Below are 144,179 nucleotides of genomic sequence, written 5' to 3' on the forward strand. Positions count from 1 at the left end.
CATTCAAACGCTTTAATCCAAAGACTTGATCCAGTGTGCAGTGTCAGCGTGCTCCAGCCCGAGGTAAAAGGTAAAAAAATGCTGGATTGGCGGTTCACAACCGTCCGTATGGGTAAGGATCAAATGCAATCAATAAAAAAGGTAAGATTTAATGTGCACTAAACATATACAAAATGCCACAAAGTAACTCTGACGGGTTTCGTCCTGTGACTAGGACTTTGTCAAAGATATTGCAATATTTGGCATAATTGTGCCGCTTTGTAATATGATAACAAACAAGGTGCTGCAGCCCTCCCACCAGTGTGGGTCATTTTAAGATCTTACTCTTGATTCTTGGTCTTTTGAGTTTCCAAATAAATTTCGAGATCAGCGCCTGCATAGAGCGAATATCATTTACAGTAGTACAATTGGTACTGGTAAGGTTTGAAATAAGTATAGAATCCGAGGGAGCAGGTTTATTTTAATACAGTAGATCCTGCCAATCAATGAGATACCGTAGGATGCTCACCTCCCGATATCTCCTTTCAGACGTCGTAACAAATTGGGATAGTTCGATTTATACAACATCCTGTAATTATTTGTGATTTGGACTCCCAAATATTTAACCGCTGAGGGTTGCCAATTGAAATTAATATGTGTGGATATTAATGTTTCCATCTCCTTGGGCAAATTTATATTTAGAGCTTCTGATTTAGATTGATTAATTTTGAACCCGGTGGGTCTATTAAATTCACCTAATAGATTGAATACATCAGACATCAGAAGCATGACGTCGTCCGCGTATAGAGCAACTTTATGCGACTGGTTGTTAATTTGGAGTCCAGATATATCTGGGTTCTTCCTAATCTGTGCTGCCAGTGGTTCCATGCATAGGGCAAATAACAAGGGTGACAACGGGCACCCCTTTCTTGTACCACTTTTCATTTGGAAGAGATCTGAAGGGAATCCCTGATGTGTTACTTTTGCGGCCGGATTAGAATACAGTGCCGTGATTGCCTTTAAAATTCTACCTCCAAAACCGAATGCCCCATGCGTGGCTTTTGAAATACGGCCAATCTATCATATGAAAGGCTTTTTCGGCATCCAAACTTAAGGCCATTACCTGTATCTTTTTTTGTATTGGCTACTTTGATCAAATCAATAATTCATCTGATGTTATCTGCCACCTGTCTATCTTTAATAGATCCTACCTGGTCAGGGTGGACCAGTCTAGGTAAGATATGACCTAGTCTGTTAGCCAGTAATTTGGAGTATATTTTAATGTCCGAATTGATCAACAAGATTGGTCTGTAGCTCTTACAATTTGCTGGGTTCTTCCCTTGCTTAAAGATTAAGGAAATAGATGCCTGGAGCATGGATTTTCGAAAATGAAGCACCCACCAGCACTGCGTTGTAAATGTGTAACAAATGAGGGGCAAGAAGTTTGTCAATTTATTTGTAATAAAGATTTGAAAAGCCGTCCGGGCCTGGGGCTTTAGAAGACTTCAAGTGTTAATTACCTGAAAAACTTCCTCTATAGTAAAGTTCTGTTGTAGCTCTTCTCTCTCCTTTCCACTCAACCTAGGAAGGTCGGAGTTTGCCAGAAATTAATTCAGGGCTTGATTCGGATTAACAGTGTGAGCGACCTTCTCTCCATTATATAGCTCCACGTAGTACTTTTTATATTCTTCTACAATTAATTTGGGATTTTAGGTCACCTCCCCTGTTTTCAGACGAATTGCCTGAATATTATAATTGGCCTGTCTATCCCTGATTTTGTTTGCTAGTGGTATCTGGTTTGTTTGCTTTCAAGAAAAATGTCCTCTTTGACCAACTCAAGGAGTTCTCAGCCTCTGAGGTAAGGATCATGTTTAACTCTATTCTGACATCTTTTATTTCATTCAAGATGTCAGCTCTTCCGGTTTGTTTGTGGATAGCAGAGAGGTCTCATAGTTTTGCCTTTAATTGGACAATTTTTGCATCTCTTTTCTTTTTCCTCCCTGTTGCAATGTTAATTAACGTACCCCAAAGTGTAGCCTTATGGGCTTCCCAAAGAGTCAATTGGGACCTCATGCAACCTTTATTTATCCTAAATAAATTATCTATTTCAGAGTTGAGAGTGTGAAATACTTCTGAATTTTTTTTTAATGGACTCATTTAACTTCCAGTTTGCTTTTGTGTGCACCATAGTTCTATTGGTGCATGATGTGACAATGAAATACTATGGATCTTAGTGTCGGAGATCTTAGGGACAGTCTACTAGAAACAAAGTATTCTATTCTGCAATAGCTATTATGTGGATAGAAAAGAACGCGAAACCTTTTCTCTGTGGTGCAACTCCCTCCAGATATCTGACAAATGATTGACCTGTAAAGTTTTGAGTAGAGACTCTGTCTCCTTTCTCTTTGTCCTCTTAGATTTGGCTAACATATCTAGCTCAGGATCCAGTGCCATTTTGAATTCCCCTGTGAGTATCGTATAACCTTTGCCAGTTTGTTCAACAAGTTAAAAAAAGAAGAAAAGAATGTCAGGACGTGCTCGCATGGGGCATGAACATCAGCAACCGTGAGATATTGGCCCTGAATATTACCTACCATGATTACAAATCTTCCATATTTATCTTTCTTAACCTGCTCTATCACCAGGTAGAGTCTATTATGAAGCCGTATTGCTACACCTCTTTTCTTAACATTGGCGAGGAGAGATAGAACTACGGAAAGTGTTTATCTAAATATTTTGGAAATTTTGAATTATTAAATGTGTCTCTTGTAGGAGACAATGTCAGCATTTTTCCTCTGTAATCTGCCAGAGCCAAGCGTCTCTTGGCCAGACTGTTAAGGTCATTAGCGTTATGTGAAATAATTGTTATAGGCATTTGAAAACTTGAGTAGTTTCGCTTACTTTTGCTGCTTTACCCATAGGATGCACAGAAGCCACTTATGCTATGCTCATTCTTATCCTTCTTCCTGACCCAAGAGACCTTCAGCAGTGGTTGAGGGGTATAGGGGACCAATCAAAGGGAAAGAGTGGGATTATTATAACACTGACCAAGTCCAATATGGTCATGCTGTCGCGGAAGAGTCCAGGGCTCTGAGTGTTGGAGGCACCCAGAGTCCTAAGGGTCTTTATTGGCATAATGGGCAGAGCCCACCTCACCAAGGGACTGGAGCATTAGAACAGCCCAGGCAGGACAGCTCCCGCTCCTAACCCAGCAAAGTAATGTTAACAAACTATATTAGTTAAAACAGCAAGCAAACACTTTCTGAACCAATCTCATCAAGAAAACATTTCCCAGTAAGTTTGTGCAGAATAAGTCTACATGCCAGACCTATCCCCTCCCCTGCATTGTTAGTCTCCTATACTGCATTGCCTGGTTTAGGGGCCACAAACTGATGAGCTTTGAATTTTGTGAGTTTATCAACAGGATAAACAGGATCCTATCATCTGACCTCACCTAACTATCTCTTTCCATGATTTTCTCTAATTGGTGTCCTATTAACAAAATAAAGATAACACCATACATTCTATTGTAGTGCCAAATTTGGCTAACTGTGTGGTGTGTGGAAAACCCAAAACTGAATCCTAATAACAATGTGACCTGCGATACGTATCCCAAATCCTCTTCAACCCTACCAACCTTCTCCACAGCAACCCCCCCTCCTCCTTGGAGTTTAGTTATACAATTGACAAGTTTGGCCACTAAGGCTCACTTCCCCTTCCTGGAACCTTGGACCTCGTTCCTGTGATAGTCCTGATACAGATCCTGGTATGCCCCCTTGCCCTCCTGGCCCTCTTCCTCCCTTACCGCAGTACTCAGATTACACCAACCCACTGGCCCACAGCCTCCATATCCCTCCCCATCCTCATCCTCCCCTTAACGTCTCTGCCTTCCACTGTGCCATTTCCATGCTTCCTGCCTTGCTGCTTAGACACTCAGGCAACCCCTGATCTCGTTCTTCAGGCCAGTCTGATCCCCCCTTGCCCAGAGCGGAAATCGTGTACCAATACCAGGGTGAGGGGACCCTCCCAGCCACTGCTGCTTTCCTCCTGCTCCCAGAGACAGGTACATGTACATGTTCTTGTCACAGATTCCACCTAGGCACCATGCACGGAACGATCCAGGATGGCGCTCGCCTGCCAGCTACTCTGCTGCTACCTGTGCCTGCTCCAAGAGCCACATCTCTGCCGCAGCCGGGCACTCTTCTGTTGCAGCAGATAATACATCTCTCTCTCGTCGGCTGATACTCCCTTCATTCTATTTTTCCCCTACATTTAACTTTGGGGTTGCTCGTTCCTGAGCCGATCCTTCGACAAAGCCCCGAACTCAGCACATGCCCCACATTTGCCACAGCTGAGAAGGAAGACCCAAACCACAGTCCAAGGTAGGGAACGTCCATTGGGGTGATCTGTGTGAAATGGGTGGTGTGGCTTTAAGGCTTAATTGGACATACATAACGGCAACTTAGTCCTCACTGGGCCTTAATTGGCCACCATTTCGTCTCTCCCACGTGAAGCTCGTTGCACTTGCCTCCAAGATGTCTCTGGAGAAGGCACTTCCTCGCTTCGGTAAGTGAAATATTTTTTTACTTCCAGTTTTTTTTAGAAACTCTTCATCTAGGGCTCTCATTGCAAAGGCCCTTCCACTTTTAATGACTGATAGACCGAATTGGAAGGTCCATCGATACCGGACTCCATTATCTCTGAATGCTTTTGTTATGGGGTGTAGTTTGCGACGCTTATCCAGCATGGTTGGGGAGAGGTCCTGGAAGACTAAGAGATTTATGTCTTCAAATATGTTGGTAGGGGAATTCCTAGTGATCTGGCATAGGGCTTCTTTAATTCTGAAATAGTGTAAGCGTATTATCACGTCTCGAGGACACTCCTCTGCCTGGGACTTAGCTCGCAGTGCCCTGTGGCAGCAATCGAGTTGCAACTCGACCTCAGATTTGTCTGGAAACATTGAGGTCAGCCATCTTTCGATGAAATACTCCACATCAGTAATCGTTTCAGGTATATCCCTTTTCCTAACGTTATTTCTTCGATCTCGGTTTTCTGCGTCTTCCTGTTTGTCTGCTATGCCTGCTAGTTGCGACTTAAGGTAGGTGGTGGTCTTTAAATTCTGCGATATCTGTCTCTTTTGTGATCTGGTTGTCATCCCTGAGCAACCAGGAGTTCTGTTCAGTATATTGGTTGTGTATTTCACTTCTTTTAATGCTGTTTTAAGGCTGATTGTTGCTGCAGGGTATTGGTGGAGCTTTTAGGTTAAGCAGCCACACTCGCTGCTGTGTATGCACCCTTTAATTTACATGGTACAAGTCCCCTTTAAGTTGAGGGACATCTTAGATGGTAAAAGTCTCCTTTAAGTTCAGGAGCAGCTTACATGGTACAAGTTCCCTTTAAATTCAGGAACAGCTTAAATGGTATACAGTTGTGTGAAAAAGAAAGTGCACCCTCTTTGAATTCTATGGTTTTACTGTACATATCAGGACATAATAACAATCATCTGTTCCTTAGCAGGTCTTAAAATTAGGTAAATGCAACCTCAGATGAAAAACAACCTGTGGCAGGACGACCTGTAGCCGAGGTCAGGGAACAGTCCACACGTATAGTTTCAGGATAAATAAAAACGTTCAGTGGCTTTATTTCTCCACAGTAACATAACATGCGGGTTCACTGGCCCTTTAACAAAATAAATCCTGCTCCACTTTGGGAGAAAAACTGACTAATAACACAGCAGACCTATCTAGCAGGCTGGCTGGCTAAACCAGAACCAAACCATAAGGGTACTTTAAGCAGTCAGTAAACAAATGAATAATCCTTACTTTAGTTGAAGTAGTCTTTGGTGAAATCCCACTGGCTAAGGGCTCACGCAGCAGTGTGCTTCTCTCTCTCTCTCTCTCTGGCAGCTACTGCAAGTCACATGATCCTTTATCTACCTTGCTGGCTCTCAGGTGTCAGCTAAAGAGTCCTGATTTCCTAACTTCCACCTGAGTTAATCCTTATGAGTGCTGGATGAAGCACTCAGACATATGTCTCCCAGGCGTAACTGATAGGAGTTGACTACACTCTGTCATATACCTCCCCTGTTTGTGTGTGGCTAGTGTCCCACACGGCTGAAGCCCGACCCTCCACTCCTTCCCTTGACAAAAAATCTGCATTTCCATGGTCCTTTCCAGGTCTATGCTGAATATCAAAAGAGAAGGGTTGGAGGGCAATATACCACCTGGTCAACCTTGAATTTGTGTCCTTCATGGTGTTTAACCACTTCAAGGGCGCATGGTCAGTGACCAGGGTGAAGTGTACTCTGGCGACATAATGTCTCAAGGCCTCAATTGCCCATTTTACAGCGAGGCACTCCTTCTCAATAACGGAATACCTCACTTCCCTTGGGAACAGCTTCCGGCTGATGAACAGTATGGGGTGTTCAACACCATCAAATTGCTGGGACAACACTGCTCCCAGTCCTACCTCTGAGGCATCCGTCTGGATGATGAAGGGCTCTTTAAAATCTGGGCTCCGAAGAGCGGGCCCTCTGACAGGCACTTTTTTAGCATGTCAAAGGCGTCTTGGCACTTCTAAGACCATTTAACTTGGGTCGGGGCACTCTTTTTTGTCAGATCTGTTAGGGGTGCAGAAATTTCTGAAAAATTGTGGATAAACCGCCCGTAATACCCTGCTAACCCCAAAAGGGAGCGGGCCTGTGTCTTTGTCTGTGGGGTGGGGACTTCCTTTATGGCGGCCACCTTGCTCGCTAGTGGCCTTACTATCCCTCCCCCAATGGCATAGCCCAAGTACTTTGTAGTGGATTAACCCAGGGCACATTTTTTTGGATTTGCAGTGAGCCCTGCTTCTCTTAAGGACGTTAGGACTGCCCTTAACCTTTTTATATGAGACTGCCAGTGTCTGCTATAGATGACAATGTCATCCAAGTAGGCCGCGGCATATGCCCTATGGGGTCATAGTACCTTGTCCATTAACCTTTGCAACGTGGCTGGAGCCCCATGTAACCCAAATGGCATAGTGATGAATTGGTATAAACCGAGAGGGGTGGCGAAGGCAGTTTTGCATTTGGATTCTTCCGCTAGAGGTATCTGCCAATATCCTTTTGTGAGATCTAGGGTGGAGATATACTCTGCTTTACCAAGCGAATCAAGCAATTCATCCACCCTAGGCATTGGATATGCATCAAATCTGGATACAGCATTTACCTTTCGCAGATCCACGCAAAACCTCACCTTCCCATCTGGCTTAGGGACCAACACGATAGGGCTACACCATTCGCTGTTGGACTCCTCGATCACGCCCAATTCCAACATGTCTATTATCTCCCTCTCTACCAGGTCTTTTCGGCCCTCTGGCAATCTATAGGGACGAGACCGTACTTTTACGCCAGGTTCTGTCTCAATCCTATGGGACACTAAATCTGCACTGGCAGCTCAGAAAAAACATCTGGGAACTGGTCACATACATCAAGTAGGTCTGACCTTTGTTCCGTTGTTAACTGCTCTCCCATGGGAACCTGATGGTCAGTGTACGTACTACCCTTTGGAAGCTTTGGACCCAAATCCGTCTCTCCTTCCTGAGGGTGAATGAACAGCGATCTCATCGTTTTCCAGGGTTTCAGGAGGTTCACGTGGTAGATTTGTTTACCCTTCCTAGACCCTGGTTGAGAGATCTCATAGTTCACCTCCCCGGTGCGGCGGAGAACTTGGAAAGGACCCTGCCACTTCACAAGGAGTTTACTCTCTGATGTCAAGCGAGCATTTTGGTTGTACTGCCTCTCTTGACATTCTTGAGCAGATTTGAGGTTTTCCTTCGCAAATCGACCTATCATGTCTAGGCGGTTTCTAAGGTCTATGACATACTGAAGGGTATTCTTGGAGGGGGAGGGCTCCTCCTCCCAGGTTTCCTTCAGTAGGTCGAGAATACCCCGAGGTTGGCATCCATATAGGAGCTCAAACGGGGAGAAGTCTGTGGATTATTGGGGAACTTCTCGTACCGCAAACAACAGGAAAGGGAGAAGTTCATCCCAAGCTCGCTTTTCAGTGTCCACAAACTTCCTAAGCATAGTTTTTAAAGTACGGTTAAACCTCTCTACCAATCCATCAGTCTGAGGATGGTAGACCGAGGTCCGGACGGATTTTACCTCCAATAACTTCAGGACATCCTGCATTAACTTTGCCATGAAATTTGTTCCCTGGTCGATTAACATTACTTGTTGAAGTCCTACCCTAGAAAACAGTTCTAACAGCCTGTGAGCAACCTGTTTAGCAGTGGCTGATCTCAGAGGGAAGGCCTCAGGATACCTGGTGGCATAATCAACAACAATGAGTGTAAATTTATGTCCCTTCGCAGAGGGTTCTAAGGGTCCGACCAGATCTACCCCAATTCTCTCGAATGGGACAGCTACCAAGGGCAGAGGAACCAAAGGAGCCGGCTTCTGTCCTTTTTGGCTAGTTAACTGGCATTCAGGACATGTCTCACATAGTTTCATGATGTCACCATGTATGCCTGGCCAGTAAAACCGGGACGAGATGCGGTCCGAGGTCTTATCTCTGCCCAAATGACCACCCCATGGGAGAGTATGGGCTAGGGTAAACACTGTTTTAATGAACCCTTTAGGGACTAGCATCTGTCGAATGACCTCCCCTGTTTGTGTAACCTTATTCACACGATATAGTATGTCATTCAACAGTTCAAAATGTGGAAACACTTTTACACCTTGTTCATCTATTATCTTGTTGTTGACCTGTACCACCTTCTCATATTGTCTAGCCAGAGCTGGGTCCTCCCTCTGCCTCTGATGGAAGTCAGGAAGATCCAGGTCTGGCAACTCTCCCGTATCTATCTGTTCCCCACCCTGGTCATCCCCGGCCATGACCTGCAGTCCTTTCGGCTGACTAATGTTACCAAAAGTCCCAGCCTTTCTTAACCAGTCCTCTTTTTCCGCACGTCTCTGTTTACGTGTCTTTGGGACATGGTGTCTACGGGGGAAAATCTCTGGGGAAAAAGGGAACAAGTCTCCGGGCTTCTCCGGTACCAGAGAAGTAGGCTCCGTAGGAGTAGGGGCCAACAATGTTTCGAGGTAGGGCCAGTCTCGGCCAAGTAGAACAGGAGCAGGTAGCCAGGGAGAAACTCCCACTAGTAGGCTAACCTCTTGATCCTAGATACGCAGTGTAACATTCGCCGTCGGGTATCTCTTTGTATCCCCATGGATACACTCGATATTCCAAGGAGAGTCATAAGATAGTCTATTGCTTGGAATTAGGCCCTCTAGGATCAGGGTTTTTCCAGAGCCCGAGTCCAGCATGGCGTTTACTTTTGTCCCCTCCAGAGATGCTGGGACTAACCACGGATTGTGGTCCCCTCGGAGACAAGCTGTGGCAGTGGTTCTGCTATATGAACAGTCCATTTCCTCATCTCCTGAGTCCGCAAACTCGGTCGTCCGCGGAAGCTCTCGACGGGGCTCGGTGTTTGGACCTCTCCGCTGTTGGATGGTGTCCTCCCTTCTGGTTAGTGGGGTTATCCTCTCCACCGGGTTGGTGACAGAAGTCCAGGTTCTCAGGGAATACTGTGGGTGGCGGCCTCCCTTGAGTGATCCAGTGGCCTCGGACCCAGGATGGGCGTCTCTGCGGGAGTTTGTACCAGGAACCCTCTGAGATGGGAAAGGGTCTTCCGATCGGGTTGACTGGATCTCCAGAGCTGGCGGGTTGTAGACCCCTCGATTGTCTGCTCTCCTGCCTCTAGTATCACCGGAAGCAACTGGTGTTTGCACCGGCCGTTCCCAGCTATCCTGTTGGGTGTCGTCGCCCATGAAGTTTTCCACCAAGCGGACCGCTGAATCCAGGGAAAATGCAGCGTGTCTTTTTACCCAGGAGCGGGAGGAGGGGGGCAGTATCTGTATGAACTGCTCGAGCACAAACTGTTCAAGGATCTCTGTCTTGTCATGTTTTTCCGGTTGTATCCACCTGGCACATAAGTCTACTAAGCGGTGGGCTACGACCCAGGGTCTGTCTCGGTTTGTATATTTGACTGTCCGGAACTGCTGTCGGTAGTTCTCTGGCGTGAGACCTAGGCGATCCAGAATAGCAGCCTTTAGTTTCTGATAGTCCATGTCCTCGTCCGCTGGAAGAGCCTGGTAGGCTGCCTGAGCTTCCCCTATGAGGAGTGGAGCCAGAGTCGTTACCCAGCGATCAACTGTCCAGCCGTGCGCCGTTGCTACCCTTTCAAAAGTGAGGAGAAATGCCTCTGGGTCTTCGTTTGGCTTCATTTTAGGCAGCATCACCGGTGGGTTATTTGGATCCCTGGTCTGCCTGGGGTTGGGCCTTCAGATACAGGGGCCGTCCGACATCCCACTTCTGACACCACCTGTGGCCTGTAGCCGAGGTCAGGGAACAGTCCACACGTATAGTTTACGGATAAATAAAAATGTTCAGTGGCTTTATTTCTCCACAGTAACATAACATGCGGGTACACTGTCCCTTTAACAAAATAAATCCTGCTCCACTTTGGGAGAAAAACTGACTAATAACACAGCAGACCTATCTAGCAGGCTGGCTGGCTAAACCAGAACCAAACCATAAGGGTACTTTAAGCAGTCAGTAAATAAATGAATAATCCTTACTTTAGTTGAAGTAGTCTTTGGTGAAATCCCTCTGGCTAAGGGCTCACGCAGCAGTGTGCTTCTCTCTCTCTCTCTCTCTCTGGCAGCTACTGCCAGTCACATGATCTTTTATCTACCTTGCTGGCTCTCAGGTGTCAGCTAAAGAGTTCTGATTTCCTAACTTCCACCTGAGTTAACCCTTATGAGTGCTGGATGAAGCACTCAGACATATGTCTCCCAGGCGTAACTGATAGGAGTTGACTTCACTCTGTCACACAACCCATGAGATATTATACTGTGTCATGATTTATTTAACAAAAATAAAGCCAATCGTTTTCTGTATGACTTTATCACTCTCACATCGTTGTGGAAGAATCTTGGCCCATTCTTATTATTTACCCGGACGACTGCCAAAGCATCATAAGCCTGCTTACCACGTCAAGGTAAACCAAAATGAATGCAGGTCCTAACATTAAACTGTGAACCCTTCCTTTTACCCATGTATGAGGGGAAGAAACCACAGTGAGTCTTGTCCATTCAGCAAAATGCTAGAACCTCCCAAGTTAAAAAGGTGAGGAGGAGTGAGCTCTGGGGGGAGGTGCCACCTACCTCCATACAACTGTTACCAGTCAGAAATTGATAAACACACACATTCCCAGCTAGCTGAAACTCCTACACTCACCACATCATGAATATATATTTATGTCAAAAAGAGTGCTACTGAGCATGGCAAATGTATACAACAAAAGACAGGGGTGCCCAATGCTACTGTACACCCAATTGATAAAACATATATGGTAATAAGTATAAAGTTTAAATACTTCAATAATAATAATTACTTGGTTATGCTTCCCGGGTATATTTTTAGGGGAACCGACAACTCCGGACCCCAACTACCTACTGTAGGCACATTCTGACAACAATTTCTCTGCAAAACCCCCTTGAAACTCATGCCCTAGCAATCCGTGCTCGCTGGCATCCCTGGAAAGTCAAAAACACATAAAATCTGTATTGTTGCAAATTACAAGTTATGCATGTACAGTTGCTTGGCTCAAGAGCTGTCATCCTGGAACCCTTATACATGGATCAGGGGTAACCGTTCAAGGGCTTAACCTTTATTGAGAGCCTGGTTACCCCCTACCATCAACACACCCTCCCTCTGTGCCTCTGATCTGTGCCTTTGATCTGTGAGTGCCGGTTGCCCCGTCGGGACACAGGTAGACTGCTTCTCTCCCTCCTACCATGCTTATCCCTGGGCTGCAGTGGCCATCTTGATTCAGGAGCAGGCCAAGCCCGCACTCAGGACGGGGCCCCCACACCATCACCACGCTGACAGAGTGGGAATCTCAGATTTGGTGCCACCGATCCCCGATCAGACCACTGGTCTGTTTGCACCTCCCTGCTGCTGAGAACAGGCCCCAGGCTATCACTTTGCAGCAGCCACCATCCTTCTCATCAGGAGTCCGCACGGGTCGGCACCATTTTGAGTTTATCTCCCACTGCCAGCTGCTTTTGGGAATCCAGGTCCATGAAGTTTTTTTCCCTGCAGTTCACTTAAATTGCTGCTGTGGGGGATGTCTTCAACACTTGGGCCCCTCAATGTTTATTTTTTGGATTTTTTTTTGCCACTTTTAAGGGAATTAATAGTGTGGTAATAAGCAATGAATAAAAATACAGTCAATGTTTTTCTTACTTTTGACATCTTCACCATTTGATTCCGAGTCCATCAGCACAGCAGGAACTTCTTCACACTCAATGCAATGATCCTCAATAGCCTGTGGGACCATCTTCTTCTTAATCTTTTTCTTTATCTTCATCTTTTTCTTTATTCTTCCATCCTTCTTCATCTGTATCTTCATCTGTTCTTTGTAATCCACTTTAATCAAATAGGGCGGATGTTGTCCCATCGGCTTCATAGGCTAAAATGAGATGTGGCGGCCTTATACTGTACTTATAAGGCCTTTGATGTCACATTTTAGTGTCAGATGTAGAGCTCCGATCCGATTGGATGCTGTACCATATGACAGGGTTCTTTTTTTAAGGATGTGATGTCATCTTCAAGGGAGGTATGCCATCACATGTTAATCCAACCAATTGGATTGGGATATATACCATGTGATTAGTGGAAGTACAATGTGATGGCAGCCATGTTTTTAAAGGATGTGACATCATCTTAAAAGGAGGGACATCACATCTTTAAAAAAAATGGCTGCCATCACATGGTACTATAACCAATCAGATTGGGGGTTTACCATGTGATGCCTCGCATCTCCCAATTGGATTGGTTGGATTACCATGTGACAGAAGCCATTTTGTTTCTGGTGACATCATTTTAATGTAATGGAAGCATATCCTTCCTGATTGGCTGGCTTCCCTCCTTTTAATATGATGTCACATCATTTAAAAAAAAACCACAGTCAAATGGTACATCAGCCAATATGATTGGGGGTGTATCATTTGACTCTCAAATGTGAAGTCACAGGCCTTATATAAGGCCTGTCCTTCTCATTCAAGTTTTAGGCCTTGTCCAGGGTGCAGCCGAGCATGCTGCTGCTTGGGCACCGTGACGTCAGGCACTCAGGTTGCAAGGGTGATTCCTGGCCAGCTAGTTGCGAGCGTGGGGAGGGGCGTGTCAGGGGTGTGGCCAGGATGGGACGGAGCTGGTTCACCCTCATTTGGCGAACCACACAGGTGACACGCCAGTGAGTGGCAGAATCACATTTATTTGTCTCTGCAAGAAGCTGAGTGCCAAGCGTTCACGGGCACGTGCGCACACACACATGCTGGACAGACTCATTATGATAATGAGTTTGATCGCTTGTCTCATGAGCGCGCAAGCATGCTCAGCTTCACCCTGGATGCGACGTAAGAAGCCAATGGGACAAAATCCATCCCATTGGATTAAAACTAAAGAAGACTGAAGAAAAGAAAGAAGAAAAGAATGAAGTCTGGAAGAGCTGCAGAGTGAGAGCAGAAGGAATCAGTCCCTCTCCCTGCACAGCTCTAACAAGGGATCACGCTAATTTTTCCCGAGTTACAGTCCTCCGTATGGGGTGCTGGTATCTTCTGCAAGTTTAATTCTCCCGTGTCATGGCCAACATTACCAGGACATTTAAACCCTGCAGGAAATACTTGACCTCCATACCGGAGCCTGTAACTTGGGGAGCAGGGGGTCCCCGTACCTGAAATTAATGCGGTTGACACCATGTGGAGACACCCTTCTTCAACTGTATGTAAAATACAAATACAATATTAAAATACAATAAAGGTAGCTTTATTACCTTAGTGGCTAACCGCTAAGGTGATGAAGGGATTAAACAAAAGTTCTTGGTTTATTAGAGATAGAGGTGGTGGGTGAAGGAGGTAATTAGGTAATTTTCCCACTATGGTGGTAAGGGTGGTTACTACAGCTAAGGTAATTAAGGGGTTACTGGTCTTTTAATGGTGTGGGGGAAGGGTAATAGTAATTACTTCAGGTTGCATGGTTAGGCCTCCCAGGAGGTTTGAAATAGGGGTTAATCCCTTAATTAGTTTAGCGGTAATATAAAAAAAAATTATCTGCCCGATGTCTGTCTGCCCGATCCGCAATGTGCCAAACTAAAGCCCCTTATCTACCATCATAATAATTGAGTTCCCTACCACTACAATATTTTTTGTTTTTGAGTATCCTGAGTCCCCTCTGTGCTGGAGGAACTCTCAATATCTTCACTCAATCTGGCAACTCTATTGGGATGGGCAGCCCAGAACCGGCCTGCCTCTTTCTCTTCCCATTTTAGCTGTTTCTCAGCTACCTACCTGTTTTGGTTCCTCACTCAAAGCACCACCCTCTGCTCTAATATTCCCATCCAGGGCCTGGTCAGTGAGAACTAAACTCCTTCCAAGATTATCAATGTCCCTCAAAATTGCAAGTTGCCTCTTCAGATCAGCAATCTGAGACTCCAAAGATACACCTGTTCACACTTCTCACAGTGGTATGATCCCTCAAACAGCTGCTCCAAGGGCACATACAAGTGGCAAGATGTGCATTGAGTGACATTGTCAATCCTGCTAATTTTTGCAACTATGGAGATGTAGCCATGCCTGTTTTGCCCTCCATGACACACAGGCCCTGGTAACAGTGCAGGCAGAGTCAGGACCAATCCAGGGGTTTCCCCACCAGCAGCAGCTCCCTTTGGTGACAGGGGAGGAGGTGGGCTAAGGCCTGTGTTCTGGCCAATAAGGGGCTCAGACCTTGGACCTTCCCCCTCGGTACTTAAGGGGCTGCATTACTAAATGTAGTCAGTTGTCTCTCCCTTTGAGGGAGACTGGTCTCATGCAGAGGTGTTAAGGGCTCTGGTACCTTCTGTCCCCTCCCATTGGGAGTTGGGTGAGTACCATAACTCTGACTCTAATAAGGAGTCAAGGATGAAACATTACTGCCCTTGGTGCCCTGGGCCAGGGGTGTGAGTCCAGGGACCATCCAGAGGTGGAAGGGCCAGAGAGTGATTGCTGTCCAGTGTATATGCTGTGAAGAATAAAGATCCCCTTTGTTAAAATATACTCTTGCTTCTGAGTGCAATTTTTCAAGGGGAGTATCTGTGAGTTGTAAGACCTCTCTTGAGCACGTGTATAACATCAAGAGAGGTCTTAGAAAAAAAAAGTGTAGTGCTGCGCTAATCTAAATAATAATGTACCAATTCGGTGAACATTTACAATAAAAATTATATATAAAAATGAATTACATCTAAACCAAAATAGTGATGTGAATATATGTGAAGGCCGCCAATAACAAGGTAACACTGGCTACCCTAGCCAGATATAAGACACAGAAGAAAAAACCTTACTTAAAGGTGCCAAAAAACATTAAATCAAATGTGCATCAAAAACATCATGAACTATCAATTGGTGTAACAAATAAATGATACCAGTGATAAAGCCCTTGATTAGGTGTGCATAATGATTGGTATAGTAAGTCCAAAGTCACTTGGATCCAATTGAAGATGAGTAGATGATCAGCACATAAAAGAAAAAAGAGAACAATAATACATCGCGTAATACTGTAATATACCAGCAATGGTTAGCAAGTAAAGGGAGTGGTGAATTCCCTATTGATTGGCAAGAAGGTCAGATGAACAAAAATAACATTTATTAAAAAGATGGTTAAAAACAGTTCCTCTCCTCACGGTGATAGACAAAATTGGAATCATACTTACAAAATAGCAGTAGGACATGCGCAGTGTAGTGTGATGAGATCCCAAGGGTAGGCACTCCTCACTGTCACCTACGCTACTCGCGAAAGAAGCTGCCGGACACCCGAGATATTTGGGCGATCCGGAGCAAGGAGAAGGGAAGTGGGACTACTCTACTGGGCAGTGCACCATGCCAGGAGACCAACATACCCCAGCGGGACTGGAGGACAAAGCGTGGGGACACCGGAGACGGTTTCTGCCAGTGAGGAGTGCCTACCCTTGTGAACTCTGTACTATTAAGGAGATTCTCCGTGGGAGCTAAGTATCCTCTGCACTGACTATCCCATTATTATGTGAAGTTCAGTCGGGACACTGATTTTTATACTGCTGCAGCTTACCATCATCCCTTTCCAGCCCTCAACATTATATGCACATTACACTGTTTTTCTATTTTACAGCATATATTATTCAGCTATTCTGCATTGCCTGTTAGTAATTATTGCAGCAGGATTTAGACATAGTGCTGTCTTTTTCAACTGTATAGCAACAGCTCATGTGTACATATTCATGCTGTAGCAGGATTTGTTGTCATGGGTCTGTGCCTTAGCTAGGTCTTGGTATCAGCATTCTCAATTGAGCAGCTTTTTCCTTGTTGACCGGTCGGTCTGCAGAAGGGACGCTTTATTTGAGCCTCACCATTCTGATATTATGTGTCATTTGATTATTATTTTGCTTATAAATTTCTATCTTTAGCTTTGGTTCCCACTATTATTACAGGTTGCATGTGTCTGTTTTTCCATACTTTTTGAGGTGTGAGAGAGTGATTTTATTATGTTTGTACGTTATGTGATGTGTCTTTAATAAATTTATTATACTTGTTTACACAGAGATACTTTGTTTCTATTTTTGTTTTCATATATATGTGTTTATACTACAATACCCATCATTCCCCTGACGAAGTGACTTCCGTCACAAAACCCATAGGGTGGTTATTTTTATCGTTGTGGACGTGGGCATTGCAAGCTCATTCCCCCTTAGAGCCGAGATCAGCCAGGGGATTCCTATCTACGAGTGCCAGGAACTTTACTGGCTTCCGGGACCTTTGGAGCTGTTGCGCTAGCTAGTGACGTCATCCGCTCACCACGTGACCAGCGGGTCTGTGAGCGCGGTGCCAGTGAGCATCAGAGCAGCATCCAAGCTCCGAAGGACTCATGTGGTGTTCCCCTAAGAGGTTCACTACAAGGAAAGGAAGAAGAATTGTCCTATGAGCCCGTGATTTCAGTCCTGTTGTAAGTAGGATTTCAATTGTACTCCTACTGGATGGACTTACTCAGCCTGTGTCCCAAGTCATTATAGGCAATTGTTTGTCTTTTTTATTATATTTTACATGTGTTTTTTTATTAAATTGTAATAGCTATTTGGTTATTCTTTGTCAGTGTTTGAGTTTTTATATTTAGCATTATTATTTAACAGGGTTACACTATGATTGTTCTTTTTGTCTTCTTTTTTGTCTTTTATGTTTGTTTCTATGTGCTGTGAGACTTCAGTCAACATACTTCTCAGGAACTGTTTGAACACAGTAATTGGACTCTTCATTTGGTCAGAGTTTATTCACTGGGGTATTTCATTTTATTTTAGGCGCCGGCTGTTTGTATTTGTTGTTAGCTTCGTTCAGTGAGCTATACGACCTTTGATCAGGCAGCCACATTGGTTGAACAGTACAGCTGCTTCTGTCTGCTCAAATGTAAGTTGGACAGGGCTTATTTGTAAAGATACTGTATATCATTATCTCTGTGATTTCCTGGGTCCTCATGGGTCTGATTTATGTGGTTGTATACGAGGAGTTTTCAATGATGGTGGGAAAAATTGGGGTTCGATTGTTGGTTAAAAAAAACTGAGGGCCTGACATCGGTCTTCAGTTTCCTTGAAATTGAGAAAGACACTGTCTGGATGGGGTATATTATCCCCTGGGACAATCTTAGGGCATATATGGAGACTATACTTCATCCGTTCCAGTTCCTTTTGTGTCATCTGTTTTTTACGACCAGAGTTATGCTGATTGGGAGGGCTGTAAGAGATGGGTGCAGAGGTACGTACACTTATGGAGACCATTTTGAGTGAAATTAAAACATGGCTTTATTGAGCCTATTCCTTTGACAAGGAAAAGCATCCAAAAAGAAACAAAATAAACACACACCTATCCATATGTAAGGGCTAACTCACTTCCCAGTCCCTCTCTACTAGACTGGTAGGAAAAGCCCTTTACCAGTCTATCACCCGAAGTCTCAAAAGGTGCCTCAATACAGGTGGCCCTTCAAGTCAGTCTCTGGTTCTGGATGGATGGGTGTTTGTTGAGGGTCCAGCCTCTGGTAGATTCCTGGGTTTGCTGTACCCTGGAAGAGAGGGCTGTTCCCTTGGTGCCTTGTCATCAGCACACAGTATCCTGTGCGCTCAAGAGAGTCTCTATGGGTCTATTTCAGCAGATTCCCAACAAGCTCTGAGAAACCCCAACCAATACCACACAATATATATATGCATATAACGTCAAAAGGAGTGCTAGTGGGTGTGGTTAAATGTATACAACAAAAAAAACAGAAATGCCCAAAGCTACTTCCACTGTGACAAAAATACACAGTTCAATACCTACAGTTAGGTCCGTAAATAATAGGACTCTGATACAAAATTTGTTATTTCGGCTGTGTACCAAAATAAATTCAAAGTTCAAAGTTAAATAATGAATATGGGATTAAAGTGCAGTCTATCAGTTTTAATTTGAGGGTATTCACATCCAAATTGGAGGAAGGGTTTAGGAATTACATCTCTTTAATATGTAGCCCCCTCTTTTTCAAGGGACCAAAAGTAATTGGACAATTGACTCAAAAGCTGTTTTATGGACAGGTGTGGGCTATTCCTTCGTTATTTCATCATCAATTAAGCAGGTAAAAGGTCTGGAGTTGATTCCAGGTGTGGCATTTGCATTTGGAAGCTGTTGCTGTGAGCCCACAACATGCGGTCAAAGTAGCTCTCAATGCAAGTGAAACAGGGCATCCTTAGGCTGCAAAAAAAAAGAAAATCCATCAGAGAGATAGCAGGAACATTAGGAGAGGCCAAATCAACAGTTTGGTACATTCTGAGAAAAAAAAGAACGCACTGGTAAGCTCTGCAACACAAAAAGGCCTGAACATCCACGGAAGACAACAGTGGTGGATGATCGTAGGATCATTTCCATGGTAAAGAAAAACCTCTTCACAACATCCAGCCAAGTGAAGAACACTCCAGGAGGTAGGCGTATCATTATCAAAGTCTACCATAAAGAGAAGACTTCACGAGTGCAAATACAGAGGGTTCACCACAAGGTGAAAACCATTCATAAGCCTCAAGAATAGAAAGGCCAGATTAGACTTTGCCAAACAATATAAAAAAAAGCCAGCCCAGTTCTAGAACAGCATTTTTGGACAGATGAAACTAAGATAAACCTGTACCAGAATGATGGGAAGAAAAAAGTATGGAGAAGGCTTTGAACGGCTCATGATTTGAAGCATACCACATCATTTGTAAAACACGGTGGAGGCAGTGTGATGGCATGGGCATGCATGGCTTACAATGGCACTGGGTCACTAGTGTTTATTGATGATGGGACAGAAGACAGAAGCAGCCAGATGAATTCTGAAGTGTATAGGGATATATTGTCTGCTCAGATTCAGCCAAAGTCAGCAAAATTGATTGGACGGCGCTTCACTTTACAGATGGACAATGACCCAAAACATACTGCGAAAGCAACCCAGGAGTTTTTTAAGGCAAAGAAATTGAATATTCTGCAATGGCCGAGTCAATCATCTGATCTCAACCTGATCGAGCATGCATTTCACTTGCTGAAGACAAAACTTAAGGCAGAAAGACCCACGAACAAACAACAACTAAAGACAGCTTCAGCAAAGGCCTAGTAAAGTATCACAAAGGAGGAAACCCAGCATTTGGTGATGTCCATGCATTCCAGACTTCAAGCAGTCGTTGCCTGCAAAGGATTCTCGACAAAGTATTAAAAATGAACATTTTATTTATGAATGTGTTAATTTGTCCAATTACATTTGAGCCCCTGAAATAAGTTGACTGTGTATAAAAATGGTTACAATTCCTAAACGTTTCATACAATATTTTTGTTCAACCCCTTGAATTAAAGCTGAAAGTCTGCACTTCTAATGCATCTCAGTTGTTTCATTTCAAATCCATTGTGGTGGCGTACATTGCCAAAATTATGAAAATTGAGTCAGTGTCCAATTATTTCTGGACCTAACTGTATATATCTCTTGTAAAAAGGGTCATTTAGTTTAACCCTTTGGCCAAAGCGTCTTAAGCCTGCTGCCACTTACAAGGCATGACCGTAGCAGAGCCTAACACTCACCTAGGTTAAAATTCTTATTTACCTGTATATTTACAGGAAGAATGATCACATTGGATCTGTCGTAACCTGGCAAAATGAAATTTTCTGTTTTTTGTTTTTTTTTGGAGTTTAAAACCTGTCTGATTACCAGGTGGAGCCTGGTTAATTGTCTAGCTGCAATTAACCAGCTCCCTGCTGGTTTCTCAGACTATGTGGACTTTGTATTGCAGCCTCATTGAGACAGCGTTGCTTCCCTGTTACAAGGGTATATTGAAAGCATCTGGCTGTGGCTACTGTGGGGGCTATGTTCGATATAATTTTGTTCATGTGATGTCAGGGAAAAGATTTTTGTGGTATCTAAAAGGCACATCAACGTTTTACAGATGCTGTGTGGTCAATAGACTTCTGAGCTTACTTCAAGGGGTCATAGTGCCCTGAGACTTGGGCGGTTCACCCTTGGTTAAGAATTTGGCTTTGCCCCTTGGTCATTGTGGTTATGTTATGGGGTTACTGTCTTGCTTATCGGAAAGTAATTTTCCACACCCTCAATTTTGGAGAGTGGAAGCAGTGAATGGCTTGGGGGTGCAATCTCCTCCAGTAGCTTTGGGGCGTGGCAGTAGACCAGTAATGGAACTAGCGTCAATTGAATCTGGTACATGAGGAACATATGTGGCTGCCTGATGGGAATATCTGAATGTGGTAGGTGAACTGGGATTTGCGGTCAAGGAGGTTGAAACATTGCAAACGTATGTGCTAGTGCTTAAAGAAAATGGACTGGCGGGCTGTTCAGTGAAAATGAAGATGGTGGGTTTAATTTATTTATAAAGTTGTTCAGTTTGGGGAATCCATCAAAAGACTTTGTGGTATATAGGGTAGTTACAGGACTCAAAAGGGTTTCAATGGTGCAGGCTGGCACTAGTTCTTGAAGGCTTTTGCAAGATACACTCAAGGTGTGTGCTTCTCATTTCAAGGTAAAGTTGTTTATTGCTGCCTTTGTGCTGGAATTTTTGTGGGCTATGATGGTAAGTCATCTGGTATGTGCTTCTTAGCATGGGGCAGTGGTTTGCCTTTCAAGGATGTAGTTTGGGGATATAATCATAACAGCTTCCTGGTGCACAAGCAAAAAAAAGATAAGCATGGCAGGGGATCTTTGGCTTATACAGGAGGCTTAAATGGTAGTTAGGAGACTGGAATAGATCCTTGAGGTCAGGCATCCTGTGCCTAGCCTTATTAGTGACTGTCCATGGTGAAGTTTTTTCAAGATATCAGTTACAGCGGATTCTCCAAATATATCTGGGCAACCTGGAAGTGGTCTGCTTTTAAAGGAAGCCAGGAGAGTGTTCACAAGTACAATTAGGTATAAGTGTAGACAGTAGAGTATGCTTTGACAATGGAGATATCCAGCATCTGAGATTAATGCTAGAGATGCTGTCCTTAATAGCAGAGGCTGTGGGCTCTGATCATATTGTGCTTGACACTGGCACCCCTTCATCAGAAGTATTGGCTCAGTATGCAGTAGTCTTACAGACATCCTTTGTGAGGTATTTAAAATACTTTGCATATTCAATTAGCATATCTAAGGTGTGCTATTTTGAGACAGTCAAGCGTCCATAATGGCTGAAAACAACACTTAACACTATGTTAGTGAGCTTTGAAGATACCCATTAGCACTTAAGTCAATAACTGAGCTTTGCAGATCTAGCCCTTAGAGATGTATTTTAGAAATCATTACCAGCCACTGCACCATTGTACGGTATGTCTAAAACTTCATAATATGTTCCATATCTTTCCTTTCATGATTGCTTGTGTAGGAAAGAGTGAGTTAAACTCTGACTCAGAATTACTCTTGTAAGGTAGAAGGTTCCATGTTTTTTTGTAATGAAAGACTAATTATTGCTTGTTAACCTGAACAATTACCTGTATGATTGTAGTTTTTCTTTTTCTTTTGTGAGATTCTGGTCCCTTATCAATGTTCTATGAAGACGTGTAGTCTGATTCAAATTTAGGAGCTCAACCTTTCTCCAAAGCTGTGAAATGACTTCACAGGCAGCAAATGGAACAGGAGCCACAAAGCAAACAAATAACCGAACCGTTTGACATAATATTAAAATACATATTGTTAATATATTTATTCTAAAATATACTTTCTTTAGATATTATACATTTCTGCTGTTTTTTCTTTTCGTTTTCATTGTTCGGTAAATGTAACAGAAAGCCTTTACCAATGTGTAAGAAAGCTTCTACATTCTAAATGATTTACTTCATGTTGTTTAGGATTTTGTACACATCTTGCTATCTACAGGGAAAATAAAGCATTTTGATAGTTTGTATGAAGTGGTTTAATGAAAGAAAAGATAATGCACCCCATGGATACTACTGAGACATCTTATGATGGATAAAAGGGACATTCATATTGGAAAAAAAAAACAGAATTCACATAAAAGTGTTAAAATCTCTTGTGAGTAAGAGACTGACAGTATAAAGCTTACTAACCAGTGAACACATTCATGAAGCTGCGATTTAAAGGCTTTTCATGTGTTGTCCTCCTAATTTATTTTATGTAACATTATTTATCTTAAATGTAGCATATATACAGATGATAACCAATATCTGAATTTTAAGCTATCCATCACAGTCTTGTTCTATAAAGGAAGTGAGCAAAAAGTGTAAAGGCAAACATGGCATTTGAGAAATATGTTTGTAACGGGTATTCCCCCACCCACTCGCAGATAATACTGTGGAGGTGTAGAAACATGCAAGGTTACGCAGGTGTGGTGCATTACCTGTTGGCTCACAGGAGGGCTGAGCTTCCGCCACGGGGAACCTGGGGTACATACATCCTATACATCTCTAGGTGCAATGCCTCCACCTGGGAGGGATCCCAACGGAGTGGGAGGAGGCCCTCACAGGAAACAACCACACAAAGCGAACGAATGTAAAACAGGACTGGCTTTACTGCATAACCAACTATATCTACATATATCATACAATAACATCATAACATCATCCTGCGCCACGGCGGGCACTAACCACACTGGGTGTCACGGCGGACACTAACCACACTAGGCGTCACGGCGGACGCTACCACCTCTAGGCGTCACGGCGGACGCTACCACCTCTAGGCGTCACGGCGGACGCTACCACCCACAATGTGACCCCACCCTGTGTCCAGTAACCCCCACCCAAATGTCTCGTACTCCCAGAGTCAAATACCACTGTGCATATGTGTGTGTGACTGCGCAGCCACTATGTTTGGTGATAGGCCTGGTTGGTGCACGTGAGTTGCAGGTTACCTGCCCGGGCTCCAGCCACGGGTACCGCGATATCAATCCGCACGATCCGACGTTGTCCTCCACACCGCGTGGGTTGAAAGTCCAGCGCGAACAATGTCTCTCCTAGTCTTAGGGTCTTTTGTGGTGTTCCGAGCCCAGAACCCACCTCGCAGGGCCGCACGGCTTCAGCACTGTGTCCCTGACTACTTGACCAAATAATGGGGCAGTGTCCCTATCTAGGGCCTGTCCCTAAGCTCCACAAGCTATTAGGTGGCTCAGGACCTAACTGGGACCTTGGGGGCTGCTGGCCTATGCAGAGGGTCACTGACCCCTGCACCCACCTCTTACCCCTAACTGGTCCGGATCCTGAGTGCCTGTCTCACTGCAAAACCCCGCGAAAAGTATCTCTCTTTCCCGGGCAAATCCCTTAGCCCTATTGGCTCCCTGGCGTCAGGTGTCACTGCCCCTATGCACCCTGGGGGCTGGCCGTCTATTCTCGCGCATGCGCGAGCTATCTGGGGCCTCCCGCGCTAGCTGGCCTCCTGCGCATGCGCGAACTAACTGTCATGGCGGCGCCCTGCTCCGCTAGCCGCCGGACCCTAACGACGCGATCGCGGCCTCGGCAACCGGCCCGATCGCGTCCCCGGCAACCGCCCGATCCCACCATGGCAACCGGCCGCACAGCAACACCGCGCGCTCGCAACGGGGAAGGAGGGGGCGAGTGCGCGAGGGGGACCTGGCTACATCCTCCCACTGGTGAAACTCCAACGTCCCCGCTTGGACCACATAACTTACTACTATACACAAACGTTATATAATAAAAATGCATCTGGTACGAATACAACTTAGCACATTGCATCAACTTTAAACAAGGTTACACAATTCTGTGAGCATCACAATCACAGATTGGATTTTGCTCCGAGACCACTGCTGAGCCTCATAATGGGGTGCCCCCATTTGATCATAGGTTACCCGAGTTGGAGGGTACCTGCCCCTTTGGCTCCTACGGAGTTGTTCTTCAGCAACTCCCTCTGGGGAGTAATAAGTACAGTCCTGAGGCTCAGCCTCTTCCCTTGAGGGGAGAAATGTCTCTGAACAGTCTCTGTTAGGCACAAAGCACGGGCTCTGTGGATCCAAAGGCTGGCCTGTTGGTGCCACCTTAGTAGGCATTGGCCTACGGGGCCCCTTACCCGTAGCTCCTCCGGGAGATGCCCCTTCTGTGGAATAGTCCCTTTGAGAGGGTCCCTCCATAGGGTCTTCAGGAGTTTCAGAGTGGGTCTCGTTATTTACAGTCTCTTGATAGATCGGACTCACCGTTGAGCGGTGTGGCCTGTATTTCTTCTTCTTCGTCTCCCACTTGGGGGATAGGGAGAAGGTGATTACGATGCCAAACCTTTACCCGGCCGTCTGTGTCTTTGATGCGATAGACCGGGAGGCCGGGCATCTGTGACTCTACCTCATATACGCCATCTCTCCATCGGTCTGCCAGTTTATGTTTTCCGGGGACTCCCAAATTACGAAGTAACACAGCGTCCCCAGGACGTAACTCTCGATACTTGACTTTGTTGTCGTATCGTCTCTTATTGCCAGCATTCAGTTTAGCTGTAGACTTTTCAGCCTGTTGGTAAGCTCGCTGCAAACTGTCCTTTAGCCTTTGCACATACTTGAAATGGGTAGCATTGTGTATCCCATCCGTTGAGACTCGAAGACGCACATCCACGGGGAGTCTTGCCTCCCGCCCAAACATGAGGAAGTATGGAGAGAACCCAGTGGACTCATGGCGAGTACAGTTGTACGCGTGTACCAACGTTTCTACGTGACGACTCCATTCTGTTTTCTGCGTTCCCTTCAGAGTTCCAAGCATGTCCAACAGGGTCCTGTTGAATCGTTCAAGCAAAGCATCTCCTTCGGGGTGGTACGGAGTCGTCCGGGATTTGGCGACGTTCAGCATTTTAAGTAATTCTCGGATCAGAGTACTCTCAAAATCTCGCCCTTGGTCAGAGTGGAGTCGGTTTGGAAGACCGTAATGAACGAAGAACTTTTCCCATAGCACTTTCGCGACCGTGATAGCCTTCTGGTCTTTGGTGGGGAAGGCCTGGGCATATCGGGTGTAATGGTCCGTGATGACCAGCACGTTACCGATACCTCGGCTATCAGGTTCGATACATAAAAAGTCCATACACACCAAGTCCATTGGACCAGAACTCTTCAGATGGGCCATGGGAGCTGCTCTGGTAGGCAACGTCTTGCGTTGAACACACCGGACACAACGGTGTTGTTCCACCGCTTCCCGCATCTTGGGCCAGAAGAACCGGTCTCGGACCAGCCCAAAAGTCTTCTCTACACCGAGATGCCCATGTTCATCGTGCAAGGACTTCAACACCAGGTATTGTAAGTTCTTAGGTAGAACTAGTTGTCTCCTATCCGGGTGATTGTGGTATTGCACCACCCGATAGAGCAAGCCATTGTCTATTTCAAATTTGTCCCATTCTCGCATGAGCAATGCCACCAAGTCATTGGGCGCACGTTTCAGAAGGGCTGGGTTCCTCTTTTCAACGGCGTGCCTGATGATACTAGCGACCGGATCTCGAATTTGGTAGTCTACCAGATCTTTCCACCGGAACACCTTGTCATGCGTGAGGTGCATCCCTTTTGGGTCGCAGTAGGCGGCAGGGACAGCCTGCGACTGGCATCCCAAGGAGTCAGCCACTCGTAACTCGGAGAAGGCCACTTGGTCATTAACTATGGCTGCAGTTTTACACATAGCCCGCACTCCGGGGCCGGGAAGTTCTTCCCATTCCTCGTCATCGGGGGTAGCGAGTAGTCCTGGCCTTCGGTAGAGGGCGTCCGCCCCAATATTCAATGGCCCCGGCTTATACTTCAGGGAGAAGCGGTAGTTACTGAGGGCAGCCTGCCATCTGTGGCCGGCTGCATCTAATTTGGCCGACGTATTGATGTACGTGAGGGGATTGTTATCCGTCCTTACTTCGAAGGTGACACCGTACAAGTAATCGTGAAGCTTCTCGGTGATCGCCCACTTGAGAGCCAGAAACTCCAACTTGTGGACGGGGTATCTCTGCTCAGTGGGTGTCAGACTGCGGCTGACGTAGGCTACAGGCCGAAGACCTTCGGGGTGCTTCTGATGCAGGACAGCACCCAGCCCATTGAGGCTGGCATCCACATGCAGGACATACGGTTGTTCTGGATCAGCATAGGCCAGCACTGGTGCTTCAGTCAGACTTTTCTTCAAGTTCAGGAAGGCCCGTTCACACTCAGGCGTCCACTTATCGCCAAACGGTTGACGGGCCGACGTGGCCTTTCTCCCAGTATCTTCAGGGTATATCTTCAGCAAATTGTTCAGGGGTTTAGCTCGACTAGAGTACCCTTCCACAAACCGACGGTAATACCCACAGAAACCGAGGAAGGACCGCAGTTCCGTGACATTATCGGGACGTGGCCAGTTCACCACAGCTTCTACCTTGGCTGGATCAGTAGCAATCCCCTGGGCAGACACGATGTGTCCCACGTAGGTCACCGAGGTGTGACAAAACCTACACTTGTCGAGTGATAGCTTCAACCCTTCTTGACCAAGACGATCTATCACCTTCAGCAGCCTCTCCTCGTGTTCTTCTAAGGTTTTCCCGAAGACAATAATGTCGTCCAGGTAAACCAGACACTCCCGGGGAATCATGTCTCCGATAGTCTTTTCCATCAGCCTTTGGAACGTAGCAGGCGCCCCACATATACCTTTGGGCATACGGGTGAATTGATAGAATCCCAGGGGGCAGACGAAAGCTGTTTTTTCCTGGTCTTCCGGCGTCATGGGCACCTGATAGTATCCTGATCGGAGATCAAGCACGCTAAACCAGTGACTCCCATTCAGCGCATTCAGGATCTCTTCAATGCGCGGAAGGTTGTATTGATCCGGGATCGTGCGATTGTTCAGTGTTCGGTAGTCGATACACAGTCGTACGGACCCGTTCTTTTTCCGCACCACCACTATGGGCGACGCGTAGGGTCCTCGCGATTCCGTCACAATCCCAGCGGTTTCCATGTCTTGTATGGCGTTCCTCACATCGTCCACATCCCGAGGGGCAAGGCGACGAGAACGTTCCCGGAATGGAATGGCATCACTCATCTGAATGGTATGCTGGGCACTGCGGCTGCACCCCACATCCATCTCGCTCGTGGAGAACACATGTCGTCGTTGCAGCAACTGGGTGGTCAACCGCTCTTTCCACTCTGTGGACAGCGTCGACTCGCCGAAATTGAAGTCCAGATCGACTATCCGCTCATGCGCGGCCGCCGCCTTCACCTGAGGCGTGGCTCCCACCGGGATGACCGGGTATATGCATCCCAACTTCTGGTCGACATCAAACTCCATCGGAAAGGGGGAGAGATTCTGCACATACACGTGGGTTCTAATAGGGATCTTGGCCGTCCATTCCCTTACTTCGGGTAGTACTCTATACCCTCGCTGAACCTCTTCTTCTTCAGGCTCACTCTCCAGCGAGAACAGTTGGTCGTTCTGGTCTCGTTCAGGATAACAACACCAGACGGCCATCTTTTGCACTCCCCCTGGTAATATGGTCGTCAGTCCTCGTTGACGATTGTAGAGGTCTCCATTACGCTCCAAGGCATATATCCGATGGCACTCCTCTCGTAAGACGGGGTCTAGGAGCGAATCGGCCAGCGGCAGCTCGTTGGTCTCTTTCAAGTAAGCTCGAATTATAGCTTGCACTATGTCCGCATTGGTTCCCAAGATGATGGGGTATTTACAATGGTCGTGGGGCTCCGGGCATACCATGGCCGCTACCTGCATAGGGTGCTTCTTGCCGGTGTTCAGTTGGAGTATGTCCAGCTGGACCCTTGCAATCCCATCGATGGGGTAGTCTTCATTACTCAATCCCCTAACCTTCATATGTTCAGCCGGCCTCAGAGGGCAGTGTTGAAGGTGCTGGTCATAGAACTTGCGATATATTATGGTCACTTGTGACCCGGTGTCCAATAGGGCCGAGGCGTATATCCCTTCTATTACCACGGGCATGATGGCCGCGGGGCCCACTTGACTGCAAGCTTCACCGGGGGAGGCGTCCTCACTGGGGCCAGCGTCAGCAGGAGAATCCGTGGTTCCCTGAGGGGCGTTCACCTCAGGCCCGACGGTCTGGGCTTGGCATACCATCGATCGGGCTATGCTTCGTTGGTCGGGAGGTTTTTCTTCCGGTTGGTCCTCCTTCTCCGGACAATAGTACGAGATGTGGCCCTTCTTCCCGCAGTTGTAGCAAGATACCTCACGGCGGTCCGGACGACCCGTATACGTGGATGAGGACCGCTCAGAACTACGACTTTCCCGAACAGACGACTTGGGGGTCGTTTCCTCCTCTGGTGTGAAAGGTTTCTTACTCTTTGGGGCCGAGGGGGCCACAGGGTCATTCTTGAGGGTAGTTTTGGATTTCTTTGATTCATGGAAATGGCGCTGCACTTCATGGTCTCTTATGTAATCCATTAGTTCCCCGTATTTAGGGGATACTGCCGCGATCGGGGCGGCCCGCATCATTATAGCTATGTTGTGGTCAGGCAACGACCCCTTGAGTAGCTGTTTGAACCGGTATCGGTCTGCTTCGGCCACGGAAATGATATGCTTGTCCAGGAGGGTGCCCAGGGACAGCTGTAGGTCACAAACGAAGGCAGATAAATCTTGTCCTTCACGTTGTCGGAGGGCTTTGAATTGAGCCAGTAGCTCATCTTCGTCGTCTTTTCTGGCAAAGGATTTAATTAGCATTTCCACTAGTTCCTGGGCAGTAACTTCTCCTTCCACGCTCCGGTGCGCTCGCACTAACCGAGCGGCGGGGCCTCGGAGGCACTCGACCAGTCTTTGTCTCTTGCTGGCTTCAGAACACGACCACTCCTCTATGATTTGAAGCGTATGGTCCCTCCATGCCTCGATCCCCTCTTCTCCCGTGGGCGTCGACAGAATCCCAGAGAAGGCCTTGAGTTTCCGGTAGTTCTGTGTTTGCGTCGAAATGGTTACAGCTTCGGCTAGTTGGGAGACTATCGTGTTCACGTCAAGATTCCCACTAAGGGTCTGACTACTGCTCCCCGTTCCTACGCCAGGCATGGTTGGGGTCCCGCCAGACCGTTGATCAGGGTTGGGTGGGATGAGCGGGCTCCGGGCCGAGCTGGCGGTACCTCCTAATCCGCTTGGGGTGAAAGAGACCCTAGGGGGGTCCACTCGGCGAGGCGTACTGGTCACTCGTTGGCTCGGGTGTAATCCCGTACTAGTGGACGCTTCTTCAGGAGATTGGGAGTCAGCGTAGATCATGCGGCAGTCCTCCGCGGAGGGCTCGGGTAGGTTTAATACATGGGGGGCCGTTTCTAAGCATATGTCACTCATGGTGTACAGGAGACAGGTGATCCCCCGGCCAGCAATATCCAGTTTATAGTCTATCACCCAGGCGGTGGCCAACCCCGGGCAACTTCTTACTTGCGTGCGCACTGTAGATAAGTCTGTATCCATTGCTACCCCGGTCACTGCAACCGCGCGTCTTGGGGATACTTGGTGCGCTAAGGCCCAGGCATAGACATCCTGTGGTGATGGCACGGACATGATAAAAATATGAATCGGGCAATTTAGAAAAAAAATTGGAACAGGGCACCCCAGGACTTGATCTCAGCAGCGCCTCCAAATGTAACGGGTATTCCCCCACCCACTCGCAGATAATACTGTGGAGGTGTAGAAACATGCAAGGTTACGCAGGTGTGGTGCATTACCTGTTGGCTCACAGGAGGGCTGAGCTTCCGCCACGGGGAACCTGGGGTACATACATCCTATACATCTCTAGGTGCAACGCCTCCACCTGGGAGGGATCCCAACGGAGTGGGAGGAGGCCCTCACAGGAAACAACCACACAAAGCGAACGAATGTAAAACAGGACTGGCTTTACTGCATAACCAACTATATCTACATATATCATACAATAACATCATAACATCATCCTGCGCCACGGCGGGCACTAACCACACTGGGTGTCACGGCGGACACTAACCACACTAGGCGTCACGGCGGACGCTACCACCTCTAGGCGTCACGGCGGACGCTACCACCTCTAGGCGTCACGGCGGACGCTACCACCCACAATGTGACCCCACCCTGTGTCCAGTAACCCCCACCCAAATATCTCGTACTCCCAGAGTCAAATACCACTGTGCATATGTGTGTGTGACTGCGCAGCCACTATGTTTGGTGATAGGCCTGGTTGGTGCACGTGAGTTGCAGGTTACCTGCCCGGGCTCCAGCCACGGGTACCGCGATATCAATCCGCACGATCCGACGTTGTCCTCCACACCGCGTGGGTTGAAAGTCCAGCGCGAACAATGTCTCTCCTAGTCTTAGGGTCTTTGGTGGTGTTCTGAGCCCAGAACCCACCTCGCAGGGCCGCACGGCTTCAGCACTGTGTCCCTGACTACTTGACCAAATAATGGGGCAGTGTCCCTATCTAGGGCCTGTCCCTAAGCTCCACAAGCTATTAGGTGGCTCAGGACCTAACTGGGACCTTGGGGGCTGCTGGCCTATGCAGAGGGTCACTGACCCCTGCACCCACCTCTTACCCCTAACTGGTCCGGATCCTGAGTGCCTGTCTCACTGCAAAACCCCGCGAAAAGTATCTCTCTTTCCCGGGCAAATCCCTTAGCCCTATTGGCTCCCTGGCGTCAGGTGTCACTGCCCCTATGCACCCTGGGGGCTGGCCGTCTATTCTCGCGCATGCGCGAGCTATCTGGGGCCTCCCGCGCTAGCTGGCCTCCTGCGCATGCGCGAACTAACTGTCATGGCGGCGCCCTGCTCCGCTAGCCGCCGGGACCCTAACGACGCGATCGCGGCCTCGGCAACCGGCCCGATCGCGTCCCCGGCAACCGCCCGATCCCACCATGGCAACCGGCCGCACAGCAACACCGCGCGCTCGCAACGGGGAAGGAGGGGGCGAGTGCGCGAGGGGGACCTGGCTACATGTTTTAATCAGATTAAAGCTTCCATTCAATAAATAGTGCTTGAATGGCAGTTAGGGTGTTTCAAACTTTAGCACCTTTTAAGACATCTGGGCTAATTGCTCAAAAAGGAAGCTTCACCTGTTTTTTTAAAGTAAAGGTCAAAAGATATAAAAATGAAATCATTAATCCTTCCTGAACAAGAAAATGTATTTTACAACTCATTTTCAAATTTATACAAATTTCCATATAAGGACTAAGCAAAAATTAGAACAATTAACTAAAAACACAGTACACTGTACTTTTTAAATAAGCTTGTTGTGTCAAATCTTACATTCTTAAATAACTAACATTTAAAAGTGGGATGAGTGCATTTAAAACAAGGGGGGGGTCACAAACCTCCAAACAGTTGTTTACCAATTTAAATTACAAACACACACAACCCAAATCCACCACACAATATATATATTTCTGTCAAAAGGAGGGTTACTTGGATTCTGACTCCTCTGGTTTTAAGATCACTCATCCCACTTTTAAATTGCAGTTTTTGTTTTGCAGCTGTTATTGACCAGTCTAATAAGACAGTTTTCCTTCCATTAGAGAGGTTAGGAGAGCTTTTTGAGGTACAATATTGTTAGGAATCGTAAAAATGTGAGATACTGTACCTTGGCATGGTTTGCATGCTTAAAATGTTAACATGTTTTGGCCAAAGAATTTAACTAAATGACCCTCACTCATGAAAAGAAAAACAGAGAAGTATTTCACTATATAATTTGTCATCTTGGATGTATGGTAGCACTGAGGATTTTTGTCTTTTGTTATACAGATGAATGTATGGTTATGCATTTAGGAAACAAGAAAAAGAAACTGCTTACAAATTAAATGGAGCACACATAGGTGTATTCTTGATGGAGAAGGATTTAGTAGTGCTTCTAGACAGCAGGTTTAGCAATTGTACCACATTTCGGACAGTTGCTGCAAAGGCAAACAATCTTATCTTGCATTAAACAGGGAATGGATGAAAGGGTAGAAAGTATAGTTATGCCGCTGTATAAAGCATTAATAAAACCACGCTTTGAATATGGAATACATTTTTGGGCACCTCTCCATAAAAAAGACATTAAGGAACTAAAAAAAAGTTCGAGAAGAGCCACCAAATTAATAAAGGGGGTGGAAAATCATATTTATGAGGAGAGGCTAGCTAAATAAGTTATTTTTTTGACATTACAAAATAATTGCTTCCGTACAGCACACAGTGTTATTGGGTTAACAAGTCTAAGGCATCTTAAGAATGATGTTTAATGTTACACCAAAGAGGATCAGAAGTTCAACCCACACAATCTCTGTTATGCAGGACTGCAGCTCAAGCAGTATGAGCTGATGGCGAGTACCACTTTAACAGTATACTTTGTTTTGAGCTGTTCTGCTCATTGATTGCTCCGCTCATACTTGTACAAAGCATTTTACCATCTAAATAATTAAAATATATGCTGTGATAATATTACTGCTACAGTAGTACTACTACTACTACTACTAAGAAGCGTGTGTACAGAGCTCCCAAACATTTGCTTTGAAATCAGGTTTATTGTTTTCTGATTTAATTTCACTTGATATATTTTGGTGTGGGAACTGTAGGGGAATACACTGTGTGTTTTATAGAGAGTTTGGGGTTTATTTTGGTGTTTAAAAACCGTTTTTTGTTTTCACCCAGGAGCTGCAGTGATTCAACCCAGCACAGCTGTACTTTGGCTGGGCTGGTAACTGCAGCTTCAACCACTCTCCCCTCCCCCACCCCCACCACTGGTTGTTTGGTTTTCTTACTCACTTTTATTTAAAGTTGATTTGTTTTTCATTTGGATCTGGGAGCTCTGTGCTTTTAAAAATAGTAATACTATTGTGCAGCTTCTTGCTAGGGAGAGAGGAATTAATAAGGGAGGGAAAGGAAAAAACTGCAGCATTTTAAAGGCTGACTTTTTTCCTCCCTTAGCAGAGAGGTAGTTAATTTGTTCTTAAAGGGACAGCTTCTCTCTGCACCTCTCTCCCTGGGCCCTACCTGCTCCCCTGACCTAGAGGCTTTTCAATATCATGCCTATGGGGAGGAGAGATAGTAGGTCTACAGGGGCTGCACCCGGTCACCGGACCCCAAGACCTAAGGTACCTAAAGTCCCTAGGAGCACTAACTATGGCCACAGCCATCAGCTTGGTGCATCAAAGTGCCCTGGCCGCACCTCCCCCAGCTCCTGCTGGTAGCTTAACCCCTGCAGCCCCAGTTACATCATGGGCGCAGGTGGCAACTGCAGGTATTAACCCCAGCAACAACAACGCTGGGGCCAAACCATGTCTAAGCAGGAAGCATGGGGTGAGGTGCCCAATATAACCTAGCCTAGGCATTGAGGCTTATGTCAGGGCTGTGGCGGATGTAGTAGGTCCCTCTTCAGTGATGGCAGCCAGCAAGATGTACGGGAGGGACGTTTTCTTCCTCCGTACGCTGGCTGCCACCCACACCCTTGTGCAGAGGGGCATTGTTGTAGGGGGGACCTACATCCCCATTGAACCCATGGAAGGGTTGGGCACTAGGATAATTCTTTATAATGTGCCCCCCTTCCTCACAGACAGCCTCATGCGCGCCCCCCTGCAAGCCCTGGGAGATATTAAGTCTCCTATAACAAAATTACCGCTGGGCTGCAGGGAGAGGCGGCAGGTACAACTGCTGCTGCCAGGGAGCACAGAGTCTGCGGAGGGGTCCTTTGGGGTGCCCTATGAGGGCATCATGTACACTGTGTACTATGGCACGGAGGAGGTTAGGTGCTATTTGTGCAAGGAGCTGGGGCACGCTCGCAGGAGTTGCCCCAAAGGGAACAAAAGACCTATCCCAGCTCCTGCACCCACTCCTCCCTCTGCCAAGACACCCTGTACCACTGTGCCCACCACAGCATGGCCCTCGAGGGCTCAAGTCCCCCCTAGGGCCGTAGGAGATGTCGCTGCCCCATCTCGGACAGTGATGTCTGCACCTCTCCCCAAAAACCAGAGGGAGAAGAAAAAGACCACCCTGGTACAGCCACCCTCTGTTGTTGCTGTCTCCCCCCAAGAACACCCTACCCCCAATGTAAGCACTGTACAAGGTCTTCTTCAGCTCGGATCAACTGGTCCAAGTGCTCCGGCCTTTTGGTGGGTCCCTTACAGGTAGACTCCTTGCCCCCCATGTTTCGTAATGTCTCGTGGGGGTGCGATACTCTCAAGTATCTGGGAGTCTACCTGTCTGCTGCGGGGATCCAGCCCCAGAAAACTTCAGTGATCTTGAAGAACGAGTCATCGCTCTTCTGGTGTCGTGGGCATATCTGTCGAAAATGCTTTCCCTCGGGGGAAGGACTCTGGTGATCAACCAACTGGTGGCCAGTCAGCTGTGGCACCGGCTGATAGCCATGGGTCCAACTCCTGAATTTGTCAGTAAGATCAGTAAGATCCAGAGGAAGTTACTGGACTTTCTGTGGATGGGGAAGCATTGGGTCTCTGTGGGTGTTGCATGCCTCCCCCTGGAAGAGGCCGGACAGGGAGTGGTTTGTGTCCCCAGAGTGGTCCGCCCCCAGATACACACTTTCCGCCTCCAATATCTGCAGAGATATCTATTCGCAGATCCGTCTCCGCAGTGGTGCCAGCTGGCGACCAGTTTCTTTCACCAGCTGCGCAATATGGGGTATGTCCGGCAACTGTTTATCATCAAGCCCGAGGGGTTAGGTAGAGACTTTTCTGTGCTGCCGGCATACTACCGGGACTTACTAAGGGCCTGGAATGGACAGGCGGCGGAGGTTGGTTTACTCGCCGAGTCCCTGCTGTTTAATCCAGCAGTGAGGGCTCAGATGTTGGATTCACCCTATATCCGCCGCCAACTAATCCTGGCGCAGGTGACCAGAGTCGGGGATCTCCTGGACTGCAGACAACGAGACTGGGTAGGGGCAGAGGTGCTCACGCACTGTATGGGTCTGCCTACTGCCCGCGTCCCTCGTCATCTGATCCAGGAGATTAAAGATGCCATCCACCCCGACTCACGCACCTTCATCGAGGGAGTATTGCAGACCGGAGAGCCCTGCCCACCTATCACCCCCAGCTCTCCGGATCTTTGCGTGGAACCAAAGCCACGACAACCCCCTCAAGCTCCTCTCTCCCCCAACCTCAGAAGGTTGGGGGACATGTCCCCGTCATGTTTCCGTGGCATACCAAAAAAAGGCCTGTACTCTCTCGTGCCTTGCCCTTGTCGCCTGCCCTGATACCATCGGGAGGCGAGTACTTCCTGCAAACGAGGGCGAGAGGCCCCGGTGGAGGGAACTCTATTCGGAGTTGGTTCCCCGTCCCGCCGGGGATATGAGTTGGAGAGTCCTCCACGGTGCACTGAGCACGGGAGAGTACTTGGCCCACTTCACGGACTCCCCCGCCACCTGCCCCTTCTGTGGCGAGCGGGAGTCCGTGTGCCATATTTATTTTAGCTGTGCCAGTCTGCAGCCCCTCTTATCCACCTTGAGGGGCCTTCTCCTGCAGTTCTGGCTGCACTTTTCCCCTCGCCTTTTTATTTTTGGGTGCCCAGTGTCCCGGGAAAATAAGCCTAGGGATCTCCTTGTCAACCTGCTCCTGGCATTGGCTAAGCTAGCCATTTATAAATCCAGGAAGCAGTGTTTGGAGAGGGAGGTCCCAACAAACATCATGGCCATGTTCCGGGCGCTGGTGCACTCCCGTATCCGGGCAAATTACACGTACGCCGAGTCTACTGGGATGGTTTCAGATTTTGCCTCCCAATGGGCATCAGGCGGGGTGCTCTGCTCGGTATCCCCTACTCTGGATTATTTTGTATTGACCCTTCATTTTTAGTGCACTTTATTTTATTTACAGTGCACTTGTTGTTGGTTTAATTTTTATATTTGTTTGGCTGGTTTTTCTTTGTTCTACTTGGCAACAAGAAGAATTGCTGTTCAACTGAGCCGGCCAATCAGTAAAACCAGATCAAAATAGACTACTACTACTACTAATACTACTACTACTACTACTACTACTACTAATAATAATAATAATAATAATAATGGTATTTAGCCTTTTGTGTTTATGATTTGTTTTGTTCATGAAAATTCAAAATAAATGGGACTTGCCTTGCACACCGGATACAAAAAAACCATATAGCAATCTATGGATGTTGCAGTCATTCCTCAATGACAGGATTCAATTTAAACTGCCACTAATATAAATCTAGGCATTAAAAAAATGATGTTAAATGCACACTATAAATGAAAAAAGGGTGTTTTATTATTATTATTATTATTAACAAGAGACCAGATGCACAACATTTCTGGGTAAATACAACCCCTTCATCAGGTGTAAACTCGTTGTGCCCCTGGTCTATGGTTAATAATAATAACCACTCACTCATGACACACTCTTTCTTCACTTGCTTTCAGGTACCTTTTGACACCTCTAGCCATAAAACACATCCATACCGGGGGAAGGACCAGCATAGATAACATTCCAAGAGACACTGTTTTTAAGTACACCCTTGCTTCATTCATTGTAACATCGCAGGAAGAAGAGATCAGTGTATCTCGAAAGTTCTCACAAATAAAAGCATTTCGTTAGCCACAGAACGGTATCATCTATTTATTTTTTGATTATTGAAGCTCGGCTAACACGGTACTGATACCTCTACATATACTGCTGCGACACACTTTATTCGAGCAAATACCCAGTATGTACCTGGCAGATACCTGGAATGCGCCGCTCCTCACCTCTGACAAGCCCCGTTGCATTTGCCTTCCCAGCCTGGGTTCATGCCTGGCTGATGGGCGGCTGATCTGTTAAATGATAATGATTAGGATTTAATAGGCTGCAATGCTTCGCGTGTCTACCAGATGGCATAAATTCATGAATTGTAATGCAGTACATATATATATACTGTGCAGTATTGCAGCCAGCGGGAATAAAATGCTTCAATCCCTGCCTGGAAAATAACTCAATGCACTCGGGCAGAAAACAGTCACAAACCTCAATACACCCGGGTATACCCGAATTCGTGGGACTAGCCGAGCTCGAATAAAGTGTGCCGCCAGTGTATATATATATCTATAGTTGCATATATGTATATATGTATATATATATATAGTTGCATGATGAAGCCACTGTACAAATGAATGGGTGAAGGGTGGGTATCGGGCCAGTGTGGCTTAACCCCTTAATTACCTTTGCGGTTATTATCCGATAAGGTGTTTAAGGGGTTAATTGATATCTGAATGTAATTGCAATGTATTGGCTTTGTATTGGCTATGTATTTTGTGGGCAACGAAAGACCAGGATGTTGCTGGCGACGGGGGCTTCTTATTGATGAGGTCAGTAGTACTTAATTTATTTGAATATGCTAGTGAATGTGTTTAATAATGGGCAAATAATCTATTATCCCTATCTGGATAATAGTTATTTTGCACATTATTGTACTGTAGGTATTGGGGGGGGGGGGAGGGGTGTATGTATTGAATGTATAGGCCAGGTTTATTTTTTTTACATTCAGGGTTTGTTCCGTGGTTCTGCGTGAGACCTCTGGAGACCACCTGCAGTCTCCTCGGGTATCTCACGGGTATCAGGCTGGTGGTTCCACGGGTGACACCTGCGGGGATGAAGCGGTGGCCTCACATCTGTGGGGGCACCGCAGACCCGTAGTCTGCGGGGATGAAGCAGTGGTCCCACATCCGTGGGGGCACCGCGGACCCATAGATGCAGGGATGAAGTGTGGTTCCACATCTGTGGGGGCACCGCAGACCCATAGTGAGCACTCGTGAGTTCCCCAGACCCCCGTGAGAACAACCCGAGGCCCCGCAGACACCTGTGGGTCTGACCCGGGGCTCCCAGACATCCACGGGCCTACCGTGGGGACCCAATTGTGGCCCACGGTGTCCAAAGGAGACCACCTGGGGGCCATGGCGCTTGGCGGGATCCACCAACAGGCCTCTAGAACTTGTTTGAAACAAGCTGCTGGTACCCTGTAGGTCTGTCAGGTGCCCCGCCAGCCCGCCGGGGACTCGCGTGGGGCTGTGTTATGAACCCTGTTTGTAAAAGGATAAATCATGTATTGGGGGGACACAGGGGGTGGGTAATGTATTTAATAAATAGAATGATGCTTATTATGGGGCTGTGTATTGTTTTTATTGTGGGTACTGGGGGTGGGGGTATTTTCCCCAACGGTATGTGGGTAGGCCTCCCTTGTGGGTAGTGGGTGAGGGTGGTTAGGCCTCATGGGGTGGGGGGTTAGTGTGGGAGGGTATGTAGGTGTCCCGAGTGATGGGTGAGGGTGGGTTAACCCCTTAATGACTGTAGCGGTTAATAACCACTATGGTGATTAAGGGGTTAGGGGACATTACATTGGATGTTTTCATTCTTGTGTCTGTTTTGCAGCAGCGGAGGGGGCATGGGTAGGATGAAGAGGAGGATGGCCTTCATCGTGGCAGCTGGAAATGGGTGAGTGCTATTGTATTTAATGTATTTATTGTTGTTTATGTATTTTAAATACACAGGGGGTGTATGTTGTTTATTGCAATGTTTATTGGGGGCAAATGTCTCCAATAAACATGCTATTCTGCCTTAACCCCTTCATTTCCTTAGCGGCTATACGCTATGGTAATGAAGCAGCATTTATGTATTTTAATAATATTGTGCGGAAGCAGGGGGTCCCCTGAGTTGAACCGCATTGATTTGTGGCTCAGAGACCCCCTGCTTCCCGAGTTACAGGCCCCGTTTTGGGGCATCGGTTACAGTGTCGCCGCCATATTTATAGCGGGCACGGCGCAAATGGGGTGCTATAAAGTTGGCGGCGACACTGCCACCCGATGACACATACCGGGGCCTGTAACTCGGGAAGCAGGGGGTCCCTGCTCCACAAAGCAACGCGGTTCATCTCAGGGGACCCCCTGCTCACAGTACACTATTATTAAAAATACATTCATGCTGCTTCGTTACCGTAGCACATAGCCGCAAAGGTAAGGAATGAGTGTTTATTTATATATGTGTTTTACTCATAGTGTAGATGTTCAGAGGGTCTCCGGAGCTGAACCGCTTTGGTTTTAGGTCCGGGGACCCCCTGCTTCCCGAGATACAAGGCCCCTGTATCGGCAGACTGAAGGATTGATTTGAAACGGAAAGGCGGTCATTTGGTGAACCCTGGGAAGCAGGATCTGTGCTGATCGATCACGGGAGAACTAATCGATTGTCAGCTAAGATACCAGGAGGCATCCCCTTATCCCCACCCCATCCAATCATCCACAGAGGAGAAATCATCTAATCAGAATTGGAGACTAGATGTGAGTGTGTCTCCTCCTAGAAGTGAATTTTTATTGTCTACCCCTCCCCCCCCTCCCCATAAATGAAGAAGTGAATTGCATATAACCTTTGTGTTGTTTTTTCACTGTGGTTCCCCTTTCTTCCCTTCAATTTCATACGTCCTAAATGCCGTGGAGACACAAGCGGAGCAACGCGCCTGAGGACCCTTCCCCTTTTTTCTATCTTTTACAATGTGAATGTGAAAAAATATATATTGGTCATACTATTAGACCTGTAAAGTGCAGAATAGCAGAACATGTACGATTAATTAAAAAGAAGGATCTGCTACATCCAGTGGCCAGACATTTCTCTATTTGCCCAAGGGGAGGAATAGAGATTTTCTCATACTCTGCCATTGAGCATATACCTAATCATCGCGGATAGAGAAAATAAATTAAACAAACAAGAAATATACTGGATATACACCTTGGATACCCTTCATCCCCTAGTTATTAAAATGGATTGGGAGCTTAAACACCTTTTGATGGTTTGAGTTTTCCAATGAGGGGTATCCAAGGTCTATTATGTATAATATATATATATAATCCAGAGAGAGGTCCTAAAGTCAAGACAGGTCAGTACACAGAAGAGATAAGCAGCAGAGGGTTAAAGTGCAACAGGAACAAGGCAAGGCCGGGACGTGGGAACACAAGGCTACCATGAACTATGTTCAGCCAAAGAATGAATGGAAAGGCTGAGCATATATAGGAGAGCTGGACGAATAGGACTGAGGGGAAAGCGGAGGCGCAGCCTCCACAGAAGCAGGGATAGGCTGCAAGGTGCAGGAGACAGGTGGGAGAGAGATTAGTGTTGACACGCAGCTGGGGAGCGGTGAACGTGTGCCAGGTGTGCGCGCAGTGCGGGGTGGCCGCATGGTACAAGAAGAAGGGCGGAGCCAAGGTCTGTGTGATACTTGAAAGCCCTCTGTGGGCACGCACACTCTATAAGGTGCGTGGGGGCTGTACAGCAGAATTCAAGGAGGAAGCGCACCGCGAGGAACACTCTCTCTGACCGCTTGCAGCGGGATGCTGTATAGCAGGAGGCAAGGAGGAAGCATGCCGCGAGGAACACGCTCTCTGACCGCTTGCAGCGGGATGCTGTGCAGCAGGAGGTAAGGAGGGATCACACTGCAAGGGACATGTTCCCAGATTCCTTACAAAACTGGTACTGTACCTACTGGCTACAGTATTTGCAATTCAGTGGCAGGATACTACAGTAACATACTCCAATGTCCTCATATAAACTCAACAGTAGAAACTGTCCATATGGGACACCCTGGAACAGGGTGCGACTATGGCAACTCAAGGCATGTAATAAAGTGTTATGTGAATGTGGTTTACGATAGATATCAGTAAAACTTTCATGCCTAGATCCACGTATAAATATAGATCTAGAAAATGTATGTGGTGGTGATGTTGATGGTGTGTGAATGTAAGATTAAATGGATTAGTGTTTAAAAGATCAATGAATGAGTGTAATTGAGTGATGGTGCCATTCCAGACAATGAGCAAGTCATCAATGTAGCGATAATAATTAGTGATGAAGTGACAATAGGGGTTTCTATCGCCAAACACGTGGGACTGATCCCATCACCCCAATGAAGAGGTTGGCATAGATAGGCGCAAAACATGAACCCATTGTGGTCCCACGTGTCTGGAGATAGAACTGCCCATCGAACATAAAATTGTTATGGGTGAGGAGAAACTGAATGGTACACTGGCGACACACTTTATTCGAGCTCGGCTAGTCCCACGAATTCGGGTATACCCGGGTGTATTGAGGTTTGTGACTGTTTTCTGCCCGAGTGCATTGGGTTATTTTCCAGGCAGGGATTGAAGCATTTTATTCCCGCTGGCTGCAATACTGCACAGTATATATATATACTGCATTACAATTCATGAATTTATGCCATCTGGTAGACACGCGAAGCATTGCAGCCTATTAAATCCTAATCATTATCATTTAACAGATCAGCCGCCCGTCAGCCAGGCATGAACCCAGGCTGGGAAGGCAAACGCAACGGGGCTTGTCAGAGGTGAGGAGCGGCGCATTCCAGGTATCTGCCAGGTACATACTGGGTATTTGCTCGAATAAAGTGTCGGTGCAGTATCTAATAAAAAATCAATGCGTGCTGGGGAAAGTGTGGCAGAAGCTTCTAAAAAGTGTTGTGTAGCAGTGTGACCGTGTTGATGTGAGATAATGGTGTATAATGATGAAACATCTAAAGTAACCCATAAGTAATGAGGTGCCCATGTAAAATCAGATAAAAGTGAAAAAACATGCGAAGTGTCTAATAAATAGGAAGGGTGAAGAAACCATGGGTTGCAAGAAATGATTAATGAAATGAGATAAGTACTCCCCCAGTGACCCTATACTGGATATGATTGGCCTGCCAGGGGGGCAGTCAAGGGACATGAATTTTGGGTAAATGATGGAAAATAGGTAATATAGGATGATTATAATGTTAATATTCAAATTTGTGAATGGAAAGAACTTGAAGATCTCTCCCTATGTCCAGTAACTCATATAGTTCAAAAAGGAACTGATTAGTAGGATTAGATTGCAACAATACATAAGAATCATGGCCATTTAGTTGATGTAATGCTTCTTGGTTGTAATACAGATAATCTAGAACCACAACAGCATCCCCTTTAATCAGCATTTTTGATGACAATAGAGCTATTCTCCTTAAGGGCTTTCAACACCTCGCATTCTTCCCTGTCGAAATTATTTGAATGTTGCTTAGTTCCAGTCATTGTAATAATGCCTTTAGAAAGGACTAACAGATCCTTTTCTACGGCTGCTTGAAATACATGAATCGCATGTCCTTTCAAAAATATGGGACAAAAATTGGATTTGTTCTTTAATCCAGAGTCCTTTCTTCCAATAAATAATTGTATTTGATCATCTTGGTCAGGGCGATCATCCAATTATGTATCCAAAAGATGGCATTGATCTTTAAAACTAAATCAGTTGTTCACATCAAATATGGGGATTGTGTCTGATTCTTTTAATATATTGGTGGGATTTATCTCTGAATCTTGCTGGTTCATTGTATTTTGGTTCCCTGATGAAAAAATATTTGTGTTCACTTCTTTTTGTTTGAAAAACCTTTTTAGTGTCAGTTAGCTGGTAAATGTATCCAGATCAACTATGGTTGCAAATAGATCTAAATTTCTATCAGGTGCAAAAGGTAAGTCCCAAATTTTGAAGTTTTAGTTCCGATTGGCTTAATGTATATTTGGAAATATTGATAACATTAGTGTCCAACAGATGACAGAGAAGTCCAATGCTACATCCAACATTTTGTCTGGGCTCAGGGGTTCCCAAAAAGAGCTTTCTGGTTTTTGTGTTCCGTTAACCTATTCTCAGCTGTTTCAGCTGTTGGAGGTTAGTGGCTCCTCCTTCCCAGGTTTTAAGCCCGCCCCTCCCCACCTCCCAAGTTAGTGGGTCCTTTCATTCTACTGGATATAGATCCAATGTGGTCTTTCTCCCTCCTAATAGAGGTAAATGAGAATTTTAATCCTAATAGAGGTATATTAATATTTTATCTGGTAGTGTTAGGACTTGCGAACAGGGTCTGCCTTGTCGTGGCTCGCAAGCTTACAACGCTTTGGCCAAAGGGTTAAACTCAATGACCCTTTTTGAAGAGAATATATATTTTACTGTGTATTTTTGTCATGTTGGATGTAGCATTGGACTTCTTTGTCGTCTGTTGTATACATATACCCCGCTCAATAACACTCCTTTTTGACACTTATATACATATATATATTTGTGGGGGCTCAGGGGTTCCCAAAAAGAGCTTGCTGGGGGTCTGTGTTTTGTTAACATTAGTGTCCTCAATCTTTAGTACCTCCTTTTCTTTGCTGGTGACAACCACTAATTTATTCCTGGATCTTCTTCCCTTTTTGCGTCGTTTTTTGATGGTGGATGACATGATGTTGTAGTGTTAAGGGATTGTAGGTTTCCAGGCAGGCGTGTTTGTTCCACTGAAGAAGCCCCAGTAATAGGACTCATTACTCTATTTTCAAGACATTTAGATATATAAATTCCTTGTATGAATATAGGTAGGTGCAGTATTGATTAAGGGGGTGTTTTTTTTTTAAAGTTGAACAGCTTTTCGAGTTAAAATACATATAAATCCAAAAGCATTTTGTTCTAGGATTATGTTGTCCTTCATACACATCCTAAATATGTGAAAGAACCGTTAACATTTGTCCTCATCTCACAAGTTTATAGTCTAGTAGTGGAATCCTATTATTTTGTTGATATAAAAATATGACGGCTGAAAAAATGAGTAGCATAAGGGGCAACAGATGCATGGTCTACTGCACAAATGGCAAATGGAGAGATATAACAGAAACAAATGGAAATTGACATCTAAATTCACATGCATTCTTAAGTAAAAGCCCATGACAAAGCTTAAATTCTGATATCCTTATTATTATTTCATGAAGCTTCAACGGGATAGCAGCATCAATCATTTTTCTAGTTTGCCATTAAACAGAATTACAGAATTGTTATCATCTCATTAGAGAATGAGGGTATGAGGGAGATACAGGGGGTGAAATGAGAGAGATGGGAGATGAGGGGGTGATATGAGGGAGATGCAGGGGGGTGATATGAGGGAGATGGGAGATGCAGGGGGTGATATGAGGGTGATGTGAGATGCAGGGTGTGATATGAGGGGGATGGGAGATGCAGGGGGGTGATATGAGGGTGATGGGAGATGAATGGGGGGTGATATGAGGGTGATGGGAGATGCATGGGGTGGGTATATGAGGGTGATGTGAGATGCAGGCGGGTGGGTATATGAGGGTGATGATGAAGGGTGCTGGGAGAAATATGATGATGATGATGATGATGATGGGTACTGGGGGAGATATATGAGAATGAGGATGAGGGGTGCTGGGGGAGATATGATGATGATTTTTCCCATGCAGCCCAATTTTTTTAAATACGTATTGGGGGTGGGAGTCTTTTAAAAAGGAATTGAAGCAGTGGGGGTCTTTTTAAAATGTATTTGGTGGCGGGAACATTTTTAATATGTATTGGCAGGGGCATTTTTAATATGTATTGGTGGGGGCGGGTATTTTTATTATGTTTTGTGGGTGGGGTTACATGTTTTATCCTGGTTTTTTTTGGTATGTATTTTGTGGGGGGGATAGAGGGAGTGTGGGGCAATTTACGGAGGCTAGGGGCGAGTGAGAGGAGAGAGTGGGGAGTGAGTGAGGAAAAGAGGGAGTAAGAATGAGACGCAGGGGAGATTAATACATGGGAAGAGGGTGGGAAATAGTGGTGGCTCGTGAGGTGTGAAATTAACCTAAGGCCGAGCTTATAGTGCCGGAGACGCTGACGTCATGCTGCGGTTGCTGGAAAAATCAAATTGAAGTGACTTCCAGCGATCGCGAAGAAGCAATCGCGCCATCCTGTCACTCCTACTACAGTATAGGCGCACATGACAGCATTGATACATTTGTATTGACGCAGCATCGCCATTACTATAAGCGCGGCCTAATTTGTGTCAGCCAGATAGGGGTTCCCCGAGATTTTTCAAAATACTTCAAGGGTTCCTCCAAACAAAAAAGGTTGGGAATTACTGTGCTACGGTGATGTCACATCATCACGTGACCCGGAAGTAGGTCGATTACAGGCGCTGAGGGCAAGTGACTCAGGAGGCACGAGAAGACCCAGCTGAGCACCGTGGATGCTACAGATGGCCCGGCAAAACTCTTCAGCCATTTTCTAACACAATTGTGTGCCAGAATTCTACCAATGTCTGTGAGTGTTTTTAACCATTTTTTGATGTACCAATAAATTACAGACTTGACTAAGAGCCTTGCGCTCTCTTCTTCTTTATATTCATTATATTTTTTTCTCAAGATTAAATAAAACACAGGTTTTCTGACACACGCAAGTAAAAACAAGGTGAAGAACAAGAAATGAACAAGAAATAAAGCAGATGCCGAGATAAAATAATATAATATATATATAGAGAGAGGGAGCGGCTCAGTGAGTAAAAGACACTGACTGGCACTGAGAGTTTGAAGCAGGGGAGCCTGGTTCAATTCCCGGTGTCGGCTCCTTGTGACCTTGGGCAAGTCACTTTATCTCCCTGTGCCTCAGGCACCAAAAACATAGATTGTAAGCTCCACGGGGCAGGGACCTGTGCCTGCAAAATGTTTCTGTAAAGCGCTACGTATAACTAGCAGCGCTATACAAAAACATGCTATTATTATTATTTATTATTATTATTACAAAGTAACCTGATAACTTTTGAGTTACTACTTATAATTTCATAAAGGAAATGTCATACAAGCATGGTTTTACCATAAGGCACCGTTGATGCTTGAATACATTAAAGCCTATTCAAATAAAATGACTGTAAGGTTTTTCCCACAGGTGTCTCATGGCAGATGACTGCTTATTAGATATTCTTCTTTATATTGCTTTGTACAGGGATGAGCACTCAATGAGATGTAGAGGTCAAACGTTCTAAGTATACTGTGGCAGCGGTGCTAGCCATCAACTGGTTCATCTCACAGTACTAGAGCTGTTGTACTAAATAAAAGAGGTTGGGTGGGTTTAACTTCTGATCCTGTTGGGTCTGACACCATACCCTATTCCTTTAAGGTGCTTTAGACTTGTCACTCCCTGTGACCCCATGAAGGTGCAAGATTACAGCCACATGAACACTGTGTTGTCTGCGGATGAGCCGCTGCTTGGCTTTGGTCAGCTAAAATAATTATATGGGTGATTATTTATGTTATTGCCGTTCAGTACATGTGGCCAGTAGGTGGCACACTTAATAGCTTCATCCATGATACTCGGAAGCCATAAGGGGGCTGCGGGAATCATAAGGGTGCTGAGGGGGAGCTGCAGATTGAAAATAAAGGCCAGGGATTTACACTGGCTGTTTTGCGGCATCGAGAACAGTTAGTCTTGCCTGCTTTCCAAAGCACACATGTGGCACCACGGAGACAAAGATCGGAGATGATCAGTGGGAATGCAATACGTGACATCCAGCTTTACTTAATACCAACGGAAGCTTTGTAAAGATATTTTGTAAACAGTGGAAGACAGCAAAATCAATATCTCCAGCTAATCTTCCAATACCATGTGACTTTTCAGCAATATTCCTAGTTGTCCAAACAAGATAACTTTGATGGTTCCACGGGTAGAATGGTTATTCCCAACAATTTGATGAGAGCGATTTTAGAGAACTGATGAAGCAGTTTCAATACACTACTACAAAATTCAAGGCCCTGAAAGACACAATCAATGCACTTGGTCTGGAGTATTCCTGGGGTACTCAATAAATAGTTTTTTTTTACGTTTTAATTCAGTAATTTATTGCATTCATTGTTTAATTCTTGTTTTCATCCTTGTTTTTGTGTAGGAAACACATACAGCGATACTGTAACTAATGTAATATAATTCATGAATCTATTTAATCTCTAAATAACAATTTCACATGTATTTTACATTTAATCTGTAAATAGACAGCAAGAAGAGGATGTCAGTTGAAGAAGAAGCTGTGATCTGTCGCAGGCTCCGCCCCCATCAAGCCCCAGCATGTCTCCACTCTTTGACCTTGGCATGTCCTTCTACTACTCTGCTCTATACTACCCTGACCCGGCTACCCACGACGATGAATCACGACTCCAGATCGGTGTATTAATATCCCTACCTGGGCCTCACTGTTCCATCCTGTTGGTGGCGAGCATCAGTTACTGAACCTTACAGGAGGTGAGTCTTAGGATACATAGGATACATAGGAACAAAGACAACAACTTGAGGGTTACACACTTGTTTCTGTCATTGCAGCCCTTAATTTTACAGTCCAGCATCATGCAGGTATACTGCATGGTAATGCTGATGCACTTTCTAGAGTGTACAGTCAGTGCACGGGCCACTCCACATGGTAATGTTACGCTGAAGAGAGGGATATGTGACAGTCATAGACTCTGTGTATATCAGTAGGAGGTTGTACTATGCCTGCTTTCCAGTGTGCAGGGATTAACGCAGTGATTTCCAACCTTTTTTGTTTTCAGGAACACTTGAAGTATTTCAAAAAATCTCGGGGAACCCCTATCTCGCTGACACATATTAGGCCGCGCTTATAGTGCTGGCGATGTCGCGTAAAAACAAATATATTGACGCCGTCACGTGCACTTATAGAAGGAGCAATAGGACGGCGTGACGGCTTGGTCACGATCGCTGGAAGTCACTTCAATTTGATTTTTCCAGCAACCGCAGCATGACGTCAACGTCGCTGGCACTATAAGCGCAGCCTTAGGTTAATTTCACACCTCACGAGCCACCTCTATTTCCCACCCTCTACCCATGTATTTCCCCCCCTCCCGCCTCTCATGTATTTATCTTCCCTGCATCTCACTCTTACTCCCTCTTTTCCTCACTCACTCCCCCCCTCTATCCTCTTAATCGCCCCTACTTTCCATCAATTACCCCCCACTCACTCAATCCCCCCCACAAAATACATACCAAAAAAACACACCCCCTAAATACATGTAACCCCACCCCGCAATACATAATAAAAATACCAGCCCCCGCCAATACATATTAAAAATGCCCCCGCCAATACATATTAAAAATGCCCCCTGCCAATATATATTAAAAATGCCCTTGCCAATACATTTTAAAAAGATCAGTGCCACCCAAATACATTTTAAAAAGACCCAAACCGCCTCAATACATTTTTAAAAGATCCCCACCCCTCCCCCAATACATAGTTTTTTTAAATTGGGCCACACAAGTAAAATAATCATCATCACCATCAGCATCATCATATCTCCCCAGCACCCCTCATCATCATTCTCATATATCTCCCCCAGCCCCCCTCATCGTCATCATCCTGATCCGCATAACTCCCACAGCAACCTAAATCATCACTCTCATATACCCACCCGCCTGCATCTGACATCACCCCCATAAACCAATCCCCTACTTATCCCATCTCCCTCATATCACCCCACCTGCATCTCCCATCTCCCTCATATCACCCCCCTGCATCTCCCTCATATCACCCCCTGCATCTTCCTCATATCTCCCATATATCTCCCCCGCCCCTGCATCTCCCATCTCCCTCTCTCCCCCATACCTCAGGCGGTGGACACATGCAGGATGCGGTTGCGGGCGGGAGGAGGCTAAAGGCAGGAGGTGGCTATGGCAGTGAGGAGGAAAAAAGAGAGATCCAGCGCTCCACGGATTTCAAGATAAATGAATTTATTGTGCCATACGACGTTTCGACCAACAGGTCTTTTTCAAGTGATTAGGCCTAATCACTTGAAAAAGACCTGTTGGTCGAAACGTCGTGTGGCACAATAAATTCATTTATCTTGAAATCCGTGGAGCGCTGGTTCTCTCTTTTTTCCTCAGGGTACATTGGAATTTGCCTGGCAGGTACTTCCTTGAACCAGCAGCACCGGTAAACTGTATGTATTCATTATATTGTGGTGTGCAGCCAAAACCCTTTTACATATGGCAGTGAGGAGCCAGGGAGAGGGGACTGTGGGGGAGCCAGGGAGAGACAGGAAACTGCTCGGGCGGCTAGGCGGAACCACTGGGACTGCTCCATGGAGCCCCAGGGTTCTGCAGAACCCCTGTTGAGAACCACTGGATTAATGCCACTAACATGGAAAAGGCAACGCCTCTCTGGGCAGCAGAGTCTCTCTCAGAAGGTGAGAGAGCATAGAAGAGCAAACACAGGCAGACACAGCCAGACAGGTTGCTCACACTTCCTTTGTCCACAAAGAATTAGAGATCCAAAGTAAGGACCTAATTTGTACCGCCACAGCATGTTGGACTAGAACTAGTCTAACGAGCCAGTCAGTTAGATAGGCTTGGTTATATTTAGTTAGTCTCCTTAAATAGGAGATGGATTTTGTTTTATTTATTTTTGCATTATAGGGACAGTATGCATAATATTTTGTTATTGTTTTGCAAAAATAAGAACACCGAAATATTATTTCACTAGAATTGTGTCACCTCTTAACTAGTCATTGCCATACCACAAGAGATTGATAGAGATATATAAATATTGTGTTTGTATTTATTGTGCTCTTGTATGTGTATGGAACTTTCTCATTGTATGGTGTGTACATGCATATACTGTATATGAAATACTTTAGTCTGTGTATGGTGTGTGCATGCACCTTTGTATTTTGCATGTCTCTGGTGAATGTGTGTCTGTGTATGGTGCATGTATCTGATTTGTGTGCGTCTGTGTATATGGTGTGTGGGCCACCTGTCTCTTGGGCCAGTTGGTTGGACTTGCCCCCTGGACCAAAATTTGCAAGTCAGCCCCTGGAGAAGGGCATTCTAATTCTTATTGTTATCTTCGTGTTTAGTGCACTTCTGACACTTTGTACTCTCCCTGTACTGTCTTGTTAATTCTGTAAAATGTGGTGTACATTGGTGGTGCTATGTACTGTAAATATAAAAAACATAAATACATACTGTACATGCGGAATGATTCTCAGCATTACAGTAAAAGTCACCTGGTAAAAGATAAGAAAGTGAGAGGAAAAGAATGTCCAGAATCCAAAAATGTAATGTACAAATTAAATCATGGAACAAATTATCGCAATTTTATTCTAAATGTAATACATTCGTTAGAATACATTTAAGAACCTTTTTAGCTGTATATCATATCCAAATTAATTATTATTCCTACCATAAAGAATTAATTCAGAACACTATACCTTGCACAATATATTTTATTTTACATTAATGTAATCAAAACTACCATAAATCACCCAAAAACATATAAAGGCATGCATGTGTTATCATGTATCGCAATATGGCATTGTAAGCAAAATACATTACATTACTTATTCCCCCTTGGGGTCTCAATGATGTTAGTAAACATGCTTTGCTTCATGCGTTTTGACACTGATCATTCTTTTTAATCACTTAAAATGTAAATCTCACGGTGAGATTTATTTATTTATGCTGCCTAAATGGTGCATTGCATTTAAACATCTTTAAAAAAAAGGGAACATTAATACAGTATTATAAAACCATTCAGGCTACATTGACTAAGCAGTGCTACTCCATAAGAAACCTTCCAACACAGTGTAGTAAATAAATCCCTGTATGACCCATTTAAGTGAAGGTCTTTTCTTGAAGGGAAGGACTTTTATGGAGTAGCAAATTAGCAAATATGGGTCTGCTGTATGTACACAATATATTATATCACTGTATTAAAAAAAAAACTTTAACGCAAGGGATAATAGAGTTGCTATAATGGAATATGTGCGCTTGAGAATGGGCTACCACCCGAAATGTCGCCGCTGATATCAGCACTTAACTGCACTTCCCGTTGTGCCGGGTAGACATTTTGCAGATAGGTAGTGATCATGTAAAGAAAAGGTAAATCACATAGTACAATAACATATATACCACTTTATAAAATAACAGAAAACAGAGACTTCTGGAATCTCACTCATGAATTACAAGATAAAAATATGCAGCATGTGAACAGTTACGGGACTGTAACTGTTACAATAAGCATTGCGGGCTGAAAATACCATATTCTAAGGGGAAGATATAAGGGGGACAATATGCAGAGACGTAAACACAGACCAGACTTAAGTAAGACTTAAGTATCTATTAAGTGATAGACCTATGACATACAGTAGATATAAAACAATCTATCCATTTACGGAAAAGAGACATGACATCCCTCCCTAAGGAATGATCCCAAAATCAAAATCTAAATTTAAACCAAGTGGAGACAGAGTTTTCACTAGATAGATCCAATAGGTTCCTCTTCTAGATATTTGCGTTATCCTATTGCCTCCTCTCCAGTTAGGTTTTAAGCACTCGATACCCCAACACTTTATACCTTCTGGGTTGTGATTGTGTATCAGAAGGAAATGATTGGATACACTATGTGTATTCAGACCTCTCTTGATATTGTATATATGCCCGGCTAGCCTCCTTATAATTTGTCTGCTCATCCGACCAATATACTGCAGTCCACATGGACATTCAAGCATGTATACTGTATATTCACTAGCATATTCACTACTGCAATTAATGAAAGACTTGATTTTATACTCTTTGTTTGTAATGTTAGATGTAAATGTGCTTTATACCCATTGCAGTTAGTGCAAGTATGGCACCCATTGAGGCCTTTTGTACAGTTGTTATTAGATTTATTTGCATTTACACAGCACTTAACACTTGTTAAGGTTAGGAGCCTTTCTAAAGATCACCTGAGGATGTTTAGGGAGAAGAGTCTCCAGACTTTCGTCTCTAAGCAGTATACTCCAGTGTTGTTTTTTTAATTATGTTTTTAATCTCCAGTGCCATTAAATTATAATCTGTGAAAAACGATATATGGGAATTTCCCTCTATTTCAAACTTTTTACTTTAGTACTGAACCAGATCGTATCTATTGATTTGTTTCTGTTTTTTATATGCTGCTTCTATCTCCCGTTCCTTATAACATCTTGCAAGAAACTTGGTTTTTAATTCGTTAACCTGTTCCTCAAAAATGTCTCTTTGGGAGCAATTCCTTCTTAAGCGGATGATCTGTCCTAAGGGGATATTCATAGTAGAGGTAATATATCGCCCCAGGCTCTCCGTGGCAGAGGCTCAGGCCCTGCGAGCCAACAGGTTAACAACAGCATTAGTAGCCTTTCTGTGTTCAAGGGGAAACAGGGCTACTGTACATATGTATTTAATAATAATAATAGCATGTTCTTGTATAGCGCTGCTAGTTATATGTAGCGCTTTACAGAGACATTTTGCAGGCACAGGTCCCTGCCCCTGGAGCTTACAATCTATGTTTTTGGTGCCTGAGGCACAGGGAGATAAAGTGACTTGCCCAAGGTCACAAGGAGCGGACACCAAGAAGTGAACCAGGCTCCCCTGCTTCAAACTCTCAGTGCCAGTCAGTGTATTTTACTCACTGAGACACTCTCTCTCCCATTTGTAACCATGTATTATTTGTCATCATAACGCTATGACCAGGACATACTGTACTTGTAACTCTCAATGTATTACTTCCTGGTAAAACATTGTATGAATAAATAACTAGTTACTTTAGAATGTATACATTGATGTGTTTGTTTATTTTCTTCACATATTCACTGGATTTAATTTGTGCACAACTTCTGAGGACCAGCGCCAAGGAGGACTATATCTTTTTCATGCATCAAGAAGGATTTATGAACAATCCAAAAGTCATCCAGGCTGCAGGACTCTGGATATTTAAAAGGGATTGGTATTGTAAACATTCACATACACTGATTGTTTTTGACAATGGCTGGATTTTGCACTAAAGTTTTGTTATCATTCCATTTGCTACATCTGTAGTCACGAGTTGTACCTGCCGATTTGCGTATTGGGGGATTTGCAATTCACTTCAATGGAGTTGCGAGTTGCAAATCATGGAACTTGCAAACTACAATATGCCACTTAGTGCCTTAGTGAACGATAACGGGTGCATTAATGTCTGCAACATCTGTATCATAAACTTCCTGTATGTTAAAATTACATCTACTGGATGACAGAAGTAATGTTGTTGCTGGTTGAATTGCTAAATCCTATACATTTCTTAACCTCCTAAAACATTTTTAATCTAGTGTTTTCAATCTATAATTGCTAAAGGTGGACAAATATCAAAACGCGCCTTGTCAAAATATTTTAACCAGGTGCAGAAAGGTACTGTAGTTGAAAAGTTTGTACTCTAAGTATTTTATTATAATTATTGTTTATTTATATTTGCCTAGGCTATAGATACTGTTATTCAAAAACAAATGTAACATTCTTGTTTCATAATAATGATGGTCATTTTTAACTTAAGTTCTTAGTGGTTACATAAAATTGTGCCTGGATATTTTAATTACTCTAAAAAAAAGCAAGTTTTTATATACTTGTGCTGCATCATAGAAAGTGAAATGGTCCCATTTATATTGTTGGCTTTTTCATTGTAAATATACTAATCATAAAACATACAGATCATTGTCCTTTAAGACTAATTGCTGTAGTAGAAGACAAGCTATTTTTAAAGTGACAATGCCATCCAGTGGTATACGTTGGAACTGTTAGATACTAATAAAATCACAGTGTATTGTGTCTTGTTTATTCAGTCTGTCCTTTAAACATTTTATTCCAATCAGGGAAAATGTTAAGTTAAAAAAAGAAAGCCTTCCCAGTGGTTCTCTGTGCTCATCTCCCTATTTAGCACAATGGAAAGCAATGAGTTATATCGTTTTGCCTGTAATGTGATATTACACTATAGTAGGACTATAGTAATTGATTTTTTGCAATAGTTGTTGTTTTAAATTTGTGAAAAAATATGAATTTTATGAAAAATATCAGAAAATCATACCATTTGGAAATGTGTTTTCCTTATTATGTAAGTATATATGCTGTTTGTAAACGATTTAGCATAAATAATATGGTTTATGAAGACTGAGGTGGACAATAAGGAGCATTGAACAAGACGTGTATATGTATGTATTGATATATGAAATAAACATTTCACAATACACTTGTACATATTAAGGGTTTTGCTGCACTGATTTTATTTGCATGTTTCTCTTTTTGTGAAAATGACCTGTAGCATGTATGTAGTGTTGCATACAGCATACACATTTAACAGTTTAGATCTACGGCCCAGAAAAAAAGCTCTGCTATGTGACTTAGCACATTAAGCATTACTGTGTATCTTCAAAGGACATGATTGTAACAGTAAGTCATGTTTTCTCTCATAAAGAGCATAGGGGCCTATGCAGTAAAGTCTGATAGAAATTATCGGCAGGGTTTTGAACTCGCAATGTTTTTGCCGAGTTGCTCTCACAGTATGCAGAAAGGCCCGAATACCAGTGAGAGCAACATTTCTAAACATGTCGAATTGCCAGCGGCGATAGGACCTGCCCTCCGATAAGGGCTCACCTGGCGACTTGTATCTGCTGCAGAGAGAGATCCGCCTCTCTCTGTGAAAATCTTGCCGGAAAAAATATTTTTACATTTAAATTTTATTAATTATGTTGGTTTCAGATCCGGAGACCCTCAACTTCCCGAGATACAGGCCCCGTTATGGGGTGCCAGTATCTCCTATGCATTTAAATGTCCCGGTAACGTGACGCGGGACATTTACATGGCGGGGATACCGGCAACCTATAACGTGTCCTGTATTTCAGGAAGTAGGGGGTCCCTGGACCTGAAACCAATGCAGTTCAGCTCCGGAGACCCCCTGCTCATCTACACTATTTTATAAAATTAAATTAAAGAAATATTTAGTAAGAACCAATACACAACCCTCCCTCCGTGCCCCCCATAAAACCATGATTTATTTTGTTACACACAGGATTAATACCCCAGTCCAGTGGGGGTCCCCGGTGGTCCCGACGAGTGTCTCCAGGCCCCACACTGCACCCCGGGGGGTACCCATGGGGGTCTGGGGGCCTCCAGGTGGTCCCCGCTAGGCTCTGTGGGCCTCCAGTTTGTACCTGCGGATGAAGAAAAAGAAAGAAGAAAAAGACTTTGGATTTTTTTTACTTGGTTCCTTTTCGTGTATTGGTTCGAGAGCATGCGCTGTCCCCGGGATTCGGAGGGTGAAGACATCTAAAGGTAAGTAAAAATATTGAATGTATGTTATTTATATTTTACAGGTTTTTATTTTTATAGTAATTTAATTTATTTTGATGCCCATTCATTGCCACTGTATTATGTATGTCTCTATGGATACATACATACATACAGGGACAATCAATGTTTTTTTGTGCAAATGCTTGTTTTGTATTTTTTTTTTATAACTTAGTAAAAAAGTTTATTTATTTTTTGTTTGCAGTACATGGTATTACAATAAATTCTTTATCATTAAACTTCATCCACTTTGTGGTAATTCCAACACTTTTTTCATTGACAACATACTACACACAACATTAAAGGTTCTATGTATTTTAAATGTTGTTAGCTTGTTTGTTTAGAAATGTTTGGGCAATTTAATTTTTATTTAGTAAGATGTCATTTTTAGTGGTGTTTTCAATAGTTTATTTCAGGGGGTGCTTGCTTTTTATAGTGGCTTCTTTTTGATAGTTAGATTTTGTGTTATGGTGGTTACTTTGAGCTTTCATTTATTTCATAATGGTTTTGTTTTGGTGTTTTAATTGAAAATTGTGGAAATGTATTTTTAATTGGATAATTGATTGGTGGTAATTTAGTTATGTTTACTTCTTTATTTGTTTTTAATTTCTGATTGTTTGGATGGCATTGGATGGCATTGGATCTTGTTTGTGATTGTTTCTTTTATTTTGACCATTAACTGGTATAGTGTTAAATGATGCACAGATTATATGGGCATCATTTACCCACTGTGCCAATCAATTATTTTATTGGCATTTGTTATTTAATTGGCTATGTGATGTGTTTTATTTTGCTATGTGCTGTGTTTGATTTTACTGTTTAATGTTTTTGATGCGGCTATGTAATGTTTTTAATTTGGCTATGTTATGATTTATATTTGGCTTAGTAATGTGTTTTATTTGGGCCAGATTTTTTAATCCTTCCCCATTTCTTGATATATTGGTCAATCATGCACATATTATATAGGCATGATGTACCAATGAATGGGTGAAGGGTGGGTATATTGGATCTGGGGTGGAGGGTTAGGCCTCCCTGGTGGGTAGTGGGGCAGAGTGGGTTAACCCCTTAATTACTATAGTGGTTATTAACAGCTAAGGTGATTAAGGGGTTAAGGCCTTTAGGAATGTAGTTATTATGTATTCTTGCTGACATCGGAGGACAGGGACCTGCAGTAAGCTGACGAGGACACCCTTCATATTGCAGGGGTAAGTAGAACGGTTTTATTTACTTTATTTATGCTTGCTAATGTTGTCATTATTAAAGGGCAAATAATCTATTATCCATAACAGGATAATAGTTATTTTGCACATTACTGTATGTATTTGTTGGGGGGTTGGGGGGTGTATTGATTTAAATGTAGGCATGTTTTATTTTATGACATACAGGATTGGTACCTCTGGCCTGCAGGGACTCACGGGGCCCACCCAAGGACCCCCGGACGCCCACGGGTACCACCTGAGGACCCATGGGGGGACCTGCAGGGAAGAACTGGGAGCCCCACAGCTGTGGGGGCCCCGCGGACCTGCAGGAACCACCCGAGGGCCCCAGACATGTGTGGGAACCACCTGAGGACCCCCGGGTGCCCGCAGGTACCACCTGAGGACCCACGGGGACACCTGCAGGGAAGAACCGGGGGCCCCACAGCTGTAGGAGCACTGAGGACCCACAGGGACCACCCGAGGGACCCAGACACACGTGGGAACAACTTGAGGGCCCCAAGACACCGTAAGGACGACCCGGAGACCCCCAGACACTCTTTTTTTTTCTCAGTTACCAGGGTGCCGAGCCACTCTTTGATTCAGCAGCATACGCCACAACGATTATATGGTTTGATACACACTCTCTTAGTAGAGTAACACTTTTATTGCACATATACAAGGTTATTTCTAAGTGCACTATAACATAATCTTATAAGGTGTTTTTTGGGTTGCGCACTTATTCCTCACTATATATACACGTGGGAACAACCTGAGGGCCCCAAGACACCGTAAGGATGACCCAGAGACCCCCAGACACTCACGGGAACCACCTGTGGACCACATTGAGGCCCACAGACACCCGCAGGTACCTGTGAGAAACTGATCGGGGCTACTAGAATACCGCGAGTTGGAAAAGGTGGCGATGAGCAGCGATAAGTGGTCTATCACCGAACGGTCGGCTAATTTTTTTTTCCGGCAAAAAAATCCGCTAATTTTTGCTCTTATCGCCAGCTTCTCTGGGCTTTACTGAATCAATCGCAGTAAGCTTTTTTGGCAAGAAGCTGGCTATAAGGGGCTTATCGCTGCTTACTGCATAGGCCCCATAGTGTTAACTAGAACAGATGTTAGTGATAACAACATGAAAATAATATGGAAATACTGTCTTAAGATTACAGTGCATATCCACAAATGTCTGTTACGGTTACCATGGGGTCTTAACATTATGCTTGTTACTGTATTGCATACCTAAATTTATCCAGACCCTTAAATAATCTAAAGTTATATAAAGCATATTTGCTCCTCATCATCATCCTTATCACCAACCTTGTTGATCTATTGCTGGATGAAGGCCTCCCCAATGATGTTCCAGGTACTGTACTATGGTTACAAGCCTCTCTTCTCCACAATGGTCTAACAAATGTCCTAATTTCATCCTCCTACAGTATCCTACATTTGTTTGTCTTCTTGGTCTTTTGATGGCTCTTGGAACCAATTAGTATCATATGTGTTCAATGATGGTCATTTGTTTTTGTGATATGTTAATTTTTTCACTTGTGATGTCACAGATAGAAAAAAAAATCTCTCTGTTCAAGTATTACCCAGCATATAGTACATCTTTCCATTCTTTGAGTTGTCTGAAGCTTCAGAATTATCTTTGCCTTTAGAGTCCAAGTTTCAAAACCATGACCACAAGCAGAATACACTGGTTGAATACATTCCCCTTAAGGCATAGTGAAAGACCTTCCTCTCCATCTCTCCCTCTCCCATGATAATGCCATGATAAGGCTTGTTTTTAAGGTATTCCCTCCAAAGTGCAAATCGAAAATGAGGCTTTGCCTCCCAGAACTTGCCCATCTCTAATAGTAACACATGTGTATTTATGCAACTATGTTTGGAGGAACGTTTGTGCATTGGGAGGTCTCTGGGTGAGTTAGTTAAGCATTTTCAATACTGGTTCTAAGCATCATAAGTAGGGATGGGCAACATTTTGGTGCAGATTTGTATCCGCAGTGGATCAGTCTGGTTCCTTTGGTCTGGGGATTTGAGCAGATCACTCTCAAAAAGGGTGATTTTTTATTATCATGCAACTTTTATTTTAATTAAATAGGATTGAAGAAGGGTCTCCCAACTGAATCGCATTAAGTTCAGTCCCAGGGGACCCCCTGCTTCCTGAGTTATAGGCCCCGGTATGAGGTGCCAGTATCTCTGCAAAGGTTAAATGTCCTGGTCACGTGACATGGGAGAATTAAACCTGCCAAGCGATAATGGCACCCCATACTGGTGCAAACTTCATGCGGTTCAGCTCCAGAGACACTCTGCTTCAAAACTATGTAATTCAAATAAAATAAAAGCAGTTCCATTACCTTAGCGATAGTAACTGCTTAGGTAATGAAAGGGTTAACCCCTGCCACTACTCACCCGAGAGGCCTTACCATCCACTCTAGGAAAACTATACCCTTCACACACACCCTCTACCCCCAACACATACAGTACAGTAATGGGCAAAAGCCCTGTTGTCCATATCTAGATAATAGTGCATTTGCTCATTAAAAATAAAACATTACCTAGACAGCATATAGTAAATAAAAGTTGTACTTACCCCTCCCAGGATGAAGGCTGTCATCATTGTCCTGCACATCTTCAGTGGTTACCCAAGGTGGGAGAAGTTGTTTTTTTTGGGTTAGAGGGGCTTGGTGAAGGTGGTAGTTGTCCCTGGGCGGAAAGTTAGGCCTCTCAGGTGGATAGTGGGAGGGGTTAACCACTTCATAACCTTAGCAGTTGTAACTGCTAAGGTAATGAAGAGGCTAACACCTTCCGCAACCCTCCCGGTAGGCCTGACCACTCACCCTTGGGAAACTACCCCTGTCACCCTCTCTACACCCAACAAACAGGTACCTTGGTTTAACCCTTCATTACCGTAGTGGCTAGCCGCTAAGGTAGTGAAGTAGCTTTTTTACTAATTGCATAGTATTGAAGCAGGGGGTCTACAGAGCTGAACCGCATGCTTTTCAGCCCCGGGGACACCCTGCTTCCTGAGTTACAGGCCATGGTATGTAATTCGCCCATGTCACGTGACCAGGCCATTTAACCTTTACAGAGATATTGGGGCCTCTAACTCGGGATGCAGGGGGTCGATGGCGCTGAAAGTAATGTGGTTCAGCTCCGGAGACACCCTTCTGCAATCCTATGTAATTAAAATAAAATTAAAACAGCGTGATCGCCTGTCAGGTGCGCAGAGAGAGTGACTGATTCTATCTGCTCTCACTGCGTGTCTCTTCCAGACTGATGTGGCCCGGTAGGACTAACACAGCAGGAGTCCCATTTAGAAGCAGGGACCCCAGCTGTGTTAATCCTGTGAAACCAACTGGCTGCATCTGTGCACTCCACAGATTCAGCAGTCCGTTGGCAGATTTTTAAGAATACACCAATGAGTTGCTGAATCCGCAAATTGGATTCTACAAATCCAATCATGGGACAGATCTGATGCCCTCTTCCTACTGTAGCTGTACTTAATGGTGATGCCTCCCCAAATTTAGCAGTGCCTCTACCACCTTGAGAGAGGCAGGTCACACAGCCAAGATCCTGACTATTGGACCTTCCCTGGTCCTCTTCCCTTCAGGGGAGAGTGTGGACAATACCTCTGCCTCTGCTAGAGGGCCAGGCAAGAGCTGGTACTGCTGCGTGTGCCCTTGGCCTGTAGTGAAGGTCCAGGGACCATCCTTCAGTGGGTAGCTGAGAGTGGGACTGTATTGGGCAGAAGATTGCCATGTACTGCTGTTGGTGCACAAACAATAAACCGTTCTTGTTATTATGCCTCCGGCCTGGTGTGTGATCTTACTGGGGGGAGAGGTTATCAGTTCTACCGTGTGAGATCATCCCTGGAGCCTATGGCAGATGGAGGTGCTGCACTGCTAAATATATGTAGGGTATGAACCCCAGAAGCCTAGTCCTGTGTCCCCACAAGCATCGTCGGACGACTCAGCCCTACTGTTAGCAGCAGGTATCATGCACCTCATGACCAGTAATGGCAGAATCTCCCACCGGGTGGGGGAAACACCATTACATAACCAATGGCGTTTTTTGATGAATCCGCACAGATTCAAATTTTACCAAATCTTACATCGCAAAACGGATTTGAGAGAAAAATGCACGAAAATCCAAGGAAACAGATTTTGGCAGATTTGCCAATCTCTGATCATAAGTATATAGCTTACTGGTTTTCGTATATTGCAGAAGAAGGTTGGAACCTTTGTTCCAAGTCATGATAATGTAATGGTTTGTAAACAGAGGCTACTGTATCTAGCACTATGGTTATTTGGTTTGCCTGAGCCATTACATAATCCTTCCATGCATTTTAGGATATAATGGCTCATACTGTATTATAAAATCTTTTTGGAGAAATATATGTCTAATTTAAGATACATGGGATGTTTATGAAAAAATGTCTAATTTAGGATTACATTTATAAAAGTACGAAACCTGTGCTTGTGCAGAAAAGGCTGGTTGTGAATGATTTTTCATGTGTATCTTGCTTTCATGGCTCTACCCCTTAGATTTAAATTCTCTCTGATTGTAAGAGATAAACAGGGATATTTATTTTTGTACAGGTATATGATTCTCACATCTACATTTTGACAGCATTCCCATTTGTTGTGTTTATATTTATCTATTGTACATATGGTTGGCATTACATAAGAATAGAATGAGTGTACAGATGTAGGCCGTTTAACTTTCTCTGCAGCAGGGGATTCCTTTGGGAAAATTACCTCGTTAGTCGCTGGCCATAGGATAAACCCTGGAGACATAACACAATTATTTTTTTCCCCTACAACACTGGGGAGAGGTAAAATGTTCTTCATGCATAATAATGCAATCTTAATAATAATCAATGTGGTTTACAGAGAATGTGTGTATTTAGAAATACCAGCGAGAGAATTAGAGATGTACACTTGACTCAATGTATTGGTTAAAAAAAATATGCTTTATTTTCGGGTTTTGCCAAAAAGTTAAAAGGTTTTGGTTCCTGGATAAAATGGAAAATAGATTAAAATGAAACATATTGTCATGTAATCTGGAGCTGTTCTTTGTAAACAATGTTGTGAATATAAATATTATAAGAATAATGAATTATGTTGTTCATGTCGGTTTCCAAAACCAGCATAGAAAAGGACAAGGCAGAGAATCAGCATAACTAATTAGAAAGGCAGAGTGAATAATGGATGGTGTTCATTTTGTGACATTAAGCCTTTGCTTTTTCATGCAGCAAAACATTGTCTCACAATAGCCTGCTGCTTTATCACACACAAAAAAATGTGTATGTCCTTGAGTCTTTTTTCTCACCCTTGTATCTCAGATGCTACAACATTTAGGACATACATACATAACAAGAAACATACTGTAGCCACGTGCATGTTATATCTGTTTCTGGCAAGCCTAGGGGGATGGAGGAGAGAGTGGATGGAGGAGAGAGTGGATGGAGGAGAGAGAGAGTGAATGAAGGAGAGAGAGGGGGGAATGGACGTGTAAGAGGGATGAAAGAGAGGATATGGGAAAGAGAGAGGAATGGAGGGGAAATAGAGATAGGCAATGGGGTCAGTGGGAATGGGGAGGGGAGAAGGTGGATAGGGGGAGAGACAGGAGATTGGGGAGGAGAGAGAGGGGATAAGGGGAGAGAGATGGGATGGGGCAGAGAGAGTGAGGATGGGGGACAGAGAGAGGATGGGAGAGACAGAGAGAGGATGGGAGGCAGATAGAGAGAGGAAATGGGGAGAAAAAAAGGAATAGGGAGAGAAAGAGGAGATAGGGAGCAGAGAGAGTGAATGGGTGTAGAGAGAGGGGGAATTGGTGGGAGAGAGAGGCAATTGGGGAGAGAGAGAGAGGATGGAGAGAGAGGGACAGGAGGTAGAGAGAGAGGGGAGGGATGGAGATAATGAATGTGGAGGGAGATAAAGAGGGGGAATGGAGAAATTAGAAAGGATGAGGGATGCGAGAAATATGATGGGAGAGAGAAAGATATGGGGAGAGAGGAAATGGGGACAGAGTGTGTAAGGTTCGAGAGTCAAACCGCTATTGGTGCGCTCCCCACTCACCTCCGCTCGCTGCCGAGGCTCCCGCCTTCTCCACTTCTGCCGCTGGTGGGGACGCCTCTCTGTTTGGGACCATCCGGCAAATGGCTCACGCACTCGCACCCCTCTCCAGGCTTAATGTCTCTTCCTCCGGCTCTGCCTCTGGCTTGTATCCTCGTGCTGACATCGGGGACGTGCAGCCTCCTCGGACCTCGTCAGGCATCCTCATCTCCCTTGTTCCCTGCTACGGATTCACTAATCACAGCCCTCGCTGCTGACGCACCTCCGCGCTGCAGGTTACTCATTGGTTGCTCTCTCCTACTTATGCTCAGCTGCCCCACTGGCAAATTGGCTGAGCATAATCCTATGTTCCTTTGTGTTCATTGCTTTCTAGTCTTGCAGTCTTGTCCTCTTGTTCGCAGCTCTCTGTTATTGAACCAGCTTGTTTTGGACACCGCTCTTCTGCACTCCTGACCCCAGCAATCTACGACAATCCGCACCTCTCCAACCCTGGCTTCGGCCCCCTGTGCAATGACTTTCTGATACTGAGGTTTACACGGACTCTGCTGTTGCTGACGCGGACTTTCCATATATGTAAGTTTGGAGTTTTGTTTTGTTAAATACATACTTTATATTCTACTGAAAATGCTCTCTCCACATTTATCCTGACCGCGAGGAAGGATCACTAGACGGAGACTGTGCACAGCATCTTACAACTTCTGACACCATGTTTCGGAGTGACATGGTACTTACACACGGCCGTGTGAGTAGTATATATATATATATATATATATCATACGAACCAATCCGAGGACCAGTAAAGAGACAGAAAACTGCACGGGGTTAATCCAAAAGTTTGTATTCAAGACACAAACACACGTAAGCCGACGTTTCGGTCTCACAGAGAGAGTAATTAAAACTTTGTATAATAATAATTACTTGGTTATTTAGTTAAACCCTTTGGCCAAAGTGTCGTAAGCCTGCATACCAAACGTCAAGGTATAACCAAAAATGCAGGTCCTACACTACACTATGAACCCTTCCCTTTACTTCTGTATGAGGGGAAAGAACCATAGTAGGTTCTGTTCTTGCAGCAAAGTGAAAAGACCTCCCAAGTCAAAAAGGTGAGGAAGAGTGAGCTCTGGTAGGAGGTGCCACCTACCTCCATTACAACTGTAACCAGTAACCAGTCAGAAATTGATTAACATACATTCCCAGCTAGCTCAAACTCCTACACCCACCACATCATGAATATATATTTATGTCAAAAAAGAGTGCTACTGAGCGTGGCAAATGTATACAACAAAAGACAGGGGTGCTCAATGCTACATCCAATTGACAAAACATATATGGTAATAAGTATAAAGTTTAAATACTTCAATAATAATAATAATTACTTAGTTATTTAGTTAAACCCTTTGGCCAAGTTGTAGTGTAGGACCTGCATTATTGTACAAAGTTATACAAAGTTTTAATTACTTTCTCTTTAGAATGGGATTACGAACAGCCTACAACCAATCCGAGGATCCCGGCAATATGCACCTGGTGCATTATGTTAACCGTAATTAGTGGCGGCGGGTACGGATGCGGGGCAGGCTGGGAAGTACCTACTTAAGGTGTTTTATCTGAATGCAGGAGTTACTCTTTGATAAAGTTGCCCGCTTGGCACGAGGATTGACCAATATTGTTCTATTTTGGCATTATGCCTATTAAATAATTTTAATAATAATTAATATTAAATAATATTAAACCTTTTTTGCAGTGCTCCAACCCTGCTCTTCATTATCGGATACTACTATCAATCGGGATGGACGCACGCATGCGGAATGGACAGACAATAGGTGTGTGAGTATTTACCTCTTACCTGTATTTCTGTGATTTATGTGCCAGTGTGGTGTTTTGGCTTGTTGTAGTATGCTAGGGGTAGTAGGTGGAGGAAAGTGTTCACAGTGGGGATTCACCATATGCTTGCCGAGTTTACGTACCCAGGATCATCATACACCCTCCACGCTATTTAGTTCCCCTCCCTTCTCAAGAAGGGCTCCCTGTGTTTATTCAGTGACAAAATCATCAGTTGCACACCACACAATATAGAGCCGTATTAAGGATTTTGCATGTATTATACCTCAGGGTCCGTTCTACCTACTTACATTGTGGAATTCATCATTACAAGTGGATGTGATATCTATTAACTCCTCAATACGTTAGAAGCAACCTTTCAGGACTTGTCCTATTTTTATATAGTGCACGGGCTCCATCGGTCTCTGCGGTCCCCATGTCCAGGATACTCTCGCCCCCCAGCGGTGGTGACGCGCGACGCACGTGTGGTAGTACTCTCTCCAGAGTTCTGTGGTTTCCACCCCCCCCGGTTCCGCCCCCGCTCTGACATTGGAGGAACACGGCACAGCAGTCGCACACGTTCCTTCCCCCTCGCCGCAGGTCCCGTCTCCAGTCTCCGCCCCCGCACTGATGCAGGTGCGTGACGTGCACGAGTGATGCACGACCGGGTTGCCAGTGGGATATGCGGGTTACGCTCGTGGCCCACTACTAATCGGCTGCATAATAGGACGCACCTGCATGATCCAGCAGCCTGTCAGTGAGGGTTCCTCCACTTCCTGCTTGTTTCCCATTGGAGGGAAGTCCTATATATACCTTGTCAGTGCTCCCCTGCATTGCCGAGCATAACTCCTGTTTTGTGACGCTGCATCTCACCGCATCCTGCCGTGTCTGCCTCTATCTTGCTGCCTGACCCTGCCTTGGACTTTGCCATTGTGATACTCTCCTGCACTGACCATGGCTTTGGAAAACGACGATCCTGCTCTCTACTGTACTGACCTTGGCAATGACTCTGCTCTCTCCAATCCTGATCCCGGCTACGTACCCCAACGATCCGCTACTCTCAACTCCTAGACTCGGCAAGTACCACATTTATGCTGTCTTCTATAACCCTGACCTGGCTTGCAAGACTTTTCTGCACTCTAGACGTGCCCTCGTCGTTGTGGTCGGCTTTCTAAACAAATCTCTACCTCAGTAACCACTATGGTAAAGAAGGGGTTAACCCACCCCATTACTCACCAGGTATGCGTATCCACCCTCCCTGGTCCAAGTACCCCCTTCACCTAATCACTCTACCCCCAATAAACATTAAAATATCAACTACCTCCTAATACACAATCCACCCACCCCTTGTACCCCCAACAAACCCCCACGCCTAACACATACAGTACAGTAATGGCAAAATTACTATTATCCAGACATTGATAATAGTGCATTTGCCCATTAATAATGAACATTACCTAGCCAGTATAAAGTAAATAAAAATTGCACTTACCCCTGCCAAGATGAGGGCCGTCCTATCTTCCTGTCCATCCTTTGCATCCTACGTGGGCAGCAACATAACAATAATAAACAAACTAATGGCCACTAACCCCTTATTCACCTTAGCGTTTAGTAACCACTATAGTAATTAAGGGGTTAACCCCCCTCCCCTGGTACCCAATGGGGCAGATAACCACCCACACAAGGGCAACTACCCCCACCCTCTAACCATTGATTGGCATAGTGGTACACCATGCCCATGTAATGGGCATGAATAGCCACTATGCCAGTCAATGGGCAACCTAAAAAAAAAAAACAATCACCAAAAATAAACAATAATTTTTAAAAAATCACCAAAAAAAAACAACAATTAAACAAACCAAAAACCAAAAATAAACCAGAATTAAACAAACCAAACACCAAAAAACCCACAAGAATTTAAAAAACCAAGCACATTTAAAAAAATGCCAATAAACCAATTGATTGGCACAGTGCCAAACCAATTGATTGGCACAGTGCCACACCAATGCCTTAAGGGCATGGTTTGTCACTATGTCAGTCAATGGGCAACCTGCAAAACAAAAACCCTGCTGAAAATAAAAATGACATTACTTTTGAGTAAAAAAAATGCCACTGCAAATAAAAATCAAGCAGCAAATAAGACATTAAGGGGCCTATGCAGTAAATGGCAATAAGCCCCTAATCACCAGCTTCTCGCCAGAAAAGCCTACTGTGATTCAGTAAGCCCCTAGAAGCTGGCGAGAATAGGAAAACTCACCATATTTTTTTGGCGGGAAAAAAAATCCGCCGACCGCTTGGCGATAGGCCCCTTGTTGCCGCTCATCGTCAGCTTTTCCAACTAGCTGTATTCTAGTAGCCCCGATCAGCATCTCACAGCTGATCGCCGTTCTAGAATGGAGAATTTCTCTCCAAATGGCCTCGGAAAAAATGTTGTCAAGAAGCTGGGGATGAGACAGGACTTAGAAAAAATCAGGCCCTTTTCCTGCCTCGGATTGATGCCGGGGTCTCGAAGCTGATATCCATTAATACAGCACCATAGACTCCCGGCATGAATCCGATGCAGGAAAAATGCATTTACAGCCCACTTCATTACCTTAGCGGCTAACCACTAAGATAATGAAGGGGTTAACTACCAGTGCACTGCTTATTGTGGGTAGTGGGGGTGGGTGAAGGGTTTTTTTGGCCCTTGGTGGGTGTTTAGGACTTGCGGGCGGGTTGTGGGTGGACTTAACCCCTCAATTATATTAGCAGTTAATACTGCTATGACCATCCTTTGGGCTAATATCCCCTTCACCCACCCCCGCAACCCACAATAAGCAATAATACACACAACAACACCACGACCCACCACTTAAGACCCCAATAAACATTACAATATTTAATAAACATTAATACACAACCCACCCACCCTCTGTGCCCCCATACTGTAAAACCATGATTTATTATTTTTCATACAGAATTATTACCCCAGGTCAGTGGGGGTCCCCAGTGGTCCCCCCGGCTGTCCGCAGGTCCCACAGTGTACCCCAGGGGGTACCCACAGTGTCTGGGGGCCTCAGGGTTGTCCACGGTAGGCGCCGTGGGCCTCTAGGTTGTACCTGTGGGTCACTGTGGGCCCCAATGGGATCCACAGGTGGTCCCCGTGGGTGTCTGAGGGTCCCCAGGTCACCCTCAAAGGTGTCTGGAGGCCCTCGGCTGGCCCCCAGTTCTTCCTCGCATGTGTCCCCCGTGGGTCCACAGGTGGTACCCGTGGGAATCCAGGGGTCCCAGGTGGTCTCCATAGGTCCCCGCTAACCCGGCGGTACCAACCTTATATGTAAAAAAATAAAACATGGCCCACATTTAAATAAATACATCCCCCCCACCACCACCACCACCAGCAAATACAAGTGCGACCACGAGTATTCTAAAACTTGCCTTGGAAATTCTGGGGCAATATCAAGGTAATGCTGCCAACATTTCAGTGAAATTTCTGCAGGCAGACTAATGGCCCATCGGATTAACACAGCAGGGGTCCCAGGCAGTCCCATTTAGTTTGAATGGGACTGCCAGGGACCCCCGCTGTGTTAATCCGATGGGCCATTAGTTTTTCTGCAGAAATGTCACAGAAAATGTTGCAGCATTACTGGGGTATTGTTGGTGATTGCCCCAGATTTTCCAAGGCAAGTTTTAGAATACTAGTCATCGCACCTGTACATGCAGTACAGTAATGTACAAAATAACTATTATCCAGATATGGATAATAGATTATTTGCCAACGATTAAACACAACATTAGCCAGCATAAATAAAGTTAATAAATACAGTTCTACTTACCACAGCCAATATGCAGGGAATCCTCGTCAGGATACTGCAGGTCCCTGTCCTCCATTGCCAGAAAGCATACATACATAATAAATACAATCTAATGTCGCCTAACCACTTAATCAACTTAGCGGTTAATAACCGCTATAGTAATTAAGGGGTTAACCCACCTTGCCCTGCTACCCACCCGGGAGTCCTAATCACACACCTCAGACCCACTATACGCACCCTGTAACCCATTGAGTAGTATTGTGGTACATCATACCCATATAATAATATGGGCCTGATAAGCCACTATAGATCTCAATGGGCACCCTAATCAAAATACATTAATGCCCAAAACACACAATAATAAAATATTCCAAAACACAAAAAAAAAATCACTAAATAAAAACAGTACCCAACAAATGTCATTAATACAAGCAATAACCAGCTCAACAAGGAATTAATTAAACCATTAACCAACCAAAGCAATTAATTAATAAAACAACTCGGAATTATTTCAAACAGTAACCAATCAAAGCAATTAATTAATACAACAGCAATTAATTAATTGAAACACTGATTAACAAAGAAATTAATTATTCAAAAATATCTGAAACACAACCATTAAAAGCATTAGCCAACATCATTAATTAAAAACGAAAATCAATCGCCAATTTTTTTTTAAATAAAGCCGCAAAATGCCGAACAATTACATCCACATAATAAACTGACATCGATACAAACCAAGAAATGCCCCCAAAATATTGTCCTAATAATGTATTGATCTGTACCCTAAAGTTAATACATTATCAGTCAATGTGCAAAGAAAAAAAAATTTAAATACACATCCAATGGAAAAATCTGTAAAAAAAAAAAAATTCCAAACATGCAATATATAACAGTACTTACACTGGCCCTCCGACTCCCGGGGAAACAGGAAGCTCACATACCACGAAGGCCTGAAACAGCATTCGATGCAATCCGCCATGAAGATCCAGATCAGGTACCCAAATCTTCTTTCGTCTATCTTTAATCAGCTTCTTCTTTCTTCTTCTGTAATTATTTCTTAATCTTCTTAATCTTCTGTCTTCATCTGTCAATCCAAAAAAACACATGGTAGATCCCAACTGATGTTGTTGCGTCGTCTTATTGGCTCAAATAAGGCATCACGGCCTTAAATATGGCTTGTGACATCACATTTGGGTGGGAACTGGTTCAACAGCCATCTGATTAAAACCATGTGCCGATTTAATTTGTTTTTTAATTACATCATTTAAAGGGAATGATCCAGCCAATCAGAATGGCTGTGCTTCATTTCCCTTTAACATGACGTCACTAAATCCAAAATGGCCTGGTCATATGGTATTTCAGCCAATCAGATCGTGGGAACTAAATCCCCAATCTGACTGGTTATTGCACACCAAGTGACTCACTTTGGATGACATCACATACTTGACATAAAATGACTCTGTCACAATTTAATTGTGAATTGTGTAATTTATTTTGCATTAGATTAATTGATTGTTGTTAATTAATTTATGTTAACTTCTTGATTTGTTTTTATTTTCTTATTGTTTTGATGGCATTGGATCTTGTTTGTAATTGTTTCTTTTAGGTTTAGCATTTACTGGCATAGTGTTACATGATGCACAGATTATTTGCATCATGTACCCACTGTGCCATTCAATTGTTTGATTGGCATTTGTTATTTATTTAATTGGCTATGTGTTGGATTTGATTTTGAGATGTGTTTTCTTTTGAGATGTGCTGTGTTTAGTTTTGAGATATGATGTTTTTATTTTGATGTGATGTTTTTACTTTGAGATGTGCTGTGGTTTATTTAGCTCTGTGCTGTTTTTATTTGGGCCTGTTTTTGTAATACTTACCCATTTCTTTGTATATTGGTTAATCATGCCCAATATTATATTGGCATGATGAAGCCACTGTACAATAGAATAAGTGATGGGTGGGGGTGGTTGCCTGGGGAGGGTGTTTAGGCCTCCCGGGTGGGTAATGGGGGAGGGTGGTTAGGCCTCCCAGCTGGGCAGTTGGGGAGGGTGGGTTAACCCCTTATTTACTATAGAGGTTACTAACCACGAAGATGATTAAGGAGTTAGGGGACATTAGATTGTTGCTTTTTATTCTTCGATATTGTTTGCAGATCCAGAGGGCATGGACGGAATGAAGATGAGGACGGCCTTCATCGTGGCAGCCTGGCATGGGTGAGTGCAAGAATTATTTACTTTATTTATGCTGATTAATGTACTTTAAATGTGCAAATGCCTTATTATCCTTTTGTGGATAATAGTAATTTTGCCCATTAATGTACTGTATGTGTTAGGGTGTGGGGGGGGGGGGAGGGGGGTGTATTTATTTAAAAGTATTTGTTTTTTTTGGGGCACACCATTGGTGCTGCAGGCCCGCGGGGACCCCCGAACACCTGCGGGGATCACACGGGGACACCCAGCAGCCTGTTGTATGGATGGTGTGTCTGAAAAAAGGTAAACAAAGATTTTTTTCTAAGTCCAGCTCCTTTTGCGCCTGTCTTTAGCTGTTGCGTTTTTCAAGCGCATTTTTAAAGCCCGATTCACTTAGCGCTGTTTAGAGAATCCCGCGGACTGGCAAAATTCAGCGTGTTTGCTTTTTGTTTGCCTGATCGGGCAGGTTTTGCGTTCAGGCCAGAAAAAATGCTTTTTAAGGCCGATAAAGCGCTGTTATCACTGCTTAGTGAATTGCGCAGCATCCTGTATTGGCCTTAAAAGGCACTTTGCGCTCTTAGTGCATAACCCCCAATGTGAGGATATTCTATTGAATCATACGACATTCTATCTGGGGGTCGAGTTGTTCTCTGATTTCTCCTCAATTCAGGAGCTGGTACATTTGTTAATCCTGAAAGCTCCTCTTCATTTTCTTGCTCGGAGAGGGGTCCAAAGGCTTGAGGCCCTGGCCCTCTTATAGAGGGAATGTCATTGTTATGGTCACCCATTGTGGTGAATGCCTGGCTTTTAGGATCTAAGGTCTGGGTAGCAGTACCAGAAGAAGTGGGCAGGGGATCGCTAAGTCCAGCTATAGGCTCGTCTTCGATTACCCCCTGCACAGTGGGAGAAGAATCTTATTGATCAGGCTCACTGACTTGAGGAATGGGCAGTAGATGGTTCCGGTGCCAAACTTTTATCCGTCCTTCAGAGTCCTTTATTTGGTACACAGGAATCCCAGGTAGCTGTGACTCCACCTTGAATGGGCTATCTTTCCATCAGTCAGCAAGTTCACGTTTTCCAGACAGTCCCAGATTCCTCAGAAGGACCTTATCTCAGGTCGAAACTCTTGATAATGTACCTTGCAGTCATATATTCGTTTGTTATTATGCTTCAGCTTAGCATTCGTCCCTTCTGCTAGCTGATACGCTCTTTGCAGTTTGATTTTCAGTCATTTCACATATTTGTAGGGTGCCATATTGGGAACTCCATCAGTGGAGATTCTCAGATGGATGTCCACCAGAAGCCTGGCTTCTCGGCCGAACATGATAAAATATGGGGAGAATCCGGTGGACTCATGGCGGGTGCAATTATAGGCATGCACCAAGTGCTCCACGTACTTGCTCCAGCTCATCTTCTCAGAGTCTTTAAAAGTGCCCAGCATGTCCAGCAGGGTCCAATTGAACCGTCACCCTCCGAGTGGTACGGTGTTGTGCGGGAATTCTCCAATTCTCGAAACCGTTTATTTTTTTTACACACAGTTAATATTACAAGCCAGCGGGGATCCCCGGGTGGACCACACGGGTGTCCGCAGGCCCCACAGGGCACCCTGGGGGGTTCCCACGGGTGTCTGGGGGCCCTTGGGTGGTCCCAGCTAAGCTCCGTGGGCCTCCAGGTGGGCCCCACGGGTTTCCGTGGGCCCCAACTGGGTCTATGGGTAGTCCGTGCGGGTATCTGGGGGTCCCCAGGTCATCCACATGGGTGTCTCTGGACCCACTGGTGGTCCCTGCAGGTGTCTGGATGTCCTCAGATGGTCCCTGTGGGCATCCGGGGGTCCTCTGTTGGTCCCGATGGGTCCCTGCTGGCCTGCGGTACCATTGCTGTTTTTAAACATGGCCTGCATTTCAATAAATATATACCTCCCCCCCTCCACGAAACACATACAGTATTTTTTTTTATGTGACGTCATGAAACGGACCGAAGCCAGCCAATCAGAATGGCTGTGCTTCATTCCTCTTTAGCATGATGTCACCAAACCCACATTAAAATTTAATTAACAATTTTGTGTGTCTGAGTTGATTAGGCAGACCCTTCCCTTAATTGTTAGTCATTGTGACTGTGTTTTAGAATACTTAAGGCAGGATACCTTGGCTGTGAGCCATATGGCTGTGTAACATCAAAGTGTAACATTTAAGTGTGTGGAGTTAACCTTGGAGTTGAAATTGGAGGTGAAGATTGGAGGAAGATCTGGACTCTGAACAACAACTTTACAACTGTGAGAACTTTACTTTCTAAAAGCTGTGATTATTTGTACTCTTTCTATCCTCCAATAACTGGGAAGTCTCTCCTCCTGTATCTCACTATGCCGTCCTTATTGCATTTTCTGTTTACTGTTTCCTCACTCTTTGGTGAATGTCCCTGTTCTCTCCAACTTCCCCACTCCCCACTGCACCATTATTTATACACCTCTCTCCCAACAACCCTCAATAAAAAACACCCACACAATTCCTCTATTCAGACCCTCTATCTACTCCTTCCTGCTGCTGGGGATCTCCCCTAAGCCTAAAGCCATACATACACACCTGATCTCTCTTCCCCTGTAAATGGTGTTAACCTTTTCATTTAACACTGACCAACCTTAAAACTTGCCCCACAAATCAAGCATCCCAATAGCCTGCACTCATGGCTATTGTCCCACAGTCACTTATACCACCCATTATGGCAAAGCACACCAATCTACAGCACTTATTCCCTCACCTGCTATCTCTGTAAGTTTTCCCTCAAACCTCTTAGTTTGTAAGCTCTTCTGGGCAGGGATTTCCTTTCCCATTGTCTGATTTTTGCTGCACTTTTTGTATTATTATAATTCCCTGTACTGTATTCTTTGTGAAGCCTTGAGTACACTTTTGGCGCTATATAAATAAAGACATACAATACAATGGCCACAGTCACATGGTAGTTCAGATACTCAGATTGTGAGAGCTATATCCACAATCTGATTGGTTGTAGTAGACCATGTGATGGCAGCCATGTTTGATTTTGTGACGTCATGTTAAAGGGAAATGAAGCACAGCATTTCTGATTGGCTGACTTCAGTCCCTTTCATGACGTCACATTAAAAAAAACAGATGGCGTGTGAACCATTTGCTGCCCAAATGTGACGTCACAGGCAATATTTAAGGCTGTGACATCTCATTTGAGCTCAAGAAGCCGTCGGGTCAACATCGTGAATTTAACATGGGGTTATTGGATTAGAAGAAGATATAGAAATACGAGAAATAATCACAGATAAAGAAAGAAGAAGATGATCGAAGATTACAGAAATAATAATTTTGTTACCTGTCCTTGATCTTACCGGTCGATGGCGTTGGATTGTGTTTCGTGACGTCACAGTACGAGAGCTTGCTGATTCCCAATGATTCGGAGGGCCAACGCTTCTAAAGGTAAGATAAATATTGAATATATGTACTTTTATTTTTACAGGTTTTTTTTATGTTTTTCATTGCCCATTGACTGCTAATGTATTAATTTGTACCTGTTTATGGTACAGGCATGGGCGTCCGCAGGAGGGAGCGAGGGGGGGTGCTTGCCCCCCCCTGGATCCAGGGCCGCCAACAGCGGGGGACAGAGGGCACTGGCGTGATAGGATTTAGCGCGCTCACGATGTGCAAGGAAGCGCGCGCGTCTCTGCAAAAAAAAAAAAACCTCCCTTGTCTCCTGATTGGCTGGCGCGTGTTGGCACGCTGCCAGGATTTTTTTTTTTTTGCCCTCGCAAGTTCTATTTTAGCTTGCATAGCGAGGCCCGCCCTTTCCTGCATGGAGCAAGTCAGGTGACTACTGCTCCATGCCACTCTCGCTTCCCCCTTGTCCTCCTGCTCTGATTCCCCCCCCCCCTGCTCCGATCCCCCCCGTTCCAAAATCTTCCCCCTGCTCTGGTCCACCCGTTCTGATTCCCCCCACACCTGCTCCGGTCCCCCCTTCCCGTTCCGATTCCCCCCCTGCTCCGGACCCCCCTTCCCATTCCGATTCCCCCCTGCTCAGGTCCCCCCCCCGTTCCAATTCCCCCCCTGCTCTGGTCCCCCCTTCCCATTCTGATTCCCCCCTGCTCTGGTCCCCCCTTCCCATTCTGATTCCCCCCTGCTCAGGTCCCCCCCGTTCCGATTCCCCCCCTGCTCCGGTCCCCCCCCATTCTGATTCCCCCCTGCTCTGGCCCCCCCGTTCCGTCCCCCCCCCTGCTCTGATTCCCCCTTGTTGCGAGTGTCTCAGTTTGTGTCTGAGTGTGTGTGTGTCTGAGTGTGTGAGTGAGTGAGTGAGTGAGTGTGTGTGTGTGTGTGTGTGTGTGTGTGTGTGTGTGTGTGTGTGTGTGTGTGTGTGATCAGGGGGGAGGGAATGAATGTGCGGAGGGCGGATTCAGGGAGTGGGTTTGAGTCAGAGGGCGATAATTGATGGAGGGAGGAGAGTGAGGAGACAGGGGGTGTAATAGAGGAAGTGAGGAAGAGAGGGGTGAGGGGGGAGAGTGAATGAAGAAGAGAGGGGGTAAGAAAGAGATGGGCTACACCTTGGGACTATCTGCATTAGAGTGGCACCAGACAAGGTGAGTGAGTGTGTGTGTGTGTGTGAGAGAGTGTGTGTCTGAAAGTGAGAGAGAGTGTCTGACAGTGAGAGAGAGTGTCTGAGAGTGAGAGAGGGATTCTGAAGGGGGGGGGAGTCTGAGAGCGTCTAAGGGGGAGAGCATCTGAGGGGGAGAGAGTCTGAGGGGGAGAGAGTCTGAGGGGGAGAGAGTCTGAGGGGGAGATAGTCTGAGGGGGAGAGAGTCTGAGGGGGAGAGAGTCTGAGAGAGTCTGAAGGGGAGAGAGGCTGAGAGAGTCTGAGGGGGAGAGAGTGTCTGAGGGGGGGAAGTCTGAGAGAGTCTGAGAGGGAGAGTCTGAGAGAGTCTGAGAGGGAGAGTCTGAGAGAGTCGAGTCTGAGAGAGTCGAGTCTGAGAGGGAGAGTCTGAAAGGGAGAGTCTGAGAGGGAGAGTCTGAGATCTGAGAGAGTCTGAGAGGGAGAGTCTGAGTGGGAGAGAGTGTCTGAAGGGGGGGGAATCTGAGAGGGAGAGTCTGAGAGGGAGAGTCTGAGAGGGAGAGTCTGAGAGGGAGAGTCTGAGAGGGAGAGTCTGAGAGGGAGAGTCTAAGAGGGAGAGTCTGAGAGGGAGAGTCTGAGAGGGAGAGACTGAGAAAGTCTGAGAGGGAGAGTCTGAGAGAGTCTGAGAGGGAGAGACTGAGAAAGTCTGAGAGGGAGAGACTGAGAGGGAGAGTCTGAGAAGGAGAGTCTGAGAGGGAGAATCTGAGAGGGAGAGTCTGAGAGGGAGAGTCTGAGAGGGAGAGTCTGAGAGGGAGAGACTGAGAAAGTCTGAGAGGGAGAGTCTGAGAGAGTCTGAGAGGGAGAGACTGAGAAAGTCTGAGAGGGAGAGACTGAGAGGGAGAGACTGAGAGGGAGAGACTGAGAGGGAGAGACTGAGAGGGAGAGTCTGAGAGGGAGAGTCTGAGAGAGTTTGAGAGGGAGAGTCTGAGAGGGAGAGATTGAAAGGGAGAGTCTGAGAGGGAGCGTCTGAGAGGGAGAGACTGAGAGGGAGAGTCTGAGAGGGAGGGTGTGTGTGTTTGTGTCTGTCTGTCTGTGAATGAATACAGACACCAACCCACAGTCAGTCAGTCACCCACCCAAGTGTCAGTCAGTCACCCAAATGTCAGTCACACACGAGTCAGTCCATCACCCACCCAAGTGTCAGTCACCCACCCCGTCACCCACACACCCCCCACACCCACTCTCTCTCTCTGTCTAGTTAAAATTATGCCCCCCCCTGAAAACATTTCTGCGGACGCCCATGGGTACAGGTGAATGCAGTTGGAGCCAATGCATTTTTTGGCAAATGCATTTCTTCTACTGACTGTTTTATTTTCTATTTATTTTTATTGTTTACATTAAATTGATTTGAATTTTCATGGCTTGATTTTTCTTTTTACAGATTGGTTAGCGATTTTATTTAATGATGTATTTTGGTGGCTACTGATTTTAATTAATGTGTTGCCTAGTGGTTGTATGAATTAATTGTTGTGTTGCTTACTGCTTTTAGGTATTAAATGTATTTTTTGGCTAGTGGTATGATTTATGTAATTGATTGCATAGTGGTTTTAATTATTTTACTGAATGCCTAGTGGTTTTTTTTCTTTAATTGATCGGCAATTGTTTTTATTTAGTTATTTGCTTTGTTGGCTAGTGCTTTTAATTTTAGTTTCTGGTTGTTTAGGTGCTTGTTGTAGATGTTTTATTATTGTGTATTTTTGTCATTCATGCTTTTTTGTCATTCATGCTTTTGTATTTTTTTATGTATTGTTGCTGGCATCGGAGGACATGCAGTATATTGACGAGGATGCCCTTCATCTTGGCAGGGTTAAGTAGAACAGTTTTTATTTACTTTAGTTATGCTGGCTAGCTAATGTTGTGTTTAATAATGGACAAATAATCTATTATCCATATCTAGACCACGAGGGCCCCCTGTGGGGCCCCCTGACAAAAGCATGGACCCCCCCAGGGCCACAGACACCCGTGTGGATGACCTGGAAACCCCCAGACACCCACGGGGACCACCCATCGACCCCATCTCGAGAAGCAGGGGGTCCATGGACCTGAAATCAATGCAGTTCCGGAGACCCCTGCTTATCTACACTAGTAATACAATTTATGATAGCAACGCTGTAAAAAATGGCATTTTAAAAACCCAGGCGATTTTTTCTATCGGACTTTACTGCATGAGGCCCTAGATATCTGTTAGTTTAGCTCAGTGCTGTGGTTGTGGGTTCTAGTCCTGCAGAATCTTATACCAATATGACATTCTAAACATAGAGGGGGCTATGCACTAAGCAGTGATAAGTCGTTTTAAAAGCGCAAAGTTCTCTTAGAACGTCAAGTTCCACCGAGCGCTATTCACTAAGCCGCGCAAACAGGCACTTTGCGCTCCAAACTTACTTTTTCAAGGAAATTTTTTAAAGTCCAACTTTGCTCGTACGATGAGCTGTTTGTGCTGAATCCTGCCCTTCTGCGGGATTCAGTAAGCAACGCAAACTTATCCTACGTGAAAGTTGAGCTGAATAATCAAATCAAATCAAAACAGCTTTATTGGCATGACGAAAGAACATTTCAGTATTGCCAAAGCGTGAATAAACTCACAAGCTGAAGGCAGGTGATCAAAAAAGCAGGACTTAGAAAAAAATCTTTGTTTACCTTTCTGCAGGCGCAAAACCCATACAACAGGCCGGCGGGTGTCCCCTGGCTTACCCCGCCGGGGTCCCCAAGGGAGGCCGGGGGTCGCGTGGGTGTCCCTGGCTGACCCCGCGGCCGTCCCGGGGTCCCCGCCGGAATCCCAGGGTACCCGCGGGCTTGCAGTACCAATGTTGTGCCTACAAAAATATTAAACAATATTTCTAACTAAATACACCCCCCTAACGCATATGGTACAATAATGTGCAAAATAACTATTATCCAGATATGGATAATAGATTATTTGCCCATTATTAAACACTGTATTAGCATACCTAAATAAAATAAATAAAAACAGTAGCAAGCTAATCCAATGAATACAAGCAGTATCAACATCAACAATGAATTAATTAAACCATTAACCAATGAAACCAATTAATTCCTAAACCAACTCAAAATGAATAGTAACACTAACCAATCAAACCAATTAATTACTACAACATTAATGAATGTAAACATTAAAAGACAAAGAAATACATTCAAACAATATCTGAAATAACCATAAAACGCATTAGCTAACATAATACAACATTAACTACAAACGAACACCAATCGCAAACATTTTATTGCATTACGCATGAAAAAAACAAACAATCACATCCACATAAGAAAAAGACATAAAAAAAACAACAGCAATACCAAGCCACAAATGCCCCCCAAATATTGTCATAATAATGTATTAATATGTATCCTAAAGTGGTACAGATTAATATATTATCAGTCAATGTGCCTCCCCCCAAAAAATCAAAAAATACATCCAATGAAGAAACCTGTAAAAAGAGAAATTTACAAACATTCAATATATTACTTACCATTAGAAGCGGTGGCCCTCCGACTCCCGGGGTAACACGAAGCTCACGTACCTTGAAGGCCTCCAACAGCATCCGATGCCATCCGCCATGAAGATCCGGATCAGTTACCCAAATCTTCTTTTTTCTTTCTTTAATCACCTTCTTCTATCTTCACCTGTCACCATTTCTTGATCTTCTTTATCTTCTATCTTCATCTGTCAATCCAAAAAAACCCATGGTAAATCCCAACAGATGTTGTCTCGTCGTCTTCTTGGGCTCAAATGAGGCGTAACGGCCTTAAATAGGGCTTATGACGTCACATTTAGCCTCAAAATGTTTAACAGACACCTGATTGGCTGTTCAAACCATGTTCCGACTTTATTTTTATTTTTTTTACATGACGTCACTTAAAGTGAATGATGCCAGCCAATCAGAATGGCTGTGCTTCATTTGCCTTTAAGATGACGTGACGAAATCCAAGATGGCCGGCGTTACATGGTATTTCAGCCAATCAATGTGTGCAATTGGTTCCCACGATCTGATTGGCTAAAATACCATGTGACGCCGGCTTCGTCACGTCATCTTTAAGGCAAATGAAGCACAGCCATTCTGATTGGCTGGCTTCATTCCCTTTAAGTGATGTCATGTAAAAAAAAATATGACGTCATCACGCTGGCGTCTCTGAGGGTGTTGGATCGTGAGACACATGCAGTGTCTATCTGGGGCTGGTAACATTGTATCACATACTAGGATATACTTATCTGTTGGATTTACCCTAGTGTGTCATAGATCTAGCGCTTTCATGCTGCTGAGGTTTATTTTTCAACAGCCATGGTTTACAGGACAGTTTTGATGCAGCTAATACATGAGGCAACATTATTCTAAGCATGCTGATTATAACATTTATGTTTCTGATTGAAGTAAGAGCTATTTCTTAGGTCACCAATTGATGTAGCTATACAGGATTACAGATGTACTATTTAGCAATTGTGTAGTCAGGTCTCCACTATTCGTGCTGTGTGGCCATACTGCACATACCCACGTATATATTTGTGATATACTGAGCATTTATGCTGTTACATTGGGGTTTATATGTCATCTGATAGCTGGTATACTATGTGCCTATTAGGTGATTACACCAACAGGGGATTTTTTCCACTGCGTACCAACCACTGCATTTATTAACTGGTGTGTTTAGGATAATAATCCTATTATTTGAGTCTTATCGCATCAATTGACTTCCACCAGACAGGTCTCGAATCAACACCCCATAGGGGATTTTAGTATTTGTTCGTTTTGTAATTTTAAGTCGTCGCGGTTGTCATAATTAATAAATATTTTTAATTTTTATTTTTTGAATTATTGTTTTTTGTGAGCTCTGACTCACTCTAGTGTGTCACTAGGTAGGGGTGATTCTACCTCATATAGTGGGACAATTGGTATCCCAGGCTAATTTAGCTATTAATATTACTTTGAGTGCAGTTAACTGGGTTCTTTTCGTTAATCTTAGAGTTAACGTGTTGTGCTATATAACCACTTAGATTGTAAGCTCTTCATGGCAGGGAATCCTTGTCCTAATGTCTACTTTTATGTTGAAGCGCTGATTCCTATTATGTCATGTGTATTACTGCTATAAGGCGCAACCAGTGAAAAAAAAAACCTAAAAAGATTAAGTGGAAAATAAATGGATACTTAAGTATTTGGTGACAACTTTGTTTGCCATTCCTCTGCCCTACATTCATCTAATTATATGGTGCATCATCTTGTCTTAGATAGTTATCTTCCTTTAACCACAAATGCAATTACATTTTTGTAAATTAGTATTTCTTGACTTAAGGAAGAGAGTAGAATTCGCAAAAGCTTGTCCATAAATATAATTGTTAGCCAAATGAAAAAGGTATCACCTCATTTATTTTCCAGGATTGCAACCGAGCTGACACAGTTATTTAACTGTAACAACATTCTGATAGGAACTGATTTGCTGCCACCTGGTGGTATGCAAGTAAATTAAGAAGGAGCACACTATAACACATATGCCAGGATTCACTAAACTCACATGAGGCTGCGCTTAAAGTGTCGGCGACAGCGACACGACGCAACATTGCATCAAAACAAATGCATTGTCTCCGTCGCCGGCGCTTATAGTGGACGCGACGGAGCGACAGCGCTACCAAAAATCTAGTAGTCAGTGGTATTTGAATTTTGAAGAGATTGTCTACACATGTGACTGGCTATAAGCCAATCAGGGAGCTTCTCCGTCCGTCTGCCTTCCCCTTTGCTGACGTCACTGGTCTTGTAGCCAGCGATGTCTCCAAACAACAAATCACAACTATCGCGAGGGGTGACGTCATCGGTCACGTCGCCGTCGCAGGCTGTACAAGCGCAGCCTTAGGGATATCTATGCTTGATCCCATAATAATTGCCATTTATTTGAATGGCAGTTAACACAGGATTAAACTCTTATCGGATCTTAGTGAATTTCCCACATTACATAATTTTGAGTGTATATCTATACTTTTATTTTTTATATATTATTAGAATAGTTTTTGTCATAACTACAGTATACAGTATCTAACAAATAATTTAGCTTGATGTTATAAATAGTTGATATTTTTTGCTATCCGTCCATTTTAGGACTTAATTTTAATACCAATAAAAAAAGATGTCTGAGAAAACACATTGGGCCATATTTCTATGCAGTGCTACTCCGAAAGACACCTTCCGGCACTGAACGACACCTTACTGCCTGTTCAAGTGTCTGAGACAGTCTTCCAGAGTCAGAAAGACAATTAACAACTGTGATTGTTTCCTTCGACCTTTTATATGTGTAGCCAGGTCATGCGTGAGGGGAAAGGCTGTGTGGTTGTTGCAATGAGATTGTGAGCTGGCGAGTTGGTCGCCGGTGCTCCGCCGAGGGCACTGCCATTTTGATTGTGCGCGCGCATGCGCAGAGAACGCTCACTCATGCGCAGAGAAGGCTCACGCATGCGCAGATAGTATCTAGAGTTACAAACACAAAACAGAGCACACCGCTCGCACAATTAATTAATTTTGATGTGTAATCATTTTTATTTTTTACAAAAATGGGTGCTACCTATGTACTAAGGTTAATAGATTCTAACACATAAACGAAAGACTGAAGAAGTCAGTCTACAGTATCATTCACAGAAAGTACATTAGCGGTGCACACCACACTAATTTTTAGTAATTTTATAGTGAATAAATTCTAGTGAAACAAACCGTGTTTAAGTGAAAAATACATTAAAAACTCATTAAAATCTAACAAGTGGTGCCTAGATCAATAATAGTTGCTGCCTTTAGTTGGCCACCATTGACAATGACATTGATGAACATAAGTTTAAGCATTGTTCGTCCATTGAATTAATAGTGTAATCATTGCCAAATACTTAGCGACAATTACCAGAGGGCATGATCACTAAATGCAGTGAACCCTTGATTATACCAATGCTTCTTTACAATTTGGTCTTGCCACATGTACTTCTAGAGTTAATCGCAGCAATATAAAATCATACAATATACATGAGGTTAGTCTGATTTTCAATTGTTGGTGAGTACACATGAAAAAATATTGCTGTGCTATTGATTGGTGCCTAATAACCATAGGATGTTTATATGGTTATTATAATACTGAAATCAGTCTGTTGCCCACAAGAACACATAAATATCTGGTTGTTATTATACACTAGGTAACAGAATATGACAATTATACCCTAGGTAACAGAATATGACAAGACAACATAGTTGATTGGCAACTCTTACAATGTTAATTAATATACTGTGCAAATATATATATATATGCACACCAATTGCTCACAGTGAATGCTACATCACAGTATTGCAGGTTAATCACAATAGAGGAATCCCTCATCTAGCTAAACTCAAATATGAGAAAGCTGCTTGCTGAGAGCAGCGCAGTTCCAACATCACTGCCAAGATTTACTTTGGACTCACTCACTCTAGTGACAGCAATAGTAAATCATTGATAACCTGCAAAATGTCACCCCACAATATCTGCTACAACACAAATTGCAAGCAATAGTAGTATGTTGGGATCCATTTTCTGACTAAGCTCAAATATGCAAAAGCTGCTTGTCAAAGACAGCGCAGTTCCAACAACACTGCCAAGATTTACTTTTTTTACGCCGGAGTAGCCCGCAGACCAGACCTGTCCCTAGAACTGAGGTGGCAGGTATGAATACACATACCGACAGAGCGAGGGACGTGTCCGGGTTGTGGTATTAGATGGTGCCAGGCCAGATGGGGTGTATTGCGTGAATACTTGCCGGTACCGTTTTCCCAGAATAATGGTTATTGCAGTTGCCGAGATCAGGGGTAGGAGACGTATGGAAGGACCGAGATGAGTGCCGTGGTCGAAGGGAGCCAAAAGGTACGTAAACAGGAACAATCCGAAGTCGAGAGCCAAAAGGGGTAGTCTGCCAAGCCGCGTCAAAACCGAAAGAATCAAAGAACAAGCACTGTGAAACACCCATACAAAAACTATGACGAGCGAGGAAGCACAGAACAGAGAGGGTATATAAAGCTGGAACAGCCAACAAGGAGAGGGGGCGTGCCTGGAGGAGCCCAGGGAGCTTCAGTGCATTGGATGCTGTTCTTAGAGCTCAGGTGACACTCAGCAAGAGCCAGATTGTAACCGTGCAGTGTGTGGGGGCGGGGCCTGAGTGGGGATAAGTTCAAGGGCTTTTGTGTTTGCACTGTAAGTCTGACGTGCGCATGAGAGGAAGCAACGTGGGGTGCACATGTGCGCGCGGGGTGGCGATTCCGCGCCGAAGGCTGCGGCGCAGAGCGTGGAGGAAGTACCTCGTGGAGCATTCCACCATGCCGATGGGTAAGTGCTGAAGCTGAAGGGGGCTTACGTGGTTGTAGTGGAAGGGTCTGAGCAGTGTAAGGAGAGAGGCGTGAGCTCCGCCTGAGGCGCTGTGTGCTCACATTCCTAACAGAACTCCCTCTTCAGGATCGGCCTCAGGACGATCCAAGAACGGCTTGTCCGGAAATTTCCTCCTAAAAGTCTTCAGGAGGCTGGGCGCATGGATGTCTTTGAGCGGAACCCAAGACCTCTCCTCGGGTCCGAAACCCCTCCAGTCGACCAAAAACTGAAGCTGCCACCTGGAGATGCGGGGGTCAGAGCAGTGTAAGAATAGAGCCGGGAGCTCCGTCTGAGGCGCTGCGTGCTCACATTCCTAACAACTTTAGACTGTAGTGACAGCGGTGATAACATATTAATGGCTTGCAGATACCCATACTTTGTATTTAGAACTGATTGGGAGTACTTAGCTGTGTTGTGACATTCAGAGACCGCATATGGAGCTCAGGGCCTTCCCCTGACGAAGCTCCACCTGAAAGAAACGCGTAGGGCATCGTGACGTGGTGACGTCACATCACGTGGTGCCGTGGATCTGTTGACTGCCGTCGCCATTGCACTTGGAACTCCATATGTGGTCTCTGAATGTCACAACACAGCTAAGTTCTCCCAATCAGTTCTAAATACAAATTATGGGTATCTGCAAGCCATTAATATGTTATCACCGCTGTCACTACTGTCTAAAGTAAATCTTGGCAGTGATGTTGGAACTGCACTGCCTTTGACAAGCAGCTCTTGCATATGTGAGCTTAGTCAGATAAGGGATCCCAACATACTACTATTGCTTGCAATTTGTATTGTAGCAGATATTGTGGGGTGACATTTTGCAGGATATCAATGATTTACTATTGCTGTCACTAGAGTGAGTGAGTCCAAAGTAAATCTTGGCAGTGATGTTGGAACTGCGCTGCTCTCAGCAAGCAGCTTGCTCATATTTGAGTTTAGCTAGATGAGGGATTCCTCTACTGTGATTAACCTGCAATACTGTGATGTGGCATTCACTGTGAGCAATTGGTGTGCATATATATATATATATATATATATATATATATATATATATATTTGCACAGCATATTAATTGACATTGTAAGAGTTGCCAATCAACTATGCTGTCTTGCCATATTCTGTTACCTAGGGTATAATTGTCATATTCTGTTACATAGGGTATAATAACAACCAGATATTGGTGTGTTCTTGTGGGCAACAGACTGATTTCAGTATTATAATAACCATATAAACATCCTATGGTTATTAGGCACCAATCAATAGCACAGCAATGTTTTTTCACGTGTACTCACCAACAATTGAAAATCAGACTAACCTCATGTATATTGTATGATTTTATATTGCTGGGATTAACTCTAGAAGTACATGTGGCAAGACCAAATTGTAAAGAAGCATTGGTATAATCAAGGGTTCACTGCATTTATTAATCATGCCCCCTGGTAATTGTAGCTAAGTATTTGGCAATGATTACACTATTAATTCAATGGACAAACAATGCTTAAACTTCTGTTCATCAATGTCATTGTCAATGGTGGCCAACTAAAGGCAGCAACTATTATTGATCTAGGCACCACTTGCTAGATTGTAATGAGTTTTTAATGTATTTTTCACTTAAACACGGTTTGTTTCACTAGAATTTATTCACTATAAAATTACTAAAAAATAGTGTGGTGTGCACCGCTAAAGTACTTTCTGTGAATGATAGATTGACTTCTTCAGTCTTTCGTTTATGTGTTAATATCTAGAGTTGCGGCGGTCATCTTTGTATACCTGGCGCATGCGCAGTATAATGTCAGTGGCGGACATTACACCCATAGATCCGCTGGAAACTACAAGTCCCAGCAGCCTCATGGGCTGCAGATCACATGTTGTTAGGCAGCCAATAGGGCTGCTATATTTAAAACAGTTGAAAAGTGATAACAGTTAGGACAGTTAGGGCAGTTGTTCAGTTGGGAGCAGGGTACAAAAGAGGGAGGTAGGGTCCCAGGTGCCAATAGCCCTGGGACTAGAGCAGCTTTCCCCTGAAGGCCACAATTAGTTCCCGACTCACAGTAGGCGCCTGCAGCTGTATAGGGAAGCCCATAGTTATGGACCATTTTCCCTGTGTTGTGCAATATCAGGGACACAGTGCCTACGCCCCGAAGTGATGTGTAACTTGTGGTCTGGAATCAGACAACCTACATTCAGAGACTATGTGAAGAAAAAGTGCGCAACTATTAAATTCTAACACACACGTGAAGTGATTAAATAGTGATAAAAAATAAGTAAATTACGTGACCTATTTTTATCAATTCTGAATGGAGCGTCTGCAGCTGTGGTACCAGGGATGGCTCAGAGCACCCCCTAGAACGTTAGACAAATAGACAAAAAAACACAGCGCACAACGCTCATAGTGCATTAAATATATTAATTCAAAAATTCAATATGGTAAGTAATGTGCGTACATCAAGTTAAATACAAGTGAGCATGTTAGGGATATGTTACCCATACACCAACAGATGTCATCAGTGGAAACCGGTTTGGATTTCACCAGCAGGAACCCTCTGTGGTGCCAGGTTCTGTATCATCAAAAGGGGGGTGTCTTTATGAGATGGCTAATGTCCCGTGTTTGCAGTTCACAAAGAAGCAGCCCTGTCTCTGGGACATGCACGGCAGCTTCAATCCTCCTCCAAACTTCCGTTGCGGCAGGCACTTCCGGGTTGTGACGTCATCCGTCTATAGCAGCGCTGCTCGCGTGACTGTCCTCCGGTAGCCAGATAGAGAGTGCCAACGGGGTGGGTAACGGGTCTCTGGATACTTGCTATTCCAACGCGTTTCGAAACCGAAGAGGTTTCTTCATCAGGGAATGTAGAATGGTGCAATAGCTAGCATTAAAATACCCCGCGCTGGTAGTCCATTGGTCCGTCACACGGACTTGTTAGCCAATGGGGTAGCAGCAGGGGAGAATCCATATTGAAAGAAAAAAACCTATCAACAACAACTTTATTTAACATAATCTAAAATGACATACAATATAAAAAAGGCAGCGATTCTAAAACAAAAAAGAAAGATAGTATTACTGCAACATATTAAAAAACAACAATTATTAATCTTCTCATGTTAATGGAATAAAATATTGGACTAAACCTATGAATTTTCAAAGAAGAAGCATGACCTAAAAACAAATCCTGAACCAGAGGCACAACCTCTAATCAATATCAACTATAGCAGCTTTCATAATTTTAGATCAATAAATATAGACCTATATACCTATCACCTCATACATATTGCTCACATAGTTTGACTACTATAAAAATATATATATATAAATTATAAACTTTACATTAAATTGTTTATTAAAAAGTTATATCAAAATATATAAAAATGACCAATAATTATTTTAAAATCAATAAAATCAATAAAGAGACCAAATATCGATATCCTCGTTTAAACCCCCTGGATGTAGTGTATTTAATTTATGTATCCAGAAGGTTTCCTGAATTGACAATTCCTTAACCCTATCCCCTCCTCTCCTATTTCTATGTACATGTTTAATACCTTTGAATAAAAGTGAGGAAGGGTCTTTATTGTGATGCAAAGCATAATGTTTAGATAAACTATGTTGCATGTATCCAATTCTTATATTCCGCAAATGTTCTTGGATCCTTATTTTTAAAAGACGTTTAGTGCGTCCCACATATTGCAATGCGCATGGGCATTCAATAACATATACAATGTAGTCTGAATTACACAATATAAAATCAGTAATCTCATACTCCTCCCCTGTGGAGTTACATTTGATTGATTTCTTAGCAGAATGCATGTGCTTACACACCGAACATTTCCCACACTTAAAGTTCCCTACAGGTTTGGTGTTTAGCCACCTTTTTTCCCCAGTCAGGTTTTCTTTTATTTTAATATCACTGGGTGATAGTGTATTTTTTAAATTCTTTGCTCTCCTGTAGATGAATTTGGGATATTTTGAAATATGGGCACTTAGTATTGGATCATTGGCAAGAATAGCCCAATGTTTTTTCACAATCTGTTCTATTTGAATTGTCCTTGAGTTAAAACTGGTGATAAATGCCACACTACATTTATCCTCATTGATTTTCCTGCGTTCTTTCTTTTTTGGCATTAGCATTGTACTCCTGTCTATTTTTCTTATTTTTTCCAGATCATTTCTGAGTTTATCCAGAGGGTAGCCCCTTTCTAGGAATCTTGATGTAAGGTTCTTTGCCTGTTCTTCAAAATCTGTATCTAGACTGCAGTTTTTCCGTAACCTATAGAACTGGCCACTGGGTATATTTCTGATCCACGTTTTTTTGTGGTTACTCGTGGCAAGTAGCAGATTGTTGGAGTCTACATCCTTAAAATGTGTTTTCGTTACAAGTTTCCCTTCCTCTGAAACCCTCAGGCTCAGGTCTAAAAAGCTTATTTCCCTTACATTATCTTCTAATGTGAATGTCAAGTTTTTGTTATTATTATTAATATAAGTTAGAAAGAGACCCACAGAGCACTGGTCTCCATCCCATATACAGAGGATATCGTCTATAAAGCGACGCCAAATAATAATGTTTTCTTTAAATGGATTATTACTGTTAAAAATGAATTCATTTTCCCATCCTCCCATATACAGGTTTGCGAAACTGGGGGCGAATCTCGTTCCCATCGCAGTTCCGCAAACCTGTAGGAAAAACTCATCTAAAAACATAAAATAATTGTGCTTATGTATAAATTTGATGGAGTCCATTATAAACTTTCTATTTAGGGGATGTAATTCCTGGTCAACGCAACGGAGGTTTGGAGGAGGATTGAAGCTGCCGTGCATGTCCCAGAGACAGGGCTGCTTCTTTGTGAACTGCAAACACGGGACACGGGACATTAGCCATCTCATAAAGACACCCCCCTTTTGATGATACAGAACCTGGCACCACAGAGGGTTCCTGCTGGTGAAATCCAAACCGGTTTCCACTGATGACATCTGTTGGTGTATGGGTAACATATCCCTAACATGCTCACTTGTATTTAACTTGATGTACGCACATTACTTACCATATTGAATTTTTGAATTAATATATTTAATGCACTATGAGCGTTGTGCGCTGTGTTTTTTTGTCTATTTGTCTAACGTTCTAGGGGGTGCTCTGAGCCATCCCTGGTACCACAGCTGCAGACGCTCCATTCAGAATTGATAAAAATAGGTCACGTAATTTACTTATTTTTTATCACTATTTAATCACTTCACGTGTGTGTTAGAATTTAATAGTTGCGCACTTTTTCTTCACCTTGTCACCTATTTGCTCTTTTTGTGTTGCACATTATTTTTTCAGATTAATACCCACCCAATCTAGACCATGGTTTGGAATTTGGTGAACTGTAGAAAAAAACGTGATGAAAACTTTGATTCACTGTTCTCAGAAGAACCAATTATGGCTCCTGAGACTAGTGATACCAAGGGGTCTATTGAGAAACATTTTAAGACTTTAGAACAATTACTCCTTACCGAGAGTAAAATTTACCTTGTAAAAAGAACCATCCAAAAATATATAGACTGTGATAGAGTCCCTAGGGGCCTACGGTTTCGTAAATTACCTACTTTCGGTAAGGAAGATCAACATTTTATGAAAGAATGGAACAGAATCATGGATGATTGTTCAATTACTTTAATGAAATTAATTATATATGAAAGAACAAAAACCTTGAAAATTATTGATAAAGAGGTGTCAGATGTGGTTAAGCTACTTGAACCTCTAGTAATTGAATTCGATTGTTCTGAGATGGAACATGACCTACGTATGAAATTAGAACATACGGAGGATGAAATTTTAAAGAAGAAACACGAGAAGTTTTATAGAGATAAGGCTGACTATGACAATAATAGACAGAGGAATTGGGCGAAGGACCCCGAGAGGGGGCGAAGCTCAAAAGGAAATCCTCAGGGAGGAGGGAAGAGGGAATCCTCCAAGTCATTAAACAGAACCAATGATCAGCCAAGATATCCTAAACCAGTCATATATCAAAATGAAAGGGGTTGGGAAAACCAAATTTATGATGATAGAAGAGGTTTTCAACAATATACTAACTATCCACCTCCACATAGACACGATGGGTATGTTAGGAACCCCAACTATAAGGGAAGGAACTACATCCCAAATTTTAGTTATGGCCAAAAAGAGTATGAGCGACACGACCAAAATGTTAACTATAGAGCAAATAAACCCAGTCCTAGATACAGGTCACCTGCCCAATCATCCCCGTCCTGTTTTTTAGACTCTGTCAAACAACGACATCTAGATCCGAAAAGGACGGAAGAGAGTCCAGGACCTACCCTAAAACCCTTACAGGAAAAAAAGAAAAGGGCTCTACCAGAAGAGGAACAAGAGGGGGGACCAGACTTAAAGAAAAGAGACTACGAGAGGGATTAACACTATCACCCCCGAGGGGGATTTTTTATTTGTCAAATGTCATTTTAACTAATGACCAAAAAAAGGTTTTAAATAGAGGCCTAACTTTTTCCCGTACTTGTGGTCCAAGTTCTTTTCAATTATACACCGATTTGCACAAATGTGTACGTAATCTCACCTTAAAAAGACATTTTATTAAGATTGACCTAGAAGGTGGTGAAGAACAGGGTGAAATATCTAATACCTCTCTCAATACCACACCATCTCAAAATGACACTATTGGTAATAATGCGACATGTAGACATACTGATTTTAGGGGAAAATCAAGATTTTATCCCGCACACTCGAAAGGCCACCATATTGAGACCTTCTTCAATATGGTCAATAATGAGTTAAATTCATTAACTAGTGGTAGCAAAACTGGTGATATAAAACACAACCTAAATAAAAATGAAACACTGGCGTTGAAATTTCTGAAAGAAAACAACAATCTGATTATCAGACAAGCAGATAAAGGGGGGGGTGTCGTGTTGCAGGATCGAAAAGATTATGAAGGAGAGGCTTTGAGACTCTTGAACGACACCGCGTCCTATATGAGACTTAAAAAAGACCCCACTAAGGAGTTCTTGATTGAACTTAAAAGTCTCTTTACCGAAGCCCTCAATACCTGTGCTATTTCCAAAAATGAGTATGATTTTCTTTATTCAGACTGTCCAAAGATCCCTATATTCTACCATCTCCCCAAAATACATAAAGCATTAATTAATCCACCTGGTAGACCGATTATTTCAGGGATACAGAGCCTAACCGCAAACCTTTCTCAATATGTGGATTTTTTTCTCCAAACGTATGTGATCAAACTCCCCTCCCACCTCAGGGATTCCACTTCAGTACTAAATTTATTAGAAGGATTGGAGTGGAAGGATTCGTATAGATGGGTTACCTGTGATGTACAGGCCCTCTATACCAATATACCCCACATGGAGGGTATGGCGGCTACTGATTTTTTCCTATCAGGTGACCAGGAATTACATCCCCTAAATAGAAAGTTTATAATGGACTCCATCAAATTTATACTTAAGCACAATTATTTTATGTTTTTAGATGAGTTTTTCCTACAGGTTTGCGGAACTGCGATGGGAACGAGATTCGCCCCCAGTTTCGCAAACCTGTATATGGGAGGATGGGAAAATGAATTCATTTTTAACAGTAATAATCCATTTAAAGAAAACATTATTATTTGGCGTCGCTTTATAGACGATATCCTCTGTATATGGGATGGAGACCAGTGCTCTGTGGGTCTCTTTCTAACTTATATTAATAATAATAACAAAAACTTGACATTCACATTAGAGGATAATGTAAGGGAAATAAGCTTTTTAGACCTGAGCCTGAGGGTTTCAGAGGAAGGGAAACTTGTAACGAAAACACATTTTAAGGATGTAGACTCCAACAATCTGCTACTTGCCACGAGTAACCACAAAAAAACGTGGATCAGAAATATACCCAGTGGCCAGTTCTATAGGTTACGGAAAAACTGCAGTCTAGATACAGATTTTGAAGAACAGGCAAAGAACCTTACATCAAGATTCCTAGAAAGGGGCTACCCTCTGGATAAACTCAGAAATGATCTGGAAAAAATAAGAAAAATAGACAGGAGTACAATGCTAATGCCAAAAAAGAAAGAACGCAGGAAAATCAATGAGGATAAATGTAGTGTGGCATTTATCACCAGTTTTAACTCAAGGACAATTCAAATAGAACAGATTGTGAAAAAACATTGGGCTATTCTTGCCAATGATCCAATACTAAGTGCCCATATTTCAAAATATCCCAAATTCATCTACAGGAGAGCAAAGAATTTAAAAAATACACTATCACCCAGTGATATTAAAATAAAAGAAAACCTGACTGGGGAAAAAAGGTGGCTAAACACCAAACCTGTAGGGAACTTTAAGTGTGGGAAATGTTCGGTGTGTAAGCACATGCATTCTGCTAAGAAATCAATCAAATGTAACTCCACAGGGGAGGAGTATGAGATACTGATTTTATATTGTGTAATTCAGACTACATTGTATATGTTATTGAATGCCCATGCGCATTGCAATATGTGGGACGCACTAAACGTCTTTTAAAAATAAGGATCCAAGAACATTTGCGGAATATAAGAATTGGATACATGCAACATAGTTTATCTAAACATTATGCTTTGCATCACAATAAAGACCCTTCCTCACTTTTATTCAAAGGTATTAAACATGTACATAGAAATAGGAGAGGAGGGGATAGGGTTAAGGAATTGTCAATTCAGGAAACCTTCTGGATACATAAATTAAATACACTACATCCAGGGGGTTTAAACGAGGATATCGATATTTGGTCTCTTTATTGATTTAATTGATTTTAAAATAATTATTGGTCATTTTTATATATTTTGATATAACTTTTTAATAAACAATTTAATGTAAAGTTTATAATTTATATATATATATTTTTATAGTAGTCAAACTATGTGAGCAATATGTATGAGGTGATAGGTATATAGGTCTATATTTATTGATCTAAAATTATGAAAGCTGCTATAGTTGATATTGATTAGAGGTTGTGCCTCTGGTTCAGGATTTGTTTTTAGGTCGTGCTTCTTCTTTGAAAATTCATAGGTTTAGTCCAATATTTTATTCCATTAACATGAGAAGATTAATAATTGTTGTTTTTTAATATGTTGCAGTAATACTATCTTTCTTTTTTGTTTTAGAATCGCTGCCTTTTTTATATTGTATGTCATTTTAGATTATGTTAAATAAAGTTGTTGTTGATAGGTTTTTTTCTTTCAATATGGATTCTCCCCTGCTGCTACCCCATTGGCTAACAAGTCCGTGTGACGGACCAATGGACTACCAGCGCGGGGTATTTTAATGCTAGCTATTGCACCATTCTACATTCCCTGATGAAGAAACCTCTTCGGTTTCGAAACGCGTTGGAATAGCAAGTATCCAGAGACCCGTTACCCACCCCGTTGGCACTCTCTATCTGGCTACCGGAGGACAGTCACGCGAGCAGCGCTGCTATAGACGGATGACGTCACAACCCGGAAGTGCCTGCCGCAACGGAAGTTTGGAGGAGGATTGAAGCTGCCGTGCATGTCCCAGAGACAGGGCTGCTTCTTTGTGAACTGCAAACACGGGACATTAGCCATCTCATAAAGACACCCCCCTTTTGATGATACAGAACCTGGCACCACAGAGGGTTCCTGCTGGTGAAATCCAAACCGGTTTCCACTGATGACATCTGTTGGTGTATGGGTAACATATCCCTAACATGCTCACTTGTATTTAACTTGATGTACGCACATTACTTACCATATTGAATTTTTGAATTAATATATTTAATGCACTATGAGCGTTGTGCGCTGTGTTTTTTTGTCTATTCAGAGACTATCTATGGTGGGACGCTCCTGCTGGAGACCACCCCACGCGGAGGCAGAAGGCGTCGTTGGAGCAGACTGCCTGTTGACTGTTGTTGTTCAGCTACACCCGGGGGGCTGCACCAACATTCACGTGGGCAGTGCTGTCTCACACTTGGGGGTGGGAAAGGTCATTGGGGTCTGGACACTGGGACACTGGTGCCCCTGCACCCAAGTACTGTGGGGATATTCCGCGGGTTGGTATACATATATGTCTATTGCTGTTCCTATTGTTGTCATTGTTTATTACCTCCCAGTAAATATTGTTCCCCATACTCTGTGTGTGTATTTCTGGGCATATTGTCTTGGGAGGGGTTATCCTACTATATGAGGATCCTTCTCAGGTGGAATCGCTTTTTAGTAGATATACATACACCCCAGGCTCCCCAGTATCAGAGGATCAGGTCTCTTGTTTGCCACACAGGTATAGCAGCACACATAGTCACCCTGACACAGGGGGAAAGGGGACTACATATGAAGAAAGAAATACACAGAAGTTGTCAGGTTACCTCCATCAGTACCTTTTAAGTTACTGAGTGCATAGTATCAAAAATAGCATATGCTGCAAGTAAAAAACTAGCAAAGTGCTAATACTGTACTAAAATACCAAAGTTTTACCAGCGCCATTTGGTCAGTAGCAACTGATAGCAACCACATGATCACTTGGGTATAATTCATGTGGTTACGGACATCCCCAATGATGGACACTGACCTTCAACTTCAATCAAGTCCACAACTCCCAATTTTCCCTGGAAAATTAGCAAAACCTTTGGCAAGCGCGGTGACATCTTGAGAATGTCATAATGGCAACAAAAGGGTAACAATGTTTCCAATGTAGAGAATCATTCAATCTCCAAGGAGCCGGTGACAGGGTAAATAAAAGCTACCAGCTATATGCCTGGCAGACATATGTTTAGTCTGCAGAGCAGCAGTGATGAGGTTAACTTCAGCTGGGAAGCTCATGGCAATCAGTTGGATCCCAGCTGCCTAATCAAGGTGTGTTAAAAACCCCAGGATGTGCACACATGCAGCCTAGCTGGTCAGGAGACAGGAGTGAGTTACTGAAGAGAGTACTGATATAAGGTCTGTTTGCCAAGTACATTTTTTATGAACTGTTGTGTCCAGCATGCAGAAGAGAACCTGCTTTGTTTGCATGCTGAAGAGAACCTGCTTAGTTTGCCATGCTGAAGATAAGCTATTTTGTTTTGTCTGCTGAAGAAAAGCTATTTTGTTTTGTGTGCTGTATGTTATTTTTAAGGCTAAAAGAAATATGCCTTGTCAAGAGACCCCGCATGTGTAGTTGCATGTACCCTGCAACAGAGCCCTAGACATTGATAATTTGGGATCTTTTAATGTTAATGTTCAACAATGTAATCAGGCCAATGTCTGCCAATCGAAGTGAAGATACTTGCCTGCGGTCTATAAAACTACAATCTATCCTGGAATAGACAGAATGAGGAGCAAAGTAAAATGTATAATCTCTTACATTGCTATTTACACTCTGCCGGACATCCACTACAGACAGGTCTTTCATAATATTTGTAAAAGCTCTGTTAATCACATACGATAAGCATGGTAAGGTACAGTAATTGCTTACTGAACTGTAATGTGGAATGGCTAAATAAGCCATGATCTAGCCTGTCTTTCCTTCCCTTTTATTTATTTATTTATAAGAATGTTTTACCAGGAATTAATACATTGGGAGTTACCTCTCGTTTTCAAGTATGTCCTGGGCATAGAGTTATGATGACAAATACATGGTTACAAATACATTGTAACCTTAAGTGAACAGGGTATACATTATATACAACACATTGCATGCACAGTTAAAGATAATATATGTTGTAGGCGTATGTAACCAGATTAAAACTTGAGACAGCATTAGTTTTGAAAGAACTTAAACTGGTGGCAGCATTGAGAGTCTCTCGTGGTAGATTGTTCCAGTTGGGGGGTGCATGGTAAGAGAAGGAGCAGTGGCCAGATTATTTGCCTGCTACTGCATTTCAAATCAATGGGCAGCTTTTCCATGGTCAGGGATTGCAAAACAAATTGAAAAAATATTTGTTCTGTATAAAGATAACAAAAAGTGTTTTTTTTTATGATACTGTATGTATGCACAGTTTAAAAAAAAAAACTCTGCCTGCAGCTTACAGTGTGAGTGTAATTTTGATATACAGTATAAAGAAGTACAGTATATCAGCAAGAACATTTTTCCATTTAGAGACAGCTAAAACAAGGAGTTAAATGTACAGCAATTATATACTGCAGAGTTGTATTTGTAAAACACAGTACATAAAAATATGTGTCACCTTATTCTGTACATCCAAATTCACAATATTCATAAAATTCAAAAGAAGCAGTAGCCTTTCAGGCATATCTGTAACCAACCTTGTTTCTTAAAATGATAAACATACAAAGTTTAGAATAGAGAACTGATGTTGATTAAAACTACAGAACATTCACCACATTGAGGAGTAAATTAATAGTAATGCAGATGAAAAGACACATTCCTCAGTAAAAGATTCAACAGTTCAACTGTTTTCCCTGACATGATACCCACAATGTATCCTAAACATGACGACCGTGATGACTGGTTCCATTTCAATTTCCAGCAACTAGTGTATGGGAATTCCCCCCAGATTTCTCTGGTAATAATTATTTGTATTATACTCTACTGTATGAATAAAGTTCATGCATAGGCATCATCATCCTGTATAAAAATACAGAGCGAAAGGTTACTCAAAAATAAACTAGAACATAAAGCTCAAATACAGGGGGGTGGGTGAGGGTTTGTGGCTGGTTTGTAACGGTACACCATGTGAGGTGGTTCTTAATTTTTTATTGTTTCCCAGAGTGTGGATGGGTGAAGGTATTGCCTGGTGTTATGCCGATGAAGGTAACGCACCCAAAGCATTTGACACAGCCTGATTTCTTTTTAGAAAAGAATAGAAAAGAATAGAGGCTGGGGCGCTCCCTTATTTATTAGGCTTGTTGTATGGCCTATTTTTAATGTATAACCAAAATAAGGGGTAGTGTATACTTGCCCTTGTTGTTTTCTGCAGCTGGACCTGTAGAGAAGATAAAGCCCGGAATCTTCTTGAAATGGCAGTAGAATCGATGGATCGGTCAGCGCATGGGTTTTTTTGCTCACAGGATGAAAAGAGAAAAATGGGGGACACGTGATTAGTGTTTAAATAGACAAAACTTTTAACCAATAATACAATGTGGTTGTCTAAAATTGATCTTTGTTTAAAATAAAATAAAATAAAAAATAAAAAATAAAAAATAAAATAAATAAAAAAATATATATATATATATATAATGGAGAAGGGAAAATGTATATACCTTGGTTAAAAGCCTGAATTCGGGCTTGGATGGAAAGGTCTGAATAAAAACCACTTCATAAAATTAAAAAGTTTTTAAATGGAATTCTGTTGTTAATGGTGGGATGTGAAATAAAAGATGTAAGAACGGTGGGGGCAGGTGATTGGCGTGCTCTTGCGCAGCCTGCTGCCAAACAGGGATGGTTGATACTGTTAGTGCAGTACTATGCAGCCTACTGTCTGGCTAAAAATAGTGATGCTGGTTTGGCAGTGTTCGTTGTATTTAAATGTTGCCGGAAGCAGTAGCTTCCTACTCCTTCTATTTTGGGGTGGTATGTGGTGCTAGTTTAGTAAAAGATAATATATTATAACAAGATAAAATAGAGTTTCTGGTGTAGGGGTGACTGCCTACTCCTCCTAATGGAGGCGGTATGCAAGTGACTTCTCTCCCGGGTGCCCGATTCAAAGGAAGAAAGGGCCAAAAACTGGTGAGTGGGTGAAAAATAAGTTTATTAAGTGCATAAACAGCAAACAGGAAAAACACTTACAATACAGCTTAGGCAACAGCCCAGCCTCAGCTCGATCGTCCGATGGCGCTCCTCCGACCGGTGTATCCCCCGTGATCGCGTACGATGGCGGGAACCGGAAGGGGAGGGTTTACCGGATGTCAACAGGCTGGCTGGGTCCTTCAGGTAATGGGCTCCGGCAGGGAACTACGCGTTTCGCAATGATGCTTCGTCAGGTTCCTGCCGGATGCCCTGGATCTTCCCTTTTTATAGGTTTAAAGAAGCTGCTTGATTGATTGATTACAATCAGTATATGATATATGCAATTACACTATTAAAACAGCTTATACATCCAATGGTGGTCTTATTTATTATGTACATTGACTGTAATGGGCGAATGGAGGAGAGACAAGGTAAATGCATTGTGGATATAAAATTTATACAGTCATAAAATTGGGTCAAGCATTTAATTGTGCACATGTGATATCACTCCTTCGTATGGAGCTTGATTGTCTCATATATGAGTGTGCCAATTAGTAGATATGAGAGAAATTCTAAGAAGAAAAAAAAAAAAAACATGAGAGAACTTAAAAGAAAAAATATATATATAAAAAAAAATGCATACTTCTTTATACAGGTTCCTTTAAAATGAGTGCTGTAAATGAATTGTATTGTACTAAAACCTTGTACTTGAATCCCCATGTAGGTTCACATAGCTCTATACTTTGGTAGAAGATAGTTTGGTAGTCAGGGGGATAGAAAAAATATATATATATACATATCTAAAAAGCAGTATATAATCTCATAAAAAAAAATTTTTTTTAAATTTTTAGATGGAGAATTAAGTCACTTCATACATATCTTCACTAGAGCTTTGAATATAAAATGCTTCACAGCGTTCTAAAAATGAAATAGTAGGATATAAAATATATACTTTAAAAATAATATATCAAATAAATATATATCAAAAATTACGGGTTTAAAACATAATTATGTGTTTTAATTTGAGATAGTATGAATTGGTATTTAAGTCATCTGTCATCATGATTCAGACTTGTGTGTGATTTGTCGGGGATTCGATTCCAGGGTCATAGTCACTCTATGTCTTGTGTGCTTAGTGGGTTAGGCTACATAGATGCTGATATTCAAAACCATGTTTGCTGGTACATTTGGAGGTAAGTTGTCATAAGTGTTGGTGAATCCTCATAGTTGCGCCGGTACTAGTGCAAAGGGAGGTAGAGGAAGGGGGGGGATGCAGGGTGAAGATAGAAAGAAGAGAGATAAGATATGGAAAAGGGAGGGGAAAAAAGGGGAAGGGGAAGGCGGAAAAAGGAAGGGAGAAAGAAAGGGAAAAAGGTGGGAAAAGGGAAAGGGAAAACATGATTAGTACAGTGTATCTTGAATGGAACGCAATCTTTACTCTAGGAATGCCCCAATATCTATATCGATGTTGAGTCCTAGGGGTGCTAGCGTTTTCAATTTGTAGATCCATAGGGTTTCCTTCTTGGCTAGTTTGGTTAGTCTATCGCCTCCTCGCCAGAGGGGTGGGATCTGTTCTATGGCTCTATAGGTGAGCCCGGAGGGGTCTCCTTGATGTTTTATTGAGAAATGCTTGGACACGCTGTGGGTCAGAAGCTGTCTTCGAATGTTCCCAATGTGCTCTAATATGCAAACCTTTAATGGTCGGCTTGTACGGCCGACATACTGTAGTCCACATGGGCAGTTTAATAGATAAACTACGTAATCGCTCTTGCAGTTGATGAACTGTGCAGTTTTAAATTCTTCGCCTGTTACTTTGGATGAGAATTTTATTTTGTCGCTGGAGCCCTGTTTGCAGGCTTTGCAGGTGCTGCACTTAAAAAAACCTTTTGCTGAATTCCTTGCTGCAGTGGGAGCACTGTATGCAAGGTGATAATGGTTGAAAGGCAGGGTTGCAGACCTGTCTAAGACATGTGAATGTGCTCACAAGTGATATTCTTTATTGGATATATACATATATATATATATATATATATATATATATATATATATATATATATATATATATATATTTATTAAGGTTGTGGTGGGTAAAAAAAAGTGACAAAAACCCTCCACAGTAAAGCATATAGCAACTGTAAATATTACTGTATATTCATTTGCATGTCTTAGACAGGTCTGCAACCCTGTCTTTCACCATTATCGCCCAGCACACAGCACTTCCACTGCAGCAAGGGATTCTGGGAAATGACATGCAAATGAGCACAGAGTGCCACCTTTTATCTCAAGCTCACATTACATGAACAACCCTTAGCCAATGCATGCTGCTTTAGACACTGCTTTAGGCACTGCTTGGTGTATCTCGAAAGCTCGCACAGGTGGAAGCGTTTCGTTGGCCACAGAACGGTGTCATCTATTTATTTTTTGATTATTGAAGCTCGGCTAACACGGTACTGATACCTTTACATGTACATGTATATATATATATACAACCTATACATTTGCTCGCCCCGGGCGAGTGGATTTAACATCGTGGCGAGCTCCTATTGGCCCAAGCAGCACACGTTTGGTACTAGGTGGCGAGTAGATTTTTTTGTGTGGCGAGTAGATTTTTTGGTGATTTGTCGACCACTGTGTATATATATATATATATATATATATATATATATATATATATATATATATATATATAATCAAAAAATAAATAGATGATGCCGTTCTGTGGCTAACGAAGTGCTTTTGTTTGTGTGAGCTTTCGAGATACACTGATCTCTTCTCTTGGAATGTTGTCTGTGCTTGTCCTTCCCCCGGTGTGGATGTGTCATCCACACCGGGGGAAGGACTAGCATGGATAACATTCCAAGAGACACTGTTTTTAAGTATACCTTTTGCTTGCTTCATTCATTGTAACATCGCCGGAAGAAGAGATCAGTGTATCTCGAAAGCTCGCACAAATAAAAGCATTTCGTTAGCCACAGAGCGGTATCATCTATTTATTTTTTGATTATTGAAGCTCGGCTAACACGGTACTGATACCTCTACATGTATATATATTTATATATATATATATATAGTGATACCACTGTCCTCTAGGGGCTGGATAGGGCAGCTATAGGACTTTTGCTGCACATAGAGTTAAATCTTCCCTAGAGAAAAGCAGCAGCTGAAGCTAATCAGCCTGCTCTGAATGAACTGAACAAGGAAGTGGTTTAATAGACAGACTGAATGCTGAGGGACTGTTTTCCCCAGAGAAGGGGGGGGGGAATAGGAGTGCTCCCCAGCTGCGAAAGCTGGTTACAGAGGAACCTACAAGGAGAGTTTCTCTGGGCTCATGTGGGACAAGTTCCCCTAAAAAAGAAAGGACTCAAGGTCTGTGCTGAAGCAGGGACGCCTGCTCCAGAGGACTTATAAAAAGATAAGCAAAAACCCCTTTGTTATTGCCTCATGCAAAGACTATTTAGATTGTTGCATATTGCAGGGCATGTTTTAGCTGGGAACCAGTATAGTTGGCCAGCGGTCTTTAGAGAGGACTGAAGAAAAGTCCGTTAGTTTCCCTAACGGGAATAGGATTTGATTTTATTATTTGGTTTTCTTAAAGAGACGGTGGGCCTGTTGTATGATTTCATCTCTGTAAATAAACCTCTGCATAGTAAATACAGTGTTTCCAGACGTAAATTGGGAGAAAAGAGACTGCAACATGGTGTGGGCATCACAATATATATATATATATAAAAGAAAAAATAGAGTGAAGCGCAAGCTCCATAGCATAACTCTGTATACAATCTATTAAGTGATTAAAAAGAGAAACAGTCTCGAGGACCAGCACTCACAAGGGTAGTTTACAAATGAGCATTGGTGAGAAAATCTCTACACGAGTGACGTTGCCAGGCCGAGGTCAAGAGCTGGTGAAGCTGGATACACGAAAGATAAGCTATCTGTTTCTGTCAGAGCTTGCTTCAAAGTAGATCTATCTCAGGATGTGTAGTGGGATGGTTGAAGATCATGGCGTCAGGAGAAGCTGCATCTGAAGATATTTTCCTCTTGTTTGCTCATAATAAATGAAATGGAGATGGACGGTTGGGGCCTCTCTTTATCCACAAGGAGCATGAATCACTCCATGGGGTCTTCTCAATCAATGTAGCTCTCTTCCTCCGTTAACACATGAGAACACTTATCTGCTCCTGGGATCACAAGCCTAGGTTTGTATCATGCAGGCGCATGATCCAAATCTAAGATGCATACATACAGCTCAATCCCATTATTGTGCGATCCGCTACAACGCAGATCCGCTTATAACGCGGTGAGACTGTGGCTCCTGTTTAACATTTTTTTTTTAAAACATCTATTTAATGCTTTATAACAGATTTAGAGAAAGCCTGCTGGCTCAAACCCATTCTTACCTTCCTCCTCTGCAACATAGGATAGAAGAGTTCATGCGATATGCCCCAGGGATCTCTAGGATAAGCCAGCGTTCTTCTCTAGCATTGCAAGGGTTTGTGGTATTACAGGGAGATAGAAGCAATTTACTTTGTCAGTGTGAGAGTGTGTATGTGAGGGAGGAGGAGGCAGGGATTGCTAAGTGTGAGAGTGTGTATGTGAGGGAGGAAGAGGCAGGGAGTGCTCAGTGTGAGAGTGTGAATGTGAGGGAGTAGGAGGTAGGGAGTGCTCGGTTTGCTGCAAGCTGGATTATCAGCTGCTCTGACTTCGCTGCGATGGAAATGCTACCTCAAACTATGCTCCTTTTAATGCCATGTGTTACTCAAAATCTAGCTACCAGCCAACCACGCTGCTTGCTGCCTTTTAAAGTTTACCCCATACATTATTATTCCAACCTGGATGCTCCCAATTGGAATAATGATACTAGCCTCCACTGTAAATATGAAAGAATACATTAAGTTTAAAAATGTAAAAAATCAAAATATTAAATTATATTCTATGTTACAGAATCAATGTTGACAAAAAGAATGCTTGTATCGAAATGTCAACCCCAAGCAGAAAAGGTAGTTCATGGCACATCTGTGCATAAAAATCTCACATAATGAGTTCAACACACAACAAATGTCGATACACAAATAGACACAAATAGACACAGACTGGTGAGGAACGTAGATATACTCGCCGTGGTCAGAGGTTAGAGAGGTTATGGATCGTTGGTGTCACTAGCCGTGGGTGAGGTTTGGAGAGAGGCGGTTGGTCATAGACTGGAGCAGGGTTCAGGTAAGGAACTGCAAGATAAAGTTTAGAGAAGCAAGGTGGTACAAGGCAAAACAGAGTGCTTGCGACCAGCACATCGTCACAAGTGAAACACTATTATGCTCAGCCAATTTGCAGAGGCAATTGCTGAGCCTTTAAATGAGGAACAGCCAATAGCTGAAGAGCTGCAGAGCAGAAGCTGATCCTAAAATCAGAGCCCTAATTTGTTGCTGGGCGGGGTTTGCACAACAGGCACTGATGAGGAATCAGCAAGGTCTGGATCAAATTCTGGAACGGAGTCTGCGCCCGATCCAAACAGTACCCCTCCTTCAGGAGTGACCTACAGGTGGAATGTCTGAACTAGACAAGGAGCATGAAGTCGAACCCTGGGGATCAGAAACGTTCCTCAGGGCCAAAGCACTCACAATGGACTAGGTACTGGATTGTATCGCTGGACACCCTGGAGTCCAGGATCATATGAACTTTGAACTCCATTAGGACAGGTTCTGGAGGAGATGCAGGAACAGGAGACCTAGGATCCTGTACAAGGGGTTTTAGTAGGGACATATGGAATACAGATGGAATCTTCATGGAGGCTGGGAGGCGTAGCCATTATGCCTCTGGATTTACCCGCTCGATGATGGCGAAAGGACCAATGAATCTGGGAGATAGCTTTGCCAAACGTGCTTTTAACCTAATGTTTTTGGTTGAAAGCTACAGTATACCTTGTCTCCAGGATGTTATGCTGGTATATCGCGACAATGCCGGTCTGCCTGCCTCTTTTGCGTAATCACCACTTTCTGAAGATTTTCTGGATTTTCCACCATAGCTCCTGTAGCTTCTGGATCTGGCTATCCATGGCTGACTCAGGATGCGACTCCTGATGAGGAAAGAGCTGAGGGATGAAAAACATAGTTAGTGAAGAAGGTGACTCCTGCGATGACTCGTTCCGCAAGTTGTTATGGGAGAATTCCGCCCATGGCATGATGTCTGCCAGTAGTCTTGAGTCTCGGAGATGAAACAATGGCTATATCGTTCCAAGGACTGGTTAGTTCGCTCTGTTTGTCCATTAGACGGGGGGGTGATACGCGGATAAAAGTTTAAAGACACTCGAAGTTGCTGGCAAAAAGTCCTCCAGAGTTGAAAATGAATTGAGAGCTCCGATCCGACACAATGACTTGAGGGGCTCCATGGAGTCGGACTATTTTTGCGGGTTGAGCATACTGTACGAGTCAAAACAATAGACAGCACACAAACAGTGAGCTAAAGTAAATTTGGATGGTGCAGCGTGGAACAAGGAGAAACCCTATTTACTCCAAACAAACAATGAACACAAATATAATGTTCCCAGCACTCATAAATGACAAATTGAAAAGGGTATCATTCAAATGTTTTAATAAGAGAGAAAAGAACACACCCATAAGGGGTATAAGTGAATCACAATACCAGAACACATGATAAGAGAGGAGAGAAAAACAAGGTGAAGGGTGGGGTGGGTCAGGGGACGGGGAAGGGGAAAAGGAGGGTTGTGCAAGCAAGGTAAAAATACATGGGAAGGGCAGCAATGTTTCGGGGATAGGGACCCTTCTTCAGGCCCGTTCCCAAAAGGCAAAAAATACCCAATGGTACTTCCCTTGGCACTGTAAAAACTCCCTATGATACAATGCAAAAAGCAAAAATAAAGTTCATCCCCAAGGGGAATGGGTAAGCAAACAATCTGGCACCTCCCACCAAAAACGATGGATATGCAGCTCATGATTAAAGATCAGTGAGAGTCTCACAGACCATAAGGTAAGAGTTCCAGAGTATCCTTGGTGCACACCTTAATTAAGCTTAATTAGTGCTCACTTACTGGCAGGCAATGGGGAACAACAGCTCAAGAAAATGCTCAAAATAGCACGGAAATAATATGGCTGTACCGACCAGTGAAAGTCCTGGCTGTTGATGCAAACCCTGTGGGCGCTTGTGAATGTCTGCTAGCTGACAGTCCTTCTGCTCACTCTGACAGTGTGGGAAGACAAGATGCTGGGTCAGTGAAGCATACGAGCATTCCTGAAGTGCTTCCTGACTGTGACACCATCATGTTAGCTACATCCCTACAATCCAATGAGTGGCTGGGAGGAGAAAAAAGTTCCTGATCGTACGCAAACAACAGCAACGTTGCAGAGGAGATACGCATATGTGGTTAGTCTTCCTATGGCATCCTGGCATCACCATAACTTAGGTAACCCGACATCACCCTCAGCAAGCGTCCGTATGGTGTGGAGGAAGCCTTGTTGTTGTGCAATATCAGCGGTATCAGACAGGGTCCAAACGGAACAGCATAGTGTGTATGTGAAAGACACAAGCAACAAAAACGTTAAAACAACTATAAGGAATACAGTAAGCACAAACAGAGCTATCAAAGCAATACAGTAAATGTATAAATGCATGTTAAAGGCACATATGGTAACAATAAACTTGAATTCCAAATGCAGAGATTAGGCTAATGACCCAAAATGCCCTAACTTGAGGTCTACCACATAAATCAAAAAGTGATCCTATATGGAATAAATAATGATGGGCAAGTGAGAGGCATGGCAGAGGTGAAGGAGACAGGAGTGTCAAAGGACCGATCACAGCACTCAATGGTGATAAAAGGCAGAGCCGGTAAGGGTCACACACTTCAACTAGGGGCAACATAGTCAGGCATGACGAGCAGGTCTGTGGAAAGAAAACAGGGTATGGTCAATATATGAGACTGGACGGTGGCAAAGGGAAAAAAGGTATAAATACGGAACAGACACAGAGGTTAATATATCTAGAAAATTAAAAGTGCAGGTCTTTGTTCATACTCTCTGGAGTCATAGTACCCAACCGCAGTAGCCATTATTTTGTAATAATAACACTTTAATGTTACCACCCTGTCTGCTCTTGACTACACCATTGATGACTTGAAAATGTAATTGACTAGAATTGTGACCAGCTAGTGTGAAGGGGTGTGCCACTGGTGCATCTTGATTGCATCTCTGGATCGCTGCCTTATGCCGTCGGATCCTGTCCTTCACACATTGGGTAGTCTCCCCCACATACCCTAACCCACATGGATGCTTAATAAGGTAGATCACATTCCTGGATAAACAGGTATAGACCCATTGATGTTGAATATGTGTCCTGAACGTGGATGGGTGAACTTATTACCTTCGTGGATGCTGTCGCATTGACTGCAACTACAGCAGTGGTAGCAACCCTTTCTGGGTGTACCCAAGAAGGTTTGAAACTGTGAAGTGCCCCAAAGTCTGCTTTGATCAGTTTGTCTCTCAAGTTCTTACCACGTTTGTAAGAAAACAATGGTTTGTGGCTAAGTATGGGTGCGAGCAGAGGGTCTGCCCCAAGCTGATGCCAATGCTTAAAAATGATGTTTTTTATATGTCCACTAATGGTACTGTACATGGAGACAAATGGAATGGAATGTTGTCTTTCAGGTCTACCCTGCTGTCCTTTGTTGAGCAGTGTCAGTCTTGTGCTGGCCTCAGCCCTGTTTCATTGTTCACAGAGAAGTGAGTCTGGATACCCTCTCAGTCTAAACTTTTCTTGAAGCCTGTCCAGGCTACCGGAAACCGTCAATGGAATACTAATTATTACTTTTTGCCCTAAGGAACTGACTGTGGGGTAAACCCTTAATTGTCCTACGGGGGTGGAAACTATAAAAGTGGAGTAAGTTGTTCCTGTCTGTATCTTTCGTATACAAATCTGACTCTAGTTTATTATTAACCATTTTGATCATGGAAACACAAAGTTAAGAGCACTTTTTCTCATGACAGAATTGAAACCATGTCTGATGTGCAGAACGTAATGTCACATGTCTGATGTGCAGAACATAAGTCACTGATAAATGTATTGAGTTCCAAATCAGTGCCCGTTCATACCATAAAGATGTCATCTATGTATCGCATAGGAATGTGATCTACCTTATTAAGTGTCCATGTGGTTAGGGTATGTGGGGGAGACTACCTAATGTGTGAAGGACAGGACAGTAGTGAGTAACATAGATAAACGCGTCGTGGTAAGAAGTAGGAGAGGGTATGGATTGTTGCTGTCACTAGCCATGGTCGAGGTTTGCAGAGAGGCTGTTGGTAATAGACAGGAGCAGGGTTCAGTAAGGAACTGCAAGCATTAAGTGTAGAGAATCAAGGCAGGACAAGGGAAAACAGAGTGCTTGCGACCTGCACAAGATCACAATTGAAACACTATTATGCTCAGCCGATTTGCAGGGGCAATCGTTGAGTCCATAAAGGAGGAGAAGCCAATAGCTGAAGAGCTGCACAGCAGAAGCTGATCCTATAATCAGAGGCCTTATTCTTTGTTGGGCGGGGTCTGCACAGCAGTCACTGATGAGGAAGCAGCAGCAGCAAACTCTGGAACGGAGCCTGTGACCGATCCTCACAATAGATGATATGCCTATTGTGCAATAAAGATCTTAAAAATTATAAACGACAGAGAAAGTAGGAATTATCTAAATACCACAATAAACAAGCTCGTAATGTCTTGTATGCATCCACCAACAATGGCAATAGTATAACTCCTCTAGAACCTGCAGGATGAGTACATCTCTACAAAAGAAACCAAATATATCTGTTACATGCAAATCATGTTTTTCAAGTTATATATTTATAAGAAACACTTGAGGTCCCACTCTATATTTAGACCTTTGATTTGAGGGTATCCACAGTAATGTAAATATACAGAATGCCTCCCACTGATATAAATTACTAATATTGCCCCCCAAGCCTCCCACAGGGTTATGGACGTATATGTTCTGTAGCTATACATCTGAAATCTTTAAAGGTACCCATCAACCAACCAGATAAATGCTTGGATACTAGATGGCTCTGGTTTCCCTTATTGATGAGTCGCATATGTTCCATGATGTGTACTTTCAGCAGTGTAGTGGTTAAGCCAACATATCCCAACCTCAGGTTATCATATAGATCACAAACTTATGTTTTCTGTAATGAATGAACTGATCTTAAAGGTTCTAGTTGTGTCCTTATTTTCAAAGACCTTGTCTTTTCCAAGTAAGGACATATTATACAATTACCGCATTTAAATGATTCGATAAATGTGGGAAAGAAACTGCTCATTTTGATATGAAAGGATCTTTTAAACATACTGGGTGAAATGGTGTTACCCAATGTCTGAGATGTTTTGAAAACAAACTTAGGATCAGAGCATTCAATTCGCTTCATTAGAGGATCCAATGACAAAATGGTCCAATGTTTTTTCATTATAGATGTAATAGCTGCAGCCTGTTTGCTACATTGTGTAATAAAATATGGTCGGTCTAATGTAGAAGTGTCGTTATTAACTGTATTTCTAATAGTTTTCCTTTTGTCTAAATATAGAGATGGATCAGAATCAATTATTGTACTCTACATGCTTCCTCACTCTGGATAATGCATAATCAAATGCCTCCTGGAGTATGGATCTATTATACCCCCTATCCAGGAATCTCTGAAAGAGATCCTTAGATCTGGTTTGAAAATCTTGAATTGTGGAACAATTGCATCTGAAGCACAAAAAATGTCCTCGGGGAATACCCTGAAATTAAGGATTGGCATGGAAACGTCCTGCACGTAACAAAGAATTCCTCGAATTTTCCTTCCTATAGATATCTGTGTGAACCACCTTATCAAGATCCACATATGAAAATAGGTCGAGAAACTCAATGTGATGAGAATACAATTATTTGAAAATTTTAACTTGTACAGATTCCCATTAAAAAATAAAAAAATCAAATGCATGTAAGATCTCAAGAGGGCCCTTCCAAAAAATAAGTAAATCATCAATTTAAAGTTTGTAAAATATTATCTGTTGACAAAAAGTATTGTCATCTCTAGACACGTGGGACATCTCCCACCAACTCATGAATATGTTGGCGTCAGATGGAGCAAACCATGTACCCATCGCTGACCACATATTTGGAGATAAAAAGTATTGTCAAGCAAACGTAACTTGTCCGTGAGTAGAAAGTGAATACTATCATGAATAAAAATATGTGTGGATGAAAGTGAAGAAACTGTTTCCAAAAAGTGTTTAGGGGCCATAAGGCCATAATCATGTGCTATAATTGTATATAGTGATAAAACACTTTGTTGTGATCAGACTCTTCATGTGCCACTCTCAAATGTTCGATCTGAGACATTCTACTGCATATGACAATGTTCTGTACATTGAATCTCTCCTGTGGACTTGCTCTTCTGTCATTGTTTTTATGTTGATACTTTATTGTTCAGTTTGGAAATGTTGCTGACAGTCGCCACTGTTGTGGCTGTATGATACTATTACCAGTTGTTTACTTATAACCACTGTTGTCTTTGTTTTTTCTTTGTGATTAGCAATAGCTTGCCGCTGGTTATTTCTTTGTATGCACTACAGTCCCAGCCTGCCTATCCTCCTGTTTTTATTTTATGATTTGGGCCCCATTGGCCCAACTAGTTTTTTTCCTGTCATCTGATGTTACCAGGGGTTCGCTGCACAAATTTCTGCAACTTTTTGGGGGTCACATGTTTTAGATTAGAGTATATCTTGGTTCACTTTAGTTGTTACAAAGTTGGTGCTCTTGGTAAAGGCTCCACTGGGAGCCGAAACGTTCAGGTTAAATATTCACCTGTTACACATTGGAGTGCCTGTCCTGTTTTTCCCTATCATTGTGCTTCTTTGCTGAGAAGTATAATGCGTGGTGCCAAGGACTGTATACAGCTATAATGATAATATTATGAGTATGATGAATCCTATATGAGGTCTGGGATATATTCTTGATTGTAGGGGGGGTACTCGGTATGGTATCCTAGTTGGTAAACCACCATAGATGGCACTCAAATTGTCCAGGAACCCAAAGGCTAAAGATCACCCCAATAAACAGAACCTTAATCCCTTGGTGAAATAATAATATATTCATGTAGCAAGCAGGAAAAACTCACAAATCCACTGCTGCGTCCATGTTGATCCCACCAGACCTCTAGGTGTGCCTCCGTCCTTGGAGATGGATGCAGATAGAAGAGAGAAGTGGCAGAGCACAACCGGAATCATCCAAACAAGAAAAATTAGGAAGAAAGTGGGTTATCCATAAAAAGATTTAATAGTCATGGAAGGAAAAAAGGCAAAGCATTATCCTACCAACATTTTTCGTGCTATAATGCACTTTCTTCCTAATTTTTCTTGTTTGGATGATTCCGGTTGTGCTCTGCCACTTCTCTCTTCTATCTGCTTCTTTGCTGACACTTGGGCAATATGCACCTAGAAAGACCTCTCCCTACTGCTACGTGAGAGCCCTGTCTCTGGACTGTGTGTGTAATGAAACCATATTAATAGTCAAATATAATTATTTGTACTGTAAAGTACTTATGCCGGTAAACAGCCTAAATGCAGCCAATGAAAAAGATATCCACTGTGCCATGTTGGTGGACAGAAATTGAAATTACAAAAATAAACACACTTAAAAATTGGATGTCATTTTGTAGGCTTCCTGTGGCTAGCCCATGGTAAACCTAGTCTTATTGGGGTTGGAACAGTAAGTCTTGCTACATTTGTAAATGCTGATCTCAAGGGAGATCCAGATGTCCCACCTGCTGGAGCTGAGGATAATAAGGGGGAGGAGGATAAGTATGGAACTATCTAATTGCGAACATATTTGGCTGTATATATTCATTAAAAAATTATTATGAATTCACTGTATTTTCTGCCAAGAACAATATCACAAGAGAAGCTGCACATCACAAAAAACAAATAAGATACTTGCTGATACCGGTGCTCCTGGTTCAGGGATATCTGCCTAGGAACATCCAACATTGGAGAGAGTAGAAAGATCCAGGGCAACTTCGGATTTCTTAGAAAAATTTATTCAGCACAAAAACACAACGTTTCATCCCTGCTAGGGGACTTTACTTGATAAAGTCCCCTAGCAGGGATGAAACGTTGTGTTTTTGTGCTGAATTAATTTTTCTAAGAAATCCAAAGTTGCCCTGGATCTTTCTACTCTCTCTTTTCTGCCAAGAAGCCATGTACCCAATGAACACCCCCTTAATTATTATACGCAATGGCAACCATATTTTAACTCAGAACAAAATATAATGGCTATATTATCACATTGCAAATGTGCATAACTGGTTTAATCCATATGTGCGTTAGTACTGCATATGTTAACACGTATCTACACTAACATGTTTCATTCACATACACGCTGAAACATGTTAACGTACTGTCAAGCCTATAATACAGAGATAACTAATGGCTATTGTTTTTGCATACATTTAGCTTTGTGGATTTACGTTAAGAGCAGGGAAAATTACGTTCGTTGATGATTATTTTTAACAGACCATTATGAGCCTTGAGTTAATGGAGCTCTGTGAATCTGGCCCATAAAGAGCCGGTTAAAAATATGTCACTTTACATTTAGGTTACTTAATTATGTATTGGGTATACAGCCTTAAACATTACAAAAACAATCCGAATAGTGTTTTGTAAAGATCAAACAAGTGCAACATAAATGGGGAAAAAATAATAATTTGGCCCCCAAAAAATGCAAACCTCACGATTTGTCCCGTCTTTTTGTGGTTTCTAAAAGCCATTTCCTATACAAGGAAATGTAAAAAAACAAAAACAGGATATGTTATCCTTTCTCCGAAAGAGGAGCATGCATTCCATTTTAGACTGAGTCAAAATATGTCTATAGTATGTATATACTGTAGTATGTCTGTATTATCAAAGTTTTAACCAAAGCTTGAGAGATGAACAGAATTTTGAATTATCAAACTCAAATTCTGACTTTATCAGACCAAAGGAGAAATATAATCTGCACATAAATTGTATTTCCTTGAAAAAAAACATAATCTTGCCTTGAGACACCAACCTCACTGATTACAGGGAATGTCCATGTTTATACATTAGTATGATCCATGCTGACTGCATTAGTATCTAAGGAAGCAAACATTGCATAGTGCATAGACTGAGCTAAAACAAAAAAAAAGACATTCTGAAATCAGATACTCAAATCTTATCCTTTTCAAATTCCTGGAGCACATTAACCTTACTACTACATATTTTGCACGGTAGTAATTCTTGTAATGAGATCTGACAGAAAGATTAAATGAGTTTAATGCATGAAAAGCATAAATAGAATGTGGCCTGGATTACATTTGTGCTTTATACCACTTTAACTAGGTAGCACTAGTTGAAATAGGGTATCATGTAGCAATGCTATTTTGGGCCACAAGGTGAGGAAACATATCCAGGTACTGTATATCTACACACTAATAACATACTCAGATTTATGTATGTACCACTTTTTAGCGCACCCATAGTTGTTGTCGAGATGCAATTGATGCGTCAAACTAACACATGGAACGACAATTCCTTTTTTATACAAAATGTCAAACAGACCTTAGTAATGGACAAAAAATGTTTTACTCCAACTTCTATACTAATAGAAAACTAACATACAGATGTTTCCAGGCTTTACACATAGTTGCGGTCATAATCTAGTGACCAAATATTAAATCCTAGCTACAAACTGCTTATAGTGACCCACTGTTATCCTTCGGCTTCATTTTCCAACATCTAAAGGAAAGGGGTGGGATAGCCGCAGCAGCATCATATTTGTCTAGTTGCTGCTAGCAGCTACTTTCCCTAGTCATAAAAATAACTCATATACTGTAGGTATATGATATTGAAACTGTTGTTAACACAACTGAAATAATCACTTGATAACTGTTTGTTAGTATTTTCAAACAATAAGTAACCATTTCGCTGCCTCTATGACGTACTTGGTAAAGCACAGGCGCCCTCACGCCAGGGACCCTTGTGCCATACCAGGTATGTCATGCTATTGTTGCTCATTTTCTATAGGGAATTCATGTTCTGGAGCAGTGAATATGTTCAAAATCCATCAAGGTACTAGCCCTGATCATGTGATCACTATCAAAGTGATCACATGGTCCCGATGCAGGACATCCAGTGGTACTGGGATACTGATATTCTTATCGCATCATAAAGAATAAAAGTATTACTCACTGAATATTTTAAATGGATACAATTTTGTAAGCTGATCTGAAATATTCCTTAAAACTATCCACTGTCTTTGTACTATGCCAAAAGCAGTCAGTAAGGAAGGTTTGGCATTGACAACATCCTGTAGCCACCATTCTGCTATTTAAGCATTAAAGTCTTTTTAAAATATGATTTGACCTTCCACCTCTATTTTTTATATTATTGACATTGGTCTTGTTTTGTGACCATCATTCCTTCTGAGGCAATACCCTTTGAAATTTGATCAGAAGTTATATTGATATAGTTCTGTGCTTAATTGCTGATTGATTGATTGTATGCAAATGGAAAGGTATGCAAATGGCAATATGCATGTTGTTTTTGAGTTACATACTGACGGTATATCTGTATTGTACTGTATGTAAGACTAGGACAGAAGGTTGAGTTGTTTAAAAATATATACTTTATCTAGGCCAGAAGGATGAGAAAGGTTGAGCACTGCTCCAAGAAAACCAAGCACGGACTGGAGGGCAAAAATGGACTGAAAAAAACACTTTGGTATTACATGGATAAAAATGAAGGACCACAAACAGTGCCTCTAAGGCATCTCTACCCTGGGTAGAATACAGCATACAGTATTTTGCATGCTCCCATATTGCAGTACATAGAAACAAACATACAAGCATAGCATTTGTCAGTAGATAGGATCCACTTGGCCCACCTAGGGCCTCATACAGTAAGTAGCGATAAGTCCTTTATCGCCAGCTTATCGCCAAAAAGCCTACAGTGATTCCGATAAGCTGGCGATATGAGCAAAAATTACCAATGTTTTTCCCGAAAAAACAAAACAAACAAATCGTCCCGCCACAAAAAGTTGGCAAGAAGGTAGGGAGAAGCTGCCGATGAGCGACGAGACGGCACTTAGAAGATAAAATGAATGTTTCCTGCATCGGATTGCTGCCGGGAGTCTCCGGAGCTGATATACATTAAAATCACCACCGGAGACCCCTGGCATGAATCCATGTGAATTAATGTGGCTAACTAATACCCTATAGCTCAGCGCTATGACCATTAAATGTGATGAATACAAATTAAATTATATGTGATCTGTGGTAAACGTGACCAAAAACTCCGTGCGTGATTGGTAGAGCTGCCGTGGGGTTTCTACCTAACAAATTACTCACAAATTCGTATACAGACTACAATAATACACAATGCAAAAACCCCGGCGCTAATGATAACAACAGTTTACCCCAGTCCAATGAATTGTCTATTTAGCTTTGAAAGTTCTCTTGGTGATTCAAGCGAAAATGAAGTGGTGAATCTGCTGCTGCTGGCTGGCACCCCAATGATCCTCCTATAGATGAATAGATACGGGAAAAGAGACCATTGCGCAGCAACAAGCACCAGGTTTCAGTTCTATGGACTAGAAAGTTGTCAACTTACAAGAATAATAATGTTTTGTTCAGTTGATAGAATCTGTGCTTTAGCCCACGTTTTCTCCTAGACTTCACGAATCCCACGTGTTGTCAATCTTTAGTCAGCCCCATCTCTTGGTTCACCACAGCTTATACCCAATCGTAATCTCCGTGGATCCCCAGAAAGGAAAGGACATAAGAGATAATAGTGCAGATTGCTAGAAAATTTAATATTGATAAAAAACAGCCAAATGTTTACTTACATAAACTAGGCTGCTGTAGAACGACTGACAATGTGCCGTCCGCAGCTTGTAACAGGTAAGGGGTGAGGTACACTGCTCTCACTGCTCACAGCTCCAAATGCCGACGCTGTCCTCCGCGCAACTGACTGACGTCACACGATGGCGCCACCTCAATCCTCCTTGCCGACGGACACCTCAGTCTCTCAACTCCTCCTTCCCCAAATGCATTTCGTGACGTAAAAGTCGTCACTTCATCAGTGGTAAATACCGCTAAGGTAATGAAGGGGTTAACCCCGCCAGCTACCCACCCGGTAGGCCTAAACACCCATCCTTGGGGCTTCTACCCCTTTCACGCACCCCCACTACCACAATAAATACAAATACACAGAAGAGCCCTACTACCCACCTCCTAGGCCCCAATAAACCATTACAGTATCTAATAAACACCAATACACAACCCACCCATCCCCTGTGCCCCCACATAAAACCAATATTTATTTTTCTACACACAATTAATACCCCAGGCTGGTGGGGGTCCCCAGGTAGTCCCTATGGGTGTCTGCAGGCCCCACAATGCACACCAATGGGGTCCATGGGTGGTCCCTACAAATGACTGGGGGTCCCCAGATGGTCCCCACGGGTGTCTGGGGGCCCTCAGGTGGTTTCCATGGGGGTCTGGGGGTCCTCAGGTGGTCCCCGTGGGGCCCCATAGGGGTCCCCGATTCCTCCCCACAGTTGTCTGTGGGTCCACAGGTGGTCCCTGTGGGTGTCCGGGGGTCCTCGGGTGGTCCCTGTGGGGGTCCTCGGGTGGTCCCTGTGGGCATCCTCAGGTGGTCCCCATGGGTCCCCGCTGGCCTGCGGTACCAATATCACCCGATGCCCCGTACCAGGGCCTGTAACTCGGGATGCTATGTTATGCTTTTAAAAATAACATTTTCTTGGGGGGTGGGGTGAGGGTAGGATCGGAATTTAGAAAAAAAGCTGTAGTTTCTAAACCCTTCTCATGTTGTATATTCATGTACAGAAATGTGATGTCACAAGTTACACATGTATAATCCTCAGACCAACTAAAATTCTGTACTAGCCCTAGGAAATGCTTAGTATTTTTAGATGAGATTTCAATTTGCTGACAAATGGTTGGAAAAAAAGATCAACATACTGTATTCTGACATGCTGGATGTAACCGATTCAATACCTGACACTATCGGCCTCCCTAGCGTGTTAATCACACATTTGTGGCTTTCAAACAGGAGATATAAAATCGGTGATCTGGGCTGTAGCGCATCTAAAAACATATACTCCAATTTATTAAGTATACCCCTTTCTGGCCCATCTTTTAATAATTTCCTAAAATTGCCCTGTGTGATGGGAAAAGGGTCATGTGTCAATATTTTATAAGACATTTCATCCCCTAAAAGCCTTAATGCCTCTTTTGTTAGGTTAGGCTTATGCTGAGCCCTATCACTACAGAGGGACTTTAAAATCATTATATACCATTTGGCGAAAGGCTTCAATATTTTGCACATTCGATTGTGCAAGATAAAAAGTCAACTTCGGTTTAAAATGTCTATGTTTAGGCTGCCCAATTTGTAACTGGAAAGGGAAGCAAGCTTATTGAAACAAAATGCCAATATGAATATGAATACTTGCCTCCCTAAAATCCCTAAAGCCTGTTTAAAGAGTGTGGACACATGAGATACGTCACCTGTACTCACATTGATAATAAAGCAAAGAAATTTGTTTTGAAAGTTACTAATGAAAAATTCCCTTAAGGAATACATCAAATTCCCTATTAAGGAATATATCAATTGTAATACTACACATGTCATTTACATGCTTACTAGTGAATGTGGTCTTCAATATATGGGACACATCAAAAGACCGCTTAAGGAGAGGTTTTTAGAAAACCGGAGAATGTGATGAAAGTCTTTTTAGAACATGGTGTCTCTCGCCATTTCACATATGAACACAATACAGACCCTGCTGGGTTTTCTGTTATGGGTATTGAACACATGAAGTCTGAAACTTTGAGAGAGCATAGGTTCAGAAAATTGAGGAAACAGGAAACTTACTGGATTTTCAAACTTCAGACTTTATATCCAGGGGGACTAAATAAGGAACTTTATTTGGCAGCATTTGAGTAAGGTTACAAATATATATGAGAATTCATTTTCCTGTGAATTACAGGTGCACCGACGAGTATTCTAAAACTTGCCTTAAACTTGCCTTGGAAAATCTGGGGCTATCACCAACAAGATCTGGGTACATGCTGCAAACATTTCAGTGACATTTCTGCAGAGAATAATGACCCATCGGATTAACACAGCAGAGCTCCCTGGCAGTCCCATTCAGTTTGAATGGTACTGCCAGGGACCCCCGCTGTTAATCCGATGGGCCATTAGTCTGTCTGCAGAAATGTTGCAGCAAGTACCCAGCATGTACTCAGGATGTACCCAGCATGTACCAGGCTCTTGTTGGTGATTGGCCCAGATTTGTTTTAGAATACTCGTCGGCACAACAGTAGTTGATAGAGACAGTTTATATTTTTCCTCCACGTAATCATCTCAATTGCGGATAATGTCTAGTAGTAGGTTATTTCCATCTACTGCTGTGCCAGCCTTTATTCTAAAACTTCTCGTGGGCGTTGTGGTTGCATGTCCTGAATTCCATGTGCAATAAATGGTGCATCCCCCATGCACATGCTGCATTCTCGCTGCCCCGGCACCCGCGGTTGAACTGCGGTTGATTCGCGGTTGATCTGTTTAATTATAATGGTTATATGCAGTGTTCGACAATCCTATACATTTACTCGCCCGGGGCGGGTGGATTTAACCCCCGGGCATGTAAATATTGGCCCAAGCAGCACACGTGTTTTTTTTTAAATTTCCCCCGTTCGCGCTCAAATTTTCCCTGCTCGCACTGAAAAATAAATAAATAAATAAACTCCCTACCTGACTGCTGATTGGCGCGCGCTCCCAGGCTGTGTGGGCGCGAGGCCAGGCTCTATATGAGCCCGCCCCCAACGAACGGCCATTCTTTCTGCCCGGACATCAAAAGTAAGTAAACGCCATGCTGCGGCCCCTCTGCTCCTTCCCTGCGATCCCCCTGGTCCCCACATGGCTCCCTACTCCCCACCGCGGCAGCTCTCCTGTCCCATTCCCCTTCTCCTGTCCCCTTCTCCTGTCCCCTGCTCCCGTCCCCTGCTCCTGTCCCCTTCTCCTGTCCCATTCCCCTTCTCCTGTCCCCTTCACCTGTCCCCTGCTCCTGTCCCCTTCCCCTCCTCCTGTCCCATTCCCCTGCTCCTATCCCCTTCCCCTCCTCCTGTCCCCTGCTGCTGTCCACTTCCCCTTCCCCCTCGATCCACCGATCGCTGCCCGGGGCGGGAGGTCCCCACTGCTGCAGCCCGGTTGGCGTGCGGGGGGGCCCTCACCACATGACTCCCACCTACCCTGCCGCCTCCCCGCCTGCTAGCTTCATGCCGCCGCGGGCTGGGGGGAAGAAGCAGTCTGCAAAGCTGATTGGCCGCGCATTGTGAAGACATGCCGGCGAGGAGAGCAAGATAGTGGCGGCCACTGCGGGGCTGACTGTCCCCTGGGGGATACCTCGCCACGTGCCTCCCCCCCACCCTGCCTCCCCAAAGCTTCCAATATGCCCGCGTAAGGTATGGGGGGGAGTGTCGGCCTGCCCCCCCCCCACGAGCGGGAGATGGGCGCGGGTGGGGAGGAGCGTGGTGGTGGTGCTAGTCGCGGCCTTTCCTTCCCCCTGTGTGTGTGTGTGTGTGTGTGTGTGTGTGTGTGTGTGTGTGTGTGTGTGTGTGTGTGTGAGCATGTGTGTGTGAGCAAGTGTATGTATGTGTTTATGGAAGCAAGTGTATGGCAGCAAGTGTATGGCAGCATGTGTATGGCAGCAAGTGTATGGCAGCAAGTGTATGGCAGCAAGTGTATGGCAGCAAGTGTATGTATGTGTGTATGGGAGCAAGTGTATGGGAGCAAGTGTATGTGTGTATGGGAGCATGTGTATGTGTGTATGGGAGCATGTGTATGTGTGTATGGGAGCATGTGTATGTGTGTATGGGAGCATGTGTATGTGTGTATGGGAGCATGTGTATGTGTGTATGGGAGCATGTGTATGTGTGTATGGGAGCATGTGTATGTGTGTATGGGAGCATGTGTATGTGTGTACAGTATGGGAGCATGTGTATGTGTGTGACACCAGAGGTACCCCCCCCAATCAGTCACCACCCCCCCCCCCCAATCAGTCACCACCCCCCCCAGTCAGTCAGTCACCCTCTCTCTGTGTATCACCCACCCTCTGTGTGTATCACCCACCGTTTCTCCACTCTGTGTCTCTCCCCCCACACCCTCTCTCTCTCTCCCCCACACCCTCTCTGTCCCCCACACCCTCTCTGTCCCCCCACACCCTCTCTCTCCCCCCCAAACCCTCTCTCTCCCCCCCACACCCTATCTCTCCCCCCCACACCCTCTCTCTCCCCCCCCACACCCTCTCTCTCCCCCCCCACACCCTCTCTCTCCCCCCCACACCCTCTCTCTCCCCCCACACCCTCTCCCCCCCACACCCTCTCCCCCCTACACCCTCTCCCCCCCACACCCTCTCCCCCCACACCCTCTCCCCCCACACATCCTCTCTCTCCCCCCCCCACACCCTCTCTCTCCCCCCCACACCCTCTCTCTCCCCCCCACACCCTCTCTCTCCCCCCCCCCCCACACCCTCTCCCCCCCCCACACCCTCTCTCTCCCCCCCACACCCTCTCTCTCCCCCCCACACCCTCTCTCTCCCCCCCACACCCTCTCTCTCCCCCCCCACTCTCTCTCTCTCTCCCCCCACTCTCTCTCTCTCTCCCCCCACTCTCTCTCTCTCTCTCTGCCCGCACTCTCTCTCTCTCTCTCCCCCCCCCACTCTCTCTCTCTCTATCCCCCCACTCTCTCTCTCTCTCTCTCTCTTTCCACTCTCTCTCCCCCCCCCCCACTCTCTCTATCTCTCCCCCCACTCTCTCTCTCTCTCTCCCCCCACTCTCTCTCTCTCTGTCTCCCCCCATTCTCTCTCCCCCCACTCTCTCTCTCTCTCTCTCTCTCTCTCCCCCCACTCTCTCTCTCTCCCCCCACTCTCTCTCTCTCTCTCTCTCTCCCCACTCTCTCTCTCCCCCCACTCTCTCTCTCCCCCCCACTCTCTCTCTCTCTCTCCCCCCACTCTCTCTCTCTCCCCCCACTCTCTCTCTAACCCCCCCCACACTCTGGATCTCTTATTTACCCTATATATCTTACTTGCCCTATACTACACCGAAATAACCTATACTGCTGTCTTCCAGATCTGACTCAAGCTTCACACGGAAGACATCGGAACCCCCCTAACCCAGAAGACAGGTAGGGAACACCACCCCAATGTATAACATTGCGGGAATGAGGGTACCTGGACATTGAAGGACTGCGGATCAGGTAAGATCACAGGCGGGATTGCTGCTTTAGATATTATGAAGCGGGGACGTCCAGACACTGGTTAAGAGGTTCAGGAAACTAGTCATTCACACCTGGCTTTTATTTCTAGATCTGACATTTACACACACAAACACACACACACACACACACACACACACACACACACACACACACACATACACACACACACGTAACAAGGACTAATTGTAGTATAATGTAATACAATAAATACATTTATGTAAAAAATTAATGTTGTTCTGACTAGGAATTTATTAAATGTATTTTATTTATATATTTTATTTTAAAGCGGGGTTGGGGGCGGGACAAGGGTTGGGGGTGGGACTAGGGGTGGGGTTGGGGGCGGGACAAGGTGGCGAGTAGATTTTTTGGTTGGGCGAGTAGATTTTTGGGTGATTTGTCGAGCACTGGTTATATGTATATCGTAATCAAAGTGCACAGTGTAGAAATTATGCCAATTAGAATTCAAATATTGTGTTGAAAGAGCCCCAACACACAGGAAACAGAAATAAAAACAAAATAATTAGATTGATGAATCTAATAAATGCAAGCCCTAACACTTCTTCTGACATCACAGTGAATATATACAGTAATAATAGGGAGTGAGAGGGGAAGGGGTTGTGAGCTCTAGCTACTGTCAATGATACGGTGCCAGGGGTGAGAGAGTCATAGAACACAGAAAAGAACACTTGCCTAGGCAGGTGAGAGAACCCCTTTTGAACAAGCACTCATACAGTGATAGATACAGATAATTAAAAGAATTAACCTTTATTGGTGTATACGGGTAAAGTTAGTGAAGTACATAAATAATCAACACAATTAAAAACGCATTAAACGGATTGCACCTAGGTCTATTGTGGATTGCTAGAGATAGTATTTGAAGGAGAATGGTTTAGAATATCTGGTACCATATGACAGAAACAAAAGTTACTAATAAAGTATATAACTAATATGGTGCCTCAGTGTGGTCTATGTATAATGATTGAGAGAGTCTGGTGTGTGTCACTCGAGTGTAGTGACAGTCAGACTGCCTTCATGCCACATCTGAATAACCTGTGGTTCTGTGGCTGTGTGTCGCTAGGGCATTGCGGGTCAGACCCACATAGACAGGTTTAAATCGGTGTAGCCTAGCTATATTCTGTTTGTCACAGAAACCAACAAGGGGTTAAAAATAATTTTATCCTTCAAAGCAACACAGGGTGTGGTGAAATATCTAAAAGGGAGGCTACTATGTAGCTGTGGGGGAAAGAAGAGGCTGATCAGTGGGAGCCGCAAATACATGCACTAATTATATCCCACTGTTTGGTGTATGTTTCTGGGTTCTTATAGCCTCAAATGAGCACAATTTAATTCACACCAAATAAATAATGAGGTGAGTTACTGCTCGTGCCCCCTATGAAGGTAGCAAGTAATCTTGAAAACAGGCTAGCTGATATATCTCTGCCAGTAAAAATGTTTAGCTCAGTGCTCAACAGCTGCCTTTAATGAAGTTGCTCTATATCTGCAGATCTAAATATCTAGTGTGGTTGTTGTATGGGCTTGGTAGTTGCCCAGCTAGTTCTGTCGATGTAATGACTGTAGGTAGGCAAAGTGTATATTTATGGGTTAATGCCGTTCAGCAACCACTAAATCTCTGGGGCAGGGGAGCCCCGTCTGTTTGATATAGACCACTTAATATGGTATCAGTGGTGTCTTGCCGCCGCTCAGTAATGTGCCCCAGTGATACAGGGGTATCTGAGTAGCTGCACTTTCGGAGCCTTATAACATCGCTCCTGAATGGCAGCATCTGTTCAGTCCCCACCCGACATGGTGTATTCATGAACACCGCTTAATGTATAAATGCCGGGTGGAACTCAGAGTACAGACAGCGGCTATCTTCCGCGCTGTCAGACAGACGTCGCCACACCAGTACGCGTGCTGACGTCACAGGGGAGCGCCCACCGACGTACGTTTCGCGTCACACTGACGCTTTTTCAAGGTGGCCCCGCCTCTACGTTTGCCAGCTGTTTAAATAGCCGAGCGTTGCTATGGTGACGTTCGCAATCAGGTGAGTATATCAGTATAATAAACGAGGTTGTTTGTGTTGGTATTTATTTCTGTTTAAGTTATTTATTAATTAATTATGGCTGGCTGGAGGTGAAACCATGTGTGAAGTAGAGCCCTTTGTCACTCATGTAAGTCAATAATATACTGAGGTAAGGCACATGATAGAACATGCTGAGAATACAGACTGCATATCTTTGCAAAGCTGGTGGTGTGTATGGTCGAATGGGTATGCAGGAGATATCCTTATGGTAGTATTGGATCAGTGATTGTTGTGTGATGTTACTACATGTACAGAGTTACTGTCCACTTGAAGGGGCAATTATACATGCATCACTAGTGCCACTCAGGAGGTAGGCAAAATGCTTGCACTTATACAGAGGGAAAGAGAGTTGATGCAAGGCTCAATGTGATGGGATTGAGGATGGTAAGGGTATGTTTGCAGAGGACTATGTTGTATATATACAATATACACATGGCGTGGGATGACACATGTATGAATCCTATCCAATGAAGGGAGCAAACATAAAGCCTTCATTGAGACCCTGTGGATATAACGTTCCCAAGGTATAAATCCATTGTGCTTCTTTTTTGAGCAGCTCTCTGTCCCAGTCACCCCGTCTGATGGTTTCAGGGAGTTGACATATGCCTTTGAAGCGCAGTTTGGAATAATCTCCGCCATGCGTGTTGTTAACATGTTTGGCCAGTGGGGTGTCAGATTTGTTACGAATTGACCCTATATGCTCTAGGACCCTTCGTCTTAATTGCCTACTGGTTTTACCCACATATTTTCTGCCACACATACAGATGGCTTGGTAGATCACGCCAGTTGTTCTGCAATTTACAAAATTGCGCATAGTGAATGTTCGACTGCTATCCCAATTGTCAAAGGTTTTGGAGCTCTGAGTGTACTGACAGGCACGGCAACCCTGGCATTTATAATTCCCTGGTGATCTCTTGTCTATCCAGGTGCCAGTGGTGATAGGTTTAAGATGACTGTGAACTAAGAGGTCTCGCATATTGGTCGATCTTCTGCTAACCATAGTTGGTCTGGATAGTAGAACCTCCCTCAGATCCGGGTCCTCTAGGAGGACGTGCCAATGTTTCTTCACAATTTCGAATATATTGGACCATTGTCTATTGTGAGTACCTATCAGACGTATGATTTTCCGTTCTCGTTGTTTTGGATTGGGATGTAGCAGTGAAGCTCTGTGTGTGTTTTTAGCTCTATTATATGCTTTCTTCAGGCTATTTTTGCTGTAGCCTCTTGCGAGGAAGCGTTGTTGCATAAGGCGTGCCTGTGCTTCAAATTCCTCATCATTCGAGCAATTTCTTTTTACTCTTAGATATTGGCCCGTTGGAATGCCATGTATGAGGTTTTGAGGATGGTGACTTTGAGCATGTAATAGGCTGTTGGTAGCAGTTGTCTTGCGATGTATTGTAGTCTCAATCCTCCCATTGCTTGCACGTGTGATTCTTAGGTCCAAGAAAACTATGCTATCAGCCCCTATTTCATACGTGAGTCTTAGGTTGAGAGAATTTTGGTTAAGTTTCTTGATGAACTCAATGAAAAGCATGCGTGGTCCTTGCCATAAGATGATGATATCGTCAATGAATCTAGCCCATAGAATGATGTTGTTGGTGTATACATCATTCTCTTCGGTGAACACTGTCTCGGCCTACCAGCAGCCCAGGTACAGGTTAGCATATGATGGGGCACATGTAGTCCCCATTGCTGTTCCCTGTACCTGGTGGTATAGTTTGTTGTTGAAGAGGAAATAGTTTCTTGTTAGTACAAACCGAAGTAGTTGTTCTACAAATTTATTGTGATTCATGTACAGCAGGCCTCTGGTTTTCAAGAAATACAAAGTTGCATTTATACCATTTTCATGTATAATGCTTGTGTATAAGGCCTCCACGTCCATGCTGATGAGGAGTGTTTCTTCATCTATTATGATATCATCTATTCTGGTCAGGATGTCAGTGGTATCTCTCAAATACGAGGGTAGTGCCACCACGAATGGTCTCAGTATTTTATCTGGATACACACTTGCCTGTTCACTCAAGTTGTTAATTCCGGAGACGATTGGTCGTCCCGGTGGTGGACTGACAAGCTTATGAATTTTTGGAAGGCTATAGAATGTAGCTATCTTTGGAACCTTGTTGTACATGCAGTTGAATTCTCGTTGGTTAATTACTTTGTCTTTTAGGCCTAGATTTAGAATGGTCAGGAGCTCTTGGTTGTATTGGATAGTAGGGTCTTTGCCCAGAACCTCATAGCAAGATAAATCAGATAAGAGTCTCAGATTTTCTTTAATGTAGGCCTCTCTGTCCAGAATGACGATATTGCCCCCTTTGTCAGAGGGTTTTATTACTATCGCTGAGTTGGAGCGTAGATCATTGAGGGCTACTCTTTCCTGAGTGTTAAGGTTGCCAGTATTTTTGGCATATCTTATGTTCTCCAAGTCGGTAACAACCAATTTGGTGAATACCTCTACATTGGGACAAATCCCTGGTGGTGGGATAAAGGTGGCTCTGGGTTTCAAATCTGTGAATGGTCCTTCACCTATAGGTCTAGTTGATTCTTCTTCGAGTGAGATAAGTGCGGTCAAATTCTCACGGTCTAGTTGGTCTAGATCTAATAGGCCCATGTTCTTATACATAAAGTCCTCTCTACGTTTGAAGAACTTATGTAACATGAGATTTCGACCAAAGAGATTGACATCTTTCACCCACTCGAAGATATTGAGGTCAGATGAGGGTGAGAAAGAGAGGCCCATGGAGAGTACTTTCAGATGAGAGTCATCTAGTAACATTGATGAAAGATTGATAATTTGACTATTCTCTTCCTGAGGTGTTGTTAGTACCGGCGTCTCCTTCTCGATCTCCTTCTCCCATTCTGGCCTCTGAAACCCCATATGTCTCTATCTCGAAGTTCTACTCCTCTTGCCCCTTCTTGTCTTGTATTTGGACCTGTGAAGGGTATTTGACTGTCTGTGTCCTTGTCTAAAAAAGATGTTCTACCTCCTTCTGCCCCTGTGTATCGTGGTTCTACTTCACCCTCATCATTAGAAGTGTCCCAATCTGTGCTTGAATCACTGTGTGCAGGTCTAAACGGTTTCTTTGGGTTGTTATGCTTAAAGACATACCCCTCCGTGTAGTCCTTTTTGTCACGTAAATACTTTCGCTGTTTGCGTGACTTGAGATCATTTGTAAACTTTGATATGTTATTTTTGAATTTGATCTCAAGTGCAATGAAATCATCTGATTCTTTCCAGGTCGGGACATCAGCGAGACATTTGTTCAATTCCTCAGTTGTTGTATTTAGTTTTTCTTTTTCGTGAGTTACAATTAATTCCATGAGGTTTATTGAACACTGGTTTAAGATCTTCTCCCAGGATTTAAAGAAATCACTATCCGTGGGTGGAACGGATGGGGCCAGATTAACCCGCAATCCCCTAGGTATTATATTGTTTTTGAGGTAATTTTCTATGCTAGTGATTTCCCACCACATTTTAGCCTGTTTAATTCGTAGTCGTTCAAGATTTATAAAATAACTTTTAATGTCATCATTGGGAGAAGAGTTAATAATGGTCTCAGATGAGAATACATCGCTAGCTTCCTTTTGCCATGAGGAAAAGTCTGAAATGGTTGTCAGAAAGCCTGCCATATTAAAAAAGGACGTGCCTAGAGCTGTAGGCATGCGGGGTAACCGCTAGCATATGTAATAATAGGGAGTGAGAGGGGAAGGGGTTGTGAGCTCTAGCTACTGTCAATGATACGGTGCCAGGGGTGAGAGAGTCATAGAACACAGAAAAGAACACTTGCCTAGGCAGGTGAGAGAACCCCTTTTGAACAAGCACTCATACAGTGATAGATACAGATAATTAAAAGAATTAACCTTTATTGGTGTATACGGGTAAAGTTAGTGAAGTACATAAATAATCAACACAATTAAAAACGCATTAAACGGATTGCACCTAGGTCTATTGTGGATTGCTAGAGATAGTATTTGAAGGAGAATGGTTTAGAATATCTGGTACCATATGACAGAAACAAAAGTTACTAATAAAGTATATAACTAATATGGTGCCTCAGTGTGGTCTATGTATAATGATTGAGAGAGTCTGGTGTGTGTCACTCGAGTGTAGTGACAGTCAGACTGCCTTCATGCCACATCTGAATAACCTGTGGTTCTGTGGCTGTGTGTCGCTAGGGCATTGCGGGTCAGACCCACATAGACAGGTTTAAATCGGTGTAGCCTAGCTATATTCTGTTTGTCACAGAAACCAACAAGGGGTTAAAAATAATTTTATCCTTCAAAGCAACACAGGGTGTGGTGAAATATCTAAAAGGGAGGCTACTATGTAGCTGTGGGGGAAAGAAGAGGCTGATCAGTGGGAGCCGCAAATACATGCACTAATTATATCCCACTGTTTGGTGTATGTTTCTGGGTTCTTATAGCCTCAAATGAGCACAATTTAATTCACACCAAATAAATAATGAGGTGAGTTACTGCTCGTGCCCCCTATGAAGGTAGCAAGTAATCTTGAAAACAGGCTAGCTGATATATCTCTGCCAGTAAAAATGTTTAGCTCAGTGCTCAACAGCTGCCTTTAATGAAGTTGCTCTATATCTGCAGATCTAAATATCTAGTGTGGTTGTTGTATGGGCTTGGTAGTTGCCCAGCTAGTTCTGTCGATGTAATGACTGTAGGTAGGCAAAGTGTATATTTATGGGTTAATGCCGTTCAGCAACCACTAAATCTCTGGGGCAGGGGAGCCCCGTCTGTTTGATATAGACCACTTAATATGGTATCAGTGGTGTCTTGCCGCCGCTCAGTAATGTGCCCCAGTGATACAGGGGTATCTGAGTAGCTGCACTTTCGGAGCCTTATAACATCGCTCCTGAATGGCGGCATCTGTTCAGTCCCCACCCGGCATGGTGTATTCATGAACACCGCTTAATGTATAAATGCCGGGTGGAACTCAGAGTACAGACAGCGGCTATCTTCCGCGCTGTCAGACAGACGTCGCCACACCAGTACGCGTGCTGACGTCACAGGGGAGCGCCCACCAACGTACGTTTCGCGTCACACTGACGCTTTTTCAAGGTGGCCCCGCCTCTACGTTTGCCAGCTGTTTAAATAGCCGAGCGTTGCTATGGTGACGTTCGCAATCAGGTGAGTATATCAGTATAATAAACGAGGTTGTTTGTGTTGGTATTTATTTCTGTTTAAGTTATTTATTAATTAATTATGGCTGGCTGGAGGTGAAACCATGTGGGAAGTAGAGCCCTTTGTCACTCATGTAAGTAAATAATGATACTGAGGTAAGGCACATGACAGAACATGCTGAGAATACAGACTGCATATCTTTGCAAAGCTGGTGGTGTGTATGGTCGAATGGGTATGCAGGAGATATCCTTATGGTAGTATTGGATCAGTGATTGTTGTGTGATGTTACTACATGTACAGAGTTACTGTCCACTTGAAGGGGCAATTATACATGCATCACTAGTGCCACTCAGGAGGTAGGCAAAATGCTTGCACTTATACAGAGGGAAAGAGAGTTGATGCAAGGCTCAATGTGATGGGATTGAGGATGGTAAGGGTATGTTTGCAGAGGACTATGTTGTATATATACAATATACACATGGCGTGGGATGACACATGTATGAATCCTATCCAATGAAGGGAGCAAACATAAAGCCTTCATTGAGACCCTGTGGATATAACGTTCCCAAGGTATAAATCCATTGTGCTTCTTTTTTGAGCAGCTCTCTGTCCCAGTCACCCCTTCTGATGGTTTCAGGGAGTTGACATATGCCTTTGAAGCGCAGTTTCCCCCACAGCTACATAGTAGCCTCCCTTTTAGATATTTCACCACACCCTGTGTTGCTTTGAAGGATAAAATTATTTTTAACCCCTTGTTGGTTTCTGTGACAAACAGAATATAGCTAGGCTACACCGATTTAAACCTGTCTATGTGGGTCTGACCCGCAATGCCCTAGCGACACACAGCCACAAAACCACAGGTTATTCAGATGTGGCATGAAGGCAGTCTGACTGTCACTACACTCGAGTGACACACACCAGACTCTCTCAATCATTATACATAGACCACACTGAGGCACCATATTAGTTATATACTTTATTAGTAACTTTTGTTTCTGTCATATGGTACCAGATATTCTAAACCATTCTCCTTCAAATACTATCTCTAGCAATCCACAATAGACCTAGGTGCAATCCGTTTAATGCGTTTTTAATTGTGTTGATTATTTATGTACTTCACTAACTTTACCCGTATACACCAATAAAGGTTAATTCTTTTAATTATCTGTATCTATCACTGTATGAGTGCTTGTTCAAAAGGGGTTCTCTCACCTGCCTAGGCAAGTGTTCTTTTCTGTGTAATATATACAGTACACAGAAATGCACACTGGATAATGGTATATGAGCTATGCAAAGATAGTGCCATACCCAAGATGCTAGTGGCAAAATAAACATCTCACACAAAAGGGGTAAATAAATGCCTTCATTCAGGCCGTTGGGGGTTAATGTATGAAGGTCATAAATCCAACGGCTCTCCTTTTGTAATAATGTTCGGTCCCAATCTCCTCTTCTGGGCCCAATGATCACATTATCTATGCCACAGAAGCGGAGATTACTAATGTCGCTATTGGGTGCCTCATTCACGTGACGTGCCAGGGGGGTCTCCAGGTGGTTATGTATGGAACAACCCGAGGGCCCTCAGACCCCCGTGGGAACCACCCGAGGGCCCCCAGACACCAGTGGGGATGACCCGGGGACCCGCAGACAACCATGGGGACCACTGTTGGACCCCATTGGGGCCTGCAGTGATCCGCGGGGACCACTTGGAGGCCATGGAACCTTGCGGGGATCAGCCAGAAGCATCCAGACACCCATGGGTACACCCCCAGGGTGCACTGTGGGGCCTGTGGACACCCGTGGGGATCACCCAGGGACCCCCGCCGGCCTGGAGTATTAATCCTGTGTTTATAAAAATAAATATTGGTTTTACAGTATATGGGGGCACAGGGTGGGTTGTTCTTAGTGCTTACTAGATATTTAATTTTAAACATTATTGTAATGTAGCAGGGGGTCTCGTGAGTTGAACCGCATTGGTTTCAGGTCCGGGGACCTCCTGCTTTCCGAGATACAGGCCCAGTTATGGGGTGCCGGTATCTCCTATGCATGGAAATGTCTAGCATCACGTGATCGGGGCATTTCAATGCATAGGAAATACCGGCACCCCATAACGGGGCCCGTATCTCAGGAAGCATGGGATCCCCGGACCTGAATTCAGTGCGGTTCAGCTCCGGAGACCCCCTGCTACAGTACATTACTGTAATGTTTAAAATGAAATAAACCCCCCCTGTGTCTATTACAGAAAGACAGACCCCGGTAGGACTCACACAGCAGGGACCCATGCTGTGTTAATCCGATGGGCCTTTATATCTGTCCTTGCACAACTAGTGAATATATCTCAACCTACACGCTGCACAATGCAAAATGTACCAAGGTAAATGTTTGGATAACGGCCGGTGCATCTTTATGAGTGCTTCTTGGATAAATATATAACACTGCGTCCTTAAGAGTCATTTATTATATCAAAGGCTGATTTTTGAGCATTACACAATTATCTCATATACATAGATGTCAACCTCTTATGGCTACACATATTGATAGCTACAACAGTACTCCATATGCTATGGTCAAAAGGAAGAGATTCCCATAGCACTTCATCAATATAACTAGACAGCGATTTTTGTCCCAATGGACTATCCGTAAATCTGTGAAGTCAGTGATATACATATTGTCAAGGGGAGCTACTGCTCGGCTGGAGTGCAGTGGCTGGGACAGGCTAGCAGGTGGGTAGCTATGATCAGGAAATGGGCAAAGGTCAGAGCTTCTGGCAAGCAGGTAGCGATGGTCAGTAAACAGACAGAGGTCAGGGCTGGAGAGACGCAAGCGAAGTGAAATCCAAAAAGGGTCTGTACACAGCAACAGCAGAGGCCCAAAGAGTATCTATGTATGTATGTCTTTATTTATATAGTGCCATTAATGTGCATAGCGCTTCACAGCAGTAAAATACGTGACAATCATACAAATAATAAATTATATAAATAACACAAAGGGTAGAAGTGCTTCAGACATAAAAGTAACATTAAGGAAAAGGAGTCCCTGCTCCGAAGAGCTTACAATCTAAAGAGGCAGCAAACTTGTCTATAGGGAAGAACCACAATAAACAGGCATAGGAAACTGGAGGCAGAGGTCTTGTAAAGGCCTGGCTGAGGCTAAGGGACTGGTGCCAGGTATTAAGAAATTTGAATCCTCAAGAGAGTTTTCTGACGAAGTCAATAGTAGGCAATAGCAGCCGCGGTGTCAGACCAGCAAAATTCCAGGCATGGAGTGAGTTCAAGGAGATCCCTGACACATACATACACAAACAGTACATACACAATAAAAATGCATAATAAATTGCAAGATTTAAATATAGAGTAATACTGTATATTAGCAAATGGTTGATGACTTACAGTAAATAGCTACAAATAGTTTACCTACGATAATATACCCACAAGGGGTATTGTATATATGTGGTTGATACTGTACTCTACTGTACAAACACAGCTTCCTCTATAAGGAATAAAGTGTGCCATGAAATATCTTGAGAGGATTTTTAGAAGTATACTACGGGGTTTCAGGTGCCACCAAGCCATTAAAAGAAGTCTTTAGAGCTCTCAGTCTTCTCAAAATTAATCTGGAAGGTTGCCCAGATCATACATCTGTCCTTTAGATTTATACCACACTTCAAAGCTAAACACAGAGAATTAATTTTGTCTATAGGTTTAGGAAAGACTTTGAAGAAGTGTAAAAAAATATTTATATTTTTAAAACTAGCACGTGATTTATTATCACAGTATTCTCACCAATTTCACCATGTGTCAAATAAGCAAAATGCAGGAAAATTTGGCCTTGTGTATGACATTACTAATACAATTTCTTTATATGGCACAAAATTGTTTTCAATATAGAGGAATGTTTATAGGAAAGGTAAGAATTGCAACCTATATGAAAAGTGCATATGGTTACAATTGTTAGCTTAGAAAAATATAAATTGCACAGTCAACAATGTAGTTCAAAGTTCAAGTAGCCATATTGGTTTCGGAGAAGACCAAAATTGTTGTAAAAGCTTTTTGCAGACTAACATTAGGGTTCTCCATATTGTATATGATATTATAATGTACATGTAACAGGTATTTCCCCCACCCCAATCGCAGATTCTACTGTGTGGGTGTAGGAATATATATTGTTACTCATATGTGGTGCATCACCTGTTAGCTAGCAGGAGGACTGAGTCTCCGCCACGGGAACCTGGGGCAACCCTAAGGATATTACTTACACAGATGCAGCGCCTCCACCTGCGATGGCACCCACCAGAGGGGAAGTGGTTCCTCGCAGGACAACAAATACACATACAGTACTATACGAGAACGAATACTTCTTTACTAATCAATTAGCAATGGACGTCAAACAGGTAATAACAGGGGTTCCTCTTCCGAGGTAACCCAACTCAAGGTATATCCCGATTAACTTATAACGGGCACCACAGTGGGTGTCCACACCAAAGGCGCCTCGGCGGACGCCACTGACCCCACACAATAATCCCACCCTCAAGTCCAGTGAGTCCCACCCAATGTCTTGCGCTCCCAATACCTAGACCAGCGTAGATGTATTGTGTGTGACTGCGCAGTCACTATGTCAAGGGTAGGCCTGGTTGGTGCACGTGTATTGTGATGTTACCTGCCCGGGCTCCTGCCGCGGGTACTGCTTTCTGTAAGGGATCACGAGGTGGACTCCAAGGTTGAGGTGAATTCCAGCGTGGATAATATCACCGCTTCTTCGGTCGTCTGTACTTAATGGCCACCCGGTTGTAGTTACTCTGTACGCAATAGTCTATCGGTCCCTTTAGGACCCAGTGTAGGCTCAAACCTCCTGGTAGAAGAAACAGCGTCCGCTGCGTTCCTTACTAGCTTATAGCTAAGGGCAGGTCCCTAACTTCGGGCCGGTCCCTATCACACTCCGCTAGCGTGGCTCAGGGCTGTCTGGGGCCTAGGGGAATACTGGCCTAGTGCTCGGAGCCACGGACTCCAGCACCCTACCTCTTACCCCTTGCCGCTCCAGTCCCCAACTGACTACGTAGTTCCTGCGCGCGGAATATATCTCCGGGTACCAACAGAGATCCTCCTTCCCTATTGGCTACTCCTTCGCGGGCTTTCTGGACCGTGACTGCGCAGGCGCGAGCTCCCTGTAATCCTGGAATACTCCTGCTTCTCGCGCATGCGCAACGCCCCTAACAATGGCGGCGCCCTGCTCCGCGAACCGGCGGAAGCATACATCGCGATACCAGCCGCAACCTTAAGTGCTGGTCGCTCGCAATACAGAGGAGAAGGTAATACTGCAGGGGACCTGGCTACATCCAGGTATATAGTTTTTTCTCAAACCTCATACTGTAGGTTTCTTCTTCAAGTATATGCTTGAACAAGAAACCTATAAGAATCCAAACAATAGTTTTGTTCCACACTCAAAAAAGGTATACCAAGAAAGCCAATACTGTACCAATAGAATTATGAACAAATGCAAACGTTTACAAAAGAGAGACCTTGAAGGATGAACCTAATATATACAAAGCACACTACAGTAACAGACAAGAAAAAGGTGATGGGGTGGGGATGAAACTACCACTATTGGTACCTAACTAATGTGAAAACCAAAACCAAAAAGGGTAAATAACACTCAAAAAACAGACCGTAATACAACCAAATAAATAAACAAGTAAATAGCTTGACAAGAGAGGTGTAAGGGGGTAACGTTTCAGGGGTATTCCATTTCTTCAGGCCTGTTCCAACAAGAAAATACAAGTGGTACTTCCCTTATCTCAGTTGCAATGAATGTTAAAAATTAACCTTACTGTGAGAATGATCAGTATAATCTGTAAGAGACAACTTGTAAGGTTTTGAAAGCTCTGCTCACTATAATTTAATCTATGAAGAACTCTAATATTGATGTACTACAATGTTTCACAAACAGTGACTCTACAGTCAATAATGAAATACAATAGTGAAAGTTTAATGGTATTGTCTTTAGGTAATATGTTTGTGGAATGGAGATGAATTGTTATAATGTATAGTAGATGATTACTTGTCCTATACGACATTGTTCCCCCTCATCTTTGTAGAAAGCAGATGACCACCAACATTAAACAAGGTCCAATCCAATCACACACTACCACTACATCGTGACGTATTAAGCTTTCCTGATTGAGGTCAAGATGCCCTCTCTAGTCTGCTATTGCTGGTTAGTTCTGAAAAACAGCCACCCAAAACAGGTAAATCAAACTATCATTGCAAACATCATTCCATTGCAACCCACAAAAATGATGTGCCTTTCTATTCCTATTGTTGCTATTGTTGACAGGAAATATTGCATTAAACACAGGCCCTCCCTTGTTCCCTAACATCCACAACACAGATCATGTCCCTTTTAAATTCCCAAAGAGTTATCTGTCGTCCATATAAATATTTGTAGCTTACTACCCAAACTATATCAACTAAAGGCATGGTATCGTCCATCTCTTCTTCTTTAGTCTTCAGCCACCAGATGTGGCCTCTTCAGTACCATTGTCTTCTGAGAGTACCCAGCCTTAAATAGGGCCTTAGCCGTTGCACAAAGCTTGAGGTCACATGGTACATAAACCAGTACTTTCAGGTGGCATCAGTCTTTGAGGCCTAGATACCCACAGTGAAAATCAATTAATTTATTGTTTCAATGTGTTTTTTTTTATTATGGGATTTGTTTTAACTATTTATATTTTTTTAAACTTGTTCTTTATTTGAGTTTTCTATGAAAAAAGGTGGGTAGGGATACATAAAATAAAAGGGTGGCATGTTATTCCTCATTTACGAACATTTGTTAACATACGTATAATACCTTTATATTAGCGTAAATGTAAATAGTAGCATTTTAATACAATAAAAAAAACGACAAGCTATACACTATCAAATGATAAAGGACAAAAAGAGGAGAAAAGAAAAAAACTTCATTGCGTTTATAGTATTTTCCACGTTTTGGAGTGTGGCAGGACGGCCTGTAGCCGAGGTAAGGGAACAGTCCACACGTGTAGTTTCAGGATAATGAAAACGTTCAGTGGTTTTATTTCTCCACAGCATAATATAACATGTGGGTACACTGTCCCTTTAAACACCAAAACAAATCCTGCTCCACATTGGGAGAACTGACTAACACTCCAGGCCTATCTAGCAGGCTGGCTGGCTAAACCATTTACCAAACCATAAGTGTATATTAAGCAGTCAGGAAAACAAATGAACAATTCTTACTTTGGTTGAAGGAGTTAGTTTGGTGAATCCGTCTGGCTAGCAGCTCACATAGCAGAGTTCTCTGGTCTAAGGCAGCCAGCTACTGCCAGTAACAACATCCTTTTATACCTTGCTGGTTATCAGGTGTCAGCTTACCTCCTGATTACCTAGCTTCCTCCTGAGTTAACCTTCTGAGTGCTGGATGAAGCACTCAGACATATGTTTCCCAGGCATAACTGATAGGGGTTGACTTCACCCTGTCACATACCTCCCCTGTTTGTGTGTGGCTAGGGTCCCACATGGCTGAAGCCCGACCCTCCACTCTTTCTCTTGACAAAAAATCGTCATTTCCATGGTCCTTTCCAGGTCTATGCTGTATATCAAAAGAGAAGGGTTGGAGGGCCATATACCACCTGGTCAACCTTGAGTTTGTGTCCTTCATGGTGTTTAACCATTTCAAGCGCGCATGGTCAGTGACCAGGGTGAAGTGTACTCCGGCGACATAATGTCTCAAGGCCTCGATTGCCCATTTTACAGCGAGGCACTCCTTCTCAATGATGGAATACCTCACTTCCCTTGGGAACAGCTTCCGGCTGATGAACAGTATGGGGTGTTCAACACCATCAAATTGCTGGGACAGCACTGCTCCCAGTCCTACCTCTGAGGCATCCGTCTGGATGATGAAGGGCTCTTTACAATCTGGGCTCCGAAGAGCGGGCCTTCTGACAGGCACTTTTTTAGCATGTCAAAGGCGTCTTGGCACTCCCAAGACCATTTAACTTGGGTCGGGGCACTCTTTTTTTGTCAGATCTGTTAGGGGTGCAGAAATTTCTGAAAAATTGTGGATAAACCGCCCGTAATACCCTGCTAACCCCAAAAGGGAGCGGACCTGTGTCTTTGTCTGTGGGGTGGGGACTTCCTTTATGGCGGCCACCTTGCTAGCTAGTGGCCTTAATATCCCTGCCCCAACGGCATAGCCCAAGTATTTTGTAGTGGATTTACCCAGGGCACATTTTTTTGGATTTGCAGAGAGCCCTGCTTCTTTTAAGGAACTTAGGACTGCCCTTAACCTTTTTATATGAGACTGCCAGTGTCTGCTTTAGATGACAATGTCATCCAAGTAGGCCGCGGCATATGTCCTATGGGGTCGTAGTACAGTGGCGGCCGCGTTTATTCTCCTGCGGCCGCCACCGCAATGTGCGGGCAGACGCGGCTGATTTGTTTTTTTTTCTGACGCTTGCCACGCGTCACTGGTGCGCCGGTCACGCGTGCCAGGGTGCGTGCCAGGGTTCCGCCGGCATCCCGAAGATGGCCCGAAGATGGAGGTTGAAGGCGGTGTAGGCGCGGGGTAAGGCCCAGTGACTGTCCCTGTGTTGTGCATCAGGAGAAGCAGAGGCGGAGCAGCCAGGGGGTCGCGCGTTATGGACCGGAGGAGGGGAAGATGCGGCTGGCGCGCGGCCAAGTTCGGCGCGCCATGGGTAAATGTAAGAATTAAGCTGGCCGCAGCAGTACCTTGTACATTAACCTTTGGAACGTGGCTGGAGCCCCATGTAACCCAAATGGCATAGTGACGAATTGGTATAAACCAAGAGGGGTGGCGAAGGCAGTTTTGCATTTGGATTCTTCCGCTAGAGGTATCTGCCAAAATCCTTTTGTGAGATCTAGGGTGGAGATATACTCTGCTTTACCAAAAGAGTCAAGCAATTCATCCACCCTAGGCATTGGGTATGCATCGAATCTGGATACAGCATTTACCTTTCGCAGATCCATGCAAAACCTCACCTCCCCATCTGGTTTAGGGACCAACACTATAGGGCTACACCACTCGCTGTGGGACTCCTCGATCACGCCCAATTCCAACATGTCTATTATCTCCCTCTCTACCAGGTCTTTTCGGCCCTCTGGCAATTTCTAGGGACTGGACCGTACTTTTACGCCAGGTTCTGTCTCAATCCTATGGGACACTAAATCAGTCTGCCCTGGCAGCTCAGAAAAAACATCTGGGAACTGGTCACATAATTCTAGTAGGTCTGACTTTTGTTCCGTTGTCAACTGCCCTCCCATGGGAACCTGATGGTCATTGTACGTACTACCCTTTGGAAGCTGTGGACCCAAATCTGTCTCTCCTTCCCGAGGGTGGATGAACAGCGATCTCATCGTTTTCCAGGGTTTCTGGAGGTTTACGTGGTAGATTTGTTTACCCTTCCTAGACCCTGGTTGAGAGATCTCATAGTTCACCTCCCCGGTGCGGCGGAGAATTTGGAAAGGACCCTGCCACTTCACAAGGAGTTTACTCTCTGATGTCAGTAGTAGTAGCATCACTTGGTCCCCAGGTTGGAAAACCCTCAAGCGGGCATTTTGGTTGTACTGCCTCTCTTGACGTTCTTGAGCAGATTTGAGGTTTTCCTTAGCAAACCGACCTATCATGTCTAGGCGGTTTCTAAGGTCTATGACATACTGAAGGGTATTCTTAGAGGGGGAGGGCTCCTCCTCCCAGGATTCCTACAGTAGATCGAGAATACCCCGAGGTTGGCGTCCATATAGGAGCTCCATGGGGAGAAGCCTGTAGATGATTGGGGAACGTCTCGTACCGCAAACAACAGGAAAGGAAGAAGTTCATCCCAAGCTCGCTTTTCAGTGTCCACAAACTTCCTAAGCATGGTTTTTAAAGTACGGTTAAACCTCTCTACCAATCCATCAGTCTGAGGATGGTAGACTGAGGTCCGGACGGATTTGACCTTCAATAACTTCAGGACATCCTGCATTAACTTTGCCATGAAATTTGTTCCCTGGTCGATTAACATTACTTGGGGAAGTCCTACCCTAGAGAACAGTTCTAACAGCCTGTGAGCAACCTGTTTAGAAGTGGCTGATCTCAGCGGGAAGGCCTCAGGATATCTGGTGGCATAATCTACAACAACGAGTATAAATTTATGTCCCTTCGCAGAGGGTTCTAAAGGTCCGACCAGATCTACCCCAATTCTCTCGAATGGGACGGCTACCAAGGGCAGAGGGACAAAGGGAGCCGGCTTCTGTCATTTTTGGCTAGTTAACTGGCATTCAGGACATGTCTCACATAGTTTCATGATGTCACCATGTATGCCTGGCCAGTAAAACCGGGACGAGATGCGGTCCGTGGTCTTATCTCTGCCCAAATGACCACCCCATGGGAGAGTATGGGCTAGGGTGAACACTTTTTTAATCAACCCTTTAGGGACTAGCATCTGTCGAATGACCTCCCCTGTTTGTGTAACCTTATTCACACGATATAGGTTGTCATTCAATAGTTCAAAATGTGGAAACACTCTTACACCGTGTTCATCCATTATCTTGTTGTTGACCTGTACCACCTTCTCATATTGTCTAGCCAGAGCTGGGTATTCCCTCTGCCTCTGACTGAAGTCAGGAAGATCCAGGTCTGGCAAAATTCCCGTATCTATCTGTTCCCCACCCTGGTCATCTCCGACCATGACCTGCAGTCCTTTGGGCTGGCTAATGTTACCAAAAGTCCCAGCCTTTCTTAACCAGTCCTCTTTTTCCGCACGTCTCTGTTTACGTGTCTTTGGGACGTGGTGTCTATGGGGAAAAATCTCTGGGGAAAAAGGAAACAAGTCTCCGGGCTTCTCCGGTACCAGAGAAGTAGGCTCCGTAGGAGTAAGGGCCAACAATGTTTCAAAGTAGGGCCAGTCTCTGCCAAGTAGAACAGGAGCAGGTAGCCAAGGAGCAACTCCCACTAGTAGGCTAGCCTCTTGATCCTTGATACGCAGTAGAATGTTCGCAGTCGGGTATCTCTTTGTATCCCCATGGATACACTCGATATTCCAAGAGGAGTCATAGGATAGTCTGTTGCTTGGAATTAGGCCCTCTAGGATCAGGGTTTTTCCAGATCCCGAGTCCAGCATGGCTTTTACTATTTTCCCCTCCAGAGATGCTGGGACTAACCACGGATTGTGGTCCCCTCGGAGAGAAGCTGTGGCAGTGGTTCTGCCATATGAACAGTCCATCTCATCATCTCCTGTGTCCACAAACTCGGTCGTCAGTGGAAGCTCTCGACGGGGTTCGGTGTTTGGACCTCTCCACTGTTGGATGGGATCCTCCCTTCTGGTTGGTGGTGGTATCCTCTCCACTGGAGGGGTGACAGGAGTCCAGGTTCTCGGTGTATACAGTGGGTGGTGGCCTCCCTTGAGGGATCCAATGGCCTCGGAACCGGGACGGGCTTCTCTGCGGGAGTTTGTACCAGGAACCCTCCGAGATGGGATAGGGTCTTCCGATCGGGTTGACTGGATCTCCTGAGCTGGCGGGTTGTAGACCCCTTGATTGTCTGCTCTCCTGCCTCTGGCATCACCGGAAGCAACCGGTGTTTGCACGGACCGTTCCCAGCTATCCTGTTGGGTATCGTCGCCAAGGAAGTTTTCCACCAAGCGGACCGCTGAATCCAGGGAAAATGCAGCATGTCTTTTTACCCAGGAGCGGGAGGAGGGGGGAAGTATCTGTATGAACTGTTCGAGCACAAACTGTTCAAGGATCTCTGCCTTGGTATGCTACTCCGGTTGAATCCACCTGGTACATAAGTCTACTAAGCGGTGGGCTATGACCCGGGGTCTGTCTCTGTTTGTATATTTGACTGTCCGGAACCACTGTTGGTAGGTCTCTGGAGTGAGGCCTAGGCGATCCAGAATAGCATCCTTTAGTTTCTGATAGTCCATGGCCTCGTCTGCTGGAAGAGCCTGGTAGGCTGCCTGAACTTCTCCTATGAGGAATGGAGCCAGAGTCATTACCCAGCGATCAACTGTCCAGCCGTGGGCCATGGCTACCCTTTCAAAAGTGAGGAGAAATGCCTCTGGGTCTTCGGTTGCCTTCATTTTATGGAGCATCACCGGTGGGTTATTTGAAATCTCTGGTCTGACTGGGGCTGGGCCTTCGACTAGCAGTTGGAGTAGCTTTTCCTCTCGCTGGGCCTGTTGCTCATCTTGCTGGGCTTGTCGCTCCGCTTGCTTCTCTGCTAGCTGGAGCTGTTGCTCAAGGAACCGAGAAAAAATTTTCTCCATTTTTTTTTTTGTGTGGCCCTTCAGATACAGGGGTTGTCTGATATCCCACTTCTGACACTACCTGTGGCAGGACGGCCTGTAGCTGAGGTCAGGGAACAGTCCACACGTGTAGTTTCAGGATAATGAAAACGTTCAGTGGCTTTATTTCTCCACAGAATAACATAACATGAGGGTACACTGTCCCTTTAAACACCAAAACAAATCCTGCTCCACATTGGGAGAACTGACTAACACTCCAGGCCTATCTAGCAGGCTGGCTGGCTAAACCATTTACCAAACCATAAGTGTATATTATACAGTCAGGAAAACAAATGAACAATTCTTACTTTGGTTGAAGGAGTTAGTTTGGTGAATCCGTCTGGCTAACAGCTCACATAGCAGAGTTCTCTGATTTTATTTGTTGAAAAACATGCAACATATACAATACAGAAACAGACTGTCAAAACATTACATATTTACATCGGGAGGGAAAAAAATACAAATAAAACAATAGAACACAAATTCAGTGCAATTATTTCAAATATTTACATTGCTCCACAGTTTTTCCCACTGTTTCTGTTCTATTCAGGAAACAGACAGTCAAAACATTACATATTTACATCGGGAGGGGAAAAAATACAAATAAAAACAATAGAACACAAATTCAGTGCAATTATTTCAAATATTTACATTTTTTTTACAGTATCTGCTATTCCCTCCTCCTCCCCCCCACTTTTGAGGGCTTCTGTTCCACCTTCCTCCATTGCATCCATAGTATCCCCCCAAGACAATGCATCATAGGTATTTGAGGTGGGTATCCCTGATGACTGTAACTCCCCAGTATGACCTCTGCCTTTGGCCTTTTTCTTTGCTTTAATTACATGCTCCCATCCCTCCCCTTTTGGCCCCTGTTCCCCTCCTGCCGCTGCTGGCCCCTGCTCCCTTTCTTCTGCTGATGGCCCCTGCTCCCCGCCTACCGCTGCTGGCCCCTGCTCCCCGCCTGCCACTGCTGGCCCCTGCTCCCCACCCGCCGCTACTGGCCCCTGCCCCCCGCCCACTGCTACTGGCCCCTGCTCCCGGCCCACTGCTACTGGCCCCTGCTCCCCTCTTGCCTCTCTTCTTGCTGGCTTCTGCTCCTCCTCCTGCTCCTGCTCAAAGGATAACTCCATGGCACCAAACTCATTTATCTGGGTCTCCTCTACTAGGGCTGTCTCAGTATCCTGGGAGCATTATTATGCGCCGCCTCAGGACACTCCCTAAAAGAGTGACCCTATCCCCCACACAAATTACACAGCACAGTATTAGGACATACAGATAGGTTATGCCCAAGAACCCCACACTGGCTGCACCTGATCTTATCAGAGCTCGCACTCAAATGCCTGTTGGACCCACATTTGAAGCAAAGCCTGGGCTGGCCACTGTAAAAACAGACCCCTCTGTCCCCCCCAATGAAGAGGGAATTTGGGAGTTGGTGAGACACACCATGTCTTTCCCACAGCTTAACCTTACACCTCCAACCCCCAGTCCACACCCACGCTCCTTCCCAGATCTCCTCCTCTATTTTCTCCAGACCAGACAGCATAGTACATTGTCTCTTCAACCAATAAAGAATGTCTTGTTTGGCAACCACCTCGTTGCGCAATATTACAGTCACCAGTTTGGTTGTAGGATGACTTACAGGGATGGCAACAAAGTCTTTCCACAGAAGTGTTAATTTCAAGTCCTCAAACCTGTGCCAGAAATCTTCTAGCAAATCCCCCCTTTTGAAGCTTATGTCATATTCCCTGTTACCTGGGGTGTGTATGAAAGCAAAAATGTCTGAGGCCTGAAACCCCATAGATTCCTTCAAAAGGACTTTACCAATAAAGCATTTATCAGGAATATCCCCAATACCTTTGTATCGCAGTCTCACCACATTTATCCACTCGGCAGTGGGGCTTGGAAACTAGGGGTAACTGCTGGACCCTGGACTGGCACCTCTCCATGCGGACCCTTCTGCTCTCTCTTGTCTCTCTCCAGCTTCTCCAGGGATGCTCCGCTGTGCTGCACCATACGTGGCTGCTGGTGGCCTCTGTGCTGCACCATCTGTGGCTGCTGGTGGCCTCTGTGCTGCACCATCTGTGGCTGCTGGTGGCCTCTGTGCTGCACCGTCTGTGGCAAGTGGTTCCTCTGTAATGTTTATTCCTGAGGCTGCACAGGTAACAGCTGCAGCTCCTCTCTGCATTTCTCCCTCCCCCGCACTGTGCACAGGTTGTGCTTTCTTGAGGCTAATTGGTAGCCCTTGTGCAGGTTCAGTGATTTCATGGCACCCCTCTGATGATGCAACTTCTGCAGTGTTTGCAACACTCTGACTGCCCTCTGGTAGTGCCGGCTCTGCAGTTTTTTCTGCACTCTGGCTGCTCTGTGCTATGACCACTTCTGCATTGTTTGTATCACCCAGATTGCTTTCTGACAGTGAGGTCTCACTAATCACATAGTCTGTGCCAGGGACACTATGCTCAGGGGTGTGAGCTGCTGTTTCTTGCATCTCTGCACTGCTGGTCTCAGGTGGCTGTGTTTGCGAGACCCACCCTTTGCTGCTCCAGCTGCTCACTGGGGAGTAGTATTGGATCTTCCGGACACTGAAGGGGTGAACTGCTGCATCATCTTTCCTTCCCTCACTCAGGTATAGCTTTTGGCTTCCCTCCAAACTGCTACTCCATCCCTGTGTTTGGGAATTAGAACTCTCAGGGGCCTCATCTGAGGACAAACTACTCATAGTCTCTTCCATTTTTGCAGCTCTGCTCTTTGCTTTCTTTTTCCTTAGTTTCTTCATTTTGCTTAACTCTGTTTTCACTTTCATCTCTGCCTTTTCAGACAAACATTTCTTTCCTTTTGCAGGACTTCTCAACTGTCTTAATCCTCTCACTCCATCAGAGGCTGCCTCCATGATGGGTCTCAGACCCCCTTCTCCCCCACACACCTCTCACTGCGTTCTCTGGTGTAAGGCAGCCAGATACTGGCAGTAACAACATCCTTTTATACCTTGCTGGTTATCAGGTGTCAGCTTACCTCCTGATTACCTAGCTTCCTCCTGAGTTAACCTTCTGAGTGCTGGATGAATTCAACCTGATAGGGGTTGACTTCACCCTGTCACATGGAGGTTATGTAATATAAAGCATATTCAATCCTTTGGTGGAATACGGAATACCTTTCCGGGTCTGCTGAAACGTTATGTTCAGATTCAAGCCACATTTCTCTGAGGCAACTTCCTTACTTATACTTTTAATTTGTGGGTCTTTATGGTTTCTCTACTTTGTTGCTCTTCAATTTTGGAGAGTTCCCTTAGTAAGATATCTATCCCCTATATAGTTTCTTAATGGTTCCCACACTTTTAGGAATTTCTGGACTGTGTCATTTTGTATCCCAGTCAGTTTTTCCATTGTATTGTATTGTATGTCTTTATTTATATAGCGCCAAAAGTGTACTCAGCGCTTCACAAAGAATACAGTACAGGGAATTAAAATGATACAATACGTGCAGCAAAATCAGACAATAGGAAAGGAAATCCCTGCCCTGAAGAGCTTACAATCTAAGAGGTATGGTGGGAGACTTACAGAGACAGTAGGTGAGGGAATAAGTGCTGTATGGCAGTGCTTGGCCACAGTGGGTGATAGGAGTGGCTGAGTATGGGACAGTAACCATGAGTGCAGGCTGTTGGGATGCTTAACTTGTGGGGTGAGTTTTAAGGTTAGTCGGTATAAAATCAGAAGGTTAACACCTTTTACAGGGGAAGAGATGGCAGGCTGCATGGGTGATATCAGGTGTGTGGCTTGGTTCAGGCTTACTGTAGGGTAAGCAGCAGCAGGAAGCGGCAACCAGTCGGCAACCAGTCGGCAACCAGTCGGCAACCAGTCAATCCATGAGACAAACCTTCCAGAGTCTCGCTTTTACTGCATATAGGGCTGGTTATTGTTCCTGTTTCCATGCCTTGGCTATTTCACACCAAGCTGCTGAATATATATATATGTATCAGTAGTTTAATTTCGCTTCTTTCCATATTTTCAATTGGTCTGTACAGCAATGCCATTTTAACTATGGTTTGAATGTGTATTTTTTTTATTACTTTTTTTTTTGCTTTTCAATGGCCAAAAGCCCTATTAGCCACATCTCTCCATGAACAAACCGGGTAATGCTCCAAGAAGTCACAAAGAACCCTAGAGTAAAATCCAAGCATCTGCAGGCCACTCTTGCCTTGGATAATGTGAGTGTTCATGACTCAACGATCAGAAAGAGTGAACAAGAATGATGTTCATGGAATGATAGCCAGGAAGAAACTGCTGCTCTCTTAAAAGAAAATTGCTGTCCGTCTGAAGTTCGCCAAAGAGCACATAGATGATCCACAAGACGTCTGGAACAATGTTCTTGGACAGTCAAAGGTAGAACTTTTTAGCCTCAATGAGAGACGTTATATTTGGTGTTAAAAAGAAGAACCTCATCCCAACCATCAAGCATGGTGGTGGGAGTGGGATTGTTTGGGGCTATTCTGCTGCTTCAGGACCTGGACGGCTTGCCATCATTGATATTATTATTTACTTATAAAAGATTTTACGGGGTAATAATACATTAAGAGTTACTTCTCATTTTGAAGTATATGCTGAGTAAAGACTTATAATGACAATACAGCATTACACGTTATATTTACATACATTTCATAAACAGTTGAGGACAACATGTTATAGGCATATTTAACATTCAATTAACAGTTACAGACAAGATTAAAATGTGAGAGAGCTGAAGTCTTCAAGAACATAAACTGTCAAGTAGACCATGTGACAGAGGCTTTGGGGAGAACGGATGTGACGTCAACCAAAGCCTATCACATGGTACTAGAGCCAATCAGAGTTGGGATGTATTTCCTATGCTCTGATTGGTTACCGTACCATGTGAGTGCGGCCATCTTTCTTTTCATGACGTCATCTTAAAGGCAAATGAAGCACAGCCACTCTGATTGGCAGGCGTTATTGCCGTTAAATGACGTCATCAAAATTATTATTTTTTCCCCAAAATCACATGGTTTTCACGGCCCAATCAGGGCCGTGAGAACCATATGACGAAAATGTGACGTCATAGGCCTATAAAAGCCTATGTCGTCTCATTTTTAAGGCAGACGCCGAGGAGGACGGACCTCCGGAAGGAAGAAGAGGACCGGGCCGTGGCAGCTATCGGTAAGTAGACCCCCAGAAGACCCCAGAAGAAAAAGAAAGAAGACGGAAGAACACAGATCAA

This window comes from Ascaphus truei, chromosome 5, assembly GCF_040206685.1.
Source record: "Ascaphus truei isolate aAscTru1 chromosome 5, aAscTru1.hap1, whole genome shotgun sequence".
In the NCBI taxonomy this organism is placed as follows: domain Eukaryota; kingdom Metazoa; phylum Chordata; class Amphibia; order Anura; family Ascaphidae; genus Ascaphus; species Ascaphus truei.